Raw genomic sequence first — 144,179 nt, 5'->3', positions numbered from 1 at the left:
AAGACATTGTCAATATTTTTTCAAGTTTGGAAATGAACATGATGCCGCAAATTATTTTGTACAAGCTAGATCATTGATGTCGGAGGCCGGATTCAACCTTTGTTCTTGGAGTTCAAATTGCTCAAAACTTATAGATTTATATATAGCTACACCATATGTATTTCAAAAAGAAACTTTAGTCGAATACGTGGACTGAAATGGGATACATATAAAGATACGATCATCTTTCACTATGTCAACACCGGTAATTGTAAAAGGCGACGCTTCCAGTTATCGAAAATTCGGGAGTGGCGGCGGATAAGATGCAGTAAGTTGTTAAATGTTGATTTTTTTAGACAAATTACGCAATTTTGCAATTTTTTTTAACCCATTCACCATTTCATTTCATGAAACAGGTAAACAGGTTACATCTGTCATCATACAAAATATAGTCTAGGTATTTATAAAATACTTTCCACAGTCAAAAGCCAAAATTAAAAACTTAACGAACCGACGCAGAGGACCAGAAGAGAATGCAACAAACCAGAAAGAAACATATCTCGTGAAAATATGAATAAAATGAAACAGAAACACTATTAAAGTAAAAACTAAACATCAACCACCACTTCATAAATCATGCAGTCATGCATAACACCAACCACCACTTCATAAACCATGCAGTCATGCATAACACCAACCACCACTTCATAAACCATGCAGTCATGCATAACACCAACCACCACTTCATAAACCATGCAGTCATGAATAACACCAACCACCACTTCATAAACCATGCAGTCATGCATTACACCAACCACCACTTCATAAACCATGCAGTCATGCATAACACCAACCACCACTTCATAAATCATGTAGGCATGCATAACACCAACCACCACTTCATAAACCATGCAGTCATGCATAACACCAACCACCAATTCATAAATCATGTAGGCATGCATAACACCAACCACCACTTCATAAACCATGCAGTCATGCATTACACCAACCACCACTTCATAAACCATGCAGTCATGCATAACACCAACCACCACTTCATAAACCATGCAGTCATGCATAACACCAACCACCACTTCATAAACCATGCAGTCATGAATAACACCAACCACCACTTCATAAACCATGCAGTCATGCATTACACCAACCACCACTTCATAAACCATGCAGTCATGCATAACACCAACCACCACTTCATAAATCATGTAGGCATGCATAACACCAACCACCACTTCATAAACCATGCAGTCATGCATAACACCAACCACCACTTCATAAATCATGTAGGCATGCATAACACCAACCACCACTTCATAAACCATGCAGTCATGCATTACACCAACCACCACTTCATAAACCATGCAGTCATGCATAACACCAACCACCACTTCATAAACCATGCAGTCATGCATCACACCAACCATCACTTCATAAATCATGCAGTCATGCATAACACCAACCACCACTTCATAAATCATGTAGGCATGCATAACACCAACCACCACTTCATAAACCATGCAGTCATGCATTACACCAACCACCACTTCATAAACCATGCAGTCATGCATAACACCAACCACCACTTCATAAACCATGCAGTCATGCATAACACCAACAACCACTTCATAAACCATGCAGTCATGCATTTAATTTATATTTTGAATTCGCAATTTTACCACTTACATTTATCCATGATATTATCTACAAAAATGCTATCAAAGAAAAATTGGTTTACATATGTTTTTGGGTTATACTTTTATAAAGGCATATTTTAATACAACCTCACTCAACCATTTAAACTAACTCTTGACTTTCATTTTTTAATAAATATAAATAAATATACAATTCAAAGATTTAATCACACTCGGTAGGATTTGACTTTGTGGTAGGTATTGTTGAATGATCATAGAGTCCTTCTGCTATTAGATTCAAAGCGAGAGTATTCTTGGCCTCTGATGTCTTTTTAACCTTTGCTCTTTTGTTCTGAAACCATATTTTGATTTGCGATTCTGATAAACTGAGATCTTCAGCCAAAGTTCGTCTACGTTTTTCTGTTAAATATCGACATTCGTTGAACTCTTTTTTCAGTCTATGTAGTTGCTCATTTGTAAACGCCGTTCGAGGTCTCTTTTCGTCTGATGGTGGTTTGATGGTTCTGTGTCGTACCTTTTTTGTTCTTGGACCTGTAAATGGAAATCATGTGTTATATCATCATATATTAAATAAGACATAATGTTGACAAAACAAAGTGTGGTGCATGTATAAATGTAACGACCCAAAAGAAAATATAATTAATAAAATATTCTTCAATATGAACTTATCCGGGTTTTTTTGTCGGTCACTTTTCAATTCAAATATACAGCACTGTGAGGTCACTAGTCACTCTCGCAGTCAGACACCTGTGTCTAATTTTATTGCTGCAGCGTATTTCAGTTCGACAATTAACTAATCAACACTTTCTCCTAGTATCTACATAATAAATTTCAAGTAATTAACAAGTCAACACTTTATCTTAACAAGTGAACAATTTATTATAGGACAAGAAAGCTTCTGTAATTGCTTACGTGATAAATTTGCTTATCAAATGCCTATGATATCACAGCAAGCCAATTCGTCAAACAAAATTTCTCAAATTAGAACCCCATTAAGTAAGGAACTAATATCTGACAGACAAGATTTGGCCTAATCTGTCAAATATTTGATAATCAATCAACTATAATCACGAACATAGTTACGGTTTATTGATTTTTACTACGACCTCAGACAACATGGGTCTGAGACATGGGTCTTCCAAAATACAAATATTGTATTGGTTGTCCCTGTCTTATTTGCAATTCCAGTAAACAAAAATTCAATTAATACTGCATATAATTTAATTATATATGTAGAGAAATTAGTTTTTCTTTTTGCTTTAAAATTGACAATGACTATCCAAACAAACGTGTCTTATTCATGAAAGAGGATAAGCATACCCTAGGTTATCCTGTATTTCTCATGTGTGTGTGTGTTTCATTTACACTGTCAAATTCAGAGTTTAATAAATGTAATCTCAAAGATTTCATAGATGTACCAGGTTAATAGTCTTGTTGAAAACGTTGATTCAATATAATAACGTCTTTGAGAGGTATACAAGCTTGCACCTAAGGATACCAAGAGCCAAATAGCATTCATTAATATATATGTATATAGTCTGAAAGACATGGCAAAGCTTCACTTCTTGGATGTTTTTAATTTTGGTTTGATATATGGTCTTTACCAATAAAGACCATTTAAAAAACAATTTAAAGTCATGTAGTTGCATTGAATTCATAATTCGAAAAAATTGATTGTGCAATGAAACAAATATCTTTGGTTGATTGCTTCATGAATATGATAATTTATAAAATTGAAAGTCCTCAAAATGTTAAAGACAAAAACTGTAGTTGATAACTTGTTGAAGATGAATTTCAAAATTTGAACGCAAAGACGAATCTCTTAATTGAACGCAATTTAATAGCGTGACAAAAACTGTAACCAAAGCTAGCAGACATTTATATATTAAAATTTTAAGATAGATATATTCATGCAGTACTAATATGTAATGAAAGATAGAGACAAAGATAGAACGTCCGGGAGAGACTCGAAGAGAGAGAGAGAGAGAGCCTAGGAGAGAGAGAGTCTTGGAAAGAGATCATCGGAGTGAGAGAGCCCGGGGAGAAAGAGAGAGAGAGACACACACACACAGATCACATTAATTGCGTCTTCTTACCAGCTGATGGTCGGTCGGAATACCTAGTACAATAAACCCATGCTGGCCAGACAGAATTTCCACTATCACTGTGTCCGGAATCCGATGTTTCTAGGGCGTCCGGATCCGATTTTGTTTTGATCTCTTCAAAGGGCTTTATATCGTTTACAATCGATTTCTCTAAAGACCCGGATGTTTCATTGATGTCATGTTTGGACGCTGAGCACATAAATGTTTTGTATCTTCGGAATATGTCATCAATATTGTAAAACGAAGAGCGATATGGTGTCGGAGTGTTAACATAATGATTTAATCCAGAAAATGTTTCTTGTTTTACTTGGCACGGTTCTCGATAACTTGTTTGTTCTGCCCTCCTTTGACCAAATTCAGGTCGTAAAATTTCAGAAATTGAAAAGTTTGTTGTCTTATTTAGGTCTTCTTGATTTGAATAGTCATGTATATCCCTTCGGTTTCCTCTTGGTTTAAACAATACTCCGTTCATTTCTGAAGTTTCCAATTCGCGGTAAAACATAATAATTTTTAAACAATTTCCCTAATTTGCATGCAATTAACTAACATTTCATTTTACACTTCACATGACAGCAAATTATCTCAATAATATCATCTTCCTTATACATCTTGTGGGCGGAGCTTGAAAACACTGTCGTAGCTATCAATTTGAACGATGGTCCAATAGACGTTATCATATTTTGGACGCTAGAGGCGTGACAATATTGAATGTTTATCTAAAATAGACAAAATATTTTACTTTCATGTGCATTTTTAACGAACGGTTGCTTGAAATATTTTAAATGAATTTATTAAAATGCAAGAAGTCAAATATTTTTTAAGTGTTAAAAATAGTTAGTTTTGATTTTAATAACTTTTTTGATAATGTAATGGACATGTATTACTCAATTGAAGGCATATTTAAAAAAAATACCACTTTACGAAAAATAATACTTTAGTTTATGGATTAGTTTAACCTTAATATTTCACACGCAATGTTTCTTTAATTAGATACGTAACTTTAGTTATATACTCTTGCAATTCCCTCTGTTAAGACTATTTTAAATTCCAACAATTAAGTAGATCTATATTCCAAGTGCGTATGATAATTTAAACCTTTAAATAATTTAGCAATAATATTATTTTCCATAATTTAAACTTGATACTTCCGCTGTAACGCGATGGTACGTTTTATGTTATAACGATTGCTTTCAATACACCAAAACAAACAATGCCGTTACCAAACATTAAGTAAGTGGATCGTTATTACATTTTTTTGTAAAAGTTTGACATACAACTATCCGAAGCAATTGCAATGATTATTTCAGTATGGAATATCATGTATACTTATATAATTTCAAAGCTGTTAGAGATAAAGCGTTTTAAAGTCATTGTTTTTGTTCTTTATAGTTAAGACTATATATATGAATAAATTAGCACTATAGTTTCAATGAACATAATTTGCGAAGATTTCTCCCTAAATATGCAAGAATCTTATTTTTATATTCTGCGTTTTATAGCTCTAAATTAACAACTTCAATAATCCCCAACATAAAAAAAAGAACAGTATGTGTCCTTTGCTGCGTGCTCAGTAGAGTAGCAGCAGATAACACTCTTTAAGTCTTGGTTTGGTTGATCTTGAACAATCAAAAAAGCAAAAGAAAAAAAAAGGATCCAGACCAAATTTTTCAAACCCTGAAAACCCTACATGGTCTGCAAATTATGACATTGTGATTAATATGTTTCTCCGTCATGGTTAGTTTGCTTTTTACTATCTTGATAGTGCAAACAATCGGCCTTTATTTCAGTCTTTCATTGATAGATGTTAGTCAGTCACATGTTTTGTTGCACATATTACATGTTCTAAACTCTGTCAGAATGATTGTCATTATTTTGGAAAACATAAAACAAGCTCTCTATTCGCAACTACTGAATAAAAAGTGAAAATGAGTGATTTGTACAATCCGAGTAAACAAAGCAGATGCTTAATACAGATTTTGAGACGCATAAATAATTATCTGTGTATCTTTTGTCATATGTTTTTTTTTATAGAACGTACAACATTAGAACTCTTTCTTCCAAAATTCTTCTATGTAATTACTGAAAAAATAAAGGAAAGTGGCACGCGAAATTAATAACCTTCAGCAATTCCACACACTGTGACGGTGCTATTAGAGGAAGCAGCGAACCGTAACCAGTCAGTTTACGGAACTACATAAACATTTGCTTTGGGAAACATTCTAATTGCTGTAAAACGTTAACAACAATCACAAAAAATGTTGCTTTCGTGTCGAAAATAATTTAATGTAAAGAAATACATTTTTCTTCAAAGATGGAATAAATTTACAGCTGAAAAGTTTAAGGCAGCAGACACTATGATGGTATGCATTCCAAAATCAACCTCTGAGTATAAATAATTATTAAAATGTTGTTAGAATTATATTCTCTCGGCGAATAGTATAAAAGCAGCTAAAGACTAAGACAGATACCGAGCCAACAATTCTTTAATTGGATGCAAAAACGGACAAAGTTGAAATTCAATGATTTATATTAGAAATTGCCTAACTTTTCAAAAGCCGGGTCGCGTACTGAAAGTCTATTATTTGGTACGTAGTTAATACGTTCAAATGATATATTGGATGTATAAGTATAAATTATTATCACAAGATAAAAAAATAAAATAAAGGAATAAAATTAGCAATATTTTTCGAACTCGTTTTTCTGTTGTAAAAATGTATCCAACATAAATTATTTGGAAGACGTCAAATTTGTTTCTGAAAATATTTTTTTTCATTCGAATTCCTATAAGTTCTTCTAAATTTTCCCTAGAAAAAGATTTTTATATATTCGGTTCTAATGTGTATCTGAAAGATTCAGGACATTAGCATATTGGTATTGGTGAATCATTACACAAAATTGATATATCGGAAAATGAACCCCATGCTATAGATTTGTACAAGATGACATGCCCAGAAGCTCTAGGAAGTGTCGAATCTAACACTTTTACTATGATAGGGCAATACACACGTCGACTAATCCAACTGACAACCATTAAAAGTATGGAACAGAAACAAATTTTAATTCCTGCGACTGTAGCGCGGATATGTACTCGTCTGCAAATGACAAATGACATCAGTCTATAAAGTTTGGTACTGAAATTGAATTTCTTGAATTCGTTTTTGGATGAATTTTAGCAACAAATCATAATTATCGAAAAAAAACATTGGTGGATAATTGTTTGAACTTTTTTAATCGGCACTGATCATACCAAATCTTCTTTTTTTTTGAATTTTATGCATGAAAAAGATGTCCCTTATGTATGCGAATTTGAGTAGGAAATGAATGTTGACTATTCTTATGTACAAAAGGTTGCGAAAACGAAGTATTGAATGTAAAGTTAAAGAATGCTAGAATAATACATCCTTATAACGATACTTTTATTTGGGGGGGGGGGTCATGAATGATTGCAAACATTTTGTTTTGTAGCAGTTACACTAGTGCAGCAGTTGATTGTTTCTCCTTGAACTTATATATCAAATATATGATGTGATTTGTTTTCTTTTGCTTTTAAATTTATAGTTTGTATGACACTCTTTCTTATATATATTTCAAGGACCGACTTGGATATAGACACTTGGATTTTCCCTTTAAAAAGTCTTCTATTAAGAGAGCTATGTGCCTGTCTATGCAGGATGTACAAATACACAGTCACGTCCTGTCGGAATGATAACAATAATTCAGGTGTCTTTCGAAGGAGAGTGTCACGCTCTCTTCAGCGTCAAAGAACCTTTTAAAAAACACGAGAAGACCTGTTGCTTAGGAAACATTTTTGCTCCTATTACAAAATCTCATCAAAGAAACCCCGGTTATAATTTGGTACGCAAAGACGTCCGCTACAGAATACCCAACAGTGACGGTGAAATAAAAAATAAAAAAGGGACAAATAACGCACAAATTTCAAGTCAAAGACACCTAGGGACAAACAATCCGAAATGTTTTGTCATATTTCTCCAACCTCTATTCCAAACGACCCACAATGCAAAACCTACAGATTTGATCTTTAATTAATTTGATTTTACTCCGAACGCTCATTTCATGATTTCCCTTAGACGTAAAGCAAACAAGAAACAATCTAAACAAATAGGTAAACAACACAACTTTGTAAGCACACATAAATAACAACCATGATAGTACCAAAGTGCATTGAAATAAGACAAAAAGATTTTTTTAAATTAAAACACAAAGTCACCCCCAGAAATAAAACAAACAACAACATAAAAAGCATGTGCATGCAATAGCTACACAAGTCACTATTTTATAGATGCAGAGCACTAGTATAACGTTATGAATAACCAGAGATTATGTGCACCACTCTCTCTTTTATTCATACTTTACACTTTTTAAAGTTACGTAAAACATTCTGACTATTATACTTTTACAAGTGATACGAAATTTTATTATACGACATTACTGAAACCAAATGAAGAGATGTAACAGTTTTTATTTGGATGCTTAAGCGCAATCTAATGCACTTTGCAACACTTCCTGTGACAGAGATACATAAAATATATAGTATCAAAGTCATGACACGAACAGCGCTTCGCTAGTGGGATAATAAATATTACAAGTTATGAACCAGGCGACAGAAATATCAAGATGAAACAAACATGTATATCCTTGTGAACCACCAGACGAGTCAAAACGAAAGATGATACCATCTGTCCATCCTCTGTAGACAGATAGGTTGTGTATTTCAGAAAAGACAATTGTGACAAATCTTTTAAATACAGTATCGCTTACGTCTATGAAAATTACCAATATTCTTCAGTTTGTTTATATATAATAGAAAGGACGACTTAAGGATGAAATCCAAATATTTACTGTCTGACGACAGAAAGAAGTTATTGTAAATCTCTGACTCCAGAGGCTTGTCATACCAATTTACAAAGAAAACAATTTATTAAAATGTTACGATTAATGACCATTGGTCATCGCACTGACCATGCCATTTCGTCTCTCCGTCCTTTGATAAATGTGTAAAGTTTAATTAGTAATATCAATAAATGTGGTCCATCTTTTTGATTCTAGAAGATAACTAGTCATTAGTGTTCTGGTACTATTAGAACTGCCGGATCTAATAAGCTATCATCATTAACCTCATGACAATCATGTGCTCCTAACGTATCCCAGCCACGCCCCCTTTGTTGTAAGAGGTGTCAATGGAAACTGATACTAAATAGTTTAGTGATTAAGTCGGATACTTGTAAGCTATAATTTAATATAATAAGAAAGCCTTCTTCACGCATGATAAATTGATCTTGGTTATTTTGGTTATTAGTAAAATTTTCTTTCTTTTGATCATAATTTTCAGGAATGGAAGAGTAACGGTCACCTTTGATATAACCATTTGGTAAACAAAATCAGTATACATTGTGTTCCAGACACAAACTTATTATTACCGAATACGATATAAAACTAAATTAAAACTAACTACAAGAATTCAAAACTTTATTAATTCACTTTTGATAAAAAAAAAAAAAAAGCGAAAAAAGCGAAAAAAGAATGAAACCAATTAGAGCACCGAGTCGTTTGTAGACGAAACGCGTGTCTGACGTACACAATTACAAGCCTGGTATTTCCGTTGAGTTTTCGTTTTGATTATGAAATGAAAATATGGGATTTGATTCCTCCAAAAACAATATCAAGAATTGCATAAAATTTGATGATGGGACGATTAAGGAATATTTAAGCAATTCAAAGGTGCTGTTAATGAACAAACTAACTAGTAAAGAATGTCCCATTAGAAAAATATACCTGCCAAAACTATTACCGGAACGTCGTGTGCAAGACTAACAGCTTGACGTGACGACGGAAACTTGACATTATGTCTTCATCTCAACAAACACCGGCTAATGAATCCAAATTCTTGACAATGATCAGGAATGTTTAGATTATAATTTACATTTAATTTGAAATGCTATGGTTGCTTTGCTAAGAAAACTATTTTGTTTGCGATTAGCTTGCCTGGGCATGTAAATGATGACCAAAGCGGATGTTTCAAATCACGTGGCTAAGAAAGAAGTACAACATGTCGTCATTGTAGTGGCGCTTTCTATAATTCATTTAAACATTTGTGGCATATTTTTTGTCTAGTTTTTCTCATAATTTTGGAGGCAACTTTTAAATGAAACTAACTTTTAAAAAAATAGTTTCAAATAAAAAAAAAATATTTTCGGTTTAGTTTCAGGAGTTTGCTAATGTACATTACCAATGTTTTCTGACTTTGGTAAAGTACCTAGTTCAGTTACCAATCAACCATTACGTGATGTTTAATTTCGTTTGATATACCAACATATATGTTTTACAGGAGTAACACGACGGATATCCCATGTGGATCAGGATCTGCTTACCCTTTCAGAGCATATGAGATCATCCCACGCTTTTGGTGGGATTAGTGTTAACTAAGGCTTTCGTTTTCTATGTTGTGTTTTTTTGCTTGTCTTTTTGTCGTCAGTTTTCGGTTTTTGCAATGGCAATGTCAGTTTGCTTTGACTTGTGGGTTTGGATGTCCTTATGGTTGGTATCTTTCGTCTAGTTTTTAAATTAAATATAAATCATATCAATACCAAAGCACTGCTGCGCTGACAATATCCTCAGGGTCGAAAATGTCCAACCGCTGCGAAATCAACACAGTGCTAGAAAATGAAAATAACACTTTTGGCCACGAGCATCACCGAAGAGACATATATTGTCGAAATGCGCATCTGGTGCAGAAAAATTGGCACCGTTTATGTTATTATAAATATCGTGCATCCGATGCGCTTTATTTGGATTGCAATCATTAGGAACGCCGCGTACCATTTGAAAGTAGTCAGTGATGTGTTAAAACGGAGGGTCATAATGAGCCACAAAAGGGGACAAGAAAACAAAAGCCAATTTCATCTAATTAACTTTACCAGATGACGTTGAACCTTATAGTTTATTTGAACTGGTTATTATGAAAAAGTAAACAAAATTTTGAAATAAGAAAAATTACACTACTGAATCACTGCATTGCACTTTCACCGAGTATTCTGCGTACTATCCGTTGGAGAAGTCGACTTAGAAATACTACAAGAACGAGATGACAAATAACTGGTTGCAGCGAAGAAGACTAGTTAGTACCTACAACTCTTTCTTCTAAGAATTCAATGTTAGTAGTAAGGATCAGACCGAATTTATTAATCATTTTAGATTTGATAAATCGACATTCAACAGGACTTTAAAGTGAGTCACTGTTCGAAATCAATTCAACTAATTTATCTATTATTTCATTATTTCCCTAGCAATGCTATTTTTTTCTAGAACTTTTCTTTGTTTATCCGCCAATATTGCCATGTGTTTTTGTAAACAAAGAATAAATGAATCATTCTCCTAAACTATAATATGATTGGCCTATTACTTTCAAAGTCCATTCAAGTACCAGGAAATTTAGGATGAAATTCCATTCCTTCTATTGAAAATATGCATGAAATTTGGATTTCGTGAATTTTGCTCTTAAAATAGGAGTCACGACATTAATGGTATAACTAAGATAAATTGGCAAACAGTTTTCGAAGGTAAAAAAAATCTGAAAAATAGTAGCAATTCATAGAAATATAGCACCACATCTCTCTGAATTTTTCTCTAAACTTCCGGTTTTTTAACAACATCATTATTGACACAATAATCCTGACCTTACATGTTGTCGAATATACGAAAAGGTAGATTTTTGCACCTGCATGGATCGGGATATGCATGGATATATGTTTCTTTCCAATCAAATTTGAATTATATGACTATAAGGCTCACACGACTATGTTTTTTTTTTTAATGCAAAATGTATTAACAGATTCACATCCGTTTGCTAGATACAACGAAAAGTATGCTGGCTTTACATTGAATTAATTTTCATTTCTTTTCATTTATCCTTTTTACCATTTTTAAAACCCTGATAATACTCAGGAGTCGTCATCTAGGGGAACTCCTGATTGAGAACTTCTATTAAAATTCGTTGATGAATCATTTTGACTCAATGATCGATTTAATAAAGCTGACTCAATGATCGATTTAATAAAGCTGACTCAATGATCGATTTAATAAAGCTGACTCAATGATCGATTTAATAAAGCTGACTCAATGATCGATTTAATAAAGCTGACTCAATGATCAATTAAATAAAGCTGACTTAATGAATCAATACAGCTTTATTAAATCGATCAATGATCGATTTAATAAAGCTGTATTGTAAAGTGTCTCTTTGTAATAACATAAACATATGAAAAACTACCTTTTATTAACTGTTAATTTTTTATTGTCTTATTCGCGCTTGTAACAGTTTGATCGAGTGTTATTGGTCATAGATATAAGAAGATGTTGTATGAGTGCCAATGAGACAACTCTCCATCCAAGTCACCATTTGTAAACCATTATAGGTCAAATGACTTGGAACATGTACAAAAGGCAGCGGGGTTAAACGTTTTGATAGGTACCAACCTTCACCCTTACATGAAACAAAAGTGTAACATCAAAACATAGAAAAATGCATGCATTGCAGTAGATGGTTACCATGTCGACGCTCATGCTAAGAACCATTTGGTGTTTTCATTCATTTTTTATCGTGCTTTGTATAAATTTATTGGATTTGAACATCGGTAAGGTACTTTTGTTTCTAATTTATGAGGAATTAATTAACATACATTTTCACAAATAACATATTGAATAGGTTTATATGTATCGTGGGAAAGTTTCTATTATCTTCAAGCGAAAATGTAAATTTTTGAAACTGTTTGATATATTATATATATGTACATATAAGTACTAAGATATCACATTAAGTGTGTTAGGTACTCTGAACAATTTTGATTCACAGTTACGATTTCCTACACATTTCATGCTTAATTTGACAGAAATTTTCGCTAAAGCGATAATTGCGACAGAATCGAATAAACTGTTTGATTAGATTGGTATGTCTCTATATGTATATAGATAAGCTAGGATATATATGATAAGCTGAAACAATATTCGGGGAGAAAAAAATATTTCGTCTTATGATAGTGACAAGTACTCTTTTTTTTACATGTAATTAATTACCAATACAATTTTATATTAAAAATAAAAGAAACATGTCCACGACTGCCAGAGCAACACCAAGAAAACACCTTAATCTTAGCTATAACACAGTTTTATATATAAAAAAATGAAAGTAACATATATACTATAACTCAATTTAAAGATTGGAAAAAAAAACCTAATATATCATTTTCTAAGAATATGCATAAAAAATTTAAAATGAAAAATTTAAAGTATTGAGTGTTAGATCTGGGACTATTACACTAATATGTATTAGTCCTATGTCAGAGGGAAAAAAATACCTACCAAAACCATTATAAGAACGACGTGTGTAAAACTAACAGCTTGACGTGACGACGGAAACTTGACATTATGTCTTCATCTCAACAAACACCGGCTAATGAATCCAAATTCTTGAAAAATGATCAGGAATGTTTTGATAATAATTCACATTTCATTAAATATGATACGGTTGTTTTGCTAAGAGTACTATTTCCTTTGCAAGTTGCTTGCTTATAGGCGTACACGTGATGACCACATCGAATGGTGCACTACTCGTAGACAGACAATAACACTGCTATGTCGCCATATTGGTGGCGTTTCTGATAATTCTATCCATATCGGTGATTCGGCTACTTAATATTTTATAATTAAAATATCTTGAACTCAATTTAAGCCTCATTTGTTTGAATAAGTGATATGATAAGTTTTTAAAATATAATTGATTTTCTAAATTGTCAATATTGGAAACATTTCAATTCTTGCTCAACTTTAAGCTCCTTTTTAGCTCACCTGGCCCAATGGACCAAGTGAGCTTTTCCCATCACTTTGCGTCCGGCGTCCGTCGTCGTCCTGCGTCCGTCGTCGTCCTGCGTCGTTAACTTTTACAAAAATCTTCTCCTCTGAAACTACTGGGCCAAATTAAACCAAATTCACAATCATCATTGGGGTATCTAGTTTAAAAAATGTGTCCGTTGACCCGGCCAACTAACCAAGATGGCCGCTACATCTAAAAATAGAAAAGAGGGATAAAATGCAGTTTTTTGGCTTATACCTCAAAAACCAAAGCATTTAGAGCAAATCTGACATGGGGTTAAAATTGTTTATCAGGTCAAGATCGTTCTGCCCTGAAATTTTCAGATGAATCGGACAACCTGTTGTTAGGTTGCTGCCCCTGAATTGGTAATTTTTAAGGAAATTTTGTTGTTTTTGGTTATTATCCTGAACATTATTATAGATATAGATAAACTGTAAACAGCAATAATGTTCAGCAAAGTAAGATTTACAAATAAATCAACATGAACGAAATGGTCAGTTGACCTCTTTAGGAGTTATTGCCCTTTATAGTCAATTTTTAACCATGTTTTGTAAATCTTAGTAATCTTTTACAAAAATCTTCTTCTCTGAAACAAATGGGTCAAATTAATCCAAACTTGGCCACAATCATCTTTGGGGTATCTAGTTTAAAAATTGCGCCCGGTGAAATGGCCTACAAACCAAGATGGCCGCGACGGCTAAAAATAGAACCTAGGGGTAAAATGCAGTTTTTGGGTTATAACTCAAAAACCAAAGCATTAAGAGCAAATCTGACATGGTGTAAAATTGTTGATACGGTCAAGATCTATCTGCCCTGAAATTAACAGACCAATCGGACAACCCTTTGTTGGGTTGCTGCCCCTGAATTGGTAATTTAAAGGACATTTTGCTGTTTTTGGTCATTATTTTGAATATTATTGTAGATAGAGATAAACTGCAGATAGCAATAATGTACAGCAAAGTAAGACCTAAAAAGAAGTCAACATGATCAAAATGGTCAATTCACCCCCTAAGGAGTTATTGCCATTTATATAGTCATTATTCAAAAATTTAAGTAAAATTTTACTTACATTTTCCACTGTAACTACTGGGCCAGGTTCATTATAGATAGAGATAATTGAAAGCAGCATGAATGTTCAGTAAAGTAAGATCTACAAACACATCACCATCACCAAACCCAAATTCTGTCTTGAATCCATCTGTTTCCTTTGTTTAATATTCACATAGACCAAGGTGAGCGACACAGGCTCTTTAGAGCCTTTAGTTCAATGTACTGTTTACTTGTTTGCTTAATTTTCCGGCAATATGTATTGGTATTTATTTTTCGTCTATGGCCTCCGACAGCATAACATTCTAGGTATTGTGAATCTCAGTAGTTTTTGTTAATCCGCATGAATTGAGTAATCATTAAATAGACGTAATGAATGCATCGAAAGCTGCAAGGTTTTGTAAATTATGAATTTAGACATATTCGGTATTCAAGAGCTTGTAGCTCCTACGCAGACTTTGTAAACCGTCACCATTGTCTGAGCAGAATGTTGATGAACCAGGTGTGTGTAAAAAAAACGTCTCGTCATTTTTCTAAAAAGGTTCATCGTAAGATACCAAGACCTTGTTGATAAATATCCCTTCACAAGTAATACACAATGGTCTTGAAGTACAGATAATGGGTACTGACATTATTTATCATCTAAATAACATGTTTTACTATTCTTTAATTTGTCTTCATGAATATTTCTGTTATTGTTTAGTCTGTTTTTATTGATTTCCATTTAACGTGGCTAGATACTTGTATATTCCGTCATTGTTCTATGATAAGTATCGTATTCATGTCTTTCCTTTTGGCTTTGTCTATGTGGTTTGTCTTTGATACATATGACGTGGCTCTGTACTTATACATCCCGTTAATATATGCTATTGTAAAGCATTGTTGTGTTCTTATCTTTCATATTTGGTAATGCGCTTTGTCTATATATGCCCTCTATGTTTCTTTTATACATATATATGCGTGGCTTTGTACTTATGCATCTCGTCGTTGTGTTATTGTACTATTGTAAATTTGTGTTTTCTTGCCTTTAATTTTTGCTAATATTTCGGTCTATATGCCATTTTGTGCTTCTTTGTTACATATTTGTTTGTTTTTATAGTGATTAAGATTATAACACAGTGTTGACTGCTGCAGTCCTATTTTTGACATTTTGCCATGTTACAAGGTTTAATTAGCTTTTAAACCGGGTTTAATCCACTTTTTTCTAAACGAGAAAATGACTGTACTAAGTTAGGAATAGGACAGTTGTTTTCCATTCGTTTGATGAGTTTAAGCTTTTGATTTTGCCATTCGATAAGGGACTTTCCTTTTTGAATTTTCATCGGAGTTCAGTATTTTTGTGATTTTAATTTTTACATGTTTCAATTGTATAAAACATATAAACTGATACCAACACCACTGATGGTGCTATACATTATTTTTATATGAGTAATTAAACTACTTGGGGCAGAATATCAAATAGAGTGTTGACAAATATGCTAATACATGTATTTTGTATAGTTTGTCCGAGTGACTGGTAGTTTATCAAATCTACTTACTTGTGTAATTTCAATATAATTATTATATTTAGTTAAGTAATGCAATGTATTTAAATGTTTTCTTTCAGGTGGTTGAATGGGGAAATGTTTTCTTAATCCCGAACTTGTAATTTTTCAAGCATATAAAGAGCGGGAATAAGTTAACTTGATGCCAGCATATATAAACCCCGATTTGTGGAAGATCAATACTATTGCATACCTTCACAAAAAGAAATATGAACGCGTTTGACAAATTATTGTGATTAGGATCCTTCACAACCAAATGTCGAGTGTATTATTTTTTTAAGAAACAGCTACTACCATTCTAGAGTGTCTGTTGCTGAAAGGAGTAGGTCCGGTTAGGGCCTATTTTGGCCTCTTTCAGGTTCATCTGACGAAAAATTTTGGACACTTTCTAAACACTTTTAAAGTGTCTATTTCAGTTATTTTAATTAGTTTATTGTGAAGGACTTTAACTGATTTAGTCATTAAGAACACTACGATTCAAGCTTAAATTTGAAAAATCTATCAAATATGCCAAAAAATGCCACTTTTCAGATGGTTTTTGTCAAAGATGAAAGTGACCGCATCCATATTCATCCTCAATTTTTTTTATATGTTATGTATTATCATAAAATAACTTACATTTCAATATGAAAAATGACCACAAATGCGGGAACTTTCATTTAAAACGGAAACCATCTAAAATTTAACTAAAATGCTTAAATTGTGAAGATTTCAGTAATTAAGCACGATCTTTAATGATGCTAGTACCCGATATATGTGCATTGTATTGTCAAAAACAGTCAATATTGATGTAGCAGAAGTATTCTAATTTCCATTAAATAACTTTAAGTTTGCATCTTAACAATTTTGAAAAACTATTTACAAACTTTTTTGGCAATCATACCACATCTTTGTTTAATATTTGATGAGTTATCTAAAACATTACGATAATTCGCTAACAGTAGGTGACGTTCTTGATACAATAACGCTGTGACAGAATTGTATGATCATGGAATACTTTCATGGTATGATACATCCTTATTTTTGTATAAACATTTTTTACAACACAATTAACCCAGGTTAGGTAACCAAAACCAATTACATATAACAACTTCTAAACCAATTAACACACTAATACTAGCTACAGTGTAAGGGTACATAATTATACGTAAAGGCGATATGTACTGTCAATATTTGAAATAACATTTCCTTCTACCCGTTAGTACAGACTACTCCGAGCGCGTGACATATCAATTAATCAATATGTTAATTGATCATAAACAACTTAACTTCCTAATTACGTTGATTGATCATCACAAATCGGAACGAAAAGTTCTAGGGGCGAAACTAAACACAAATTTTCCTCGAAAGTTGTATGCATATTTCTCTTATCCTTCAAAATGTAGCACTCGGAGCATTGTACCATCGACTGGTGTTTCTAAAAGATATAAGAAAAACAAGTTTGAGGTCACACTCGCTGAAGCTGTTGGGAATTTTAAGTTTCTGGTAAAATAGCCACCCTAATAGACAATATAATTGTCAAAGTCATTCTGAGAGAATACTTTCATTTTCTAAAATATCTGTTTTTAACTAAATAGTTATTAAAGGTACCAGGATTATAATTTAGTACGCGTCTAGCTCGTTATGTCTACATACGACTCTTCAGTGAGGCTCATTTCAAAATATGTATAAAGCCAAACAAGTACGGAGTTGAAGAGCATTAAGGGTAAACAATTCCCCAAAAAGATGTGCCAAATACGGCTAAGGTAATCTATTCCTAGGATAAGAAAATCCTTAGTTTTCGAAAATTTCAAAGTTTTGTAAACAGGAAATTTATAAAAATGACCGCATAATCGATATTTATGTCAACATCGAAGTGCTGACTACTGGGCTAGTGATGCCCTCGGGGACGAAACGTCCACCAGTGGTGTTAATATTTATCAAAGGTACCAGGATTATAGTTTAGTACGCCAGACACAAGACTCTTCAATGACGCTCATTTCAAAATATGTATAAAGCCAAACAAGTTCGAAGTTGAAGAGCATTGAGGGTCTTAAATTCCAAAAAAGTTGTGCCAAATTCGGCTTAGGCAATCTATTCCTGGGATAAGAAAATGTCACATTTAAGACGAAGAATTCACAAGTTTTCTTCAAATATTTTAATCTTGTATATTTTAGAAGAAGAACAAAATGTTCACATAACCACAAACTTAAAAGGTTTTTTATTTCCATATACTGTATCGTTTAATATATTGAAAACTTTGCATAGTTTTTCAACTCAAAAAACAGTATGATGATTATGAAGATCTGGTATTTTTCTCTCTCAAGAATTACACGTGCAGCTTATGTCATGGAAGAGTAAAAGTTGTTTGCATGTAAGAAGACTATTATAATGATCATAAGCAAAAAAACGTTCTTTGAATCTTTCATTTGCAGAGATTATATTAATAGTTTGATATAAATTGCTTATCAACTGTTTTATAAAATTCTAAAATTTGTCTTCTTTGTTAATAGTCAAAGGTACCAGGATTATAATTTAGTATGCTAGACTCGCGTTAAATTTTTGAAACACAAAGGCTTTTCTACCTCAGCTGGATTTGGCAAAAGTTTTAGGAATTCTGTTCCTCAATTCTTATCAACTTTATTTGGCCTTTTTAACTTTTTTGAATTCGAACGTCACTGAGTCTTTTGTAGACGAAACGCGCGTCTGGCGTATATAAAAAAAATTAGTTCTGGTATCTATGATGAGTTTATTAATTTACACAAGACTCTTCAGTGACGCTCATATCAAAATATTTGTAGCGCCAAACAAGAACAAAGTTAAAGAGCATTGAGGATCCAAAATTCCAAAAAGTTGTGCCAAATACGGCTAAGGTAATCTATTCCTGGGATGAGAAAATCCTTAGTTTTTTGAACAATTCAAAGTTTTGTAAACAGGAAATATAAAAATGACTACATTATTGATACGAATGTTAACACAGAAGTGTTGACTACTGGACTGGTGATATCCTCGAGGACGAAACGTCCACCAGCAGAGGCATCGACCCAGTGGTGTAAATAGTAATCTAAGGTACCAGGATTATAATTTAGTACGCCAGACGATACTATCCATTACCTATTTGTCATTGGAAGTTAAGTAAACAACAATTACTTTAATAAAAATTGCTTGTAAAGAAATGGTTATAAAGACTACGTCTGTTCTGTGATTTGACAACTGGAGACTTTTTACCAGTAAAAGAAGTACATGTAAGAACGTACATACTCGTATATCTGATCTCATTTAAAATGTTGCAATGTTGTTCTATGGTAAGTCTGAAATCCAAATGTGATACATTGTTGCGTTATGCTATGCTTACTATTACAGTAGCAATTATTTTAAGTATAGGACGAGAACAAATTCACAATCAATTAACTAGGTCTGTGCTGAAAAGCTGCTCGACCGGGATCAGTTTAAACTGTCACTGAACAAGAATGTATTTTAGATAAAGAATGGACTATTTCATGCAAGAGGCCACCTACGGAAAACTACATTAGGTGTAGCATGCCATTTGAACCACAGGGAAAAAGGACTACCCGAAGATGGACTGTTGAGACAGAAAAAAATATGACACTCGGAAGGAACATCTGGGCTACAGCAAGAAAAACAGCAATAGACCATAAAAAATGGAAAAATGTATCTTGGTCTTAAATACTGACTGGCATAAACAGCATAGGTGAGATGAGGTGTGTTCCTGTTGAACCAGGTCAATATATATTAATACCAGTCTTTCTCAGGTAAGTATAATATAGACGTTTATTTCTACAGGCATTATATACTTATCAATATAAACCAATATGCCCGAAAAGAATTAAATAGTATATAACATATGTAAGCAATACAATTTGTGTGATTAATTTCACCTAAGAGAAACATTTGTCAAATTAAGCTTGAACCGTGTGTCCTATCTATATCTAATATCAAAATCGTTCATATAAGCAAAATAATAAATATGACAATTTAGTATTTATACTTACATTTTGCATAGATTAAAGCAAATTCTATGATTTTAAAAGTATACCACATTGCTTTAAGAAATAAACAAGTATCCAACAATTTTTTCCCACGATCATTGAAATTTCAAGCATCTTATTTGACTATGAAATATTCCCTGTTTTTTTAATCTTATTTTATGTGTGTTACTTTTTAGCACGAATTTATATTAAAGGATATATAATAACCTATTTTTTGCACTACAAAACTTCTTTAATACTCACAACTTTGGACAAGCCAACTTTGATATAGAATTTTGTCCGACAAGGTGTTAAAATTATTAACGTGTTCCTTATTAGTAAATTTGTACTTTGTGCAGTCTGAAATCAGAAAAAATGAATAAGTATCATGTTAAAACAAGACAAATCGAAAAAAGAACACAGTTTCAATTAACTTAAATATAATAATAATACTTATTATAGGTTTCGGATTTAGAAATCTCTTTCTATCAACTTTTATAATTTAATCTGAATTAATTAAAAAAAACACAACAAACAACAGCCGTTGAATGGTTATTGTTAGTACTATAATAAAAACAAAAACGATATGATATCTAATGATCCTATTCAGTGACCACGAGGTTTCGCGTACATTTGTCTTTATCTTTTGTTATATATTTGTAAGAGTGATGTAACTGCAATGACGGAAGCCTTTCACATGTAAGCCCGTTTAAATTATAGACACTGATTTTTCTGACTATGCGGTATGGGCTTTGCTCATTGTTGAAGGCCGTACGGTAATCTATAGTTGTTAATGTTTGTGTCATTTTGGTCTTTTGTGGATAGTTGTCTAATTGGCAATCAAACCACATCTTCTATTTTATATCTTCGAGTCTGTTTCAAAGCAAAATATCTGTCTTTATCCAATATGTTTCCATGGACAGTCCAAACTTCTCTAACCTTCTAACCAGACATCATCTTTATATTGCAGGACTGTAACATTATTCTATAGTACTTTACGTACTTTGATTTACGTTTGTTGAGTTACTTCCCTTTGATATCAGTCTGATATGATTTATGTAAACCCCATATATTATTTTATATATTATTCGTGTGGAATACAAATGAACACCTGCTTTCTTTGTCATTCTTATTATCGCCATACAGAGAATATTACATGGTGTCAGATAATTACGGGAAATGGATCTTAACGGAGTACCACAGCCTCAGATGAACTGGGATTCAACAAATCTAGTTGATACATGGAAAAAATTCAAACAACACGTGGGACTTATCCTCGATGGACCGCTCGCCGAAAAAGACGAGAAGGTAAACATTACTTATCTACTATTGTGGGTTGGTGAAAAAGGAAGAGATATTTATAACACATGGCAATTAAGTGAAGACGATGCAAAGAAACTGTCTGTCCATTTTGACAAGTTTCTTACATATGTTCAACCAAAGCAGAACTCTTTACTTGCAAGGTGTAAATTTAGACATGAAACACAAAGTAGTGACACTGTTGAGCAGTTTATTACTCGACTGCAGCTCATTGCTAAAGACTGTAATTTTAAGGACACTGACGAGATGATCAGAGACAGTCTTATTTTTGGGACAAGTTCGCCTAAAGTGAAGGAGAAACTTTTAAACGAAGGTGACACATTGACATTGGAAAAAGCCATTCAGATCACGCAGGCATTTGAGTATAGTCAAGAACAACTAAAGGAGATGAAAAATTAAGAACCGTCTACAGTCGTACACGAATTAAATCTTCCGAGACACTCGCAGTATAAAAGTGCCTCATCTAGAAAGAACTACAAGACGTCTGACCGAACTAGGACGGGTCCAGTCAACCAAGATCGTGTTAAAGTCGAACCCCATCGTTATTCTTCACAGCAAGGATGTGAAAATTGTGGGAGAAGACACTCCAAACACGAAGAATGTCCGGCGAAGGGAAAGAAGTGCAACAGTTGCCAAAAGTGGAATCATTTTGCCCAAGTATGCAGATCCAAACAAAGGGTAGACGAAGTAGTGCTAGACACAGATAGTGACAGTGACCAAGAGTTTTTTTTATTGATTGTATAAATGAACATAATACCTTCATTAATGATAAGAATAAGGTAAAGAGAGATCAAGCTTTTGCTACAATTAATGTTTGTTCAAAACCATTTAATTTTAAGCTTGACACAGGTTCTCAAGTAAATATTTTGCCTAAACATATATTTGAAAGTCTCAAATTCAATGGCACTCTCAAAAAGTCCCCTCGTATCTTGACTGCTTATAATGGTAATGCCCTGCCCTCACTTGGCGTCTGATGTCTCCCTTGTGAACATGGTTCTGTAAATAGTAAATTAGAATTCTACTGTCTAGATACTAATTCCCCACCAATATTAGGCATGCAGTCTTGCTTGGAATATGAATTGATAAAGTTGGTATACAGCACTGAAACTACGTGTACTTCTGACTCTGACCCAATGACTAAGTCGTCAGTGTTAAAAGAATATTCAGATATTTTCAAAGGTGTCGGTCTTGTTTCAGGCAAAGCAACAATACACAATAATTCTGAGGTACACCCAGTTGTACATCCCCCACGGCGCGTTCCTGTAGCGTTACGTGGTCGTTTAAAGTCCGAATTAAATCGCATGGAGAACGCAGACATCATTTGTAAAGTAAACGGTCCCACACCTTGGGTTAATTCCCTTGTCGTTGTCGAAAAACCTAATGGTAAGCTAAGGGTATGCCTAGACCCAATTCAGCGTCCGCACTATCCGATGCGAACTTTAGAGGATATTCTGCCTCAATTATCGAACGCTCATTATTTTACTAAACTTGATGTCCGATCTGGTTATTGGACGCTCATTATTTTACTAAACTTGATGTCCGATCTGGTTATTGGACCATTAGTCTTGACGAGCCGTCTTCGTATTTTACTACCTTTAATACACCGTACGGTCGTTACCGTTTCAAGCGTTTGCCATTTGGTCTCAATTGCTCACAAGACCTTTTTCAAGCAAAGATTGACGAGTGCTACGCAGAACTTAACGGTGTGGTCGCAATCGTCGACGACATACTGGTTTACGGATCAACCCGGGAAGAACATGATTCAAACCTGCGGCGAGTATTACAGATCTCTCGTGAAAAAGACATGAAACTTAACGATGATAAATTAGAGGTTAGGGTCACTGAGGTTACTTATTTTGGTCATGTTATAACCTCATCTGGTCTGAGGGCAGATCCTAACAAGGTCCAGGCTATCTCGGATATGCCACCCCCTTCTAACAAAGCTGAAGTCCAGACTATATTGGGTATGGTCAATTATCTTTCAAAATTTGCACCCAACTTAGCGGAAATCACTAGCCCAATGCGAGCCATATTGAATAAAGAAGTTGAATTTGCATGGGACGAACCTCAAATCGCGGCATTTCAAAAGGTCAAGGAGATTTGGACGAGGTCACCCGGTCCGATTCTTTCTTATTATGACCCGACCAAAGACTTAACTTTACAAGTTGACGCATCCAAATACGGTCTAGGCGCAGTCTTACTGCAACACGACAAACCGGTAGCTTACGCTTCAAAATCCTTAACAACATTGGAAATAAATTACGCACAGATAGAAAAAGAAATGTACGCAATTGTTTTTGGGTGTACCAGATTTCACCAATACATTTATGGCCGTAGTATCAGGGTTGAAACGGATCATAAACCGCTAGTTTCAATTATGAAGAAATCATTATTAGACGCCCCCGCAAGATTGCAACGCATGATTTTACGGTTACAGCGTTATGAATTCGATGTTGTACATTTGCCCGGAAAATGTAAAAGAAAATGCTAAAGAACCATTAGAACCGCACAAAATTCCTCAATATCCTTGGCAAGTTGTAGCAACTGATATTTTTTATTGGAATAATGCCGATTACATTGTAATAGTTGATTATTATAGTCTCTATTTAGAGGTCCATAAACTTCATGGTACTACAAGTACAACTGTTATTAATAAGTTGAAGGGTACATTTTCTAGACTTGGTATCCCTGAGACCGTTGTTTCTGACAATGGTCCTCAGTATTCGTCCCAAGAGTTTAGTGAGTTTGCGAAAAAATGGGATTTTAAACATGTTACATCCAGTCCCACTTACCCTCAATCCAAAGGGTTGGCAGAGAAAACGGTACAAACTGTTAAAAATATGTTTAATAAATGTAAAAAGGATGGTAAAGACCCATATGTTGCTCTCTTGGAGTATCGCACAACTCCTTTGGATATCGGATATACCCCTTCACAGTTCCAGTTGGTTGACCGTTATGGAATAACCGTTTCACAAATGATATCGGATATGTTCCTTACGTCGTAACTACAATCCCCTTCCCTTTCATGAATTTGACCTACCGAATTAGACTATTTACCGGATTTGTAATCACATTAGCAACACGACGGGTGCCGCATGTGGAGCAGGATCTGCTTACCCTTCCGGAGCACCTGAGATCACCCCTAGTTTTTGGTGGGGTTCGTGTTGTTTATTCTTTAGTTTTCTATGTTGTGTCATGTGTACTATTGTTTTTCTGTTTGTCTTTTTCATTTTTAGCCATGGCGTTGTTAGTTTGTTTTAGATTTACGAGTTTGACTGTCCCTTTGGTATCTTTCGTCCCTCTTCTTTTACTGATGTGCAGACAACTCAGGTCAGTTCTACCTGTCACTCTAGAGGGACTTATACCAAAAACACCTATGTATAACGAAGTTCAGAATAAAATTGATTGTAAAAAGTCTTATGAAAAAAAATATTATGACAAGGGCTCAAAACCACTAAAATCTTTAAATTCCGGAGATTCTGTCAGAATAAGGGGAAGTAATGGACTCTGGAAACCTTCTATTATCTCTAGCCAACACCCTGCTAGTAGGTCTTACATCGTAGAAATACAAGATGGTGGTATTTATAGACGCAATAGACGTCGTATAATAGGAACCAGAGAGGACATACCCCTTACTACTGTTGAAAATGACACAATTGTACCCCCTGTTCGTTACGAACCGCAGTGCAACTTAACTCCCCCTGAATTAGCCGAACCTACTTTGAACATAAATAATTCGCCCCAAATTACGAGCGATACAGAAACTACAGAAACCCACAAAAATCCTTCTGATGGTTTATACATTACAAGATCTGGACGTATATGACTGTTTGTCTCTAATATTTAATTAACTGTGCATTTGTATTCAGATATCGCAGATCAAATTTATTCGTTCTTTGTGTAATCATACGTTTTTTGATTGAGTTAAGTCTGCTAATTGATATTTTATCGTATGTTTTTATATGTTGTGATGTTATGCTATTGTTTCAGGAAAAAGGGAGAAGGTTTGGGCCCATTAAAACGTTTAATCCCGCTGCAAATGTTTGCACCTGTCCTAAGTCAGGAATCTGATGTACAGTAGTTGTCGTTTGTTTGTGTAATATATACGTGTTTCTCGTTTCTCGTTCTGTTTATATAGATTAGACCGTTGGTTTTCCCGTTTGAATGGTTTTACACTAGTAATTTTGGAGCCCTTTATAGCTTGTTGTTCGGTGTGAGCCAAGGCTCCGTGTTGAAGGCCGTACTTTAACCTATAATGGTTTAATTTTTAAATTGTTATTTGGATGGAGAGTTGTCTCATTGGCACTCACACCACATCTTCCTATATCTATGTATAGTAAAGCCTCAAATCATTGAGTCAATGTAATTTCCTGTATATGCTTATATTTTTTCTAATTCATATATGGTGTATGCATGCATTTTGAGTCTTTTTATGCTTGTGTTATGAACTTTATTATGCTAGGACAATTATTGAACACTGACTTAACATTGGAACATTAATTTGAATTTGTCTATTGTATTTGTATAGCTTGTACATTTTATTTTATTTTTATTTGTGTTGAGAAGGGAGATGTAACATTATTCTATAGTACTTTACGTACCTTGATTTACGTTTGTTGAGTTACTTCCCTTTGATATCAGTCTGATATGATTTTGTAAACCCCATATATTATTTTATATAATATTCGTGTGGAATACAAATGAACACCTGCTTTCTTTGTCATTCTTATTATCGTCATATATATACGGCCTCAGAGAATATTACAAGGACCTTCCTACTGTTTTTACTTTCAACTTGTTCTCGTCCGAACATGCAGGACATATTTGCCATTTGACGTTAAGCAATCAACGACATCTGGAAACACAATAGCTATCTACACTAAAGAGCCATGCTTCGATTGATGCTATTCTGAAACATAATATTATTTAGTAAAATAAAGTGTATTGTTCTGAAAAGTTTTAATTCAATGATTACTTATTTTCTACTGCATTATTGCGTTTAGTTACAATTGGAGCCTATGGCAAACGGGAGATAACTTCAGCTGAGTCTGTTACGATCAGAAATTATACGCTGTTCATAATTTGAGGACAAAAAGCTTTTGGAAGGTAATGATTTTTGATAAATTGTATGAATTGCTGTCATTCACTTCGAAAACCTAAATATTAAATTTTATATCTTAACATCGACTGCTTAACTTTTCCTGAAATTAGGGTAAATAAATCAAATGTAGATTTTGTTTGTTAAATAAAACTTCCTGGTAGACCATTTTAATTTGTGTAAATTATTATTTTATATGTATGAATGTTTATTGTATAGGTTTTAGAACAATTTGAGAAAGCTATCAATTCGAGTTACTTATCAAAATATGATAATGAATGATCATCTAAACGACTTTATTAATAGCTTTTTAAAATATATAACATGACTAGATATCAAGCGATATCAAATTCTCAAGAGTTGTTAAACCTGTTTCTCTTATGATAAACATTCTCTTTGTGTAAAAAAAGAAAAGAAAATTCAATGACTGACTGATCTAAGTTTTTTGCATCGGCCAATATGACGTCACATGCATGTTCTGTTCCGGCTTCAAACTCAAATAATTTTCTTTTGGAGGCAACGTGACTTCTAATTGGGCTGACCGTGTTTTATAAATGTTTTATCTATCAGCTCATATACATAATATTGTCATGTGACTGTGAAGTCATCAACGCAAAAACAAAAAAGAAATAATATTCTTAATAGTTGGCAAACATACATATTTTTAAGGTAAACGACTTAGTGTTGGTATTTTTTATATTTATTTTCTTCAGAAATCAGGTATCTCTGTTCCTATGGAAGCAATATACATTGTTTAGCCCATTACACAACATCAAAGACGTATCGAACAGCCAATAGAAATGTTGCATGATCTGATTAACGCATTTTGTCGTATGCTTCGTATGATTTTGTAAGTTTTTTTTTAATCTTCCTTTTTTTTTAACTCATTTTATTTCGTTTTTTTTTATGTCTATTTTATCAGCATCTCATTTCAAACATTGGGGTGATACAAGAAGAAGAAAACGTGTTACAATAACTGGCCACGACCATAAGATACTTATAGAAATAGACTAAAATAGGTGGATGTCAATAATGAAGGTGGATCTTTTGACCCTTCCAGAGAGCTTACGTTCACTCGGGTTAGGTTCATGAAAATTGCTGAACTAGATGTTCTTTGTAGTTTTTTGGACTGTTGTCTGTTTTTATTTACAAAACTTAAGTTGGTCGATGTTTTCTTCGATATTTTTTTGGCCACTTATTAATAGTATGTTATTCTCACTTTACACGGATGACACTTTCCAAACACTTGGCACCTAATATATACTTCTTCAGGCCGGAAATAGTCTCGCGTTAAGATATATCACTGCATTATACTGTGCTTTCTGTCGTACGTGAAAAGTTGCAATTATTTCTCCATCGAAATTTGAGATGCTTTTCGTGTGGGAATAGAAATACCGTTTATAGTGGACATTATTCAAGAAAAATATGTTCAAACCACTTCAAAATCGTAAGCAGTGTAGGATGATACCATCTTCTGATTCGTTATTATAACAAATAACATAGGTTACAGGGGTCTGTTTATAGGAGCAGTATTTGAGCAGGATTTAAGACCATTGTAGGAGACATATCGATATTTCTGTCCTACGTTTGTTTATCAAACATGGTGCAACCAATGAAATATCCAAAGTTCATGTCACCTGTGTAGGTGTGTTATGATTGTCTTAAGATAGTTATTATTTGAGGATACACATTATGCTCTGTAATTTGTATCCATGTCACCTTTTTTAATACATAAGGTTACAACATTTTGTTAAACGATGTAACATTGAAAAAATTACTAAAAAGTAGTACCAAGGGGTACAATCAAAATCACGTGATGGATATACACACACCGGAAGTTACAGTCGAACTCGCCGCTTGAAAGGTAAGTAGTTGCATTTTCTTGTTTATATCAATTAAATTTTGATTAATAAGTTGGCACACCGAATGTCGGATAGTATATAGTTTTAAAATACACAATTGTGTTTGCTAGAAAGCGTGCAGTTATTGCAAACACTTCGACACAGTTATCTGGTGAAATTTTGGAACTGTGTCGAAGTGTTTGCAATAACTGCACGCTTTCCAGCAAGGATAATTGTGTATTTCAAAACTAGATCGTATCCGACATTCGGTGCACTACCTTATTTGTTAAATTTTATTGATATAAACAAACTAATACGACTTCTTACCTTTCAAGCGGTCTGCTCGACTGTTACTTCCGGTGTGTGTATATCCATCACGTGATTTTGATTGTACCCCTTGAGTACTAGTACTCTGAATCTAAATGATCGAATTCTCTTAAATGACTTAACATATCTATAATACATTGTGCAATATGTTTCCTTTGAACATTGTATTGTTTGAAGGAAACATATTGCACAATGTATTATAGATATGTTTCAGAATGTTTGAAAGTGTGACACTTCGAAATCTACTCACTCAAATATGATTAATTAATTTCAAAAACGTATTTTCACTTTGGTGTCGTGTTGATTTAAGGCACAAAGTTTAAATATACAATTCTGCTCTTTGGTTAGATTTTTGTCTCTTTGACACGTTCCCAGTTTTCATTCTTAGTTTTATGATCATCATGATCATTATATGATGCTACCTATTATCATAACAATATTCCAAATATTAACTAATAGCTAAAAAAGTTAAACAAAATTACACAACTCAAAGGCATATTCAAACAGATTTTGACTATATAAAAAAGAAGATGTGGTATGATTGCCAATGAGACAACTATCCACAAAAGACCAAAATGACACAAACATTAACAACTATAGGTCACCGTATTTGACTGTTCTGTTTTGGACCGTTTAGCTTTAGTTTTCAACACTTATGGTCGTTAATGCACTGATAGAAACACATTGCTGTCAGTATCATGCGTATTTTTAAACACCATCATTTAACCTCATCTCTGAAAAACCCATGACAAAATCTACAATAAGTCAGCAACACCCAGGAAATAATGCAAAATTATCTGACTAACATGAACAATTATCGCATATTTCACATCTTATTCTTAGTTTTAGACGTTATTTATTTTCATTTACAGTTCTTATTGTTACAGTAATATGGCGGACGGTTCCATCATTAAATGTGGTCCATGTGACTATAAAAATGAGTCGACAAAAGCCAACAAATGGTGTACGGAATGCGAAGAAGGTTATTGCAACGAATGTGCCAAGGATCACAAACTTCATAAAATACTCCGAGATCATCGCGTGATATCAATAGACGATTATTCCAAAATTGCAGACATTTCTAAAACACATCAGAAATGTAACACTCATGGAGAGAATTTTGAATATTTTAGTCCCTCACAAAATAAGATTTTCTGTTTTAAGTGTTTGTCGACGCAGTTTACTTATCGCAACCAGGAAGACATAATAACCATAAAAGAAGCCTTAAATAGTTCGAATAAAAAAGATTATGCATCAAATCTTGAAAGACAACTGGATGATTTGATCGAAGAAGTTGAGCAACGAGTTAAATGCCACGAAGACATTGCTGCTTATATTGATGATAAGGTTGATCAAATAATTTGGAAGATAAGAGAAATACGAAAGAAAGTTGACGAGAAGCTTGATAAATTAGAAGCTAGAGCAATTGAGAACTTAAATCATAATGCACACGTGAAGTCAATGAAAGAAAAGCATCATATTTTAAAAGAAAGGGCGAAAGAGGCGAGAGAAATAAAGAGAAACATAACACTTACTAAAGAGTTTGCCTCTGATAAAAATCTCTTCATTTTCAGTAATAGAGTGCTTGGACCAGTCAATCAAATAAGAAAGGCAGTGAATCCTATGTTGAGCGTAGAGCAAACAAACGATTTACTATTTATAATTTCACCAGAGCTGATTTCAGTAATGAATTCAAAATCATTTGGGGAAGTCAGACCTGATTACCGACCGCTAAAAGAATATTGTAATCAAGATTTGAAGACGGCATCTGGAGAAACTGGACCGATGATAAAAACAATTGAAAAAATAAAAGATATACATTTTGATTGTGGAAGGAAGAAAAATCTTAAAATAACTTGTTGTCGAATTCTGCCTGATAAAAGATTTGTAGTGGCAGTTCTAGACAATCTCAGGCTTACTGTCCACAAAGAAGACGGTTCTCTTGAAAAGAGTCTTATTTTGCAAGGGGGTTCTGTCTTTGGCATCACAGTTATCGATATTCAAAGAATAGCTGTATCCCATGGCAATCGGACTATCGATGTGATAAATTTAATCGATGAGAAAAAAAGGAGTTTCGACATAGACAGACATTGTGAGGTATACGATCTTGTTTTTAATAATCACAAGATATTTTTCGGTAGTTGTTCAGTGTATACAAATGAAATTCTTATATCAACCATGTCAGGTAAAATAATGGGATGCATTCCGGTACCGAAACATCAATCTCCATCAACATTCAAAATGGCTCAACTTGGAGACAAAATATACTTTACATGCAAAGGCAAAACATGCGAAAAAGTGGTGTGTTGCGATTTAACAGGTGATACTCTGTGGAAGTTTGGCAGTATAAAGGATAGTTCAAAGTCCCCAAGAAGGCACCAATCGGAGATAAATGTCCCGTTCCGTACAGATGACAACGATAGTTTGAAGTTACCGGATGAACAAATATTAGAGTCAGTTTCAACATTTCATAGATATGAAGATGATTATGATTCACATTTCCCTGGTGAGTATCTGTCGCGAAGGTCTTCACGGGTCCGTGCATATGACAAGAATAGCATTACGGAATCTCTTGCGATAGACAGATATGGAAACGTTATAGTTACGGATAAATCTGATGGTGTACAGGCGGTATCATGCGATGGCAAAGTTAGTAAAGTAATACATAAAGAACCGACAACAATGATAGATTATGACATGAACTTGAACATGTTAGTCTTGTTGAACGGTTATAAAGCGACTCTTTATAAAATTATTTACTGACTTTAAATTCAACTTTATAAAACTCTACAATAATACTTCAAAAGACAAATATAATATAAACATTGTTTTTTTTTTATAAAATAAATGTATTGTATTTCAATGAATTTGTTTACAGTTTTGTGCCTGTTCTAGCACTTATTTATATACTAGTGTTTTTATATCGGGAATAAATTAAAAATGATTTTAATTATAAGATTTATTCAAAAACAATATACATAGATCTAGGATATAGCCTGATTTTTTGTCAAAATAAACATATAGTGAAAATATATAGTTAATTGAATATTTAATTTTCAAGAATATATATATTTAGTCCTTTGAAGGTACATGTTCATGTGCACAAGTAAAGGATTCATAAGAACCATCACATATAAATTCATTTAGAAATGTTTTGAGAAGAACACATTTGAGAAGTAACGAGATGTCTTTTGTTGGGAATCGCGAAGATTCCAAAAGGCCAATAATATTTGTTCCATGGCACTTTAATGTGTATGTGTGTTAAAAAGGAACGTCTGATAATGAATTATAAGAAAAATAGAAAATGGATACACGGTTGTTTGTATGAGTGTTAGAAAGGAACATCTGATAATGAATTATAAGAAAAATAGAAAATAAATACACGGTTGTTTAATATCTCAATCACTTAAAAAAGCCAGATTTGATATTAGACCTTCTTTAAATAAACACCCATAACAGTAACCCTAACTTTATGATATATGTTAAAGCAATGTACAATATTATTTTAGTGAAATCAAATAAAATAAAGATACAACATCAACAATCTACTATAAGTTGCGTTTGAAGTCAAACTCGGTTTATATTTCTATGATAAATGCAGTCTATGGTCTTTTCGTCTCAGGAACGTCTGGATGTGAACATTTCGGTTTCCATACAGTATATTTTGAGCCATCAACAATTCCTTATCTAATCTTAATTTCATAATGGTCAATCCGAACATACAAGTAGTATTTCGATTATAAGGCTGTAGTTTTGTAATTTGTATGTCCCTCTTGCCGTTTTAAATTGAGTGCCGTTGATGAATAATCTTGCCGTTTTAAATTGAGTGCCGTTGATGAATAATATGCCATTTCTTTGAATGAGCTTTGACACTGTCTTCGTGATAAAAATGGAATCTACTACATAAATTACAGGTAATGCATCAACATCATGAGTAAATTACTATGTCTCCGCACCTTGAGTTTATACGATTTTAGTTAAGATTTGTCTTCTTCAAAACTGTGTTTGTAAAACCCTCAGATCGATATACCGCCTTTATCTGAGCTGTAGCTAGCTTTAGTGTTAGTGCGAAGAGAAAAACTGCTTATAAAAATAGTTGCACTGACTTTTACTAGTTTAACAAATAGTTGGTATCAAATGTCAAAAATTGAGAAATGGAAATAATTTGAAAACCGTAATTAGCATACACCCTATCACTCAAACGTTTGATAATTTTTGGATAATTTAAAGATTGGTGACACATCATAATGTCCCAATCAAAAATGAAGTCTCTGTATAACAAATGTAAATAAATGTAAAGTGTTATAGCGTTAGTTCAGCTGTGTATAATAAACACGCATTCATCAGATTGATTGTTAGACATACGACCACAAAGCAATATACCTGATTTTTTTCTAGTTATAAAAGGGATGAACCATCAAGTGAGTCTTAGCATTTGTAAGGATTTTCTTATACCAGGCACATATTACCGTAGCCGTATTTGGAATAACGTTTTGGAATTTTAGTTCCTCAATGCTCTTCATCTTTATACTTGTTTGGCTTTACAACTACATGTATTTTGATCCGTGCGTCACTGATGAGTCTTATGTAGACGAAACGCGCGTCTGGCGTATTAAATTATAATCCTGATACCTTTGATAACTATTTGTAAAATAAACGTACAGAATAAACTTGTTTGGATTTTCGCAATCTTAGATGTGTAGATACCAGTTAATCGTTGGATTTTTGATTTAACCTATTATGTTCCGATATTGAGATTGTAACATTTTTGAGCGAGTGTTAATTCATATGGCGGATGATGCTTGCATATCAAGAACGCTTACCCTGTTGACACACTAGTCTATATCCTCTGATCTGTTCAACTTCATGTGATAGTAATTGTTTTAGCCGTTTGTCACCTTGATTTGGTTCCCTCACCAAATAATTCAAAATTCGGAGACTATGTTAATCGCACAATGAACATGATACAACCGATACATGTACAGTTACAGTTAAGTCTGCCTCATAAGATGAACGCATCTATCCCATCGAAATTGAGATCAAGGAAACACCTAATACAGTTAAGGCTGTCTCATAAGGTGAACGCATCTATCACATCGAACTTGAGAATAAGGATACAACTGATACAGTTAAATATATTGAACCGTGAATGCATATATCCCATCAAAATTTAGATAAAAGGTATAACTGATGCAGTTAAGTCTGTCTCATATTTGAACGCATCTATTATATTGAATCCAAATACATTATAAAACTGATGCAGTTAAGTCTGCGTCATATGATAAAGATCCGTCAAAAACAAAACTTTACGACAAATGGTCTGAGTTAAGCTTTCCAATGATACAGTTTCCAATGCTTTGTAGCAACATTCTAGCAACATAGATATTTACATAGAGTATATATTTCACCGTTTATACAATATTCAAGGGCTTGTATAGACAGTTGCTGCCCACAAGTAAACTATCGTACATAGAGTTCCAAGTGATGAAGCTTAAATAAATTGAATTAGTACAAAAGCCTCAGTACTTAAAAAGTTCAAAGTTTTGTAGACAGTTAATTTAATATATGATTATGACCATATCAATGATAATTCATGTCAACACACAAGTGCTGACTACTGGGCTAGTTACCCTCGGGGAATAAAACTCCACCAGCAGTGTCATCGACCTAGTGGTTGTTAATAAATCATTGATACCAGGGTTGACATTTTGTATTTACACCAAATGCACATTTTGTCTACACAGAATAATCATTGACGCTCGAATCAAACAATGTTAAAAGTCAAAATTCAAGGTTTTGTAAACAGTTAATCTAATTTATAATTATGACCATATCAATGATGATTCAAGTCAACACATGTACTGACTTGCTGACTACTGGGCTGGTTAAACCCATAGGAAATAAAAACTCCAACAACAGTGGAATCGACCTAGGGTTGTAAATAAACTCAGTACCTTACAAATATTGTAATTTTGTATTTGAGCCAGACGCGCGTTTCGCCACGATCTACAAAAGAATGATCACTGACGCTCAAATCAAGCAGTGTTTAAAGTACAAAGTTGAGCATGGAGGACCAAAAATGCCTAAAATCTTTGCCAAATACAGATAAGATCTATTACGGAGGGAAAAACGCTTTAGTATTTCAAAAATTTAATCGTAAATCTTACCGACGCCATCACGAATCTAAACAATTGATACTACAATAGGTCATATTAAAATAAGAAATTTCTTAGAAATAAGGACTCTGGTATGATTTGCGACAAATATCAACCAAAGTCCAAACGGTACTTGTTAAAACAAATAAGGTTATATTACAATTTACAACCTTCAACAACGAGAAAAACCTATATTGTATAACTATAAAAGACACAAACACGACAAAATGCAAACAGTTCAAACGAAAAAAATAGCGATCAAAACTATAACAAAACAATAAAAAAAATCAAATTAAAGAGATATCAGCCAAATGAACTCATCATAGATACCAGGACTGAATTTTGTATAAACGCCAGACGCGCGTTTCGACTACAAAAGACTCATCAGTGTCGCTAGAAACCAAAAAAAGTTCAAACAGCAACAGAAGCAACCACCTTATTTGTACACTCCTGATTTGGTACAGGCACATATTGAATGTTGTAGGGTTGAAAAAATACTGAGCATAGTTGTATAACAGCATCATATGATAACGAAATTACTAGAGGCTATACAGAGACTGTGTCGCTCACCTAGGTTTTGGTGCATTTTAGTCAATAGAAACTTTCCAATATGTTTTCAATTCTATTTCCTAGAGACGAATTTTTCATGAAAAGCCACAGAGGAAATAGCTTCGACACCTTGGAATAAAATAATTGTGTGAACTTAAAAGTTCATGTCCATTAATGACGATTCGATGCTATTCTGAAACAATATAAACTTTAAATGAAATGAAGTGCATAATTCAATAGATATATTTTACAACTGCTTTTGGTAATGCTTGATTGCGTTAGTTTCTATTGAAGCTTTGGCCAACGGGAGACAACTTCGCTGAATTTATTAAGATCAAAAAGTATACGTAGTTCATACTTGATCATTATCAGAGGACGAAAAGCTTTTGGGAGGTAATAATTTTGTATAAATTGTATGGATTGCTGTCATTCACTTTGGAAACTGAATACTTAATTATGTATCCAATATTGGCTGCTTAACCTTTCTAAAAATGAGGTAAATAAATAAAATGTAGAATTTGCTTGTTAAAAACTTCCTGGTAGACCATTTTGTGTGAATTATTATAGTATAGGTTTCAAGAATGGTTATTGTATCCAATGCGCACGAGGTGAAAACAAAAGAGGGACGAAAGATACCAGACGGACATACAAACTCATAAATCGAAAGTAAACTGACAACGCCATGGCTAAAAAATTAAAAGACAAACAGACTAACAATAGTACACATGACACAACATAAAAAACTAAAGAATAAGCAACATTATTTTAAAGGTAAATTTTTGTTTGTATAAAGAGTTGTTAAATTTAATATTATAATGAATGAGCTCCCAACACGACATTTTTATTGCTATATATAATAAGAACACGACAATGCATTTGAATAGGGGGACTACGGTTAAAACCCCCCTTAATCCTGGGTTTGAAACCCTCCCTTTTCAAAATGGCTGGATCTGCCCATGCAGTGACTCGTTGATCAAGTCTTTTGTAAAGGCCAATATAAACTCACATATGTCACATGCATTTTCTGTTCCGATTTTAAACTCAAACAGCAAAATTAAATACTTCTTAAGATATGACAAAAAACAGGAACATTTTAAGCTAAAATAGAAAGAGTTCAAGCTAAAAGAAAGACTTTCATTTTGTGCATAAGTGTTTCTTGTTTTTTATAAAGATTATACCGTTGGTTTTCACGATTGAATAGTTTTATACATATCACTTTTTAAGGCCTTTTATAGCTCGGTGTGAGACACGTCTCCTTGTTGAAAACCGTACTTTGACCCATAAATTATTGGTTTGATTTTAATTGTAACTTGGTTGAGAGATTGGCACTAATACTGCATCTTCTTATATCAGATTAGTATGAGTATTTTGTATATTTTTTAAGATACCAGACATTTTCGTTCTTATGGAGGCAATTTTAAGATAGTCTTAACTTGAGAATTTACTTTACTAGTATGCTGTTTAAAGTGTTCCCAAGTCATCTTTTTTACATAATTGGTTGAAACACTTTGTTTTACTGAATAATAAAGAAGTATGCTTTCTTGTCACCCTGGAAAGTCGGTTATTCTGCATCTGCTACGTGTTGATTCATTCTTTTGCGTATATAATCAGTCGTTCAATTTTATGAAGTATTAAATAAGTTTTAACTACTCTGAATTTAGATACCGTATAGCGGGTTATTTTCGCGGGTGTAAAATTTCGCGATTTTCATTGAATAAGGTATACGAAATATTTTGGCGGTTATTATTTTGGCGGATTCAACATTTTTAACATTACCTTTGCATGTACACTTTTAAATTGGTGGAATTTATTTTGGCGATTTTGTTCAATCCGCGAAATAAGCGAAAATTTACACCCCGCGAAAATATCCCGCTATACGGTATCTAAATATATTCATAAATGCATGATGCAAGATTACAACCATGAACAATAATCGCATATTTCGCATCTTATAATATTCTTAGTTTTAGATGAAATTTATTTTCATTTACAGTTCTAATTGTAACAGTGATATGGCGGACGATTCTAAAGTTAAATGTGGTCCATGTGAATATAAGAGAAAGTCGGAAAGAGCAAGTAAATTGTGTACGGAATGCGAAGAAGGTTATTGCAACGAATGTGTCAAAGATCACAAACTTCATAAGGTACTCCGAGATCATCGCTTGATATCAATAAACGATTATTTCAAAATTGCAGACATCTCTAAAAAATTTCAGAGATGTAACACTCATGGAGAGAATTTTGAATATTTTAGTCCCTCACAAGATAAGGTTTTCTGTTTTAAATGTTTGTCGACGAGCTTTGTCGGTCCGAAAGACATCATAACTGTAAAAGAAGCGTTACATAGTTCAAATACAATAGATGATGTGTCAAATTTGGAAACAAAATTGGATGATTTGCTTAAAGAAATCGAGTATAGAATTAAATGCCATGAAGAAAGTGCCGAATATATTGATGATAAGGTTGATCAAATAATTTGCAAGATAAAAGAAATACGAAATAAAATTAACAAGAAGCTTGATAAATTAGAAGCTAGAGCAATTGATGATTTGAAACATAATGCACATGTGAAGTCAATGACAGAAAAGCATCATATTTTGAAAGAAAGGAAAAAAGAAGCAAGAGAAATAAAGAGAAACATAGCACTTACCAAAGAGCATGCCTCGGATAAAAGTATTTTTATTTTAAGTCGTAGAGTGCTAGAACCAATCGATGAAATAAAAAAGGCAGTGAATCCTATGATACGCGTAGAGCAACCAAACGATTTACTATTTGTTACATCACCAGAGGTTATTTCATTAATGAATTCGAAACTATTTGGGGAAGTTTTACCTGATTACAGACCAGAAGTAGAATATGGTTCTGAATGCTTGAAGACAGAAAATGGAGAGACTGGACCGATGATAAAAACGGTCGAAAAAATAAAAGATATTCATTTTGAGTATCTAAATATAACTTGTTGTCGAATTCTGCCTGATAAAAGATTTGTAGTGGCAGTTCGAGACAATCCCAGGCTTACTGTCCACAAAGAAGACGGTTCTCTTGAAAAAAGTCTTATTTTGCAAAGGGGTTCTGTCTTTGGCATCACAGTTATAGATATTCAGAGAATAGCTGTATCACATGGCAATCGGACTATCGATGTGATAAATTTAATCGATGAGAAAAAGAAAAGCAGTTTCGATATAAACAGAAATTGTGAGATATACGATCTAGTTTTCAATAATCATAAATTATTTCTCGGTAGTATTACGTTGTACACGAATGAAATTCTTATTTCAACCATGTCAGGAAACATAATTGGATGTATTCCGGTACAAAAACATCAAACTCTATCAAATTTACAACTGGCTCAATTTGGAAACAAAATATGCTTTAAATGTGGAGGCGGAAAAGTTGTGTGTTGCGATTTAACAGGTGATACTCTGTGGAAGTTCGGCAGTAGAAATAATAGTTCAAAACCCGCAGAAAAACACATGTGGGATATGAATTTCCAGTTCCGTACAAATGACAGTTACAGATTAACGACACTTGATGAACAGCTACCAGGGACGGTTTCCACATTTCATGCCTATGATAACTACAATAGTTCACTTTTTCCTCGTCAGCATCTGTCGGAAATAGGTTACCGGTTCTCTGCAATGGACAATGATCGTGTGCAGGCATCTCTTGTGGTAGACAAATATGGAAACGTTGTAGTTCTAAATAAATCTGATGGTGTTCAGGCGATATCGTGCGATGGCAAAATTGGTAAAGTAATACGTGACGAACCTACAACAATGATAGATTATGACATGAACTCGAACACATTAGTCATGTTAAACGGTTATACAGCGACACTTTATAAAATTATTTACTGACAATAAATTCAACCTTTATTTAATCCAAAGTAATACTTCATCAACCCAAGAATTGTATTTTTTTTTATTTATACAAGTATTGTATATAAATGAATTTGTTGATAGTTTACGTTTTGAATTAGGTGCCTTCTCTTGTACATACTTTTATATTCTTATATCGGAAAATTGTAAAAATGAACTGTTATAATATGATTTATGCACTAACATACATTTTGGATTTCGGATACAGGTTGATGTGTGTCAATTTAATCATTATCATAGTGATCCAATCTTCATTTTTTAGGAATATATATAGTTAGTCCTTTGAAGATACACGTTCATATGCACAATTAAATGATGGTATAAGAACGCTCAGATATAGTTGCATCTATGAATATCTTGAGAAACACTAATTTGATAAGTAACGAAATCACTGCTGTTGGGATGGCGAAAATTTCAAAGGCCAAACATATTTGTTTTATTACATTTTTATTTGTATTTTTTTAAGAAAGGGACGTCTTATCATAATACTCTTATGATCTCTAAACATGGCTCAATGCAGTTGCTATTGGTGTCTTTTCCATTCTAGTGATTTTTATTATTTATTTCTTCAACTGGCTCTTCTAAATCAGAAACTAGGTGGACATCTGCGAGAAAATATCTGTTAAATCATTATATTATTTGTATTTGCACTCTGACATGGCAGTGGCATTACAAATATGATACTTTAAAAACTAAAATTATTTATCCAAAAATGATAATAATCATTATAACATGTTATATGTTGTGATATTTTATATTGTTTTATAAATATCTATTACAGACATGATAATAACCTTCACTTTATGTGAATTTTAATTTTATCTTCGATCATATATATGTGTATGTGTGATAACTAAGAATGTATTGTTGGAATTATGTCCCGCCAGCTCCCCTTGGTTTGAAATTAAGAACTTTGATTTGTATAATGAATTAGAAATATAAAATAGATAATCTAATGTTTCAAATCTCAATCATTTAAAAAAAAATCAGATTAAATATTGGACCTTTTCTTAAAAAAATTACCCAAAACAATGTACAATATTTTTTTAGGGTTATTTAATATAAGAAATATACAACACTAAATATCACCTCATTATAAGGTTGATTTTTGACGAAGTAGAAAACAGCTTATAGTATGATTAATGCAATATGTTGTCTTGTCATCTGTACGTCCTGTTGTCAACATTTCGGTTTCTATATTGTATTTCTAGGGCCATCAACAATACCTTGTTTAATCTTCATTTGATAATGGCTAATCCTAAGATACAAGTAATTTGTTGATTATTAGGTATTATCTTTGTAAGACTGTGTCCTTCCTGCCGTTTAAATTCAATCGCCGATGATGAATTGTAATCCGTGTCTTTGCATAAGCTTTGACACTTTCTTCTTAGTTCATGTGATTTCCTTCTCAGCTTTAGCAGTTTATCAACTTGATCTGGTTGTCTCACTAAATAATTCAAAATTTGGGGATAATGTATAAAACATCAATTACATTTCCCCAATCGATCGAGGATACAACTGATGCAGTTATGTCTGTTCCATAGGTTGACTTCCATCTAGAAATGGACAATAAGGGTCGGTCGAAAACAAAACTTATCGATAAAAGGGATTATTCCAGCTTCCCAGTTGTGAAGTTTCTATATTCATGTAGCAACATCTAAGCATCACCTGTAAACGGACTATATATCTTCAAGTTTATACAATATCACAGTGTTTGTATTTTCCTTTCCCCCACTAAAGTAAATTTTACCGATGACATCACGCCTTGGTTGACCATTATGGAATATTCGTTTCACAGATGATAGCGGATATGTTCCTAATGCCCAGTCTCTTTTTCCGGATTGTGACCTTCCAAATTAAAGTTAACACTTGGTATGTTCTAAAAAGAACTTTACGACAAGTGCTATATTTGGACCAGGATCTAATATTCCTTCTTGAGCACTTGAGATCACATCTTTAGGCGGGATTAGTTTTTCTCATTTTACGTTGTGTTTCGTGTAATTTAGTTTGTCTGTCTTTTTCGTTTTTAACTCTAACATTGTCTATTTTTATTTTTGACTTATGGGTTAGAATTTTCCTTTGTTTTTTTTGACATCTCTTTTAAATCTTAATTCCCTTAATAGTTATCATAGATAGCAGGATTTTAATTTAATATGCCAGACGCGCATTTTGTCTACATAAGACTCATCAGTCACGCTCAGATCAAAACAGTTAAAAAGCCAAACAAGTATAAATTTGAAGAGCATTGAGGACCGAAAATTCCAAAAAGTTGTGCCAAACACGGCGAAGATAATCTACTTCTTGGATAATTTGTTATACTGGAGAATTCAAATGGCATATGAGTTTTTAATATATTTTTGTCTTCTCAGTGACTATCAATTGACAAAATTTGAGGAAACAAAAACGCAAATCTCCCAATAGTGCATGGCCAAATATATGTTCTATTTTGCCAGCATGTGGCATCTGAAATTGACCTCCAGTCCGAAATTGACTCTTCGCAATTATCAAAACCCTGTATTAAAGATAAGTTGTTTTCGGATCACTGATGTCATCTTGTAACCTCAGTTTAATTGTCAACTATGATAATAAAGAGAGCTATATTTGCAAATGGAAACCTCACTAACTAATGTACAAACTTTGAGGTGTTAGCAACTACATGTCAGTCATAGGATAGCCTTTAACACTGAAATAAAAAGCAAAAACCAATACTGTATAGTAAGGTATAGAAATACCATAGATAAAAAAAATGTGAAACAATTCAGAGAAAACCAATGACGTGGTATGAGCTAATAAACAGGAAGGCAAAATGTTTTGGGAAATAGCAACTTCTTTTCCAAATGCCCCCTGGTTTGGTTTTGTCTGTTGATTTTGTGAAGTCATTATTAAATTTGTATACATTAGCTTCAAGGGAGACTTACAATTCCCAAGGTGTGGTTTTAATCAAAATCAATGTTATTTTTAAACAACCCAGCAGTCAAACTTCAATAGAAAAAATAATTTTTAAAGACAATTCAATATTTGTTTTTAAAGATCTAACAGGTCATATCAAAATATCTAATTATTCTAAACAAGGCGCCTAGTATGATCTACACTGATTAAATATAGACCAGAGTCCATAAGAAACTGGTTTAAGCAAATATGTTTATATTACAACAAATACTATATAGCAAGCTATAAAAAGCACCATCACGAGAACAATTCAAACGACTTAATGTATAACAAAACAATGGGAAATCCAAATATGAGATAGCAACCAGTAACAACCATTGAATTGCAGACACCCAAATTGAGACAGACAAATATTCTGGCAGAGTTTTTTGGCACTCAACTATTCCAACTAAACATGAACGGTTGTATAACAACATATTATGAGAAAAATCTAATTATAGGCTCTACGGAGCCAGTATCACCCACCTAGGTAGGTATCTGTGCATCTTCGTCTATGGACACCCTCCAACATTTTAGACAAGAATATTATTCACGACTAAAATCTTTTTTAATCTGTATTGCTAAGATTTTGTTTCCAGTTTCTCTTCGTCGACTTTGGTTATGCCCAAAAAACACACAAAAAGTATATATTTTCATTTTAGGGCAATAACTCTGGTGTCTGTTTTATCATTTTTGTCTTTGAAAAGATTCTATCTTTCTATTACAGTTTTCAAGACAATAGGCTAACACAGATTAAATGTCAGAGATCATGTCTAACTAATCATGTTTCCTACTTAAAATTTGTATCTATCTACAGTTTTAAGGTAAATATACTATGCCAAAAAATCATCATTAAAAAGGTAATTACTCTGATGAGGAACCAGCTGATGATTTCAGTTTTAAACTGGTTTTTATCATTCAAACTTATTTTACTTGAACACAAGTTCATGCACCCCTTTTTTTAAAATGCCATTTGGTTTGATTACGTTAGAAGATTATGTATGCCATGTAAAGCTAACTTACAACTGAGACTTTAAACTACAACAGACTATGGATTTCATGTGATGCAAATGCTCACAGATGTGCTAAAAATTATTTGGAAATGACAGGTCTCTTAATTAATTCTGATAAAGAAAAACAGAAAAAAATTGTCTGCAAAATAAGGGAAAAATGCTGAAAACAAGATGTCCGCATTCAACAATTTGAATAAAAATACCACACATTATATCCAACATTTTAGTCATGGATGTCTGGAGATGGCTTATAGGAAGGAATAAAAGGAAATAACAAAAATATATCGGCAAGACAAATTTTATTGCAATTTTGTATCAATAATATATATGATAACAATACTATATCATTCTAGATTTATAATGGATGCTGAAGAAAAAATTCAATGATATAGCATAGGTCTGCTTATATGGGGGTAAATATTTTCATCATTTGTAGTTTCGGGTTTCTGTCTCATAAACATATAACTCATCTTGTTTTATTTATATCTAATAAATATTGAAGATTTTTTTAATGAATATTTGAAATTACATTTTTCAGTTTTAAGGATCACTGTTAATTTCTTCTATATATTTTTTGAAAACAGTTTTTTTTTTTTTTTTTTTTTAGCAATAAGATAAAGATGTAAAGATAATTTGTGAAAATTTGATATTTAAAATCTATGCTAATTATTGCACTAAAAATATCTTTCCAAATAGCAAAAAATGTATGATGGTAAATTAAATTAATTTAAAATTCAAAAAGATTTTATGTGTTGTGATGCTGAAATTATAAATTGTTAACATTTCAATTTTATATTTTTTTTTCAATCATTATAGATAAAACTAAAGACTTGCTGATCCATTTCTGATCCCATAAAAGATATCTTAAGGGGGCTCGCGGGTCTAAATGATTTTTTTTTATTTAATATAAGATTTCGCTATATTATTCTATAAATGAAGTTCATCTTATCCTGAATGGAAAAATGAAATAAAAAAATGGGGTCACCGTTCATTTACGCTCACAATCTGCCTTCGAAAGAAGCATACATTTTTGTTAATGTCCTTTTTTTCTGTTGAACTAATAGGAGAAATAGCGGTATTATCGAAATAAAAAAAGAACTAAATTACAGAAATCGTTTAAATTTTACAATTAGATAGTTTATATACAGCTTATTCAAAAACAACAATAAAAAATATAGGTCACCGATGAGTTAAAAAAGATATTTCTATTTTAATGCCAAAAAATGGCATTTTTTCAACAAAGGGAGATAATTTAGAGCTTTTGCAATGATATCGACATTTTAAAAGTCACCTGGGGTCAACACGAATTAATTTTTTGGAATGATTTTTGTACCATATGATAAAGTTACAACTACTTAAGGTAATGTATCGAATTTGTAATGTAAAATAAAAGTTTATTTTTTTTCGGAAAATCTTATACCCGCGAGCCTCCTTAAATAAAACAAACTTATACTAAACTGGTATATATTGTGAAAAAAAAATATTTTGTGAATGTAAATTTCTGTGATTTCATGAAAACTTGAGCCTTTTAATCATTGTTTTCTATATAGGTTCTGAGGCATTATTTGAACATCAGAACCTTTGAAATCTGGTGACATGTGTGAGGGTCTGGATGAGGGCCATTGTTTCTCTTTTCTTTATATTTTTATTCAATTTTCTCTATTCTTTATATTTCCTTTGCCTTTTCTCCACTATTCTTTTTAATTTAGCACACGATTATTCTCTATTCTTTATTTTTCTCTATTCTTTATTTCTTGCCCTTAAATATGGCCTTTTGTTTATTACCCTGTACTCTCTATTCTGTGTCTAATTTTTGTGTATAAAAATGCCTTCTTAGTTAATACATTTGACAATTTCAGAAAGAGTACAAAAAAGAATGAAAAAAAATATGAAAATATATATGATTCTAGTAACATGGAATAAATACATAAATGCAAGTTGCATGCAACAATTACACAATCTATTTCTTGTAGTATCTTATACACAAACAATACAAAATAAATCATTTACAAGTTTACTAATTTTCTTTTAGATTCAGATTAATGAAATATCAGTTTAAAAATATGAGTTGTTGAAAAAATAATTCTTTTAAATAAGCAGAATTCTAGAAAAAATGTAAAATCATTGATCAATTTATTTTTGTTAACTTAAAGTCCAGTGGAAAATGTAAGGGGTAGTTACCATGATATAGCCGTTTCACTTTTAATAAAACAAACTTGAATACTGTGGATTCATTATAATTCGTTGGATACCAATTTTCGTGAATTTTGTGGGTACAGGTGAACCACGAAATTAAATGTTTAACGAATAACATATTAACTATAGGTTTGTATGCAGACTGCCAAAACCACAAAATTAAATATCAACACACATGTAATTTTTCCTCTATCCACAAAAATTGGTACCCACGAAAATAAATGACTCCACAGTAACACAGATTTTTCCTTAAAGCTTCCGTAACAATCAATATAACATTGAAAAATCATAAGAAAATTGGTTAATATGTGAATGATTTATATTGTAAAAATTAATCATTGTTTTAAGAATCCGATGAGAGCATTTTTTGCACTGTGTTCTGAACAATCTCAAGATGGTCTTTATCCAGATCTCTTAAAAGAAGCAAAACAGCTTGTAACACATGGGCATTCTAAAAAAAAAAGAAATATATTATGAATTGTTTCATCTAAAAATATTTAAATGCATTGTGTTGTCCTTATGGGTTTGTAGTTATAGAAAATAACACAATTTCATAGAACTTGAGCACAATTCTACTCTTTGTGTAAAATGCCCTTCTTAACAGTTTTCTGAAAAAAGCAGAGCTAACTTTGAAAGAAGCAAGTTAAATATTGGACTACAGTAATGAAAAGGCGAATGCACAAACTTCAAAGTCAAGAATAATATATACATGCATGACATAATGGTATGAAAATGTTTCAAAAACTTTGTTTTGTCATAATTTAAACAATAAGTGAACAACCTCTATAGAGATATATTATAAAAATTAAAATATAAAATGCAATCTTAGTTAGTTTCCACAGCATGAAAAGTAGACTATTGGGATGAAAATGTTGTCTGAAGATCAAATAATATAATGGAGGACTGACCCAGTGAAATTTTTTATTTTCTAATTTAATTTGATGTATATGTACTTATAACATGTATAAAACTAATCATTCTGATTATAACACTACATTTTAGTTAAAAATATAAAGTGAACAGTTCATACCCGTGATTTTTCTTTAGTACTCCGCACTGGTCTAGGAGATGTTATTTTCTCTAATGGCAGTGGTTTCAATCCCAACTCTTCTCTGATTTTACTGAAAGTATAACAAATAAATACATAAGCTGATTGATTATACATGTACATGTAAAATTAAAGTTTAAACATCAAGTGGTAAATATTACATATATCATCTAAGAAACAAGTAAACTTTACTTTATGCACAGGTCATAGTTTAATAGTATAAAGTTTAATTATGTGGTGGCTAAAGAAGATTTCAACTTATTGATCACTGCAGTAATCTATGTAGAATACAGGCAGGTAAAAGGAATTGATAACAAAGTTAGTTGTCTCTCTGTCTGTTCTATCCATAAATTTTAACACATGTTACTCAAGTTGTGTTAAGTGGAATGATTTTGAAATTTGGTGTAGAACTTTATAATGATGAGTTGCATGGATTTAAAAGTTTGCTTTGCCTGATATTCTCTGTTCAAAATTTTTTTGGGAATTTTTAACAGTTTACACACCATGCACACTGTGCATGAAATTTTTCTAGAAAAATTTGACTTTGACTTTGAATAACACCAAGTACTACTACATGTACACATTAAAAGTGGTAGTGGGTAATCTTGTCAACCAGGGGAAGATCCATAATTTTAGGTTAAAGGGGAGGGGGGGCTTAGTTTTGCCATGCTCTGCAAATTTAAGGGGGATGCACAACATCCACGTCTCAACCTGAATCTGCCCCTGCTAACTGACTTTCTTTAGCAAGAGATATCATTCTATTTCCCCTCTCCCTCTGATCTACCTCCACTGTACTTACTTTGTTTCCTCCCAAGACAATGTTACTGGATCTAACATGGAATCAGCAAGTCCTTTTTCTCTCGGCTTCTGTTCTTTCTTTTTATTAATATCTTTTTTAGTAGCACCATTTGAAATAGGAGTTTCATTTTTAGAAGACTGAGTGTCAATTTCACTTTCTGTTGCGTCTATTTTATTTTCCTCTTCATTTTTGTTAATTTCTTGCTGTGTTTCATCAGTTATCTCATTTTGGACCTCTTCATCTTCATCATCTTGATCTCCATCAAGTGACAAATCTACACCGTCCTCCTGGGCTTGAGCAAGCTCATCTTCTGACACAGCTAAAATATTGGAAATTAGTGAAACATGTATTTCAATAATGTGTAAAAAAGTAAATATCTTAAACCTAATAATCTAAGAAATTAAATTGAAAAAAAGTGTCTAATAATTATATGTACTTCTACATGTCATAAGGATATTAACAAGAAAAATTGGTTAAATAACTTACAGTATTGATAATATTAATTATAAGGCTTCAGAAACTGCAAATTTTGGAAATTTTCTCAGTGCAGATGTGATGAGATTTCATATGTACAATGATCATTTGTATTCATAGTTTTGCTGTCACTGTGGCATCATAAACATGTAAAAATTCACATATTTGACTAAAAACAACAATACTGAAATATTCTTCCCAGGGCTTTTTAGCATTATGATAATGTAATGATATATTGATCGAAATGAAAAGCTATCTGAAATGATCATCTTTTAAATTAAGTTATGGATGTGATAGTACAATGTACATGTACATGTATATTGTACATATTGTATATTGATTGAATGTGATACTACATGTATATTGAAAGAATGTGATTCTACATGAATATTGATTTATACTACATGCATATTGATTGAATGTGATTCTACATGAATATTGATTTATACTACATGCATATTGATTGAATGTGATTCTACATGAATATTGATTTATTATACTACATGCATATTGATTGAATGTGATTCTACATGAATATTGATTTATTATACTACATGAATATTGATTGAATGTGATTCTACATGAATATTGATTTATTATACTACATGTATATTGATTGAATGTGATACTACATGTATATTGATTGAATGTAATTCTACATAAATATTGATTTATACTACATGTATATTGATTGAATGTGATACTATATGTATCTGATATGATTTTATAAAGATTGTGCCTAGATTGCCTATCTAGGTACATGAACCTATTTAAAAATTCACTGTTAACCAAGATTCTTAATACACAGTTTGTGGGGGATCACTCTATGACACTACACTCTAAAGCTCTAGATCTACAACATGTACAATCAAATAATAAAATTGGGTTACCTATGTTGTCTAACTTCTGAAGATTTGGTAGAGTTTTCAATACAGTTTGTCTGTAGTTTTCAGTCTGATCACATGGGTTATCTGCCAACCATAAATTCTTCAAGTTTGGCAATGTCTTTAAGTGACAAATTTCTGATAAATCTTCAATTTTATTTTTTCTAATGAATATTTCCCTAAGATTTTCACATTCTGAAAAGTCCTCCAATGTTGATATGTTATTCACACTGCAAAGAATTATATGAAGCTAATTCATCAATACAACATGTATACAAACAATTTCATTTTAATGGAAGGTCTGTGGATTGAATTGTCTTAGAAACCAATAAAATAAAATAAAATTGCATTTGAAAAAAATAATGTATTATATACATTTGATTTTAATAACTGAATATAGTACATGTACTTATAAAATCAGAATTGGATTGAAAATAGCCGTTTGTCCCAAATTGTGCATTTCAGCTATATATAATACTCAAATTATTATATTCAAAGCTTTTTTTTTTAAATCATAAGAAATGATAAGAGAAAGAGAGGCAAAACATTCTAAAGGAACATTCAAACTTATAAGTTCTTGTTTCTTATTTTTTATATACATTGTAGGTTAGACCATTGGTTTTCCTGTTTGAATGGTTTTACACTAGTCATTTTTGGGCCCTTTATAGCTTGCTATTTTCAGTGTAAACCAAGGCTCTGTGTTAAAGGCTGTACTTTGACCTGTAATGATTTATTACTTTTACAAATCACAACTCTCGGAACTATAGGACATCAAATTAAGTGTCATAATTAAGATCATGTTAAGTCATTGTTAGTGAAGGTAAACATGCAATGAAACTTTAAGAGTCTATCCTAAAATTGGTCTTAGGATGTGTCCTATACATTGTACATGTGTGTAGGATAAATCTTAGGATAGATGTACCTTCTAGAACAACACCCCTGTTTTCGTGTTAATACTGTAACAAGTCTTTTTATTGATTACAAATATGTCCTACCTTAAGCTACATACTTCTAAATTGGGAAGTTTCTTCACCACACTCACATCTCTAATGCCTGAACCCCTGTAAAAAATAAAACGATGTAAATGTTATAGATACACCAAATGCACACAATTCTTTAATGTTATGATCATGATGATGAATGACTGTCCCAGGTTAGGGGGAGGGTTGGGATCCCGCTAACATGTTTAACCCCGCAACATTACTTATGTATGTGCCTGTCCCAAGTCAGGAGCCTGTTATACAGTGGTTGTCATTTGTTTATGTGTTACATATTTGTTTTTCGTTCTTTTTTTTTTACATAAATAAGGCCGTTTGTTTTCTCGTTTGAATTGTTTTACATTGTCTTATCTGGGCCTTTTATGGCTGACTATGCGGTATGGGCTTTGTTCATTGTTGAAGGCCTTACAGTGACCTATATTTGTTAATGTCTGTGTCATTTTGGTCTTTTGTGGACAGTTGTCTTATTGGCAATCATACCACATCTTCTTGTTTATATAACTTTAAAAAACAACAAATTTAATGTTATATGAACCGTTACCAATGCTACAAATGTACATGTAAATAAATTTTGTCGTTTTATAAAAGTCAGGAGTCTGTAATTCAGTGGAATTGTGCACTCCATCCTTGGCAGATTAAGCCAACATTTGTAATAACAATGTTGGGCCATCTATCAATTGATTTATGTCACGCCCATTCCAATAACATTATTCTTGACCAATGGTAGCACTTGACCTCTCAGACTCTTAAGTGTAGAGGTGAAAACTCGGTAGCGATTAGACAATTTTTTCTAGAGTCTACAAACTTGATAAAACAGGAACTGAAAATATCACCTTGACATTCCAACATTTGCATGATTTGTGGAAGAAACATACACATGAACTTCTATCATGTCTATTAGTTGATAAAGAACCTTTAAATTGTCACTTAAAATCGTTGTTTCTTTTGGGGGTACAGACTTGTTGCACACTACACCTTATTGCTATTTGTCTGCCATTACTGGATTTCACACAGGTTACTGTAAAATTTTGTCGTCATAAAACAAAATATCTGAAGCCACAATAGGAAAGTTATTGTTGTATATGTGTCAAAATTTCAAGCGGCCAGGTCAGCCAGGATTAGCGATAAGGTGTATAAGCACCATGGCTTGGTAATTGATTACCTACATTTCTAAAGACTACATTTACAGGTGATCATGTGATAGGCGCTTTCTGATTGGATGCAGAATAGTCCAAATAATTATGACAGTCGAAGTAAGGTGTCAAAGAAAAAAAATAGAATAGCCTTTCAAGACGTCATAATTATATGGACTAGATGCAGAGTGGAAGTGGATCGTTACCCCTGGCTAGCGAAGGTGACATGTACATGTATGTAAAATCCTGTTCATTTACAAAATCTTTTTTTCTTTCTTTCCATAGAGTTTGAAGAAGAGAAATGGTAGCTTTATAAAAAGTATTTGTTGTGTGTTTCTTGCAGTTGGAAACTTTTTGATGTGTTATTCTACTTTTATTTAAAATTGATTCATGTCATGTTTAAGGTTCATCATAACCTTTTGGCTAAAATGGCCGTATTTACACCCCAAATTTTACTCTGAGTACAGACTAACCTATACACCTGTAACAGTTTTGAGGGATGGCAGGAACTAGATATATAAATTTTAAATGCATTTTATGTTTCAGAAAATTATAAACTTTTCTAGATTTTGCTATCCATTTTTTTTTCGTTACTGCAGAATGTGCAAAAAATAACTAAGTAGTGAAAACGATTGAGAAACTCCCCTCATATAATCAATGTTGTGAGTAGTATTGATTTAAATGGACAATAGATGGACAATATACACCTGTAAACAAAAGGTGATTTAACAGGTTTAAACTGTGTAACTGAGTGGACCGTATCAAATGAAAGTCGGTGTTTGTTTATTTTTCTATCTTCTGCAGACTGGAAAAAAATGCACATCAAAATGCAGGTAAGTTTTTAATTTTCTGAAACGTAGACTTCATATAATTTTTATATATCTAGTTCCTGCCATGCCTTAGAACTTTCCTGGATGTACCAGTTTGTCTGTACTCATAGTAATTTTTGAGGTGTAAACACGGCCATATTTTTCAATTCCTTATGATGAACCTTAAAAATAATTAAAAAATACCAAAAGTTGAGCTTTTTCACGCTTTCGAAATCAGTTGCTCTAGTTCTTGCGAGGACAAGTGCTTCACTTAATCTGTCTTTGGTATATTCACATTCCATTTCTTTTCTAAAACATTGAACAAAGGATTCAACTGTTCAAAGAAAATTTGTTTATCCTCACAACTGAAACGGAAGTTTGATTAATAAACTACAAAGTCGTCTAGAGTCTTCGAAAAGACACGTACAAATTCCGGATATAATTTTTCTTATTTGTTTTTTTTTTTGTTTATTTACGCATTAATACTTATACCATATCATTTACCTAAAAATAAAATCAACTAGATAACACACAAGGCAAATAATATAACTTTATACAATTGTGAATCATGAACACACAATACTGTCCATTTCGGTCTTCAGACTTTCTTTTTTAAGAAATCACATGACATATAAATTGTAAATCAACACTTCCTGTAAGACTGTCACGAAATTGAAATATATGTCAGATTGATATGAATATTTGACTTGCATACTGTGATGACTCACGTAAGCAACTACAATGATGCTGCTGAGGGTGGAAACAAAGACCATAATCATTACCAATCAACTCACGATAACACAGTGTCATTAACATCAGAATTATTAGTGGATTTCCAACCTTCTCAAACAGAAAAGGGGTCTTCCATCACAAATTCTATAAACCACATTCCAGACAATCAAGATCATGACAATATTTCTGACCATGGTAATGGCTACTCCAGCTTCGGTCGAGAGAGTAATTCAAACCATGAAGAAAGATTGGCCGTCCCAATCCAGTTGTATCGTTCAGACAGTGATAGCCCATTGTTGGACCAATGGCACTGCCATAACAATGATAACAACAATAATGACAAAACTGCAAGAAATCAGTTGATTGCTGTTTGTACCCTTTGTGTAATGTTCATGTGTGGAGAAGCTGTTGGTTTGTATTATTTAGCACTTAAAGGCATACCCTCTATAAGAATTTTGGACACACACACACATGCAATTGTTGAATGCATACATGTACAGTATTAATTGCAGTACTTCCAAAAGGGGGCATAAGACACTTTGGTTCAAACTGCCAAAGGCAACTTGTATTGTCTACAAAAGAAACAACTCTGGACCATCTTAAATGTACATGGCAGCTGAAGGATGCCTCCGGGTGCAGGTGTTTCTCGCTACATAGCGATATCCTATATCAAATAAAAAAAATGATTTAGACCCGCCAGCACCCTTAAATTAATTATAAGTTTGCATGATTACCTTGACTAAATCATGGAAGCTAGCCTACAATGTACATGTAGTTGACTGTATAGAAAATCCAAGTTAACTTATTCAAAGTCAAAGCTGTGACCAGGTCTGATAGAGTAGTCCCATATCAAAATAAACATCATCAGGATTAACTACATGCAAATAACTTACATTCATGACATTGGATCTACAAAATGTATATAAACATGTACATCATTTGTACATGAAGATAACACATCCTTTAATTGCACCAGTTCTATTTCGTGCGTCAAGGAATGACATATCAGAATGGGGTCAATTAAAAAATTTACTTTTAATTAGATTGAAGTCCAATCAACTTGAAACTTACATGTAGTACACATGTTCCCTATGAAATGATCTAGCTTTCTTAATTTGTATGCCAAATTAGAGTTTTTACCCCAATTTCATGTTCTACTGAACATGATGAACATAGAAAATGATAGTGCAAGTGGGGTATCTGTGTACCATAAATGGACACATTCTTGTTATGCTTTCTCTCCATAACTAAAGTTTCAAATGCAAAATTAACGTGAACTACTGTATAATGACATTTTTTTAATGTAAATTATATATAATATATTTAACTTTTATTGGATACATATACTGATATAAAGTGATTTTATTTCTGGCAGCTGCTGTTATCCATTTTTAGTAAAAAAAAACTAGTTATAAAATTCAAATGAAATTAATGTGAAACTATTTGATTTGAAATAGAGTTTTAACATGATAAATATTTTTAAAAGTGTTCTTTTTTCTTTTACATGTACATTTATTTTATAATTTCTTTTATTCTTATCTAACATGAGAAAGGTTTTTGTATGTACATGTTTATGTATGCACACGATGCCTGATGAAGAATTAATTAATACATTAACATGATTAATATAAACAGCTGACACAACATGACATGAAAAACACATGTTCATGTAAAATGTATGTAGGACACCAGAAATTGATTTTTAGTTCTTTGAACTTGCACTTAATTATGGTAGACATACATGTATATGCATATATGTGGCTTTGAACTGTATTTTAATAAAAACAAGATTTGTGTCCGTGCCAAAAAAATTTGCTACATGTGTAACGTAACAGTACCCAAATTGCACCTATTTTGACAGTTTTTTTACCTACGTTTTTTTATGATCAAGAAAAAAATGTCCATACTGTGTTTATTTTGTAGCCCTATCCTTCTTGATTGCAAAGGTACGCCAATTTTAATTTTTAATCCATATTGAGTCATACAAAAATTGGTTTGAATCAACCTTCAAACTATCCATGATTCTGTAATGAGGAGTACCCAAATTGCATCCATGCTTAAATTCACATCGTCAAAAATTTTGCTAATTTTAAAAAGATGACGTTTTGATGACGTTGCATGGTGACGTTTTCTTACATTTTGTTTTTTCAGTAAACAGTCCACCTGTTGATAAATACTGTGAACGTTTTGTGTATATCTAAATATGTTTACCTATGTTGAAAGACGAGGGTAGTATCAAATCATAAAAATACAAATTGTTTAGTATCTAGGAAATCTTGTAAGATTTTTGTTGCTATTTTTTTCTAAATAGGTGCAATTTGGGTACTCGGTGCAATTTGGGTACCCTTACGTTATATACAAATGTATATATGTTATTTACCTGCTTAAATGCTTTTAACCTCCTAGTTTTTCCAGGAAATAACAAAAATGTGTAACAAAAATTCAGGAAACTATAGTTTAAACTTAATGTTGTGTTTTATTGTCGGACTCTTTTCCATATTAAAAACAAAATTCTTTTTTTCTTTTCAGGAGGGGTATTATCCAACAGCCTTGCCTTGTTTACAGATGTTCTTCATCTGGCCAGTGATCTGATTAGTTTTCTTATTAGTCTTCTAGCCATGTATCTAGCCAAGAAACCAGCTACCAAGACCATGTCGTTTGGCTTCCATAGAGCAGGTAAGTAGAAGCTTTATAGTATGATAAGCACATTGGATAACAACAATAACCAAAAATGTTGAACAGATGTTTCAACAGAACACTCGAACCAAACGTCCTTTCACAAAATTGACATGATATCATAGATATTCAACAATGTAATTATATATACAAAAGGCAAACAAAAGTGAAGAACCAGGGTTCTCACTGAGATAGTCCATGAGTCTGAAACTCAAGAAAATCTGTCTTGACTCACCATTTTATACTAGTTTTATAGTCCAAAAATGCATCAAGATTCTTCAATAATGCATCAACCGAGTACATATTTCCTCATTTTATAAAAATAGTATTAATAGTTTAAAAACAATCTAAATATGATGTTATTTCATCATTCTCTTTTTTTGTATAAACTGAATACACATATCAACATTTTATATCAAAAGTTTAAAAGTAATCTAAATTATTGAGATGTCATTTCATTGCTCTATAATTAGCAAAATGATAAGGTCATGGAGACTTAAATGATAAATAATGTTTCTGCAGTACAATATCTTACTGTTGGACTCACCATGGTAAAAAATGATGAGTCTCTGGACTGTCCTTCAAAAATCCTTAGTGGGAACCCTGAGACTGAACTATCAAATATTACATGTGTAGCAATAAAATTTCAACTTCACACTGTTGGTTTCGCGATTACCAAACATGATGAGTCTATGATCTGGCCTTCAAAAATCCTTAGTGAGAACCCTAAACAACACATGGTCAAGATATGTTCTGAGTTAGAACAGAATGAGGCACAATGTGTGGTGTGGTTGAACCAGTTCCATATATATGTGCCAAAAAAATATGCATTCAATAAAATTGAAATTGAAAATGGGGAATATGTCAAAGAATATACCTTAACGATGAAAGCATAGTCATTAAGTTACATTGTATATAGAAATGAATAAATTTTCACATTTTGAATATCTGTTCAGATTGAATTATAAACAGATAAATATTGTTTTATTTGCTTCTACTTCTGTTTCAATGGATTTAGTGCTCTAGAGATAGTGTTATGATTTGAACACTTAAACATGAAAATTTCATGTTCAATCACAGAACCAACACATTTATTATGAATGCAGATTGACATCATGACATGCACATGTTACACTTACAATATGTTGTCTTAATTTATAATTTGTTTTGTTTCTCTTATTCTTTGTCAATTTATCCCTTTCTGCACCCATTGTATAAAAAAAAAAAATCAACGTGTGGTTCATTTGATCTCAGTCATGTCAGTATTTCATTGGTTAAAATCCCATTATGACGTCAATTTTCGTGCTTTCCTCTGAATTTCCTATTGTGACGGCATGAAAAAAGGCGACCATGCCTGATGACGTCACATAGAAAGAACACATCTTTTTGCAGATCATTCGAAAAGAAGGAATAAGTTAACCTGCATCATTAGAGAAACAGATTCCACCACCAAATCTCGTGTAATATGATATTTATCTACTCTGGACAGTTAAATTTTAAATATTTAAAATGCTCGGGCAAGTCTCACGTTTTAAATTTGAAAGTTTAACTGTCTCGAGTGGATAAATATTGTATTACACTCGATGCAGTGGTAGAATCTATATTTATATGGGTCATATATATATACGTGTTGAAGACCATACTTTGACCTATAATCATGATAATGGTTTACTTTTACAAATTGTGACATGGATGGAGAGTTGTCTCATTGGCACTCACACCATATCTTCTATATATATATATACAACTCGTTTAAACATCAACCCAACAATGTTAGACCTGTAAATTTGCTTTCGCAAATTTTTTGTTCTTCCCACGCCGGAATTTTAACCCATGCTACTGCGATATCGTGACACCAAATGGCCTGCACTGTAGCCGTTCTGCTAGACCACACGACCACCTGGGCTTCATAAAAATGGAGCTTTCGCTGGCCATGTGTTACCTTTCCACATCAGTTTTAATCTAGCAGCGTACTACAGTACATGATATATAAGGCATGGAGATGTTATATATATATGAAAATAATGCAATTTATTGAGTATCTTTACCTTTTTTCCTTTAAATTTTAGAAGTTATAGGTGCTTTATTCAGTGTGTTCATTATATGGTTAGTGACTGGTGTGTTGTGCTATATGGCTGTGGAAAGAATACAGCACAATCACTATAAAAATGTCAATCCTAATGAAATGCTAGTTACTGCAAGTGTTGGTGTAGCCTTTAATATTGTGTGAGTATGATAACTTATACTTCCAGTTAAAACTGGTTTACAAATTCATCCTTTTGATGATGTTGATATTGTACACATTAATTTTCTATGTTTTTATAGTTTACTGTATACATATATTATATTTAGGGTTTTGCTCATTATTAAATCAGAAAAAATATATGGTATGATTGCCACTGATGAGACACCTCTTCACAAGAGACCAAATTACATAGTGGTTAACATCTGTTGGTACCAGTACAGTCAACAATAAGCAAAACCCATAGCACATTGTTAGATACAAAAGGCCTAGAAATGACATATATATGTAAAACAATTCAAACAAAAAAACTAGTGCCTTGATTTTTGCACTGAAGAATAAACAAAAAACAAATATGATAAAAAGTAATATCACAAAAATACTGAACTCAGAGGAAAATCCAATCGGAAAGTCCATAATCACATGGCAAAATCAAATGACAAAACACATAAAAAATGAATTGTCATATTTTTGACTTGGTACAGGCATTTTCAAATGTGGAAAATGGAGGATTAAACATGGTTTTAAAGCAACAAACAACAACCGCTGAATTACAGGATCCTTGCTAGGCATAGGCACATGCAGAATGTGATGGGTTTAAACATGCTGGATCCTAACCCTCTCCTTACCAGTGGCGTAACAGTAGATATAGGATCTAATACTTTAAAGCTCTACATTGACTTGTAGTTGTTTTAAAATATCTAAACATTTGGTTTTAGGTGCACATTTTATTTGGGATCATTTTGCAAACATACCATACATTGTATCGCCTAATTGTTATACAGAAATGAAGTAATATATTCAAAGTATGAAAGTTATTCTCACATTGTTCCTTCAAATGTAAATTTTACTCTGTTTAATATTCAGGTTTAGTAAATGTTTTATCTTTGAAATGGGCGTTGAGTCACTCAGTGTGTTTACATATTACATATCCGAACATTGTAATTGTAAGATTTTTAAATTAGATAATTTACTGTGAAAGTACTTTTATTCATGGGGTACCAATTTTCGTGGTTTTCGTGGATGACTTTATCCATGAATTTAAATGTCCAACGAAATGAATTAAAACAACCATTGTCCGAATCAAGACATTGAAAAATACCAATGTAGGTTTGAATACTGTTATGATCTAGAGAGCAGGCCCGTAGCCAGAAAATTCCAAAGGGGGGTTTGCTGGACTCACGAACTCGACTTTAACAGTCACAATTCGAACAGAACATTGACTTTAACAGTGCTTATTTGTTTTCAAGGGGGTGGGGGGGGGGGGGGGTTCGTCCGAAACCCTCGAACCCCCTGGCTACGGGTATGTAGAGAGTATATTGAATAACGCCAAATCTGAGAATACTATTATAGTAGTCATAGGGCAAATGCACTATGAACTACAACTGCATGCAGGATTATATCCATTTATTCTTATATAACCTAAACTGTACAACTTTTGATCTTTTAACTTTCATAAAAAATAGTTTTGATCGATAAAAGTCAGATTTCCGGTATTGATATGCTAGTATGATAAAGTGTTCATTTTACATCCTCATAGTTCTTGTACCTATGGAAAATACTAATTTCCTGCTGGGCTTGATTTTGATAAGAATTATTTTAAAATTCAAGATACATTTATAACATTTGTTTATGTTTATACCGTTTTCTTGAGGTGACATGTTTATGGCATAATTAACACATTTGATAGTCTTTAATCTGTTGATCACTTTATCTTGGGTTAATTAGTGTTGTCACTACAATTTATACAGGTCAATGTATACTTAGCAATTTCCTTCAATCCAGACTAAGTGTAACCATCGTTTTAAAGGCTTCAATTTTTCATTTTTTTTTCTTTCTAGAAAACTTTATTCCACGAATTTAAAAACCAATGAAAATGTAAATATTGCTGAAACCACGAAAATTGATACCCACGAATTAAAGTACTTTCACAGTATACATGGTATATCAGGTGAAAGTTATTATGACAGCAATCCTACAATAAAAGGAATATCACAAGAAAAGACATTACAAGGTTATTAAAAAAGTGGATCTTCAGTAAAAAAAAAATCATATTTGAACCATTAACTAAACATTTTTTGCTAAACATGAAACCTTAATATTTAAAAAAAAAAATTTGATTGTATTTTGTTTTAGAATGGGAATTGTTCTTCATTCTGAAGTATGTTGTAAAAGTCAAGGGCAATCATTTGGTCACCATGGACACAGTCATCAACGTAACAGTCACCACAGTAGAACAGAACATTCATATACACCACTGATAGATGACAGATCTGATCATGAGCAGGAGATTGAACTGGAATCTCAAGTAGCAGATAAACCAAAACATGTTCACCATAAAAATATAAATGTCAGAGCTGCCTTTATACATGTGATAGGTGACATTATACAGAGTGTGGGAGTTCTTATAGCATCATTCATTATTAAATTTACGGTATGTGAGTTATTAAATATTCGAAAGAAACCAAGATATATAAATTTAGGAATTCGATATACCAGATAAAAGATAACCCAAATCCATTGAAATCACTCGTAATATTTCCAATGACTCCAGATTACCTTTGTTATACAAATGAAGATAAATTGTAAGACAAACTAAATAATAATCATATTAAAAAACAACTAATAGTAAGTTTGAATTTTGGCAATTTTTTGTCATGGATTTATTAGGACAGTTCAACTATATATCAACCGGCCTATGAATTTGCATTCATCGACAATGTCTCATAAATGTCCAAGATAAAAACATAGAAGGACAACCATCATATGTTTTCTCCAAATGGCAACTGGGCTACCAGACGCCAACTGTAATAAATTCAGCCAGTCAGTAAATCCATATATTCAGTTCATATTCTGTCCAATCCATGACGCTTCTTTAACGATATCTGAAAATATACAACAGAGAGCAGAAAATATTCTCAAGGGTGGGAAAGGGTGGGTTTTGTGTTCCTTCAGTTCAAATCACGCAATGAACAAATCACGAAAAGCATGCAATTTTATACCAAATAAAAGCGGGAAAACCGCTTACGAAATTATGTAGGTAAATGAAAGACGCTCAAGCCCTTCAAAATTAAAGAAAAGATAACTCGTAGTTTAGCAGACGATAATCTTAATTTATTAAATTGATTTAATGCTTAATAATTAAATCTTATTAAAATGTAAAAATGCATTTGTATTTCTTTTATATTTAAAAGTACTTGGTGTCAGAGAAGACTTTGAAAATCTAATTTATGAGACTAGCATACTGATAAATGTAGATACAGTGTAACCTGTGTTAACTGACACAATGGGGACCCAAAACAAATGTCGGATAAGGCAGTTTTTTTCTTTAAAGATAGGCATATATTGGGGCCATGAAAATTTGTCATTTAAAGCAGGATGTTGAAATACTCAGGTGTCAGATAGGGCAGGTTACAAGGTACAATATTATATTTAAAAATCATACTTGTACCTAGGTAACTAGTGGTCAATACAAGCAACCTTCCTTGGAATACCAGAGTAACATAAAACAGCTTTTTAATAGTACAAAAAAATGGGATTGCAAGTGGTCTTTCTTTTATCTGTATAAGGTAAGACTTTGACAATGAGTTCAAAAATTGTCCTTTGTTCTCCCTATTGCAGCTGAAGAAATGGTTTTCAAGTTGTCACACATATTGTAGTTTCCATTTTCCAAAGAAGAATTAGATTTTTAACAATTTTTCAATGTATATCTATAACTTTGCATTCTCCAATCAAATTAACAATTGACAATAAGATTTGAATATAAATATTAATTCTACATGTACAAGTGCTTTAATTGTAGGAAGACCCTAAGTACAAGTTAGCAGATCCCATTTGTACATTTATATTTTCTGTGCTGGTGATATTTACAACAATAACAGTGCTACGAGATACATTACGTGTCATGATGGAAGGTAAGTCTGTGCACAGTACACACAATATTTACTTTACTTCAAAATGCTTTACATTTTGCACATGATGTAATTAATTATAGAATAACTAATCGAAGAATTCAAATACAGAAATATTCAATGAGTGAGCGAACAACAAATTAATTCATGAATGCGCCCAGCGCATGGGCGCATGAGTTAATTATCTTTTTAACATGATGTCCTTCGAAAGATTTGAGTACACACCCGTGGTAAAATATGAATGTATTGCCAGGGCTGTTCCGATTGTACTCCTATGTCATATGCTTTCTTATGAATGAGGTACACGACGTCATAGAAAGATGACGTAAGAATATAAGCATTTTATGGGAAAATACACGCTTGCAAAACGAAAAAGCATCACAACAAGGAAACATAAAAGGATGCTAAAATATGTAGAGGCCAATTAAGTAAATCATAATTTAAATTCATCCAAAACTATCTAAATGAAAATAGTTTAAGCATGTCGCTAATTCAGTTTGCTCCATTCTTTTACACCAATTTTATAGTGTGTTTATTTATGGGAACGGTAAATATTGTCCTCCACCTAGAGCGCTTCGATCCAAAATAATTGCCGTATTTGTTCTATTAGAAGCGAAATAATTTATGGGGCTTGAATATATCATGATTTTACCACGGGTTGTCCCTTTAAGCCGATATTTTACCACTCGCTTTCGCTCAGGGTAAAATATTGTCATAAAGGACCAACCCGTGATAAAATCATGATATATTAAAGCCCCCATGAATTATTTCTTAAGTGTTGTTCGGTCACAAGTTGAATATTTTTTGATATTTGAATTGTTTGATTTGTTATTCTTTTTATTACATTGGTAAATGGCCTTTTTGTGAAATTAAAGTAGAAAATGTAAGGAACTATATGTTTTCTACGCATTCACAATTTGTTTTGATCCGACGTTATTGTTGATTGACAACGCCTATTGTTGTATGTCCTCAGAGGAGTGAAATTATCAGTTTTTATTTTACTGGGAAATCAATGTAATTCATTGCAACCAATGTAATAAATAACATAATTTCTTATGACTCAGATAATTCATTGAATAATGTCCCTTTAAATTCAGAACAAATAAGTTATAAGATACAGTTTTTTCCATTGATAGAAAAGGCCATGAAAAATTTCATCAAAACTTTATCAATATTATTTTTTAAAGCAACATTTGATTTTTTTTACACCAAAATATTTATTTATATTTTTAGGAGTCCCAAGAGATGTGTGCTATAAAACTGTGATAGAAGATTTAAAGAGAGTGGAAGGTGTCAAATCAGCTCATACTCTATTGATATGGTCCCTGACTATAGACAAAAATGTCATGTCTGTCCATCTGACAGTTGGTAAGTTCTATGATTTATCAGTGAGTAGATGAAACAATTAACATAATGCCATTTCAATGTTTTTTTTCTGGAAGTTAAAGATGACATATGTTTGGTATTATTTTCTTATACTCTTGATGGGTGTGTTCCCATTTCGCCTTAGCTGTGAATTCCAGGTAAAAAAGGTATAAAATATACTAAGGCCAGATGGGAATTGAACTAAGGCGAAATGTGAATTTAGATAGAAATATTAAATAAACAAATTAAACCTTTGTGTTTTTATAGCAATTTGAACAACATGTAGTTAGGGATTTGTTTCTCTTTAATTATTTTTTTAAAATAAATTAAGTGATTTCAAAAGTTGTGAAATCAGGAAAAATCTACAAGAAAATAAATGTAGTTGGAAAGTTGCTTCTCTTGAAATATTGTTTGCATTTTTTTTTAATTCATGCAGTTAGAAAAATCAAAATAATTTAATTATCCTTCACATTATGCAACACAAAAAGTTTAATAGAAAGCAAAAAATATATTTTCTCACAGACTTGTTTAATTACATAACATAAACTTTAATAAAAAAAAAATATTAAAAAATCTCCAAAACTGTGCTAATTATATATCACAAATAAATTATCGGTTGTTGAATAACCCTTTCTAAAACCATATTGGTTTTCGTTTAAAATCATGAATTCTTCAGATAAAAGATTTAGTCTCTCGCTTAAAATTGCGGTGAAAAGTTTCCCCATACAACTCAAAATGGTAATTGGTCTAAAATGTTTGGGGTCCAACTTGTTACCTTTATTTTTATAAACAGGCTTAATGTAACCAACTAGCCAACTGTCAGGTATAATACCAGTGCGAAATATAACGTTAAATATTTTTTCGTAAAATTCAATGAATAAACTAGCTGTAGACTTGATATATTCATTTATCATAGGATCATCCCCAAATGCTTTATCATTTTTTAGGTTGTTGATGCTCTTAAGAATTTCGTCTTTAGAAATTCTTCTGTTTAGATCTTCATTAGGCCTATCGACATCATTCCGGTTTACAGTTGGAATATTTGTATTTTCCTCAATTTCTTGGGCGGCGTTCAGATTTTTGAAAAATCGAATAATTTGTTGATAGGGATGTCAGGTTGGGCTCTCTTTTTTTCTACTGTTAAGTAATTTCCAATACTCTTTTGAGTTATTGGATCTCAATGTGTTTATTTTTTTTTGCCATTTTCTTTCTTTGAGCAATAATTGCTTTATCTTAAGTTTTTTGTATTGTTTCTCCGAAGAGTTTGCGATAATTTTCAAATGTGTATATCAGTCCCTTTTACTTGCATGATAATTGTCTTTATTTATTCATTAAAATATGAAATGTTCATATCCAATTTGTCATTCTAATAAGACTTTATTTCCAAAATATAACACATAAGTAAAAAAAAAACACTTTCAGGGGGAAAAAGAGCACCTATAAAAAGTGGGACACCAAAAATGAAAAAAAAAATATATCATTCCTTTAAAAAGTATTTAATGGCAGAATTTGACATCAAAATAACAAATATCAACTAATTGCAATACAAACAAAACATAACTTAATTTTATTGTTTACAGAAGCTCCCATTTCGCCTTAGTTAATTTGTGTGTACCTGAAAATTTGTACTAAGGCAAACTGGGATTAATTTTATAAATAAATTTTGACAGCTAAGGCGAAATGAGAATAAGCCTCTTGATGTAGGGTTCAGTGAAAGACAAACAAACATGATAGATGACAGTATAATGAGAGTTGTTATCATAGCTATGTTGAATTGCAAGTTCAGAAAGTTTTACTTAGTTTCAAAAAATGCAATTCGAAAATCACAAGACCAAAACAAATGATAACACCATAGCCAAAACAAAAATCAGAGACAAGCAACAAATACCAACATTTACTTATTATACTAAAGTTGAGCAACAGGAACCCCACCTAAAACTTCAGTTGAACTGCCTCTGTTTAGGTAAAAAACAGAAGTCACTTCTTCCCATGAATTATGTAATGTACCGGTATACTTACTTGTGAATTTAAGTTGTGTAAGTTCTGTTTACCTTGAAAATATTAGAAGTTTTGGTAAACAATTCTTTAAATTTAATCATTATTATTGTGATTTATAATATTTTAGACCATAAGATCACAGAATTAATATGATGTACTAAAATTCAGAATAAGGGACCATGGCAAAGCACAAGAATTACTGTTAATAGGAATCTTTAACACCAATCAGTATGAAATTATATTGTAGGTCCAAATGAGGAACATCAGAGTGTTTTAGAAAGAGCTAACCAGATGCTACAGAAGAAATATGACTTCCGTCAGACGACAATTCAAATAGAGAAACATGTTCTTAATCTGAGCTGTTCACAGTGTGATTTACCAGTGTAAGGTGGTAAGAGCTGTCTCCAGTGGGATTTACCTGTCTAAGGCAATTTTAACTGTTCCCAGTGTAACTAACCTGTGTCAGGCAGTAAGAGTTGTTCCCAGTTTTACTTTCCTGTGTAAGGCAATTAGAACTGTTCTCAGTATTATATATAATTTAGTAACCTGTGTGGTACAATTTCAACTGTTCCCAATGTGAGTTATTTGTGTATTTAAAAATGCAATTGGAGCTGTTCCTTGTGAAAGTTACTTGCATTTGTGCAATGCAGTTTAAGCTGTTCCCATTGTGACTTTAGCTTGAGCTGTACCCAGTGAAAATTACCTGTGTAATGCAATTTTAACTCTTAACATTTCAACTTATGATGTAATCTTGTAATGGTACCAGTGGTGTAGCTATTTGAAAATAAATAGTAAGCAGGGGATCAGGAGAGCCGCAGATCACCACAACCTCAGTGATAATTGTAAAATTCTTATCATTAAAAAAAACCAAAATGGCTCAAACTATTTGTTAGAACATTCTAACAATACTACACAGCCGCCAGCCACAGGTTATTTCAGGTTCTGTTAAGCATTTTTTTGTCAAAAAAAATGATTATTAACCTGATTTAAATATTTTTTTCTTTTATGAATAATAAATGCTCACTTAGAGATAATAAAAAAAGAAAGATCTGTTATCTTTTCAATTGGATAATTCCTGCTCAAGTAGATATTTTTACATTAAAGGTCTATTAACAATTTGAGAGCTGGAAATATATATAACATAATAATTATAGGTTTAGTTAAAACAATATTTTATTCAAATAAATTGAATTGGAATATTGAGAATTTTTCTCATAGGATATAAAATATCAAGTCAGATAATATACGCATATTTGTATTTTGCTGTGTCAAAAATTATTCATTTTTTGTCTCCCTTTAATGAGAGAATGGTGCAACCTTTTTATGACAATCTGCATATCCATTTTATAACACTTTTATGTGAATCACTTTATTTTATGTTTTTTAAATAGGATCATGTGTTTGTAGATAATTTTAACTTCATATTTTCAAGAATTATTTTTATCAAGGATTTTTTCATCTTAAAGTTGAAAGATAAGGAAATTTATTTATTTACTTTAAATCTCCTTCCTTTCTTTAAAATCATGGATCTGCCACAATTATTTGTGGACATAAGGAATCTATTTGTACTTGTATATTTATATCTTTATTTTATTAACCAGCAATTATATGACAATTGTAATTAGTTAGAATTTATATTCTTGTAGAAGACATGCATATTGCATTGTCCTTATGTTATTACTCTTAGCATTGCATATATTTCTATAAAGTATTTAAACTAGACAAATTGATTGACTGTTTGTTAATATTTTTAATTTTACTTGCTTTCAATTTGTCATAAAAAATGAGTTTTGAAATTAAAAATACAAACAGTTTGTTTTACATTCAGTATTGAAAATAAAACACAAGTTAGGATGGTACCCAACACTTTCACTAAAATTAATTTGACTCGTTTAATTTTCATAAAATTTTGTGTCAAAGTAAATACTTTAACAAAAAAAATAAATAAAAAAAATTAAAAAAAATTGAACCAACCGTTTTGTCAGAAAAATTACACTGGTTATATAGCAATTTGACAAACACTAATTTTGATCATTGAGAAGCTTAATATTCCTTTCACAACAACATAATTAAAACGTTTAGCTGATTTTACAGAGTTATCTCCCTGTAGTGTTAGGTACCACCTTAAACCTCAAAACATTTATACACTTGAGACCATTGTCAATCATCCTGCAAACATATATACAGATTTTGCTAACTATTGTGATTTTTATGAAAAATAAATTCTTTCCATTGTAACCAAAATTTGAGGGATGGTATCTAACATGTTAGAAATTTAGCTAAGAAAGTTTAGATCTAGTGTGAGGTTGTGAAATGATAAACTGCCAGTACATGTACTACCAAAAGGTTGTGTAAAAGAATTAAGTATTTTATATTGCTTTGAAATTAATTTTTTTATGAATTTAAATCATTTAAGCGACATGAGGAAACCACTGAAATTGTATGACTAAAAAGATACATTGGCCAAATGCCAATTGGGCTTTTGTCATGACGTATATTTGTAACATGTCTGTTCTCCATAAATATAAGGTATGAATGATTAATAGGAATCTATTTTAGTATAGTGTCCTTAAATTTAGTGAGCCAAAACTTATTGTCTTTTTAATGCAAATTTGATGCCTCAAAGCAAATATCTTGATATTATAATGTCATATAAAAAAACTTTCCCAAAATTACCCTGAGTTGATCACATCACTTCATTCATTAAACAGAAGTTAGAAACATGCCTTTATGCAAATGGCCACTTTTATTATTAAAAAGACAAGTTAGAGTTGGTTGCAGATGAACACGGATAAATGTTTTAGATTACATTATTTTTATCCCCACTTTTGTACAATGTAATCAAATGTTAATTCCCTGCTGATGATAGTTGGGGGAAATATTGTCTAATCAGTGTCTGTCCTACATCAGGTTACAGATTTGGTTTTAAGGTAGTTTACCATTTACCTATTTTGAATTTTTAAAATACACTTTTTTTGGCAAAATTTTTAAGAATTCTGTTCCTCAATGCTCTTCAACTTCGTACTTTATTTGGCCTTTTTTACATTTTTGGATTTCAGTGTCACTGATGACTCACTCTTTTGTAGACGAAACACATGTCTGGCGTATATACTTAATTTAATCCTGGTATCTATGATGAGTTTATTTACATGGATGTGAACAATTTTTACCATATATTTTAAATAAAGGTTATGTCTCAGATTTCATGGTTCACTGAACATGGAAATGTTATAAAGTTCAAGTTAGAAATGGTTTCATATGGACACATTTTCTTGTTAACAGGGTATTTCATCTATATTGTTTTAATAAAAAAATGAGTATATTCTAAAATTATTTTCTGAATCTTTCGAAATTGACATTTTTGCAAGGTGGCAATTCAAGGAAGACTGAAAACTTGTTTTTAATGAAATATGTATATTTTTGATGGATAAATTTTATTTAATTTTAAAATGTCTCATATTGATTCAGTTGGTGCTATCACATTTATTTTGTATGTAGAGATATGATGAAGAAAAGCAACAGTAAAATGGTAACATCACAGAAATTTTTATTCATAACATATTACGGAAATATTATAATATCATAGTTAGTTATATGAGATTGGTCTTCAGGAGCTGTCATTTAGTTTCAAGAGGAATGGGGTGTGTGAGAGTGTATGGGTTTTTTGTCCTAGTCAGAAACAATATTTTTTAGGAAAAAACCCTAACTCCCCTGGAAGTTTATGGTCATTCCTTTATATTGTATTAAAAAATGTTTTTATTTAAAAAAAATATTTGTTATTAACAATTAACAATGATTAACTGTAATTCTTATTTTAGAGAAACATATATTATGATTTAATGATTTTTATATATGTATGCATCCTTTAAAGATCCTGAATTAGTTAATACTGCATTTTACTTCATTGATTCCACTATTCTATTGATCATTGAATAATTATCATCTAATTGAATTTTCTAGAGATATAATTGAATTGACAATGAGCTGTTAGTTTCCTGTCACAACTTTTTGTTATGTAATACTGAATTTTAATAAGTGTTTTATGTAAATTTGTAATGTGATTGGGAGTTAAGAGACAAGCAGAGACAGGAGTGAATTTTAAGTAATATAGAGATTGATGAATGCTCTTATTGAGAAAGTTGATATATGTAATGTTGGTTACAGCTGGGTAGAAGATAAAAATATGATGTTCAAGAATTCATACATTGATTTATGGAAACATTTTCTTGCAATTGGGTTCTTCTTTTAGGTTGGAAGGACCTTTTTCTAGAAGTGGTGATAGGGTCTTTATATTTGTTGTAATTTGGGATTTACATTTTTGGGGATTGGAATTAACACTAATCTTATAAGGGCTCCAGAATGGATGATTTCATTTTTGGGACTTCAGTATTCACTGTTTATTTTTGCGAGATGTCAAGATTACAACCACTCCCATCCCCTCTTTCTATGTAAATTGTTAGATATGATATTTTTAAAGATATATATCGAGATTTGGTTATTATAGATTAAAAGGAAACAGGAAATAATAGAAAAATATGAGAAACCAAATCAGACTACATTATAAAAATAAATGTACGAACAAGACTTAATAGTACATTGTCCAGATAGCCTTAATCAATAAGACAAAAAATAAAACAAGTTTAAACTTATTAAACTTAGTAATGGTAAGGACCTATTAGCTCAACTATTGTAAATGTCTATGTGAGATGTTGTCATCTGATGGGTTTCATTGTCTGTCAACTCAGGGTGTTCCTGATATCTTTATCAAAACTTGTCCTTTGTTAATATCTATCATCATTATACTGTACTTTTCGGACCAGTTTTATACAAAGGAAAACCTCTGGGAAGTTATGCCCCTTCAAAGTTAGAATATATCAAAAAACAATCACCACTTCCAGGGCTTTCACACCTTCCTTAGACATTGGAGTGTAAAGAAATGTATGTCAATGGTTAAAGTTATTTATATTTTGGATAAACATGAAAAATCTGTGTGTGTCTATGATTATTACAACTGTAATGCCCCTGTTGACTTCTCTAATTTCATAAAATACTAACCAAAGAGTTTTATAAATCTAACAAATAACACTTGCCTGTCTGCTGTCATATACAGTAATAAATATTTATATTTAAGAATTTTGTCTTCTATTGAAGCAAAACTCAAGAAAATGTCAAAATAGTTTTATTTACCAATCTTGTTATTAATGTGTAAAATGATCACAAATGAAGATGTCTGACATAAACATTATCTTAACTGTTTAAAAAAAAAAAATATAGAAAGTTTGTAATTTTTATATACAAATAATGATTTTGAAACTTTATTAGACCAAAAGTTCATGCATCTAAAATGATTTCCTAGCTTATGAATGGTGTCATCCTTTCCTTTTTTGTGCATACAGTTATCACCTTCTATTTGTATAAAATTCAGAATGAGTGCATTTATCATTGAGATTTTTTAAGAAGGGACAAACAAGTGAAATTAATCATTGCCATTTTAGGAAAATCTCCATATATTTATATGTATTGGATATCATATTGCAAGTTCTTATTATTGTGATAACCACCCAGTGGCATAATTCACATTTTTTAAACTAATGCCATTATTTACAAATTTACATTTTTTTTTCAATTTGAAAAAAGCATTGGTTCAGATTTTCTTTTAAATTGCAAACTAAATAAAGAATGTTTTTACCATTTTTTAAATGAGTGGGTGCTACTTCTAAATCTATAAATAAAAAGACCCTTTCATGCCATTGACTTTGTTATTTATGTATGTGCAAGTAAGTATTGTTTATTGATAGAATATATCAACTCTGTCATAGAAAAAACGGTATGGAAATTATGTTGGACAAGGTTGGTAATATATTTTTATCATTATAATGAATTAATGAAATGAGTAGTGTATATAATTTATTATTATTGTTGTATTGTTATATTTTCATTAAATTTATATAAAAACAAGATATAATTGGAAAATTGGTAATGAATCAAAATAAAATGAAAGAGATATATGTGTGTTATTTTAATATTGAGATTTTATATCAGGCCATATTTATTTTAGCAGGCAAAACAATAATTTGTTTAGTCAATCAATAGCAGGATATCTTTATTTTTTTTTAACATATAATCAGTTGAAGACAGTAAAAAAATACGAAGAAATGGTATGATTGCCCATGAGACAACTCTCCACCAGAGACTAAATGGCATAGATGTTAACAAGTTTAGGTCACTATAAGTATTTCTATAATGAACCTTTATTCAGTTAAGAATAATTTTAATCAATGATACAGCATAATTGATCCACTGTTTCTTTTATGTATGGTGGCTGTTGAAAATAAACATGGATTTTAAACATTGGATCAACTTAAAACAAATATGGTATTAAAAAACAATATTTTTATTTCTTTTCTCGTTTGCACTCCAATTATGATGGTTTACTATGGTAATGGAATATAGTCCTCTCTGGACTTATGTTGTTCTGGCAGGAAAACCCTTTCTTACCTTTACCTTTAGCATAACATTAAATAAAGGCAACAGAAGTATACCGCTGTTCGAAATTCATAAATCGATTGAGGCAAAAACTTATTCGGGTTACAATTTAAAACCGAGGAAAACACATTATCTATAAGATGAAAACAACAAAACAACAGAAAAACTGAAGTGAACAAAGACAATGCAACACACAGAAACGAACTTTAAGATAACAACTGTCATTTTCCTGACTCAGTACATTTAACGTTGATTCTTTCTAGGTTATGCACAAATGCCGAAAATAAATGCGGATATTTGTATTACCGTTTCAGTGGATTAAATTTTGTCGTTGGTTTACAAATGAAGCGTTTTATGCGTTTTGGAAAGCGACCGTTTTTGGTTGATTTGACCGGAAAGTTATCCTATTGAATTTACACATGGAAATGAATATGTAATAAACAAACTATAAATACACCCCTTTTTAAATTTCCTCTTATTGTACCCTCTAAAAAAAAACCACAAAAAAAATACTCTGTCTTCACGGAGTTTGTGCTTTGTTTCTAAAATAAGTCTGAAGAGGCTCTGCAAAAGCAACTTTTGAGATAAATAAAACCATCTGTCTAGTCAAAGATTCTTTATAACAAAAGCATTCTTTGCTTTTCCTATGATAACCCGCAAAGGAAAATTACAGAGGAGAGTTCAATAACATAAATAAAGACACCATGCAATTCTTTGTATCACTGTTACAACTACAAAACTTGCTCGAAAATCAAAGAAAAACCTACTATTCATATAAGAAATAAATTACTTTTTAAAAAGAAAACTTAAAGGCTGTTAGGACTAACATTAGAAAAAAGACATATTTGAATAGTTTGAAATCGATTCCTGTTTACAACGCTTTGTTTGTTTCTGTTCCTGTCACAGTAACGCAAAATACACGTTTTGGTAAACACAAAATTTTAATCCAATTAAACACGAACCTGTGAAAGTATTATAACATGCAATATTGTAAATCTTTGTCATATATATAGACACGTACATTCGCAACAAATGTTATTCAAGTCATGATAAATTTTAAGAACTTGGGTTACTAAAAGTAAATGTGAAATATGCACAAAAACGAAGTCTTTAATCATTCCAGGATTTGTTTAATCTTGTTTAATCTTTTTATGCAAAAATCAATGGAACAAAACATAGAAGTCAAATACAAATAAATGTCTAATAATAACGTCTTCTTATAATTAAACTGGAAAAAGATAAATAAAATATTTATCGGTAGCATCCAGAAAATGTTTTGTCACACACAGTTCCGCTTCTCGCCGGTAGAAACTCAATAATCCTGGGAAACAAAAAAATCAATGTAACTGATGTACATTGAATGTTTTACCATTTTCTTTGCGATAGCAGTTTCCAAAATATAGTGATTTTGAATTTTCTTGTCAGTTGTGAACACTCAGCATTAATAACGTCCTTGCTGCGTTTGTAAAAGGTTTAAAACAAATCAATACTAGAAAGAATCTAGTCGACTAAGATGATCAATTAGGCTTGATTATTGGTATTTCGCTACAGAAACATATTGATCAGTTTCAGAGTTTACAATTTGAATACAGGATAGTTTACAGGCTTTCAAAATATCTTTTCCTGACAAGTGATTTAACAGTGCGACCGGCTAATTAGGAAAAAAATACATATATAAAACTTCGATTGCATACGGACAAAACTCTTACAAAAACCCATACCATTATGCATTGATTTACCGTTCGTATAGTGTGCTACTGACAACAATACTTAACTATGTGCAATATTGTTTTAATCTGTATTAAAACAGTTTTGCTGATATGTTAAAGCTATGTTAAAGCTTTTTGGACATATTGTGTGGGATTTATTAGACTTGAATGCAATCGTGAAGAATCGTAGAAGATAAATAGTATCAATTTTACATTTAATAACCGACGTTTGACTACCATAATCATTTGAAAGCATTTTCGCTCCAGATATTGGAAAATTCATTGAGAGTTATGCGCTAGCAATTATCTAACTTGATTGAAACGGTCAGGAAATAATTTGTGTAAGTGTAGCACTTTTCGAATACAAATATCTTTATAGGATAAAAAAAGCGACATGGCACTGGAATTTGATTCGGATGAAAGTGACGCAGAGGAAAGATCACCGTCTAGAGAAAGTAGAAAGTATAAAGTTCATTCGTTAGATTCCGGATATAATAAACAGAAACCAAAACGTGATCTTATAGATACACTTTTCACGTATGTAAATAGAGATTTATTGATATGCAAATTATTTTACTTCTTTTTCTTTGCGGCATTTGGATCACTCTTCCCACTGCTTGCAATTTACTTCAAGCAGTTGGCAATGAATCCGACTCAGAGTGGTCTTTTAATGGGATTCCGACCATTTATAGAATTTTGCAGTGCTCCATTTTGGGGAAGTCTTGCTGACAGGTACAGAAAAGCCAAAGAACTGCTTCTATTTTCGTTGTTGTGTTGGATAGTATTCACTCTTGCTATAGCATTTGTTAAACCACCACATGACCATTGTTTGACTGGAAATGCCACTCATGCGATACCACCTGGATATGTTTTAAGGTATAAACGTGCTCTTAATCAAGGTCCCGGATACAAGGTCATTCCTAGCTCAACTACGGTTCAACCAGTTGATATAGCCGGAATCCATTCAAGTTTTAAACCTTTTACAACTATTCATCCTCATGTACATACATTGGCTCATCCTGCATACAAAGACACACACAATGTACTACAAAACAGCAATAAGTTATCAGAAATGAAAGGTAGTACCCACCACCCGATTATTGTTCAGATCCATAAAGGAATACACAATCTTTTAAACATGTCAACCACTAAGCCAACACAGGGTCTTGAGACAACTACGATAAATAGAAAATCTGACGATTCTATCAAACCCATGTTTAGTTCTATATATTACGACAAGAAAGACGTGCAGGACACATTTTTCACTTTACTTTTATTGATTGTCATTGGGGAATTCTTTAGTGCACCGGCCATTACGTTTGTCGATTCAGTAACACTTGAATATCTCGGTGAAGATATTGACAATTACGGCCGTCAACGTATGTTCGGCTCGCTAGGTTGGGGACTAGCAATGTTTTTCGTTGGTCTTGCGTTAGACCATTCATCAACATTTCCAGATCACCCTTGTGGTATAAAGCACATTGCCGAAAAGAACTATACAATTTGTTTTGCCGTTTTTTCTGTCTTAATGAGTTGTGCTTTGATAACTGCAACTCAGCTCCAATTCAGACACCATCAAGGCGGGAGAGACATACAGCTTATGGAAATTGTAGTTCGGGTAAAAGATAGGGTGATGGAGAGAATCACGGGCGAAAAGCGTCCTCATTCTGGACCGCTCTTCGACGATGCTGACAGTGATATAAACTACTTAGAATCAAAAGCTGCGGTTCAAAAGCAAGCATCGGAGAACCAGGAAGGGCAACAGGAAGTTAATGACTGTCAGATATCTCTTGACAAGCGACCAGATATGGTCACTGATGCTGTATCTAAACCAACAGACGATGCCATTGAAGAACCATTTTTAGGAAAATGGATTGCTGTTATAAAGATGCTTGCAACATTCAAGTATATTTCAGTACTATTTGTGGCATGGTTTATGGGATTTGGTATTGGTTTGATATTCACCTTCCTGTTTTGGCATTTACAAGACATTGGTGGTAGTCCTACATTATTTGGTGTGGCCTCCATACTCAATCACGTCTCTGAATTGCTAGCATTCTTCTTTAGTCGTAAAATAATTTCTTCGTTTGGTAAGTACTAGTTATTTAGATTAAAGATCACCGTATATTCCCTTCACACCACATTAAAAATGTGACCAACTTGACATTTAAATTAGTGTAGGTAGCCTTTCCGAGTATCATTCGTGGGTGTTAGCAATTCTGTCTATTTCAGAGCAATTAAAAGAAGAGAATAGAAGCGAAAAATCGATTACAGTTTATTTCCTCAATGTACGCAGCGCCCTTTTTTCGAATATCAAATTATATTCGTCAACCTTTGAAAATCCGATTGGGTTACACATTGAGAGACCAAACACACAAACTTGTGTTTCAAAGATTTTAAGTTTTACTACAATACTATCTACAATCTAACATGTCACTAAAGAAAGCTTAAAAGAAAAAAAATAATGTTATGTTTAGGTTAGAAAGATTCACTGGATTTTGCTGGAGTGCCACAAAAAAAACCGTACGCAATCCCTCCAAAACGACAAAGTTCACAAATCATCACAGAGAAAACTGGAAAACTTCTCATAAAAAACGTGAATAACTCAAGTGTTTCTGCCTTTAAAAAACAGATGTTAGTCATCAGTTAGTAAAGCAATATGCATAGTGCATTTGGTGAGTTAAACCACGGCATACAAATACGGATAGTAATTAGTTTTACCAGCCCTTCAATTTTGAATATTTTTGAGGAATTTAAATTATTTTAGCCTTAAACAATCTTTTGTGCAGTAAAATTGGTGCTGTTAATGTTATTGAGTAGTTATGATATTGTTAGAATAACATATGTGATCACATGTCATGCATACAAATACATTAAGGTATGCACCATGTAAAATAGCTAGTTCGTTTAAAAACTTTATCCTCTATTCTGTAAACCATATCATGACTCTTTTTACTGTTCTCCATATCCCAAATCTTATAAAAGCGGATCTCGTGTCAAAACTGTCATTTTAAATGTCTCTGAGAAGGAAGATTTCCATAAATAGTATATCAAATATATGATCTGTAAAGCCAATAAAACTAACTTGTGTAGGATGACTTCAGCGGAAACGGTCATTTCCAATCCATTTGTTGTTTGTGATATTTTTTACAAGTGTTAATCAACGCAAAAGTATAGATGATCAATTCTGTTCAGTTTATCACTGTCATTTTAATGTACAAGTTGTCTCTGTCTATAGATACTAAATTATGATGTGGGAGTCTGAAATAAAATTGAATCAATGTCGTTCACTTTCTCTGTGAATCAATACAATGTAAAGAATGAAAGCAAGAAATCAATATAGAAACTGAAATATTGCTTGCAAGCACGGGATTTATAAATGGATGGCTTCATAAGAACATAACTGGTGGATATGTATGACTGATTAAGGATTTACTGATTATTTCAAATATTGATATAAAGTTAACACACACATACGTTTGTACTTTTAAATTTATAACAACAATTGTTTCATCATGTCATAGTGTCTATATTGATGTACTAAGGTCTTTGCATCGGAAATAAACAAAATTCTAAAACCATTTGTTGACATGATACGGGTTATGTTCTTCTCATATATTTCATTATGGTATGACACTAAACCCTTAGCGAGAGGGAATGTGCTTGATTTTCATGTGATGAAGTTATACTCTTTCAATTAGTTTTATTGGGGTCTAAAGCTGGCATGTCAGTAACTGCTAGCAGTCCTTTGTTAATTTATGTATCATTGTCTTTGTTGTAATTTCGCTAAGTTTCTTTTGTTGTTTTTTCTGACATCGGACTAGGACTTCTTTTAAACTGAGTATTGATTTGTGTTCTTTATTTTACATTAGCTAGAGGTAAATGGTAGGGTTGTGATCTAACAAAATTAGTTAAACCCCGCCTCATTATCGCGCCTGTCCCAAGTCAGCCTTGTATGATTTTAGTTTTTGTTCAATTATGATTTTATTGAATTAAGTATGATTTCCATTTTCACTGAACTCGTCGATATTTTTATTGGGGGTCCGGTTGCAGGCTTTTCTTGTTGTGTTAAACACTCATTGGTGGCCTTCGGCTGTTATCTGCTATTTGGAAGGGGTGTTGCCTCTTTGACATATTCCCGATGTCCATTCTCAATTTTATCTATTTCTTTATTCGTCAAGCTTATTACTGACTATTTGGTTTCAAATGATTTACCATTAGTATGTTTTGGTCAATTGATTTAACTGCGTCCATGCCAAATAAATTAATTTCAGTCTGCCACTTAATGGTTTATACATAAGGCAAGTACAATTTATATATATGGTCAGATCATAGGTTTTCGTACGTCATATGAATTCAGTGGACGCTTTTTCAATGGAAACTGTGACGTCACAATACATTTTTAATTGCACAAAAACCCATGAGACGAGGTTATTTCTTGTGTGTTTTGCATACATGTACATGTACTCCTTTTGATCGCAATCAAACAACTATTGCAGTACAAATAATATGTATGCACATATAATTATTGTTGTTGCCTTATTTTGTTTTTATAGTTTAAATGTACAATCGGACGTTATTTCTTGCTCCTAGAAATGCCGCGGGAAGGGTTGTTTTAGTATAATATCACACCTCATTAACCTCGTCGCGGATTCCTTATTTCATTTGGTGTTTGCATTTCATTTACCTGTTACAGAAACGTTTGCTTAATTTTCAAAATGTTAAACTCTTTTATTTTGTGAAGGAACACAGTGCTTATAGTTTTCTCTACTACTCCTCTTGTTGATGTTACCAGGTAACTTTGGTCGACATAACAGATGTCACTAAACATATTTTTCCATTTGTTCTTCTTAAAATTTTAACAAAAGAAAAATAATGGGATTTTCAAAGATAATCCTGGAAGTATTGATAGACATTGTTACAGTGAGAATAAAAGCATTATGCATTAACTAAGTAATTATCAAATAATTATGTCATTAACACAATGTATTTAGGTACTGAAATCAATGAATATCCAAATAAAGAGTTCATAAGTATTTGAGCAGCAAAAATAGAATGATCGTGCTCAATATCAATTATGTGTCGTTTATTGTACATGAAAGCAATTATAATTCTTTAAGTAATACTCAACTGGTGACGTTTTCACAAAGACGTATAGAACTAGTTTCCTTAGTTTTATTACAATATAATGTTAATTTCTTCTTTACTACAATTATAAATAGTTTAAGTTAATGAGTATACTTAAGACAATTACCAAAAAGTAAAATCACAAAAATACTGAACTTAGAGGAAACTCAACTCGGAAAGTCCATAATCACATGGCAAATTAAAATAACCAAACACCTCAAAAACGAATAGACAAGAACTGTCATATTTTTGACTTGGTACAGGCATTTTCAAATGTAGAAAATTGTGGATTTTCTACATTTGAACATGCTGTGCATTATAAATATTAAATCTGCAACTTTAATTATATACTCAATCTGTCATAATCAAAACAAACAAAATAATATATATTCTAGACTTGAATCAAATTGTGAAGGTACATATATCAGTATTCATTATATCAAATGTCCTTTGCTTCGAAATTCAAGAATAACATTTAGATTATAAATATGCATTTGTTTTGGTTAAATTTTTCATTTTGAAGACTTGGAAAGTCAAAACTGTAAACCGAATTAAAATGATCATTAAAAGCGCGTAAATTGTCTTGAATATCAAAGAAATATTTACTCCATAAAAAAAAAGAAATTTCACTTTTCTCATTTGCAATTATTACTAAAAATTATGCAAGTTCTTTGATAAAAGTAAGAAACTAGTTAAACATGTTAAAAGCACTGCAATACTAGTTGTAGAACACTTACTAGAGTTCGAGATGAAACTATCTATTTATTATAGTCTCATAATATCTGAGTGGTATATGAGAGGACTCATATCTAATGCATTTAGAAGAAATCCGAAAATATTTTGTCATATCTCATATATCATTCTAAAAATAGCAATATATTTTGATAGTTCATTAATAGTTACCCTCTCAGAAGATGTTTGAGAGTAATGGACTTTGAATGAATTCGAAATTTCATCTATTTTTCTGTCATTAAATGGATAACTTGTATGGTCATATATATATATATAAATCGGTGATTACCTTGTAAACATCAAAAGAATGCTGATCCAATTCCATCATCAGGTGGAGTCCTCCTTCCTTGGCTGTTTCGGCGCTATTCCACAACAACCTCCAGAGGTGCGCCGGCTCAGGTGATCAATCTGAACCTGGAACTGGATGGCCTACACGGCTCCGATGTCTCAGCTGATGTCATTGCTGTTCTTCTGTAACTGAATGCTGTGTTCTATCTCGTCTTTTTCTGATTTTTATTTGCTAATAGTATAAATGTTCATTGAACGGAAGACTAGACATATTGATATTACCTTCTGCATCCCATGGGGCAAATAAAATTGATCAATTTTATGATGCCTGTTTTTAGAGATAATCAAAAGAACGTCATATGATAGTTAATGCAGCAAGAAAGTAATAAATTCAACTTTTTTGGGACTAAAATAGAAATGTCTGGCAAAATATTCACATAAGTTTGGTTAACAAGATTAAATCATTGCTTCACACTTCCGTGTAAAGATCTGAAAATAATATGGTGTCAATGGGTTGATTTTTTTTTACTTAATACCTTATAGAATGAAATGAAAACAAATACACAAAATACGAGTTCCGTCGTGACGGTGTATAGCTGTAAAATTGTTTTTTCATCTTTGGTTTATTTATTAATTACACATGAATCTTATTTAGACATTATAGAGATATTTTGGCAATTAGGTTGCTGTCATTGACTTGTACTGCCATCTACCTTTTAAGGTGTGAAATGGGCCATCATGATCACTACTTGAAATTATCCATCGACGTATAACAGATCATTGGATGATGTGTGACCTTCATAAAACATGACTATTGACAACTATATATATATAGCATGGGTTCGAATCGCGGCGAGGGAAGAACAAAAATTTTGCGTGAGCAAATTTTCAGATCTAACATGGTTGGGTTGATGTTTAGACGAGTTGTATATATATATGATACTCCGAGAGGCAATTAATTATTTACAATTACATTAAGTGGGATAGACAACATTTACGTGTTAAGTAATACGCAGTTGACATTCAGGTCGTTATATTGACTTTATTGTATGTATATGTATGAATTTTATATATTTCTACTAGGGATGTCAAAAGATCTGAAATGTAATACTCGGATACTCGGTCATGATACTAGAGTACTCGCAAGTACTCGGATGAATCTTAAACGTCTATTGCATGTTGAACCCCGCCGCATTTTTGCGCCTGTCCCAAGTAAGGAGCCTCTGGTCTTTGTTAGTCGTGACTTATTTTAATTTTAGTTTTTTGTGTACAATTTGGAAATTAGTATGGCGTTCATTATCACTGAACTAGTATATATTTGTTTGAAGGACGCATCCGGGTGCGGGAATTTCTCGTTACATTGCAGACCTGTTAGTGACCTTCTGCTGTTGTTTTTTCTATGGTCGAGTTGTTGTCTCTTTGATACATTCCCCATTTCCATTCCCAATTTTATTGAAAAGTTTAGGTATAAGGTGGGATGTTATGTTTTTATTATTACCTTTCATAAACATGTTAACGAAAGACACACGTATCACAAACATAGCTTGATCTTCTGTTTTTTTAGCCATGACGTTGTCAGTTTATTTTTGACTTTTGGGTTTAAATGACGTTCTTTCGCCTATCTTTAAATATTGAAAATTAAACAATTATTGTAGTTAAGTTTCAAATACAGAGTTATTAAATTAATTTAAATGTTCAACTCATACCGATCACGTTCGCATAGAAGTCTTGATTAATAAACCATGTTATTTTTTACGGCTTGTGATGAGTAAATTATATTGTTATTTAAATAAAGTGTTGATCCGTGTTCAAACACCGGTCATAATGTCTCTAATAAGTTGCGTAGGGATCACCGCAGGTCACTTCGGTTTTGTTATTGTTTAGAAATATGATCTGGTCAACAATTGCAGAAAAAAGACTGTCTGACTTTTTATTTTTTGTTACAAGTAGTGCACATAATAACATTCCCTCGTAAGGAAATGACGTTGCTGGTACTACTACTAGTATAACAAATAGTATCCTCAGGATAACATATGTATTTTGTTAATTGATTATACCACTGGGTCGATGCCACTACTGGTGGAGATTTATTTCCCCGAGGGTATTACAAGCCCAGTAGTCAGCACTGTCTGAGCTGACATGAATTCATTGATATTGTTATATTTATAAATTAACTTATAACAAAATTTTGAATTATTTTAAATACTAAGGCTTTTCTACCTCAGGCATAGATTACCTGAGCTGTATTTGGCAAAACTTTTAGGAATTTTGGTCCCTAATGCTTTTCAACTTCGTACTTTATTTGGCCTTTTTAACTTTTTTGGATTCGAACGTCACTGATGGGTCTTTTGTAGACGAAACGCGCGTCTGGCGTTTATATAAAATTTAGTTCTGGTATCTATGATGAGTTTATTTATCTAGTACTACAAAGGAGCTATTTCAACGGAACTAAAATAAGTAGAATAGGAAGAGAAATATCTCAAGATTTCTAATAGGCAAACGCGTATCCGAGTACTAAAACTGTACTCGGGTACTAGGTCTTCTGATCTAGTACCCGAGTACTCGAGTACTCGTTGCCATCCCTACATACGGGACCTGTCCTGTTGCTCACCAAATGCATCAAATCTTTAAAGTAGTCATATTCAGTTCACGTAACCTCCTAATACATAATGACAGTAATATCATAATTACCATTTTTATAAAACTTTGAATTTTTTAAATACTAAGATTTCTATTTTGTTTTATCTTAGAAATAGATTTCCTAAGCTGTATTTGGCAAAAAGTGGATAAAACTTGGTCATCAATGCTCTTCAACTTCGTAATTTATTTGGTCATTTCCCGTTTTTGATTCAAGCGTCACTGATGAGTCTTTTGTAGGATTTAAATGTGCATAGGACATGCCGTAAACTTTCCTACGATAAATGAATTTGCTTCCACGTGACAACCCCTTTTCTCCTTATGGCAGTATACATTTGCGTCTTTATTCCGGTCAGCCAACCTGAAGACATTCACATAGACTAATTTGATCAGGTATTTAATCTGTAGAAATATTGCTACTGGTTGTGACGCCAACAGCAATCATCTAATCAATCTAAATATTAAAGATATTTTAAAAATGAAAATAAACTAAATAGTAAATAAATCTAGACTATGACAGAAGTAATGCATTGCTGTCGGGGTAGTCAATCTCTATATTCTCATTTTCGATATTCTTTTTGTATATTTGTATTTCGAATTCTAGTGATAAAAAATATACTTCTGTTCAAAAATTGCTTAAGATTCTAGCATCGATGCGATCTTTATATCGATCCCTTGAATATCACGAAATACAAATAACTGTTATAATTATAACCAGAAAATATTGAAAAAACGTTGCATCATCGATTATAACCAAACAAAAGCGCTTACAACAGGAATACGACTTATGATGCATATAGAAATCTTGAAGATAAAACCAATAAATTATTGGCATTCACACTATGTTTGATTTAGTTTTACACAAACAGATCAAAACTGTACGAAGAAATATAGTAAGTTGATTGCACTAAGAAATCTTACTTGTAATCCCTTACTATACTAATTCACATATACCAATATATCCAACACATTTTTTATTATTACATCTAAGACTCAGTATCCCTTTTTTTGTCCGTTTTAAAAGCCCGTTGTTTTGATCTCAAATCTTATCATCACTTTTCCCCTTAAAATAAAGTATCTGGAATCGATTGCTATAATCAATGTTGTGGCACCCACATTTTCTTTCTCCGGGATTTCTCTTTTGATAATCAACGCTTTTCTAATTTTTCTTATCTTTTTTTTTTCTTCACACATAATTGCAAGCAAGTACACTTTATACATAAAGACCTAGTATTATAAACATACAAATATTGAATACAAAAAAATGAACCGATTGACAATTTTAATGGTTTCTGAATGTTCTTCGAATGGACACTCTCGTTTGGATGTAATCAATCCAGCAATATCTAGTTCTTGAATGTGCGTTATAGTTATTAAACTAGCGTATTCCCAAATGATTATATTTTAACAGATAACTAATGATTGGCAATTATACGTAGTTGAGTAGATTGTCACCATAGCGTCAACGTATTGAGAAATTAGCGATTGATATAGACTTATTTGGTCGTTATATCGAACACATATACAAATATTGACAGGATATTATGTTAACGTTAGATTTTCAATGATAATTCATTGTTTGTATATATTAATTCATTTATTTATGATGAATATTAATTGAGTATCTAACTTATCAATTGCATTTTCTATATACTAAAACACGTATGTAGTATTTGATGCTGAAAATGCATCCATCCACCAATTAATCATTACCTTAATTTGAATTCCATACCCATTTGAACTAGTCGAAATGTTTGCTTTCAACATCTTTTCTCGCTTAACATAATTTGTAATGGTGATATTTAAATTGCAAAACAATAGAATACCGGCCACGTAAAATGTAATACTTTGCAACGTAATAATTACATGAAACTTGGGGGGAAGGGAACTCCCATGGTTTTGAAAGAGGAACGAATAATACCAGAGGGACAGTCAAAATCATAAATCGAAAATAAACCGACAACGTCATGGCTAAAAATGAAAAGGACAAACAAACCAACAATATTACACATGACACAACAGAGAAAACTAAAAAATTAACAACACAAACCTAATAAAAAACTAGGGGTGATCTCATGTGTTTTGAAGAGTAAACTAAACTGTTAGCGCATGTCGTATTAGTCATATTACAAAAAACTCTGGGAGACAGTCATATCAGTAATAAATCACCTTACTTAAGAAAATGGTTAACTGATTGATTGATTGATTGTGTATGTTAACGCCACTATACTATCGGGTTTTTGTTTGGTGGAAGAAGCCTGAGTGCCAGTAAAGAACATAAATCAAGATTCATTATGATTGCCAATGAAACAAATATTTATCCAAGACCAATGTAATGAGATTTTTTGAACAACCAATCTTTCCCCAAATGGTGAAGATATTTAACAAAAAAAGACTAACCAAATTAATGGACCTTTACTAATACTATCACAAAGTTTCTTAAATACTATCGGCGAAGTTTTATTATTATTTATTGTCATAGCTAAAGGTCTTTATAAAATAGATATCTTGCTTAATTATGTTACTGGTGCTAAAATCAATAAGACTGTTGGGAAGTTGTTTGAAGATTCTAATAAAGTTATAAGAATCTTATGTGATCCGAACATTGATCCCTAATATCAACAACATGAAATTATAATGTCTTTTATAATTAACTAGAAAATAATGGATTTTTGTCCGACAGATAACGTTGCACAATCGATTATTACCAAATAAAAGTCTATTCAAAAGATATACAACTAATGACGAAAATAGAAATCTTTGAGATAATAAAAATGTCAGTTATTTAAGCAGTAAGACTTGGGTTTATGTCAATTTAATATAATAAAGATGAAAACTAACTGTAGAGTTAGGTTCAAACACGTTTTTAATTAAACCCATCAGAAATTTCGTTTCGAGTACCAATCTATATGAATTTGTTATGTAACAGGTACCGGTGTTGTTATCGCAAGTCTCTGTAGCTTTTTCAGTTCATTTTTTGAGTCCATTGGTATGACCTATAGGCTATTCGTTTACCGTCAGTTCATACTCTAGAATAACTTCTTCATATAATAGTTAAAAATAACTCTCTTTTTTTCTGAAATAAGGCTGTCCCTTGACCGTAGAATTATTTTCTGAGAATCAAATCTGTTTTAAATTTGCAAATTTTGTACAATGTATCGCGATTATTCAACACACTTCTTGGCTATAATTTAGTTACTCTATTAAACGATCCTTGAAATAGTTTTTTCCATCTATATAAATCACTGAGAAGGTGAAATTTTATATCAGACCTAACATTGGAGGAATTTTGTTTTAATGTGGATTTCTAAAATTCGTTTTTGATGCGTTTTGTTATTTGATTTTGCCATGTGATTATGGACTTTCCAAATTGATTTTCCTCTGAGTTCAGTATTTTTGTGATTTTACTTTTTATCATATTTGAGTCTCCATAAGAACAAAATGACACAGAACGTAACAACTAAAGAAAATATGATTGAATATAGATTTCCCAAAACTTCGCGTTCGTCGTATTATATGCAATGTAACAATACCATGATGGTCACGACAAGTGTACCTCTACTACACAAATGTTGCATATATAAAATCTGTATAAAAAGTAGAATTCAAAAAATTACTGAACTCCAATGAAAATTCAAAAAACGGAAAGTCCCTAATCAAACGGCAAAATCAAAAGTTTTCTGTCACCCATCAGATGCAACAAACGCATTATGAACAATGCAGAAGTGATTGGCAGTCTGTTTGAAGGGATGTTTAATCCTTATTGTAAGTGAATATCAAAATTTAATGTTATTTTGCAGGACATATAAGGGTGCTTTATGCTGGTTTGTTGGGAAATGTTGCCAGATTTATCTATATATCGTTACTCAAGAATCCATGGTGGGTGCTTCCATTTGAACTTATACAGGGTAAGTAGTTACTCTGTTATTCTGTATGATATAACACACTCTAGAAAGATAAAATACATTTTTCCTAAGAGTTCTTTTCATCAGACTAGCTGTATTTAAATACATGACACTATTTAAAATACTTTTGTGACAATTGTAACATTCAGACCGTCTCTGAGCTATAACTAGAGACTCGCTTCCTAGGTGTTCCAAATATCAATATGTGAAATGTGTCAGTAAGAATAGCTCAATGTTTTTAATAAAGTTGCCCATGCATGAAATTTGCTATTTCGAAGTCGACAAATCCAAAATATAGTGAGCTAGTATAACATTTTTGAAACAATGAAATATAGTTTCAAAATTCCTTGTTGGTTTATGCATCAGTCTTACCGAGTTACTTATCTTTAGTTTTATTGAAAATATTTTCGAAAAATTTAGGTATAAACAAAACTTGCATTGTTTGAAATATAATGCAATGTAAACTTGTAAGCTCAACGCATTTAAACGTTATTTCTATTTGTCTTACAATAAATAGTAATTGCATTGTTTATACTCGTATTAATTTTTCTACATTTCACTTTGTTTTGTAATTTTCGCAGGTGTTACCCACGCCGCTGTGTGGGCTGCCTGTTGTTCCTACATCACACATGCAATTCCTTCCGAGCTTCGTTCTTCTGCCCAGGGAATATTACAAGGATTACACCATGGGCTAGGAAGAGGATGTGGTGCTGTGTTTGGGGGTATCATGGTGTATAGTTATGGTATGTATGGATAAGTTTTGTGTTTCATAATGATATAGATAAATCAGACATAAAATATTTATGTAAAATATATGAATATGGCATTGAACCACTCTGAAAAATAGTTTTTTAAAGTTTTGTAAAGGGATTACACTATACTTGCAAATATAGATATAATACTAGTACTAATACATAAACGAAGATCATACAAATATGTGTAAGATAAACAGACAACACTTCGACTAAAGGAAACACAATGAAATTTCACTACAAAACAGGACATACGAAGTAAATAGAGCACCTTTCAAACAAAATAAAGAAAAAATGACCCTGGTAAGAGCACAACAAACCAAAACAAATACACAAAAAAAAACCCAAAACAAGCGCAAATTATATACAGAAAAAATAGAGAGTTTCCTAATAGTAAATCCACATAATTTAATGATAATCCCTCTCTGAAAATCGTCTGTACATAAACTCTTGATTCTCATCTCCCTAGAGATTAAGTTTCAATTATTTTGTCAATCTTCGGCAACCATGGGCCTAGCATGTGAAGAACATTGACTGACACTTATCATTTTCTCTTTTTCACATTTGATATAAGTTAATCTGTTTAAAAAAGGTTATAATATTTTGAAATAACATATTGTAATAAATAACAATTTCAGGTACTATAGTGACTTTCCGAGCCTATGGGATAACCTGTTTGATAATCTTGATCTTCTATGCGGGTCTGAATCGTTTCTTTGGAAACAGAGCACATTTCTCTTATGGATCTAGCATGAAGCATGAACGTCTTGAAGAGGAGTCGCCTACGTTACATTTAGCTCCACATGGAGTTCCCTCTGGAATGGCACGAGACCTGTCTAGTAGTAGATTGAAAGAAGAAGGTAAAATAGATAAATTGCTTATATAATATCTTATAGATTTTAGCTATTTAGATTTCTGTATTTTTAATAAACATATTAAATTACAAGCAATATTTTATATTCAATGAGATGTGATTTGAAAGATATCTGTAGATTACTATTGCAGCAATATCTCCACTTTATTTTTTCGGACGAATAATGTTAAGACAAAGTCATTGATAAATATGATACCGTCTAGTTGAGCGGATGCAACGAGTAATTAATGTATTAGGTTCTTACAATGGTTTTTTTTAGGATTTTACACGGATTTGTTTTTGCTTAATCGAATCTATTTGAGAACCGCGATATACTACTGTTGCCTTTATTTGTAATAGAACATGAAAAATGAGTGTCAATAACAATATAACAGTAGATCATGATTCCCCCCTAAAACGAATTAAAAATGCCTGTACCAAGTCTGGAATATGACAGTTGTTATCTATTCGTTTGATGTGTTTGAAATTTTGATTTTGCCATTTGATTGTTGACTTTCCTTTTTGAATTTTCCTTGGAGTTCAGTATTTTTGTGATTTTAATTTTTATTAAAAGATTTAAGTAGATGTGGGATAACACTAGATAACTCGTTTTTCTTAAACATTGTTTGCACTGATGCGATGGATTATTCATTGAGTTGCTTCCGTGTACCTTTCGTGTTTATAAATGTATAAATACATTTTTGGTAAATCGAAGCACTTCTTCATAGACTTCAACAAGGTTAAACAATAAAACCGGAAAACTTAAAATTTCCCATTGATAACTATTGTGAAATATCCGTTGAGAACATAATGATAGTTAAAACATGAATTTCCGTCCGCAAGTGACATTAGAACAGCTAGTTTAAAGAGAGGCAAAGATATCATAGTGATATTCAAAATTATATGTTAATGTTTGTGTCATTTTGGTCTTTTGTGGATAGTTGTCTCATTGGCAATCATACCACATCTTCTTTTTTGTTTTATAAGTAGAAACAAACTAAAAATGCCATGACAAACTAATAAAAAAAGTTATGAAAGTCACAAATCGAGTTATTTAAGGTGGTGACGACCATCTGCACTTACTTTGCCCTTAAGACACAGATTTAAAAAATCCCACCCCGTTTAATTTATTGTCCTTTTCGATATGTATATATACTAGTAGTTTACAGTCGATGTTTTCTATTACAGGTGCTCCCACGTATGGGTCTACTTACGGAGGTTAGTATAGTACATAAATTTACACTTATATATATATAACACTTTATTCATATTAATTCCATTTCAAGACAAAAAAATGTTTATTATATACGATACACTTGGAGTCATTTACGCGTTTTATGAGCAAATTGGATTCTTCTCCCCTGAATTGACAAGGTGCTTGTACCCATTATAAACCTATTTCAAGCATCTGAGTATTGTAATTTACATTTATCAACCTTTACCCACAAAAATATATTGATTTAATCATTTATCAAGAGTAGAAGTATGATTGCCAATGAGACACCTTTCATGCTGACGGGAAACCGTTGAACCCGTTTGTCCTTTTCAAGATCGGAAAATTAACTTTTATCATTTCATGTGTGAACAATGTTTCCGGACCAATTCTACTGTAGGATTTTCATTCCACTTTTCGTATTCCTGTTACCGATACGATACTCTGTCATATATATTAATATCGCTGTGTTTACTGCTTAAAGGTTGTCCTTACTAAAAGGATAAGGTCATATCTTTCAGTATTTATAAACAACGCATAAATGATCGTCTGTGATTATTTTTCGAATCTCGTGCAATTTTTTCTACATGACGAGTGATTATCGTTAACCGATTTTCTTCTCAATTATTTACGTTTCATTCAAAGTAGCTATTCGTGTACCGAGGGAAAAAATCGAATTTGTTATCATTGATTATTCGGATATTAATGATCATATATTAATGATTTATCAGTTAATAGGTATTGCATTATTTAGTATGTTATTAATTAAGTTAACTTTATTATTTGTTTTGATAGATGGACAAAACTTAAATACTGACGTGAGTATAGCTACACTGTCATTTTAAGGTTAATGATGATATCGATGCTTTACTAATAAAAAGTGAATTTCGCTAGATTGCAGTTACACAATAAACAAGTAAAGGTCATATGGTCATCAACAAATGATGACTGAATGAACATTTATAATAAATGGTTCGAGGCATTTTTCTGGATTTATCTTAATCAGGCACGCTCAAATCCTCCCAAAAATGGAGAAACTTTTGTAAGTTAGAATCGACAACAAGCATGTTAGATCCAAATGTCAGTGCATATTAGATGTTAAATGATTAAAGTCACACATGAGAACAGCATGATTAAGTTATGATCTTGCAACAGTTAATTGCCAGTAGGACTGATTTCAAATGAATCGACTCTCGAAAATTTAATGCTTGATCTTTGGCTTTACCACTCGAAATTATATCATTCTATTATCACGAAAACACTGCTTTATGTCTGAACAAGACAAGTCCAGACAAAACGTGGACTTTGATTAACTTTGAAAGATTTTCGTCCAAATTTATTCTGTAAGTAAGTTTTTTCCAAAAAACATAGGTAATTTCAAATCCCAATTATTTGCTTATATTAAATTGGTAACTGAAATATTGAAAGAAATAACTGAATTAATTTCTATGTTTATAGCTCTACGATAATGGTACAAATAGGATTTATATGGATGGACCTCCAGGTCTAGATACACAGATATACCAACAACAGCCATATAATACCAATGATCATAGTTATGGTCCTTAATAGAAACTAAAATCATAGAATGTCCGACGTAGAAGAATGATTATATGTATGGTCCTTCACAAACACTACTGTCAAAGAATATTCAATGTAGAGTATTAGTCAAAAGAATTATTTTCTGTTAAAAATTTATATCTATTACATAAAAAGAATGAGATAATAAGAATGATTGCATATAATAATAGTGTTACAATGTGATATATATGTATATTAGAAAATGACAGTATAGTTATAAAAAAAATAATATTTAAAATTATTTTACTGTCAAAAATAGGCATTGTATGAAAGAACCTTTTGTTTTTAAACTACAAGTTCTTATATAGATTTCAGGATTTTTTTTAGTGAGATGATCTAGTCAAAAGCAGCTGTTCAATATGATGTTTGTGATGTATTCTGATTATAAAATGTCATGTACACAAACTTGGTAGTTGAAGTTACCAGTAGTAAAAGAAAGACAACCATAGCTCATGCCAAAGATTGCGCTTATAAATGTAACTACACTAATTAAACATAACCTTACCTAACTTAAGCATACATTTTGTTTGAAACCAAAAAGTTTCTGCTATTATTTAGCTTAATATATAGATATAAGTTGTTATGTACCAATCTCTACCAAATTCGATTTGTTTTAAGAAAACTATACTTCCTAGATAGTCCAAATTACAAACAAAAAACGAGAATCTAAATAATTTTCAGGAGATTTAAAGTATAAATGAATCGATTTAAGCTAGTGTCAATCAATCAAATTACTATTTTGTAATTTACTTTGTTAGTAGACAAGCTGGTCTAAATCGTTTTTTGCCACTGAGCAAATGTCATACATCTTAAATTCATATACATATTACATTCTCGTTTGTTAATTATTTGCCCTTTTTTACATGGGAAAACGTTATATTGGTTAAGATCATCTTCGATTGTAGCATTAAGGTTGTGTATCGAAATCAGCCAGTCGAATCAAGTTTCAAGACAAAATAGTGGGGTTAACAATACAATGTTTAAAGAGGAGGTAGCTCAGGCTGTGTTTACTCTAAAACTTAAAGCATGAATGTACACACATGATATTTGTAAATGTTTGTGTACATGTATTTCATTTATTTTCACAAACATTTAGGACCACTTAGTTATATCAGTTGAAAGTAACAAATGTAAACGTGCATTACAATTTTGAATGTTTAGAAAAAAGTAGGAAAGCAAATGTAAAATATATTATACTGAATTAAAAACAGTTACAAAGTTAAATGTGTGTTTCTTATTTCCATTTTTTCTTTGGTGGTAAAAAAACTATTCAAATGTAATTACATTTTCATAGTTACAGGTAGACCAATTTGTCAAAAAATACTGATCCTTCCAACCACCTAAGTTCACGTCATGTTTTATTTCAATTCAAAATAATTGGACGATACCGCTTTTATTGCATCAGGAACTCTTTTTCAGTGATATCCGAGGCGGAAATATTCAAAATCCAAACACCTTATACAAACGTTGAAGAGTTGTTACTTATTTTATTTATATTTTATAGAATAGTTTTATTGTTTATTTGTTTTCTGTTTGTTTTTGTTTTTCTTTAATTTATGACATTGTCCGTCTCAAATAGACGATTACATGTTTATTCTCTTTTGGTATTATCATTATCTTTTGAAAATACATTGTGTGTGCTTCTTGACAAAAACCGTGCAGAACACTGCTCGCTCAGAACCAATAACAAAAATTAAAAAAAAAAAACCAAACCCACTCGATTTGTATGACTAGTAAAACAAGGTTGAACATGATTGTTCACACAAATGGTATAAATTTTGCATATCTTATAGTGGCTCGCTTCCCCGCTATAACCTTCATTTGCGGATAGATATTGTGTTCATAGATTTCAATAATCATCAACATCAATAAAGTTTTTGCAACCTGAATATAAACATATCATTGATATGTAAATTTTTCAACGACATTTTGTTTTGCAAATATAGAGATTTATCTGTGTCGAAGATAATCACAGATATATTCTAAATGTCGTTACCACAATATCGAGCACGTCTTCTTTCCCTTAACTATGACATCACTGAATTCGACTGACAATTAATTGTATTACGATGAGTAAACTGATGGGTGTCTTTGTCTTTAAGTAACGAAAGGTTCAAACATAGATAGAATACAGGAAAATTATTTTTCAAAGCATCAATAAATGTTTTACACTGTCTTATCGGGGCCTTTTATTGCTGACTATGGGGTTTGGGTTTTGCTCATTGTTGAAGGCCGTACGGTTACCTATAGTCATTTTGGTCTTTTGTGGATAGTTGTCTCATTGGTTATTATACCACATCTTCTTTTTTTATATAGGTCGTATTTAAATTTACGACTTCAATAGTCAATATCATCGTGTTAATTGAGATTGATTTCCTATTGTTATAATGTTTATACAGGTATAGACAAATTGTCTAATCAAAAGTGTATATCTATAAAAGAATCAAGTAGAGGTTTGAACTTGAACATCGGTTAGCATCTTTTGTCTTAATCAAAGTAAATTGGTAACAAATTTATTCATATTCTTGTTACATTTATACATTAACATCTAAAACGTCACTGTAAACCGTGACATAAAGATCAAATAAGGAAATATTTGGAAATAATTACACTAAGTGCTATTCACACATGTGACTTATGATGGTTTAAATAAAGACAGCAGCAGTATACCGATGTACAAAGTCACAAATAGATTGAAAGAAAACAAATCCAGGTTACAAACTGAAACAAGAAGAAACACACCAACTACAAGAGGCAACCTAAATTGTAACAAAAAAAAATCCAACATATATATATATAGAAACAAATTATTTGATAACAACTGCCATATTCCTGTTTTGGTACAGGATAAGTTGTGTTCAGTATATGAGACAATATCTGAAAAAGTCAATTTTTTGGCAATAAGAAAATTCAAAAAAATATTTTAACAGCAAGAATCGAGGAACACACATTGGGGATCTAGGAACTGTTGTCTGTAATTCAAACAACTGTTTAATAAGGAAACAATGGCAATTTTAAAAATGGTACCAAAAAAATCAGTTCTTTCCTGTCACCAAAGTGAATCAATTTTAAAAAGTTTCAAATGGGAATAAGGAATAAGTTTAAGACACTATTTGTGGTTTACTAGTATATCCTGCAATAGTTTATCATATGCCAATTAGTGATTTTAGCATTTGCAATACACAAGGTTTAGAAATATACTTAAATATAGTCAGATATGTCGGTAACATGAAAGAATCTTGATTAACAGGACAACGGTAACAGGACAGAATTGGTAACAGAAAGGATTTTTCTGCTTTATTTTTCAGTTTAAGAAAATTACATCATTTTAGATTGGTCACAATTGGAAGATAACAGCAAACAATGTCATTTATCTTTTGAAACTGTATTTGCAAGATGAAAAATCTGCCTAGGTAATGAAAAATTCTTAAATAAATTCCTTGCTGTTACCATCTACTATACTATAATTGCACAATGTTCTCTGCTGTTATCAAATGGAAAAAAAACTAATTTTCTATCCAATATAGTGTATATTAATTTGAAATTTATTTGATAAGGTGGTGATAACTTCTATTAAATGAAATGGTTGGCATATAGTAGATTAACTTTTCGATTCTTTAGTGAAATTGTCCTGACAGAACGTAACAGAAAGGAATTACGGGATAGTTTTTGTCCTTTTTATCACATTAAATGTAAGTGTATTTCCTGTGACATATAAATTTTGAAAAGATGATATAAAAACACACTTAATGATGTGGTGAACACTTAAAATTATTCTCAGAAGTGTAAGAAAAGGCTGTAACAGGAAAGAACACCAATAAGTATTTTTCTATAAATTCGTACCTTGGATGGGCTTGAATTTTTAAACCTGCCCGTCTTTCCATCTATTTTTTTGTACTAATGCATTCAGGACATTTTGCTCTTCAAAATACATAATTGGAAAATAACTCTTGGTCTAGTAAATGTTTCCACGGGTATGAAAAACCTGGTGGTAACAGGAGGGAAATCACCCCTGGGGACAATTTTTTTCTCTCTTAAATTTTGCAATTTTTTTTACATGCTATAGTTATAATATAAAAGGACAAATTAGGGGCAAGTTTATTATATAATATATCATATATGTGAGAATCGGACGCCTGTTGAATTAATTTGGATATTATTTGAATGATTTAGTTTTCAACAAAACACAGGGGACAACATGAATTTAGGGGGGATTGGACATTTAAATTACAATATTTTATTGGAAGAAATGCAAGAATGAGTGTTTAATTGGCAGGGGTTGGTTCATTATATAATTTAGTTTATACTGAAACTTAAAATTTTCAAAAAAGATGGTTGAATATAAAAATAATTGCTGGTGAAGTGCGGGACATAGAAACTAGACTTTTTTAGATATTGTCTCATATATGTATTCATATCATTCAGAAGATGTCATTTACCATAACAAAACAAATTAATAAAACTGTAACATTGTAAGAATACCCTGTTGATTTTAGATTTACTAATAGAAATTTGTACAATATTCATGCCTGACTTAACATGTAGACGAAACGCGTGTCTGACGTAATACATTATAATCCTGGTACCTTAGATAACTATTAATACATAGCTCTGATTCTGTTTTTGTACGTGAATGAGTGATATTCTGGTTATCAAACATGTACTACTTTTGAATATGTCTTTTCTAACATATACTGCTTATATAAAATTAGAACATAAACTACCAAAACGATACTTTTCCCTCAATATATTACAAATGAATGGATATTTCTATTGCGAATATGATATTTTATAATCCGCCAATAACTAAAAGAAAATAATGAAAGCTTTTGTGTCCAAAAAATTATCTTACCAGTTGGTAATTTGTCATGACAGAAAATACAATTTAGATATCAGAAGCAATATGGTTCCGTTGTCTAGTGAAGTCGTTCATAATGTTATACGGCTACACAAATTATTGGAAACTTTACTTTGCAAAAACAAAAACAGAAGAAGAGAGACAAAACCCTTATTCGATCTGTATCTAGCTTATCCAACACCATGAAAAACAATACTGTAGTAATAACAAAATTAAACCACACAAAACCTCTATAAATAAACTCATCATAGATACCAGGACTAAATTTTGTAAATACGCCATACGCGCGTTTCGTCTAAAAAAGACTCATCAGTGACGCTCGAATCCAAAAAAGTTAAAAATGCCAAATAAAGTACGAAGTTGAAGAGCATTGAGGATTAAAATTCCTAAAAGTTTTGCCAAATACAGCTAAGGTAATCTATGCCTGAGGTAGAAAAGACTAAAATACAATTTTTGGTAAACAGTTAATTTATAAATATAACCATATCAATGATAATTCATGTCAGCACGAAAGTGTTGACTACTGGGCTGGTGATACCCACGGGGAAATAAATCTCCACCAGCAGTGGCATCGACCCAGTGGTAGTAAATAAACTCATCATAGATACCAGGACTAAATTTTGTAAATACGCCATAAAATACCAATGCATGTATCAAAAACAATACGTTTGAAAAGCCGAATATGCAAATATTTAAGACCAGTATAATTGATGAAAGCAGTACATAAAAAGAACAACACAAATCGACTAAGAATAACTCTTCTTTTTAAATAATTGAAAAAATTCAAATCACAAAAATATTAAACTACGGAGAAGTCAAGACGGAAATTCCCTAAACAAATGGCAAAATCAAAATCTTAAACACATCAAACGAACGTGAAATAACTGTCATACTTCTGACTACTGTCATATTCTTGTACGATTGATGTCGCAAAGAATGGATATGTCATGTCGTAAACAATTAGCTTATTTTAAGTGAAGCATTGGATTACAGTAAAAAAGCTGATCAACTTAAAATTGAAAGAAGATGAATGGATTAAAGCATGGTACAAAGACTGAAAAATATATCAAAGAAAATAAGTTACATTAAGAATAATTAAGCCATAAATGAACTGTCTTACTCATAATAATGTGAAAATTGGATTGGTGGCCGGTACAGTCATTCAATGTATCATTACAAACCAAAACAACAATTATAATCCTATATTACCTATGCATACTTACACATCTTGAAAAAATACAAAACAAAAAGATCATTGTCTAGCTGGAAATCATAATTCCGTTTGTAAATAAGATGTAAGCATATCATCAATGTACGAATGCCTCGATGGAACATATGGACATCTAAAAGTAATCATCATGAAAAATGAACTGTAATTTGAAAGAACTTAGTAATTTATTACGATATTCCCGTGCTTGTATTTCCTATCAAGATTTTCTTGATAGAGGGTTGCTGCTCACAATGAAGCTATTAACCAAAGAGTTTCAAATGGTAAAATTAAAATAATCCCTTCGTAAATTTTACGGACGCCATCACGAGTTGGTTTACCGTTATGGAATAACCGATTCACAAATGATATCGGATATGTTCCTAACGTCGTAACTACAATCTCCTTCCATTTCATGAATGTGACTGCCGAATTAGACTATTTTTACGATTTGTTATAACATGAGAAAAACGACGGGTGTCAAAAGTGGAGCAGGATCTGCTTACCCTTCCTGAGCACCTGAGATCACCCCTAGTTTTTGGTGGGTTTCGTGTTGCCTGTTCTTTAGTTTTCTATGTTGTGTCATGTGTACTATTGTTTGTATGTTTGTCTATTTCATTTTTAGCCATGGTTTTGTCAGTTTTCGATTCATTGATCACCCCTCTGGTATCTTTCGTCCCACTTCTATTAAATAAGGTTAAAATTACAAACAAAAGTCATTCATTTTGTACAATTCGCTGATTGGTATCTTTTTCCTAATGGAAAATAAAAATAATAAGCATACAGGAAAATATAAATATTGATAACTGTATAATAATAATAATAACTAAAAACCGACAAAGTTTCAGGAAAAAAGAATCTAGAAACATAGTGTACCGAACAAAATTAATATGTTATGTGGTCTATCGTACCAGAGGATTTTTTTATCACAACATTACATACAGATATTCGAAGGACGTAGTTGTTTAAATATTCATACTCGTTTTTTTGACAATTCTGCTCTAATGTTAATAGTTCTTAGTTTAATTTAAAAAAGAAGATGTGGTATGATTGCCAATGTGACAACTATCCACAAAAGACCAAAATGTCACAACCTTAACAACTATAGATCACCGTACGGCCATTAACAATGAGCAAAGTCCATACCGCATAGTCAGCTATAAAAGTCCCCGATAAGACAATGTAAAACAGTTCAAACGAGAAAACTAACGGCATTATTTATGTAAAAAAATGAACGAAAAACAAATATGTAACACATAAACAAACGACAACCACTGAATTACAGGCTCTTGACTTGGGACAGGCACATACATAAAAAATGTGGCGGGGTTAAACATGTTAGCGGGATCCCAAACATCCCCCTAACCTGGGTCAGTGGTATAACAGTACAACATAAAGAACGAACTATAAAAATCAGTTGAAAAAGGCTTAACTCATCAGATAGACATCAAGAATGTGTCCAAAGTACACGGATGCCCCACTCGCATTATCATTTTCCATGTTCAATGGACCGTGAAAATGGGTAAAAATATAATTAGGCATTAAAATTAGAAAGATAATATCATAGGGAACATTTGTACTAAGTTTCAAGTTGATTGGACTTCAACTTCATCAAAAACTACCTTGACCAACAACTTTAACCTGAAACTCGCACTTTCATTTTCTATGTTCAGTGGACCGTGAAATTGGGGTCAAAAGTTTAATTTGTCTTTAAAATTAGAAAGATCATATCATAAGAACATATGTACTAAGTTTCAAGTTGATTAGACTTCAGCTTAATCAAAAACTACCTTGACCAAAAACTTTAACCTGAAGCGGGACAGACGGACGAACGGACGGACGAACGGACGCACGGACCAGAAAATATAATGCCCCTCTACTATCGTAGGTGGGGCATAAAAATACAAGTGGACGTGGCCGGGTACTTATACATCCAGACACAAAAAGACACAATGAACAGATCTGAGAGTACTCGCAGTTATCTGACAGCTAGTTCAAGTCCACTAACAACTAATACAAAATCATGCCAATAAGACTAAACATAATTTGTATTGTTAAGCGCTTATAGGAATAATTGGAAACATTTTAAAAGAAAATAAGAAGAAAAATAAAAGACAAAACAATTTGTTTGATTTCTAGCCGGCTGCTTCTACCCCTCTTCCCCGTTAAAACATAGAATAATAATAAAAAGATAAACACTTAATAAAATCTAGTAAAAATACCGCAACAGATATCGAACCATACAATTGAGAAGTCAAATACATATACCTTGACCAGCATTATAACGAATGAAAGTAAAACCTAAAAAAAACCCCAGCATGAATGGATCAAAACCAACTTATATTATTGGCTTTTAAAAGTATATATAAATGTGCCCAAGGGATCATTTTGGGATCCTTTCTGATTCTTATTCATACAAATGGTATAGTTAATGATATTATAAATGATATTAGACTTTGTCTGGATGAACTTCTTTATCAGTTATATATCACAATAATAATGATGTATCAACTGCTTCTTTGACTGATGACTTAAATGATATACCTAGCTAGACTTAATCATTTTTATAGACAAAAATAGAATTACTATTAATTATTATTATTACTATTAGCTATACTATGTTTTGACGGGGAAGAGGGGTAGAAGCAGTCAGCTAGAAATCAAACAAATGGTTTTGTCTTTTATTTTTCTTATTTTTTATAAAAGATATTTGGGTTATTTTTTGGTAATCTTTACAAAAATATTCTACTCTGAATTGACTAGGCATAATTAAACCCAACTTGGCCTAAATCATCAAAAGGGTATCTTGTTTCACAAAATGTACCATATGACCCCGGCCATCAACCAAGATGGCCACGATGGCTAAAAATAGAATATGGGGTAAAATGCTTTTTTTTTTTTAAATTACATCTCTGAAAATGAAGCATTTAGAGCAAATCTGAGAGCGGTAAAATTGTTTGTCATGTTCAAACCTATCTGCCCTTAAATGTTCAGACGCTTCAACAACCCCTTGTTTGGTTACTGCTTCTGCATATTAAGTAACTTTAAGGAAGTTTTGTAGTGATTGGTCTTATCCTGAATATTATAATATAATAATATATGAGATAAACTGTAAAAAACAACATTGTTCAGCAAATTATACAAATAATTCGGCATGAAAAAATACTTCCGGAGTAATTGCTCTTTAAAGTAATATTTTCACAATTTTTCGTAATTTTTTGTAAATTTTTACAAAAATATTTTCCTCTGAAACTATTGGGCCAAGTTCATTATAGATAGAGCTGGTTGTAAACAGCAGGAATGTTCAGTAAAGTAAGATCTACAAACAAGTCGCCATCACCAAAACAGAGAATTTTGCCATGAATTCTATTCTTGCCTTTAATGTTTGTCCTTTGTTTACACATAGACCAAGGTGAGCGTTACTAGATCTTTACATCTTCTAGTTATTGTAATCTACTCTTAGTACAAGATGATAGTATAAAGCTGTTGATTATAATGTGACATAAATATTGATCAATTACTTTTTTGAAACAGATTATTTTCGTATATAAAAAGTCAGTTCAGGAATAAATCAGCCGCATACACCGTTTGTTTGAAATGTGTTAATTGCTTTGATTTAGTGTTTTTTGTTCTCCTAGTTCCTTTCCTCTTTTAACATCAGTATTATCATTTATTCCACTAAGTCAGCCTAGTGCTTCTTGCCAATCTTAAAAATATATTGGTTATGACATACAAAGGATATGTGCATGTCTAAACATACTTGAATACAATATAATTAATTGCCTACCCACAAAGATATTCTAAAACATTAGTTATTCAGTAAATATGTTATGTATTTTATTGTTTGTGCTCATAAGTATAATGCATTCTTCACTTCATTTTTTATTTAATCACATACAGCTGTTGGTATTTGATTCATACCGTGAATACTAAATATGGAGAGAGGTTTGATAGACTGTGCCAGTTGCTCAATCCTGTTTATAACATAAGGAATAAAAACTGCTTAAAATCAAATCAAAATGAAAGTAAATTACACATAAAAAAAGCTACATTGAGAATACACCAGCAGACACTGTCATATTAATAATATTGTAAAAATCGGATTTAAGCAGATAAAAAAACCAAATCAACAAATATAATTATATGCTACCTACGCATACTTTCACATTTCGAAAGATTAAAGAATTCTAAACAAAGATAAGTTTCTAGTAGGAAACCATAGTTCCGCTAGGAAGAAAGAAGAAAGGATATTATTTTTAAATGATTGCTGTGATGGCAGATATGGAAATCTTAATGTAATGCAACTTAAAAATAATAGAAATGTAACTTGAAAGAACTTAGAAATCTCCTAAAAACGGTAAAAAAAAAAAATGTTATGCGTTCCGTACAGTTCTCTGATTGGTCACTTGTTCTTAATGCAAAATAGATATAACTAGCAGACACAAATGCAATATCGTATATAACAAAGGGTTTGCATAACGGAGCAGAAGTTGGTTTGTAAGAAGGCAACATAAGTCTAGTAATTTCAAAAGATATCTAAAAGTCAAAACGACGTTATGAAATTCGATCGGATTTTTCTGTACATTTTGGTGATAATTTTTAGTAGACAATCTTCGCTTGTTTGCTTAGATATACGTTCACAGCGTGCAACAGTAAAACAACAGTACCAAGACACGGTACAAATGACGGATTCCTTAAAAAGATTTACTTCAAACTCATTGATTTGTTGCTTAAATGCATGTCTTGAATCCGACGAATGTGTTTCATATTTCCACAATAAGAAAACTAGAGAATGCATCATACATTCTAAAACTTTTATATATTCACAACCTAACACTGCAGAAGAAGGCTGGAAGTTTTATGAAAACCGCGATGGTGAGTAGTTTTCATATATTGTATAATGCACATATTAGGATATAGTAGTCAACCTTAACAATGCAGGCAACCTCTGTTTCATAGAAAACCTCGCTATTTGAGACCTATTTTCCATGTTATAATTAGAGATTCTTTGCTGATGATTGAAAGTTTTGTGTTCTACTGGCCTTTTAAAACAGACATATATAGACATACTCATTTAAAATGCATTTTAATGCCCCGCATTATTTAACCATTTTTTATAATTTATTCAATGTATTAAGAGGTGCGTAGATTTAGCTTTATTTTTGTTTCGTTTATAAACTTATAGTACAAATATGTTTGTGTTGTTGCATTCATTGTTGTATTCATTTGTTTTGCTTGCAGTTACTGGTAGATGTCCTTATCCGTACATATATTACAGACGTCTGGATTTTTGTTACAGTCCTAGTATAAATACAGTAGATACAATAAATTTCAATAACATAAGGAGCATTTGCAGTGAAACAGGAGGACGACTTGCAGCTGTAGAGTCTCACTTGAAGCTACACTACTTATTTTATCTGCTTGGTAAGATTGTTTTTCTAGCGCACTGGTTAAATTGTAAATATACAAAAGAAGATGTGGTATGATTGCTAATGAGACACCTCTCCACATTATAACAAATGACACAGAAATTAACAACTGTAGGTCACCGTTCGGCCTTCAATAATAAGCAATGCCCATACCGTTTGAAATTCCCAGAATTGACAAATGTAAAAAATTCAAACGAGAGAACCAACGACCTAATTTATGATTGCATTCAGATTAACCAAACGATCATTTAATGAAATAGAAAACTTTTGTCTGATTGTGTGCAAGTGCAGTGTAAAGAGTAGAAAAGTCAAAATAGCCAACAGAATCAAAAGGACCATCAAAAGAACGAAATTTATCTAATTAAAAGTTTTTTTTTACTCCCCAAAATAGCTAGTTTCACTGTTTTCATATATTTTATTGCAATAGTTTATGATAAGTTCTTTGATAGTAGTAAAGAGACTTGTTAAAAGCTTTGAAAGGTTTAACGCTTATTAGAGGGCGAGATGAAACGATATTTTACTGTTACTTGGCGTAGTTTAGGTAACCAACACATAATAAGGACATTCAAACGTTCATTAGAAGCCTTAAGCTGTGATGTGGTTAAGACATGTTTGTTTACTACATGACTCTATGTGGAGCGCACGGACTTACATGAAGATGAATTTAAAATTTCATCCTTTAGAACGTCCGAGTAGTATTTACGGCATAAAACCATCACTACTACGGTGTGGCTTTTTCATCCTGTCACTTGACCATAAATTTGATACTTGGATTATACTGTTATCATTTACAATTTAAACCCCTTAGTTGCTAACAGGCATTAACAGGCCCGTGTGTGTTCTGATGTCATAGATTTTAACGAACGTAATCAATGCATCACTGGTAAATTGTTGTGTCAGGGATATCGATACCATAAATTACTTAAAACTTTTACTAAATTCTTTCATAGATACAAAGATTTGATTAGTAAATTTGGCTATACCTGTAGAAAGCTTATTAAAAATGGTATTTCACATCCTAAATTGTATGGTTATATTGTACTTTAAGCGAGGAAATCACTATGTGATCCTTGTAAACTCGTCGAACCTTTAAACAAACTTATAAGTAAGGGTTATCGTACCAATATTGTAATTAGATCTCTGAATATAGTTCACATTGGCACTAATATTGATTTTGTCATTAGCAAATTAAAACATAACTAAATTTCATTATCTTTTGAGGCGAGATGTATAGAGACACAGACACGTTAACTTTTATTTCTATAGAAGTCGCTCTTCACTATACTTCTACCTGTCGATACATTTATGTTTGGCATTGCACAAGTCATGTCTTCTTTGACTATTAATGACGTTAAAATACTAAATCCCTGTGATGTGTTTTAGTCGATTTTAGTCTCTGATGCATGATTTTTTACTATTAATTGGTCTTGGCTTTTAACTAGCTGTCAGTAACTGCGAGTACTCTCAAATCGTATTTTCTTGTTAATTCGACCTGTTGATACTGTTTATAATGCTTTTTTGTTATTTTTTATTTATATGGATCTTGTCTGTACACCAGCTTTGATTATTTGTAATATCTTCAATTTTTCACTTATTCTTACAACATTTGTATAAACTTCAAGATTATAAAAAAACGTTTTTTTTTCTAAAGTGAACATTGATTGGTTAAATATTTCTCAGTGATGTCCTGTGTTTGAATTTGTTTGTTAGCTTTTTGGTCATGAATGTTTGTCTTTAATATTTAATTAACTGTGCATTTGTATTCAGATATCGCAGATCAAATTTATTCGTTCATAGTGTAATCATACGTTTTTTGATTGAGTTAAGTCTGCCAATTGATATTTTATCGTATGTTTTTCTATGTTGTGATTTTATGCTATTGTTTCAGAAAAAGGGAGAAGGTTTGGATCCATTAATACGTTTAATCCCGCTGCAAATGTTTGCACCTGTCCTAAGTCAGGAATCTGATGTACATTAGTTGTCGTTTGTTTATGTAATATATACGTGTTTCTCGTTTCTCGTTTTGTTTTTATAGATTAGACCGTTGGTTTTCCCGTTTGAATGGTTTTACACTAGTAATTTTGGGGCCCTTTATAGCTTGTTGTTCGGTGTGAGCCAAGGCTCCGTGTTGAAGGCCGTACTTTAACCTATAATGGTTTACTTTTTAAATTGTTATTTGGATGGAGAGTTGTCTCATTGGCACTCACACCACATCTTCCTATATCTATTAAGGGAAATATAAAGTTGTTCCAGATTTTTATGGTATCATAGTGTTGATTTGATCAATTCTATTTAATGGGCATTGACCCCAAAGATACACAGGCAAAGAAGATTAACTCAAAATACACTCCATATATTAATACCATTCATTTATATGCTTTTTTTGCTTGATAGTTACAGATGGAACTTTATTTTCTCCATTATTGAAATTATTATTACTCATGAAGAGCAAGTATTTCGAACCACACTATAAACTGCTCAGAGTTTGAAAGACCATTTTTGAGCGTGTTTGTATGGTCTAGCATTGATTTTACTTGATAAGACTCGAAATAATCTCGACTTTACTTATTGCTTCTCAATTTTGGTACAATTGAGATGGCTGTATAGCTTGAAGAACATCTAAGTTGATTTGAAAAAAGTTTAAAAATTATTAAAAGTATCTACATATATCTTAATATAATCAGAACTAAAAATTCTAGCTTTTGTTGTAACCTACAAATTTAATCATAGAATTAGAATTTTAAAAGATTAAACCAAACTACCAAACAACCTGGCATTTTGTAAGATCAATATATTAATTGAGATTACAACTGTATAGTTTTATTGAAATTCAAGTTGATTTGGAAAATTAAGGGTGACTTTCTGAATTTAATAAACATTGAAAATTAAAGCTTTTTGTTTTACCTATTAATCAAATCCTTTAATTTAACAGCAATGAACCAAACTACCAAAGAACCTGGAATTTTGTCAGATCAATACTTGTATATAATTTGAGTTAAATTTGCTGATCCAGACCAGTCAAAACAAAATTTCAAAGTAAAAACTGAGGCTAGACAGGTCGAAACATAATATATGTATAAAGTAAAAAAATTATTGTCAGCTGCGCTGACTAATGGGTGGCACATAGTCAAAAAACTAAATGTCAACTGAAAGAACTGTTTCTATCATTTTTGTAGGATTTGAAAAAAAGTTGAATAAAGATGGATTACAAATTTGTTTGAAACAAACTCTTATACTGTGTTTATCCTCTTTCATTTCAATGTTACCTCCTGTGTTTAAAATTCTTTTGGATATTTCAAATTATTATAAATATAAAATTTCTGTTTAAGCTGATCGACCGTATATCAGGATACCAATTGATGGTTTCAAAACTGGAGCCAATACCTGGACGTTGGAGGGTGGCAGCGAGCTGACATATTTCAACTGGGGTCCAGGTGACCCTCAGGGCGGAAATCAGTTTTGCTTAGAACTATGGACAGATGATAAAATATTTGACTGTCCATGTTCATTTACCAAACCAGGGACATTTATTTGTCAGAAATAAATAAAGTGTACCTAATCTTTTGATGACAGGCATGATGTTACACATTTCGAGTTGCTTTTGGGTATGCCAAAATTTTGTAAAGACGATATGAACAAACATAACAAATTAAACCAAATAACCTAAGAAATTGGAGAGACGGATGTATAAAAGTTTTCTTCCAAACTGGTTTCTTAATCCCATATTTCAATTTCATGTAACATTGTGATACTTTATTGTTGTCATTTTTTTTCTTTTTCATTAATAAAGCTGTTTAAACTAATCTAAGAATTGTATCAATGGGTACGCACTATATTATATTAAGTTCAATATGGCCCTTAATGCTAGCTCTAATTTAAAAGTAGATTTGAATGACCTTTATTACTATGTTTACTGTTTAAAGAATAACAAAATAAGAAATATGTATTTTTATTACGTATTTAGATGAGTGTTTTTCGCTGTCATGAATTTGATTATTTACACATTCAGATGAAAATAGTGTTATTTTTCTTTGTTTGTTAGACCGGAAGCATATAATTCGTGTTGAGAAAAATTCTTTTTTACGGGAAAGGAAATGTGGTATTATTTTCATATATACTGAAGGTCAAAATACAAACATAATCACCTTACCACTTCTGTTAAAGAAAAAAAAAATACCAGCTTTGTACTACAACAACAAAGGCAAAATCAATTATTATAGACCTCGACAAACGACCAATGTATAAAAATATCCGGAATATTTTGTTTTTCTCTATGTTGTTTATGACTAATGCTGTTAAAATCAAGTTCAAACACATTTTGTCTATTATAACCAAAATATAAAGTTGTTTACCTACAGCGTTTAAAAAATGAATTTCGACACTATAATTATTGCAATACCGTACAACATATTGGGAATCAAAGTAGGCTCTCACAACGACTACTCATTGTACTATGATTATGTTGTGGTTTCTAACCAATTTTTGGGATACAAATATGTTTGAGATGGTTTTTCAGTTTGTCAGTTGAGATTCGGAATAGTCTCTTTTTGACGGATTCTTGATATCAAAGATAATTTTCTATTAAATACTAGGATGAAAAATATAGCAAAGTCTTTTCCGTTTGTTGCGGAACAGAACAGAATAGATAGTCAAAATAATGTTCACGTTCTACGACGATGATGAAACAACTTTACATATATCAGTTACAAAGGAAAAAGTAAAATCAGTAGAAATAGTTGTAGAATAAAAATGAATAACTGATTAACATGATTAAATAAATGATTCAATAAATAACTGTATTTAAAAAAGAGCTGTCCAAAACTGATAGACTGATGTAAGGTTGAACTATCTTAATGTATACTTCATAAAGGCAACAGTAGTATGCCGCTGTTCAAAAGTCATAAATGGATTGGTAGAAAACAAATATGGGTTATAAACTAGCACAGGAAAACAAATCAACTATAATTACAGAAAAACAACATAAAAACAGAAACACTGAAGTGCAACAAAACCAAACGCAAATGCTACATACATAGAAACGAACTGTTATCCTCGAGGCCCAAAACACAACAAATAGATAATAAGGTTTTGGCAGTATTTGGCCACAGCTTTATCTTGAATAAAATATAACATATATGATATATAATATGTATTTAAATTGGCAATCTTGCTCTGAAATATATTTATCAATGTCTGTATTTAATATATATGTAAATTATAATGTGGCTACCGCAAATTATGGCAGACCACTAATATAAATATATTTAAGTAATATGTCTGGTACGAGAAGTTGACTGATGAGCCCTGGTAATCAGAGGCTATCATTACTGTTCACTGAATATATGAATGTTAAATCCAGCGCAGCGAAATGTGCTCTGCCAATGTCCAACTTTTACATCTACTTTATGTTCACTAGTTGTCTCCTACTCTCCCATCTCAGTACCATTAGCAGAAATAAGCTGAAATATAAACTTAAAAGCAGTATCTGGTTTCTTACTTCCATTCAGAACAAATACACATGTAACACAAAATTAATTTACATTGGGAGGGTGGTGGGTTTTTTAAGAAGATTATTTTCTCGTCCAATTTTCGTCTTCTGAAACCTTGCCGTCGTATTTCGAAAAGACCAAAGCGAGGTTGCGATCAAACTAATCAACACAAATGTTAAATACCCAACAGTGAACCACCACCTACCCAAATTAAAATATTAGAGTTTGTACCCAATGGATAACGGGCTTTAAAATTGTAGATTTTAAATCCTTTTATCCTCGAGGCCCAAAACACAACAAATAGATAATAAGGTTTTGGCAGTATTTGGCCACAGCTTTATCTTGAATAAAATATAACATATATGATATATAATATGTATTTAAATTGGCAATCTTGCTCTGAAATATATTTATCAATGTCTGTATTTAATATATATGTAAATTATAATGTGGCTACCGCAAATTATGGCAGACCACTAATATAAATATATTTAAGTAATATGTCTGGTACGAGAAGTTGACTGATGAGCCCTGGTAATCAGAGGCTATCATTACTGTTCACTGAATATATGAATGTTAAATCCAGCGCAGCGAAATGTGCCAAATTGTCCGATAAGATCAGAGTAACAACTTGATCTGATTGGACAACCGCCACTGAAAAGAGGGGGTGAAGCTGCGCGAAGCTGTGCCAAATACAATTTAAATATATATAACTTTCAAGTTACTTCCTAGTAACTTACTTGAAACGTCAGATATAAAATGTTAACATAACAGTTGTATCTAATTACAGTCGGGGAAGGTTAAATTAATGCCAAGATTCCTGAGGATCATTTCTAATCCTCCCTGGAGGGTATTCAAGAAAATGTTATTTCCCAAAGACGTCAAATGCACTCCATCTTTCATTAAGAATAATTCATTAGCCTTTATCTCAGGGTAACGGATGTAACAACCATCTGATTTGGTTAAAAATGATGCTATAGAGGTATTAACCCTCAATCTGCATTTTTCCATGGCATTAATATTGTCAGAGTAACGCCAACTTGATCTCGGAATAATTTGAGACCAGACAAAAACTGTGTCCAACATCAGTTGACGCATCCAACTGAACTGTTTCCTTATTAGTTCACAAATAGTTTTTGTACTTTCTTTCCCTATATCATTTCCTCCAATATGTAAAACTAATATAGTTGGCGGATCTTCATATTTCAACATGGTTCTTATTTGTTTTTTCATGTCCAGCACTTTACCTCCACATTTTCCTTGCCACCAAATATTTACTCCCATCCTCTGCAGCCCCAAGTTTACCCCTCCCGGTCGTCCTCTGGCTTCCCCAAAGGCATGTTTAATAATCGAGGATCCAACGATCCAAACTGTAGCATGTCCTGCAATTCTTAGAAAGCAATTATTACTTGCTTATATTGATGCAGGACATACCATTTATTTACATAATATACTATTTTAAATGCCAGCTCAAGACTGCATTATGAAATAAGCAAATTGAAACATATTTACACACATAAATGTACATATATAATGTTCAGGCACATTTAAATCCTAATGTATCGCAAAAAGGCCTGTGACTTCCAACGTCCCATTTCTTTAATTTGTTCATCAGAAATACCCTCTAATGCGCATGTAGTTGCCATTCCAATTCTAAAGGAATGGGACTTAAATCCATTGTTTTCTATACCAATTACTGACAGAGACCTTTTTAATAATGCTGAAAACTGGTATCTTGTAAGGGGGGATCCATCAAAATGACAAAATAAAGGTCCCAGATAAGGTGGGCGAACTTTAATAAAATTAGCCATTATTTGTACTGGACATATATTTTTGTTTTTCTGCTTAGAAATAACGATTGTTGTTCCAGAACCAAACTGATCAGTTTTAGATGACGTCAATAACACCTCTAATCTTGTATCACAAAGCTTTATATTTTCAAATTTTACAGTATGCATCTGCTTATTTTTGCAATCAACTGTTATTTCACCTACTCTCATAAAACCATGAAAGGCTAGCGAAAATGAAGTCATAAACAGTTTTGTCTCATACCCGTTTTTGCAAATCACCGCCAGTGACCTCAATAATTTTTCCAATATATCTCTTGTTATAGGTAATCTAGTGTCCTTTTGATTTGGGCCCCCCAACCTTTTTATTCCTTCAATCAATTTTCTGACCACAAATTTCTGTGTATTGTCTTCTAAATTGTTGATTTTATTAAAGTAACTTAAGCCTGATATATAGCCAGATACTGTTGAGTGGGACAATTTCTTTCTAAACATATAAACAATGAATGATGTCAAGTCATCAAGCGGAATAGGCCAGACATCAGAAAAACCATGATTTTCTCTGAATTTAACAAATATGTCCATGCTATGCAAATATGCTTTCTGTGTACTGGGTGCTAATGAATTTATAAGTAAGTGATTCATTTCAGTTCTGAAATCATCGACAGGAATTCTTGTGGGATTGCTGCTGGAGAACTGTCTGCATTCGGGACCAAGTCCATAAAACGTTGTTCCTGAAATCGAGAAAGAGCATCTGCGATTGCATTATGCTCACCCTCAATATGTTGTGCCCTAAATTGTATGTTATTGTTCATAGTGAGAAAAACTAGTTGTCTTATCCATATCATAACTCTCTTTGATTTTGATGTTCTTTTGTTCACAATGCTTACTAATGCCTGATTATCTATTCTCAACAAAATCTTTTTATTTCTAAATGAAGGACCCCATATCATGAAAGACAGCACGATGGGAATAAGCTCCAAACATGTTATATCCAATAGAATGCTAGTATCAGCCCAACTACTGGGCCACTGGTATTGTACCCAGTGACCTTGAAAATAAGCTCCACAACCTAATAAAACATTACCTGCACTATCAGTGAATAATTCCAGACTTTCATTAGTCGACCAACATCTATCAGGAAAATAACACTGACCATTGAATTGATCTAGAAAATTTAACCAAACTCTAGCATCTGCTTTGACCTCTGAATTCAATCTGACAGTATAATAAGGCTTTCCATTCTTAACTGAAGCTATCAAATCGTAAAAACGACGAATGAATGCACGGGCTGATATAATAGCCCTTGAACAAAATGCCATTAAACCAGTAATTGATTCAAGTTCCTTCAGTGCCATTTTCTTTTTTGACAAGACCTGATCAAGCATAAATTTAAGTTTATCCAGTTTTTCAGGGGGGATTCTAACCAACATAAGTACTGTGTCAATTTCAAGGCCTAGAAATGTGATACATGTAGTAGGACCTACTGTTTTATTCTCTGCTAGTGGAACACCTAACTGCCTACATACTTCATTAAAAGTGTCCATCAAAATGGTACAATTATCCGTTGAACTTTCACCAGCAAAGAAAAAGTCATCCAAATAGTGGTCTAAAGTCTCAATGCCAGCTTTCAATGCAACTGTTTTATGCAAAAAGGTGGCAAATTTTTCAAAGAGGGCACATGATATAGAGCAGCCTTCAGGCAGACATTTATTAATATAATATTTCCCATCAAAGAAAATTCCCAGAAGGTCAAAATCAGCTGGGTGAACCAATAAAATTCTAAAGGCCTGACTAATGTCCATTTTTGCGCAAAGCACGTTATTTCCTAATTCAGAGATCATCCCAACTACTTTATCAAAAGAAGAATACTTTACTTTACAAATTTCTGGATCAATGAAATCATTCACACTCCAGTTTGTAGGATATGACAAGTGAGTTATAAGACGCCATCCTCCGTCATTTTTTGCAACTACCCCAATAGGAGATATTCTTAAAGTTGAAATTGGTATTTTTGAAAAGGGGCCCAACATTCTACCAAGATGCACTTCTTTTTGTAATTTTAAATTCGTTTCGGTTTTGTGAACTTCTGCTGAAATGAGATTGCTTGCAAAACTCGAGATCCTTGGACCAGTATAGTTTAATCTAAACCCCTCTATAAATCCTAATAATAACATTGCTGCATCAGTTTTGTTTTCATAATTTGACAGTAATTCTCTTAACGATTTAATTTTGACTGGGGTTTTGCCTTTGTCCCATAAATGCTCCAGGAGAACGGAATCTTGTGTTATTTTGCATTTGCCTAGGTGCAAAGGGTTGAAAATTAGAAGCTGTTTTCTGTGGTGCTTGAGGCCGGGCTGATCTAAATCTCTGAACAATCCCAGGTGACTGAGGATTATTAGAGTTAGTCACTTTGCTATTAGTGCAATATATAACCGGATGTACCCCACTGCATTTTAAACAAGCATGTTTGTATGTGCAATATTGTTGGGTGCACGTCCCATTATAATTATATGCATAACATTTAAGAAAATTGTTTGTTGGTTTTTGTGCAATATTAAACTCTGGCCCATTAATAGGACCTGCTGGTTGCATATACAATAACCATAGCTCAGTGTCTATGACAGACCAGGATCCAGCAGGATCCTGTGATCTACGTAGTCTAAACTGTTCATCATACAATTTCCATCCTAAACCTGCATAGCGTTTAGCCCCTAACCTGACAGTTTGCATATACTTCAACAGTTCTTGGAACTGAGATGTATGTATAGAACAATAAATACTGATATATATTAAAAAGGCATCCGTCCATATACCTATTGTGGTAATTCTTGTGTCCTGTTGCTTAGGTTGTAATATAATCTGTCCCTGATTAAATGTAAGTGTTTGATTCACTCCTGTTATGTTTTGTGAATTATTTAACAAACTGCCCATATCTACATATTCCCCATTTATTACTTTTTGTTTGACATTTTGCGAAACGTTTCGCGCTATGTCATCTGACGCCTTAACCGTTTCAATGGGTAAGACATAACCTGTGTTAATTAGGGGTTGGTGTAATGTATTACCTGGAGCAGGGTAAATTGTTTCTGCTGGCAGTGTTGCTGGGATCATTATTGGACTCTGTGGTAGTACATTAGTTGTCACAGTGTTTGAGCCGAGCTGTACAGGTGGTGTTCCACTTGTTCTAGGTAAATTCCTGGCTAATCTATCTGCAATATTAGCATTCGCCTCTTCCTGTTGCTGTTTCGACTTCTTTGAAGCTGCCGCTGCGCCTCCATTATTTGCCCTGCTTGTCGGCACCCTTTTTCTGCCGGACCTCCTATACATGATCTGAAACTTAAAGTGTATGTGTTATCTTCATTCAAATAAATACATGTACTTTACCTTATCTATATTAAATATTAAAAGTGAATATGCGAATCCGGAACATACGAGTTTATCAAATCCGGGTTTTTTTTTTTTTTTTTTTTTTTTTTTTTTTTTTTTTTTGCCCACCGTTAACCGGAAATATTTTCATTACAAGTTTGTCAATAAATAGTCAAAACACTCAACTTTTTGCTCATTTTTGTCCTGTATTTAGATGAACTAAGTTATCTACTGCATCAACTTATATGCTGACAATAAGCTGTTTCATAATTCCTCGTGAAAACATTTGGTTGATTTGGAAACCCTTCATATCCCTAAAGTACGGCAATAACATATCATATATTCCTTCACACTTTCAAATTGCATAAAAATTTAATGTCTAAACACAATCTTGGTTTTGATTTATTTTGGCTGTGACCGTTTACTTAAATTCGTAATTCATTTGCACATTAAATTTTTTGTATGTTTTAAAATGTCGCTTTTAACTAAAATTTCAAGACATCGTGATTAAATCGATATCAATCCGTCTTTATTGTATATCAATATACACTTATAACCCTTATCAAACCTATTTCAGGTGTTATTTCAACTTTTTTTAAGAAGATTATTTTCTCGTCCAATTTTCGTCTTCTGAAACCTTGCCGTCGTATTTCGAAAAGACCAAAGCGAGGTTGCGATCAAACTAATCAACACAAATGTTAAATACCCAACAGTGAACCACCACCTACCCAAATTAAAATATTAGAGTTTGTACCCAATGGATAACGGGCTTTAAAATTGTAGATTTTAAATCCTTTTCGATAACAACTGCCACATTCCTGACTCGGTTTATGACATTTTAAGATAATATGGTGGATTGAATCTGGTTTAATGGCTATCCAAATCTCCTGCTTATATGGCAATGTTAAAAATACAACTGAAAGGAAAACATTGCATGACAGGATTACAATAAAAGTAAATGAAAGAACACTGAAAACAGAAAAATACATAAATACATAATAGGATAATACATTCCGACATGCAAACTTTCTGTCAGAATCTTTTCTAAAGGTGTTAGGATAACTGTTCTATGTACTGTTCTAAAGCTAATATTCTTGAAGCACTTAAAGATTTTTCAAAAGGTTTAAATTACCCCGATGGTACTTTAAACACAATAAGCATACCGCACAGGAACCAGAAAAGTGCTAATATTGTATGAATGTGATGTGGGGTTTATGTCCGGTAGACCACAAAAGAGGGACAGATACCAACGGGACAGTCAAACTAAAAGATCGAAATAAACTGACAGCGACATGGCTGAAAATAAAAAGACAAACAGACAAATAATATTACAGAAGATACAACATATAAAAACTCATGACTAAGCGAAACAAACCCTACCAAAATTGGTTTAACAGCTTAAGCTTGTACGCAGCAATCCTCTGTCAAGGAATTTATGATAGGAAATACAAACCCGGGAATATCGTATCAATTGGGAGATATATTCTCCGTATGCAGGCGTTGCTACATAGAATTTGAAAGTTCACAGTTGGGAAGCTGAAATCATCTCATTTGTCGTAAAGTAACGTTTTCAACCAACCCTCATTGTCAATTTCTATATGTAAGTCAAGAAATGAGGCAGACTTAACTGTATCTGTAGTATCCTTTATCTCCAGTTCGATGGGATAGTTTCGTTCAACATAGTCACCACATTTTGTATTATTTAGTAAGAGAACATCATCTATATATTGGAACGTAAAGTTAAAGGATATTGCTTATTTCTTATCTTTCTTCCTACGGATTTTTTGTAGGAAGTCAGCCACATAAATATAAAGAAACAAGTCGGCAAGAGAAGGAACACAATTTGTTCCCATTTGAATTCCGACAGTCTGTTGAAAAACACGTCCTTCAAACGTAACAAATGTGTTGTCAATCAAGATATCAAGCATCTTGATAATGTCAGTTTCAAAGAATTTTTTGTTTGAATCGGAGTATTTTTTTACAAAGTAGGATTTATCCCTTCCCAAGACAAGATACTTGTATCTACGCTCGCCATTCTTTTAAATGAAACAAAGAAATACCAACTCTCTCAATTTGTCTTTTAGTTTGGAATTGCGAATACTTGTATAAAGTGTAGAAAAGTCAAATGTTTAATACTATTGCAAGATGAGAGAGTCTTAGATTTTTTGTACTCTAAAAGATCTTTTTTTCTAGTATCCACATCGGATTCACGCCACCTCTAGAATAGGTAGTTCCACAATAACTTTGGAGCCCGACTTTGATTGTCGATAAAATATATGTTAATAATTCAGAAAGAGGTTTCGTGATGCAGTTGGAAGACCCAGCAATATACCATTGTTTGTAAAGACACTTGTAGTTTAGGTATCCAATACTGTGATGGAAGATACAGTTCTTCATCTTTGGTTGAAATTTTAAAGGAACATTGAACAGACCTATGATTATCCAGGATTTCCTGTTTTGTAAGTATCGTAACATGCATATCTTTTTTTAAATGCATATTTCTAGTAACTATATACATGCATCTTTTACGATTACAAGTTTAATTAGTAATGAAACTAGAAGCACGCAATTTGATTTTTTCTTTGAAATCTTAAAAATTAAAATGAGTGTGTTACATTTGAGATAGAGGTTTACGTAAACAGAGATTCGCTGCAGTTTCCGATATTTCATTTAGTACGCAAAACATTTAACCATAACAGAACTGAATAATTAATATATCTTTATTGCAAAATTACACCCATGAGGGTCAAGCAATACAATGAAACAATAATTTTATACTATACAATGCAATACAATGAAATACAATGTAATACAATGAAATACAAAATAATTCAATACAATATATGGAAAAATAGAACATTAGAGTTCAATTATAAATGTATGTAAAAAACACCATCATAACCTTGCCTGACACGGGTCTGACTCCCTCAGTTCTAAAGACTGTTTAATGAAGACTCCAACATGACAAACAAGTTCAGGGATGGGGTTTAGAATGTGTTTAAGTTTATTGAATGCATCAAGATGCTGAAATAATGGTACATAGTCTTTTAGATAAACAAAAAGATTAGAACGCAAAGATATGTTTTGATTTTATAAATTTTGAGAGTAACTGCCTATGTATAAAATTATTGCAATTTAAATATTCCTCAGACTGACAATTATTTTTTAATTTCCCATAAAGACAAAGTTTGGATGAGGAATCCATTTTTGAAAGTTTAATTAAAGTATTTTTTTTTCATATTCCTCTGAAACACACTTTTTTATATTACATTTTAACATGTTATTTGATTGTTTAAAAGGTACATTATTATTAGAGTAATTTTCTGGGTTTATTTTCATTTCTTTAATTTTTTTTATCTGCAAATGAGTACCTTCAGAATGTAAATTTATGTTTGTTTGTAGAGATTCTTTAACCAGGGGATTAATATCATTACAATTTATTCTATAAAAATACATGAGTGTTTGAGTTTTTATATAGGAGTCCAAAGTAAATCTACCTAATTCTGATCTAGCACCTATGTTAGTGGCTGTCTTTTTCAGTCCTAATACTGCTTTACAAAATTTAGAATGAACCTTCTCAAAGGGATATTTTTCTGCTATTGCAAGAGTATCACAAAATGTATTATTTACTGCAGCTCTATTAGATGCTCTATAAGCTGACTGAACATTATCCATAAACCAAATCTCAGAGTTGTATGTCAAAATAGGTCTTATAAGAGTATCAAATAATTTACATGACAAATTAGTGGGAACAAAAAATTTGAAATATATTTTCTCAATAAAAATAAAACTTTAATGCCTTTTTTAGACAGCTCTTCAGTAGTTTTTGTAAAATTTCACCTATAGTTAATAATATTCCCTAGAAATTTGAAGTCCTTAACTTCAGTCAAAAAATTATTATTAAACAAGAGGGGTGGGGATTGTTTATAAATATTCTGAAAAACTAGAATTTTAGTCTTGTTTGTATTGACACTCAATTGCCATTTAGTGCAATATTTATTTAGTTTATCTAATGCGTTTTGAAGCCCCTGGTGTGTCTCGGACAGTAACACTAAATCATCTGCATAGCTGAGAGTTTGGATACTTGAAGTATCAAGAACTGGAGGGTTACAATTTACATCAAAAATTGAATGTAAATCATTTATATAACAATTAAACAAAGTAGGACTTAAACTGTCCCCTTGTCTTACACCTCTAATTATTGGAAAAAACAAAGAGTGTTCATTGCTAATCTTCAGTGCAGACTGGGATAAACTATACATGTTTTTCAAAGTAGTATAAAATTTCACACCAACAACATCATTTATCAATTTATACAACAGGCAATTATGCCAAATAATCATAAGTATATGGTAAAGTAAATAATTGGTTGACTTTTAGTTACATTAAGGTTCATCATAACAAATGGACAAATATGGCCGTATTTTTACCTCAAAAACTACTCTGTGTACAGACTTACCTGTGCTGTTTGAAAAGTTGTAATGCCTAGCATCCACTAGATATATAAAAGTTAAATGCATTTTGTGTTTAAGAAAGATAAAATCTTTCTTGGTTTTTGCTGGCCATTTTTTTTCCTTTCTTCAGAAGGTGCAAAAATAAACAAACACCTGCATTACTTTGATACTGTCCACTCACTGACTCAGATAAACTCTTTAACTCACCTAAAGTTGTGAAGATACCTGGTGTCTATGGTCAATTAAGGACAATGAAAACAATACAAACCGTTTTTTTACCTGAGGGAGCATCTCATAGTTGTTCCACAACTTAGTCAATTTTCACACCTTTTGCATGAAGGAAAAAAAATGCCCATCAAAATCCAAAAGAGATTTTATCTTTCTGAAACACCAAATGGATTTAACTTTTTTATATCTAGTGGATGCTAGGCATTAAAACTTTTCCAACTTTACAGGTAAGTCTGTACTCGGAGTAATTTTTGGCATGTAAATACAGCCATATTTGTCCATTTGTTATGATGAACCTTAAATGCGACCGATGATTTTGTGTTGCATAATGCGAATGAGGAAGTCGTTATTTGAAAAACTTAATTCAAAATTTCGGCACTGAACGATACATTCTCTTTGGAGTTTGTTTGCTCCTTTACTACTATTCGTTATCAATTTTTCTTCTGTTTGTTGTACGAAAGCCTATCAATATGGTAGAAATGTGTATGAAACGGCGTGACAAATTTCAAAGCTTTTTCGAGCGAGTATACTAAAGCATTTCAAGGAAAATTCGTCGTATTCACTCCAATATATTTTCGGATCCATGACACGCTTATAGCAAACTCACGAACAATATTTGAATAAATTCAAATTCAAATTCAAATATTTTATTGGACAAAGCACATATGATACAATGCGTATTCCAAGATATAAACACATTAAACATGACAATTTATGCAAATGCAACATAAAGAAAACATTTGAAGTACCAATTATATATATAATATCACAGTATTACATAGTATTATACTTATGGTAGACCAACTGACATTAGATTATTATTACGAGCTTCAAAAGCTTGACTTAAATAACTACATATTTGTCTGGTGTTAACTAGATTTACTGGGTTAAGTAAATAGATCGTTGATTTAATATCATCATCATTATTAAGGTTTTTGAAAATATCAAACTTCTCTCGAAGGTCTTTATATAGAGGACAATGTAAAAGAAAATGAACTTCATCTTCCACTTTATCTTTACAAAGTTTGCAGTATCTTTCACTTGCTAAAATTTTTGGTTTGCTATACCTCCCAGTTTCAATTGCAAGTGAATGTGCACTTATTCTAATTTTTGTAAGCAGTGACCTATCATATTTTTTAATATCAAATCTTAAGTAAGCTTTCAAGTCAAATGATGAGCACATTTTACTATAAAATCTTAGTTTACCTGTGTTATTAGATTTAATATTCTCAAGTTGACCCCAAATCTTGCATTTATAAAAGTTTTTCAGTGAGTCCTCAAACATATTATGTGATATTTGAAGTGAATCAAAGTTGATTAACTTTTTTAGTTTATGTAAGGACTGTACCCAGCAAGCGCTCTTTTGTGTATACAATTTTTTATCTTCAATGAATGCAGATTTTAATAGATCAAATTTTGGGTTGTTTCCAACTTCAATGTCAGTTAATCTAGCATAGTATTTAAACATTAGTTTATATGATATAAAACACACTGGATATAGCTCAAGTTCTGTACGTAAAGCTAAATTGGAAGCCTTACCATGAACACCAAGAACATTTTTCATAATCATATTCTGAACCTTTTCAAATGGTAGTTTATCAGCAGTGTCAAGATTTATATTAAAATCTGAGATCCAAATTTCAGATCCATAAGTCATAATTGGTGAAATTAATGAGTTGAAAAGTCTCACCATTTTTCCACTACAATACAATTAGAATATGGTAATTTTGATTTCAAGGCGAAATATGCCTTACGTGCTTTATCAGCAAGATTTTCAGCTGCTATATTAAGTTTACCTCTATTGTTGAAGACTATACCTAAGTATTTATATTCCGTAGCAGATTCTAATGGTTGGGGACCAAAATAAAAATAATGTTTATCTAATAAAGATCTATTTTTACTATTTGATAAAATCATAGTTTGTGTTTACTTGGTGTTCACATTTAGGCCCAAATCAATACAAAAGGATTGTAAGGCATCCACACAGTGTTGCAAGCCATTAGGTGTTTCTGAAATTAAGATTAAATCATCTGCATAAAGAAGATGACTAAAGTTATTCTGATTTAAATTAACTAGATCAGACAAAACAGGGTTGAAATAGGAATCTATGTCATCGACAAAAATATTAAAAAGGGTGGGACTAAGACTGTCCCCCTGTTTCACCCCTAAATTAGCATGGAATGATTCACTAATAAATCCATCTGTTTTACAACAATATAATGTATTACTATACATATGTTTTAACAAGTCATAAAATTTCCCACCTATTCCCTTTTTGAGCAATTTATGTAGTAATGCCTTTCTTACAACACTGTCGAATGCCTTTTTAAAGTCCACAAAACAAATGTAAAGATTTTTCTTACACTTATTTAGATATTTATTAATTAAAGTTTTCATTATGAATATATGGTCACTTGTTCTATATCCTTCACGAAAGCCACCCTGATTGGCACTCAAACAAGTCTTTAGACTCTATGAACACGGTTAATCTGTTTTGCAGTAATGAAGTAAATAATTTACCTAAACAGCTAGAGACACATATACCTCTATAGTTATTGCAATCACTAGGATCACCTGATTTAAAAATTGAAGAAATATATGACAGATTCCATGATTTTGGAAATTTTCCACATTGAAGTATTTTATTAAAAAGTTTTACTATAACTAGTACCATGGATGAGGCACTACATTTAATAAACTCATTCAATATCAAATCAGGACCACCAGACTTACCAGATTTAAGTCTAGTGATACCCTTTTTAACTTCATTACAAGTAAATGGGTAATCCAGAGAGCAATGATTGTCCTTTGATGTCTCAAGATCATCAGGAAAATTAAGTTCTGAATCAGAGTTTAATAAGGATTTGTAATGTTCTACCCATTCCTGCTTTGATAATGGACTGGGTGCCTGTTGGTGGTTATTTTTTAGATCGTTAATAGATTTCCAAAAGGACTTAGAATCTTTGTGTTCTAGGCTATTCAATTTACTAATAAATGTCCTATAAAACTCTGCTTTTAAGCTCTTTTTTTGTTTATTATAATGTTTTACACAATTAGAATATGTTTGGCGAAGGTTAGCATTATTTTTATCCTTTTGGAGTCTTTTACCAAGAGACCTTACTTCTTTCCTCAACAAAAGACAATCATTGGACATCCATGCTTTTTTTGGTTTAGCTCTTTTTCTCTTATTAGATGGACGAGAACTTTTCTTTTTTAATACTAAAGTTTGTGATGCTGCATTAACATAAATTTTATTAACTGATGAGACAAGAAAATCAATATCATCACAGTTTTCATCATCAATATTGTTCATTAGATCTAATATATCATTTACAGACTCTTTATGCAATAAAGTATCATGATAATTGTCTGACATGGAATGTTCCCATTGAAATTTACCAACATCTGAATGAGACTCAAGAGTTGTCTCTCTTTGAGTACATGATTTAAAGCATACAGATAATAAACAGTGGTCAGACAATTCCACTGGAGATCTAACAATAAAATGATGTACACAATAGAATAAATTAGGTGTTGTTAACATATAATCAACTGTGCTTTGGCCAATAGAATTTTAAAAAGTAAAAAATCCTAAGGAATCGCCTAGAAATCTCCCATTAAGAAGTCTCAACTGTAAATCTTTACAAAGGGACACAAGAAGAGTGCCATGTATATTTTTTTCTCTATCCATTTGACGTCTTACTAAGGGAATATCAGTAATTAATAGGGACAGGACAATCAATGAAATTTTCATTTTCATCATCATTTTGAATGTAGTCCTGCAGTCCTCCTGTTCGGGCATTAAAATCACCACAGATTAAAATTTCTCCCTGATGTTTAAACTGCATGATTTCATTTTGAAGCTGTGTAAATATCAATTCTGAATCATCTTTATTCAGATATGGTTTTATATAACAAAAACACAAATAAACTGTATAAGATAGTCCAAGTATTTGCTTATCCAGCTTTAACCAAAGTGAAAATTTTGATCTTTTCATCTCTTTTACTCCCTTTCTGATATGCGGTTTGCAGTATACTGCTATACCACCTGATGCCCTTCCCTTTCTTTTGCGTTTAAATGCGAATAAACATGATATGAATGTGTGTTACCTTATAACGATGTGATGCATATCAACCCGAACTTCGTCTGAGCTTGACCTTTGACTTCAAGATCAAAATACTGGATTTATTAGAATTTTGATTGTAATCAGGACCGATGAGTAGGCTCCTCTTGTTGTAGTAAGTTCTGTTTCACATCACATCAAAATTTATGTTGTTAGAAATGTTAGAAATGTCAAATCGTTGTAGTAGTTCCAAATGCTTGCTAACAAAAAATAAAATAAAAGTATTTATATAGAAACAGCAAATTATGTTCTTGATGTTTTACTAACAAATGACACTACAGAACCATACCTAAAACACGCTGGTTATACCCGCGCGTGTATATTCAAGTAAGCAAGGATTAGCTTACATTCAAAATTGTATAATTAAATATTATTTATATTAATGTCATTTAAAGAATATTTTCAGTTGTCGCATGTTGAATTATCATATAAAACAACAATGTGGTCCCAAAGTATGCATAACTAATCAGTCCTTCTGACTTCATATATTTTGTTAGAGAGTCAGCTCTGAATTAAGACTTCAATCAAATAATTTCCTTCTGTGAAAATGCATCACATATACAATGGGAATGAATCGCCTTACAGTGAAAATTAAAGTCAAGACAACTTTTATTACAGCAGAACCAAAATTCAGAAATTATTATTTGGGAGCGAGTATTTGAATCTTACGCGCATAAGATTTGAAGTCAAGTGCAGAAATGTTATACATATCATCTTTGGCATTTAAGTGGCTCTGTTATCCGTAATTTTTCAAATATTTTTTATGAAGATAATCTTAAAATAAAAATGATTTTTTTAATGTACTTCTTAAGCCTTCCAATTATATTTTTATATCGTGTGTTTTTCTATGTTGTGATGTTAAACTATTGTTCAGTAGTTTTCGTTGGTTTATGTGGTTCATAAGTGTTTCTCGTTTCTCGTTTTTTTTTATATAGATAAGACCGTTGCTTTTCGAGTTTGAATGCGTTTACACTGGTCATTTGTTGGACCATTTATAGCTTGCTGTTCGGTGTGAGGCTCCGTGTTAGATAAACTCATCATAGATGAAATGATTGAAATTTGTATTTGCGCCAGACGCGTGTTTATAGATATAGGAAGATGTGGTGTGAGTGCCAATGAGACAACTCTCCATCCAAATAACAATTTAAAAAGTAAACCATTATAGGTTAAAGTACGGCCTTCAACACGGAGCCTTGGCTCACACCGAACAACAAGCTATAAAGGGCCCCAAAATTACTAGTGTAAAACCATTCAAACGGGAAAACCAACGGTCTAATCTATATAAACAAAACGAAAAACAAGAATCACGTATATATTACATAAACAAACGACAACTACAAAAAAGGCTAAGCAAAGTGGAAAGTTGCAGAGAATTGAGGACCAAAAATTCTTAAAATCAGTATGTCTATGATAAATATCAAAATCCAAACTGACACGGAAACTTCTACTAGTATATCTTTTAATAGCTGTATATGAATCAGCAACAGGCCAACACTCATCCTATGTATGTAGCATGAGAAGTGAAGTGGAAAAAAGAACTGATATTAATTGAGTTGTGTACGTGAGTCCAGTGGCAAATATTTCAGGATAGGTACTAAATACCAATTAATACAATATTTAAGTCTAGTAATAGGGGTCAGGTTGACCACGAAGAGCGTTAATGTGTAAGCAAGAATATCAATTGATTGTCTGTTTTTAAAGAGTTTAACAATTTTAATGATTTATTTAATAAAGGACCAAATATTTTCGATTGTTCAATTCATTTTACTATGGATATTTTGACATTCATTTTTTGATTGTAGAGATTTCGATTCAAATCATTTGTTTTCGAAAAAGTAAATCCCTTTCGAAAGTTGGGCGTCCTTTTGGTTGTGCGGGTTGTTTATGAAGCGGCAGCTAAATAATATATATCTTATCTTATTGACCATACCACTGGACATAAAGCAAACATCAACCATCAGTCTAATTGAATATATACATGTCAAAGATAAGTTAAATAAATTATCGTCTTGATTATGCTTGAAACATTTGCCATTGAGTTTTAAGCAGTCAAAAATAAATTATCAAATAAATTAATTTCCTAGTATATAATTTGACAACGATTTTTAAATCCCTGTTTCACTCCCACCTTAGTTGGAAAAAGGTCTGTAACTCTATTATTTAAACGAATACACGATTTACTCTGAGCATACATACTCTTAATTATATTATAAATAATTATACCCAGCCTGATGTTTGAGTGTATATATGAGTATATCATAAAATACTAAATCCCTGTGATGTGTTTTAGTCGATTTTAGTCTCTGATGCATGATTTTTTACTATTAATTGGTTTTGGCTTTTAACTAGCTGTCAGTAACTGCGAGTACTCTCAAATCGTATTTTCTTGTTAATTCGACCTGTTGATACTGTTTATAATGCTTTTTTGTCATTTTTTATTTATATGGATCTTGGCTGTATACCAGCTTTGATTATTTGTAATATCTTCAATTTTTCACTTATTCTTACAACATTTGTATAAACTTCAAGATTATAAAAAAACGGTTTTTTTCTAAAGTGAACATTGATTGGTTAAATATTTCTCAGTGTGTTTGAATTTATTTGATAGCCTTTTGGTCATGACTGTTTGTCTCTAATATTTAATTAACTGTGCATTTGTATTCAGATATCGCAGATCAAATTTATTCGTTCTTTGTGTAATCATACGTTTTTTGATTGAGTTAAGTCTGCTAATTGATATTTTATCGTATGTTTTTATATGTTGTGATGTTATGCTATTGTTTCAGAAAAAGGGAGAAGGTTTGGGCCCATTAAAACGTTTAATCCCGCTGCAAAAGTTTGCACCTGTCCTAAGTCAGGAATCTGATGTACAGTAGTTGTCGTTTGTTTATGTAATATATACGTGTTTCTCGTTTCTCGTTTTGTTTATATAGATTAGACCGTTGGTTTTCCCGTTTGAATGGTTTTACACTAGTAATTTTGGGGCCCTTTATAGCTTGTTGTTCGGTGTGAGCCAAGGCTCCGTGTTGAAGGCCGTACTTTAACCTATAATGGTTTAATTTTTAAATTGTTATTTGGATGGAGAGTTGTCTCATTGGCACTCACACCACATCTTCCTATATCTATGTTCATTCAACGTGTTATCGAAACGCAGTTTGTGCACATCTTCAGACAACGTCAACAATACATGTGCAGATCTATTGGAAACAGTCTATTGTTTGTAACGTCACAATAGCGCCCAGCAGAAACCTTTTTCTCTGTTGTCGAAAGGAGCTTTTACTTCACGACCGCAAACATTAGCGTATATTATAAAACTGAAAAATCTTTGAAGATATTGAGATTTAATTTTAAGAAGAATTCAGCAAAGACGAAGGTAAGTTTCTATTTTTATATTTATACAAATAGATAGAAATTATTATACTTCGATAAAGATCCACTCGATTTTCGTACGTCCTGATATAGGTTGTAGCAGCCAGTGGCGGTCCAGCCATTTAAAAGGGGGAGGGGTCCCAACCCAAGATTAAAGGTTGGGAGGGGGGTCCAGCTTAATTTCCCCATTTAAATACATTGATCGGCTAAAAAACAGCGGGTTACACCCCGCTCTCCCACCTTTTGGATCCGCCACTGTAAGCGGTTTTGCTTGGTCTTTGCTTTCAAAATATTTTTGGAATATCTGACTCATAAATGAGTTTGGTTGGCATTATATTTGGTATAGATGTATAATAGACGGATTTTAAGCCTGTTTATGATAAATATGTAAATGATCCCCCCCCCCCCCCCACCCCCCACCCCCGCATAAAATAACAGAATTCTACATTTAAGCTAGCTATTATTTGGACTGTTAAAGAGCAGAGTAAAAGAAAGGAAAAACATTTTATTGAAGTAATTCTAGTTTAGTATTGCATAGAAGTCAAATCTAAATTTTAACGCTGGGATTGAATTTGTTTTTTTTTTCTCGTCCTTCACACGAAGAAAAATGTAAAAATAAACTAATTCTAAACATTAATAATAATAAAAAAATGAAGAGAGAAGACGATAAAAAAGAACCACAAAAAACCATGTACATTCTTTATACTCGCTAGTAAAGGAATGTTTATTTTCGTTCCCCTTTTTCAGTTTTCTGTCTTTCTGCATGAACTTAAGTTTACATGGTAATGTTATTTCAGGGTTTTATCTTTTGCTAATAATCGTCAGATGTTCTATTGTTGACTGGGTTTATACTAATTTTGTTTTCTCGTTACCTACATGTTCTTATGCCTGTTTAAAGTATCCCCCTTTTTTATTTATTAGAAATCTGAGTGATAGTGCAGCCACTAGAACCACCGAACAAGTAATAAATGTCAGACCACCAGTTTGATGTGGAGTTTGGAGATATGGTAGTGGACCAGGACGAAGAATTTTTTTCTCAGTAAGTATATAATTTTAACTTATATCATGCAACATGTGCAAGACGACACATGTACATTAACCACAGTCAGGCATGTTTTGTTGCCAATTTTTTTTCACGGAGGTATACAGAATTTAGTTCACTCTTTATTACCGTAGAATTGTCAGTCATAACTTTAATCCACGAATATAGAAGATAGTCATACATCCAGGGAGAAAACAGAATCGAGCAATACTAATATTGTTAGGAATGAATATCAACAATTGTGATGTTTTAAATTTTCCTTAAGGGATATAATAAAATTATTAAAACAAGTCCAAAAACTGAGGGATTTGGAAATTTAGAAAATTACATGATAAAATTATAAACCAAAGACAAGTTCTCGGAGTTTATAATATGAAATTCATTATTTTAATTTGTATTTTATACATTTTTTTCACTATTCACCGCTTCAATTTGAATAATGAAACATAAACCATTTCATTATTCATTATTCATTTTTCAATATTGAATAGTGAATAATGAACTATTTCATTATTCATTATTGAATAATGAATAATGAACTATGAATAATGGACGTACTTCAGCGCGGTATATTATTGGGGAAATGTATCATTATCTTCCGTCATATATTATATGTGTTAAAAAAAAATGAAAAAAAATCTTTGAAAATGAAAATAAAAGTACAAAAACTATTAAAAAAAAAAAAAATACAGTCATTAAAATGTTGAGGAGCAATCTGCCTTTTGTTGTTTTGTAAATACTAATTTATCTTAAAAACTGGATTTTCTCACGCACTGATACATACATAATGTTGAATTATTTTGACAGACAGTTTTATTTTGTTGTAAATTTGTCCGTGTAATTAATCAAATTAGTTTATTTACTGACATTTCGTATGTCTTCTCGATAAGATTTCTTTCACGATCCGGTACCAGAGCTTTCACGATCGTATCGCAATACTTGACCACTGTTAGATATTCTTTCACGATCATTTCTCTCGATAAACTGAATGACACTCGTGTATTAGGGTAGGTACGAATAATAATGGATATCTATTGATACAAAGCGGTGGCTTTCTGCGTCAAATGTACATGAGGTATAAAGTGTGTCAGGGGTATAATGCAATGGCTCTCTGTGCCAAGAGTACAAAGTGATGGCTCTTTGTGTCAACAGAATAAAGCGGTGGGTTCCTATGTTAGAGGTATACAGCGGTGGCTCTCTGTGTCAGGAGTATACAGCGGTGGCTTTCTGTGTCAGGAGTATACAGTGGTGGCTCTCTGTGTCAGGAGTATACAGTGGTGGCTCTCTGTGTCAGGAGTATACAGCGTTGGCTCTCTGTTTCAAGAGTATAATGCAATGGCTCTTTGTGCCAACAGGATAAAGTGGTTGCTTTCTGTGTCAGAGGTATACAGCGTTGGCACCCGTCATCTATGAGTATAAAGCGGTTGCTCTCTGTGTCATCTATGAGTATAAATCGGTTGCTCTCTGTGTCATCTATGAGTATAAAGCGGTTGCTCTCTGTGTCATCTATGAGTATAAAGCGGTTGCTCTCTGTGTCATCTATGAGTATAAAGCGGTTGCTCTCTGTGTCAAGGACATAAATCGGTTGCTCTCTGTGTCATTTATGAGTATAAAGCGATGGCTCCCTGTGTCAATGGTATACATCGGTTGCTCTCTTTGTTATCTATGAGTATAAAGCAGCTTATCTTTGTGTCAATGGTATAAAACGATGGCTTTCTGTGTCAAAAGATATAAAGCAGTTGTTTTTTGTGTCAAACGAATAAAGCGATGGCCCTCTGCGTCGGAATTTCTAGTTTCCGTATACAAAAGTTATAGTGTTATAGTATTATAATAGTAAAAGACTGCTCTTCAGTTTCATTTATGCGATCTGGTATTCGATTATAAGGTAGAAAACAGTTAGAAGTTAAGTTTCGTATTATGGCCCTGGTGATTTTTTTTAAATATGAAAGTTTTTGTACAAAAAAAATGATTTTTAGATATGTGAAGAATACCGCCTATAAATTATTGTAGTGTTTAAAATTGAAAATTATATTGTAATTATTCTGCTCATTTTGGGCGCCGTGATTGGCAAATAAAATATTTGTTTATTTGTTTGTTGTTTATCAACATAGATTTTGCGCTCGATCTTTTCAATTCAATTTGATGGAAAAATGAGCAGAAATGCATATGAATTTTTTTTACCACTTGATAGATATAAACCTATGGTTTCAGGAAAGGTATCACTGTAATTAATTGAAATTTTCCTTTGGACCAAATTTTGTAGTCTTTTGTGACATGTTCACCCCCCCTTTTTTGCAATATTTTGTATAAAGAAAATGCAGGTTGGTGCCATAGTTACACACATAAGGGATTATATCTCACCATTATAACCATTAGAAATTAAATCTATGGAAGATTCTCTTTCTATAAATATATACATGCATAACACAAATATTAAGCCTTATTTTTTGGAAAGGAGGGAAAGAGGGTGTTTAAAAATTATGAGTGACAAAGTTTTTTTCCTAACTGTGTATTGCTACCCAAGACGCATAGTGGTTAGCAATAGACTTAAGGACAAGGAGACGTGAGATGTTCGGTTTTTTTTAGACAGAAAACAACTAACGGCATAAACAGAGAGAGACCACCTTCCGATTAAAGTTTAGCTTTTAATAAGGCCAATCTTTCTTCGATCTAGTAGATTTATTTCGACCCCCACTCATAATTTATGAACGTGAAGCATCTTTCGCTGTCTTAGTATTATTATGTATGCGCTTACATTGTCCGCGGGGGCCTGGGTTTAAGTCATGTTTTTTTTAGAATTGTTTCCTGAATTTTAATTCCATATAAAATGTATGGAACTAAATTAATGGATATGATTTTATGAAAAAAAACATGCATATTTAAAAGGGATTAGCAGTTGAAATAGTTTATCTGAAATGTATAACAGACGTACGTAGGTTGTCAAACACATTGACAGATATAGAAATTGCTGTGGATAAATGAGAAAACAATCCGAGGGGTTACACAATATTGAAGAAAGAAAGTATTTGACCTATCCTTTTAAAAGTATTCAAATGTTGCATACAACAAACTACTTTTTTTTTTTTAGGTCAGAACGGAAAGACCAAAATCTTGAGTCAGACATTGATGATGAAATTAAAAGAAAGAATGAAAGAATCATCGAATTGGAACTAATGCTAGAAGAAAAGCAAGATTGGTTCAATCTGAAGTCACAGATGGTTAAGAAGCTTGAAGGAGAACTCAATTATGTGCATGCACGCCATCCAGAACGTTTCACCTTCGATGATGCCGGGACAAGCTTGGTACCTAAGTCATTGGAACAAACATTGAAAGATTTGGAGCGAGAAGAGAGAGAAGAAACATTCCGTACAAAGTACATGCCCGTTTATCATAGAGAAAAGGAAGTATTCCGTAAACGAGACAAATACCCAACAAATGTCCCGTATTTTAATGAGGTATCCCTGGCATCAGAGTTTTTAAAGAAGAAATATTTAGAGGCGTTTGGCGAGTGTTTTTCTTTTGATTACAAAAAGAAGTCTTTTCCAGTTAAACCAGACCGATCCCCTCATATACACCTCAGACCATCCCAGTCAATGTTTATACAACAAGAGGGTAACAGGAAATTCTCAGTTTCTGGTCATCTTGGTGAGGCAGAGTTACTCCCAGCTGTCGCTGAGGCACGTGATATGGAAACGTTTTCGGAAATCCCTGCAAACCAGTCTTTAACCGGGTTGGATGACTTAAAAGTTACGTTTTCAATAGAAAATTTAACTAGTGCCAAGAATAGTCAATGCGATGAAGATTGCGACTGGAAATACATGACATCGATAAACATTGCCTATGAACTAAAACTTGGTAAACAAGTCAACTTTAATGAGAATAAGATAAGAAAGAAGAGTGGTGATACCCTTGAAAAAACAGGAACCATAACAAATGAAGCTGTTGTGAAAAACTTGTGGCAAGGTGGAGATAGTTTTAATATGTGGAGGACAAGACCAAAGCTCGCACGTCCAAAATCACCACGGCCATCTAATGATAAAAACCAAGGAGACCATGCTAATGTTGTAGAATTCACCAATGGGAATAATCTGTTCAATGTCGTGAGTGGAACACCCCAAACAAATCCGACTGAATCATTGAAAGAATGTGTTATCAAAAGATCTGTAAGCTTAGAATCCGTTTTCGAGGGAGATGGTACAAAAATGCGCCCAAATTTTAAATGGCGGATGGGCGACGAATGTGTTTCCTTAGAAAAGTATATTCATGTGTATACCAGAAATCAAGAAGAATTGTACGAAGCAGTCAAAAAACGGGCTATTGAAAAAGAGGAAGAAGAAGACTACGAGGAAAACGAATTGTATCAGGAAGAAATCAAAGCTAGTCTAATTGGTATCGATGAAACTAAAATGAAGTCAAATTTAAGAATTTTAGATAATTTTATGAGAGAAGAAGAAGAAAAAGAAAAAGCTAAATCAACACTGAAACAAGTCAACACTGAGAATGCTGATGAGTCAATAGATGGTACTCTTAATGAAAAAATAGGAGCAGAGGAGGAAAAGACAGTTCTGCAACCAGACCAAACCGGAAGTTGTTATGAGGATATAGACGGTACAGATGAAGTTGGTTATGAAAAGAAAATGGATACTAGATTTGACATTATTGAAGAAATCAAAGCTAGTCTAATCGGTTTCGATAAAAATAAAATAAAGTCAAATTTGCGAATTTTGGATAATTTGATAAGAGAAGAAGAAGAAAAAGCTAAATCAGAACTGAAACAAGTCCACACTGCGAATGCTGACCAAGCCGCCGTATATTATACCGATAATGATAAAGTAAGCGACGAGAAGGAAACGATAGTTCTGCGACCAGATCAAACCGGAAGTTGTTATGAGGATATCGACGGTGCAGATACAGTCGGATATGAGAAGAAAGTTAATACTTGTTTTGACATAATTTTTGAAAAACAAAAGAAACAAATGTCTAAACCCAAACTCTCGTCCGAAAAAAGAAAAACCGTCAATATGGTGCCCAACTTTGAAGACCAGAGTACACTGAGCAATGAAAACAAAGAAGATGTTAAACGAGATGAAAATAAAAATGTCAGTTTTGACGTTATGTTTGAAAAACCAAAGAAACAAATGTCAAAACCTAAACTATCCTCTGAGAAAAGAAAAACTGTCAATCTGATACCTAACATTACAGACCAGAATATTAAGAGCACTGAAAATATAAAAGCTGTTAAACTGGAGGAAAATAAGATTAATACTAGTTTTAACATTATGTTTGACAATCCAAATATTAAACACAGGGCTAAACCAAAACTCACTTCTGATGGAAGAAAGGCAAAGTTACAATTGAAACATAATGATGAAAAGAAAGATAAAAGTGATGATAACAAACCAAATGAAGATGCAAGAACTTCTGACCGTCAAATTGCTATTGAAAATGTTGATAGTACATACAAAGAAGCGCAGGATTTGAAGAAAAATGTAAGTTTTGATGTCTTTTTCGAGAGTGCCAAGAAACTGAAACCTAAACCAAAGCTGAGCTTTATCAATAGAAAGCAGAAAAACGGATCAAAAAACAAAATTGAGGATAACGAGGTGGAAAAAGAAGAGAAGCATGAGAAATCGCAAATAGTACCTTGTAAAACACCTGAGGTAAACCTTTCAAATGGAGGAAAACTCGGAGGAAAATTTACAAATGACGTTATAAGGAAAGCTGTCAAGGAAATCAGATTTAGATTCTCATTTCTTCATGAAACCAGTTCTATCCCAAGCAAAATCCCGGTTATGGTTAGGAGAATTAATGGAGAAAACAACTCTTTAACAGAACTAAACAATGAAAGGCTACGGGTTAATTCAGTCAGATGCATTCCTGTCCGTGTAATTAGGGTAACTAACACAAACAGGGATACGTTAACTGGTCCTTTAGCTGTAAGATCGTTCCCGGATGGCAAAATATCAGTAAGACGAGGAACGGATCTAAAAATCAATAGCACAAGAAATGCCAAAAGTCCAAACCAAGACAGTAGACTGCCTAGAAAGAGGGAAAGATGTACAAAATTGCCAAGAATCACAAGAAAATCTAGGATACCGGTCCGGGTAAAAGGCTATGTTTGGAGTACCTACAAGAGTGACGACAAGCGAAAAATAGATGAAAGTCGACGCTTACTTGCACCTTTAAGCAAAATACCTATTCCAAAAGATAAAATACGTCGTCCTAGTGACTGTATTATACCAAGGCTTGATCCGAATGAAAATTTACCCCAAATATTTCAGAGTTTTTCAAAGAGAGAAGAGCAAGCTAAAACTCCTGATGCATATCGAAATCTTGTTTCTCCTAATCCCATGAGCAAAGGCGAGAAAGGCGAACGAGCTTGTCCAGGGTCAACATCAGAGTTCCTGCAGTTACCGTCAATAACTACCAAGAATGCAATAGTGAAAACTGTATCATCATCAGGATTCACTCGTCTCACACAGAAACAAGGAAGAAAGGAATCCATTGGTGAAAACAGAATATTATCGCCTTCTAATATGGGAACGTTACCACCAATAGTCGGCAGAAGTGACACGTATATAAACCGACCTTTATCAGCCTCTGGTTTTTTAAAACTTCCTCCAATAAAAAGCATAAACGAAACAAAGGAAATGGATCGTCCGAGGTCGTCTGCTAGGTTATCGCCATTATTTACCACTTTTGAGAATCCAGAAAACAGACCATTATCGGTATGTGGATCACCAAAACTTCCACCAATTACAGCTGCAAATACGTTAGAAATGAGTTGTCCTACGTCATCATTATCTGGGTATACACTGCTCCCACCTATACCAAGTTATGTGCAAAGCTCAGCTGAAAACGACAAAGTACCAGTTGAAGAATCAAACCGATCGAGAGCTCGAGGAAACTGAATTACAACCTAACAGGGCAGAATAATTATGATGTTTTTTTGTTATTTTCTTTTTCAATTTATGTTATGTTTTATTGTTATAAAGATTTTTCCATAGGCATGTAGTTTATGGATTTATTTATGAAAAGAAATAAAGTGTACGAAGGAAACAATCTGAGAACTTACACATTAAAAACAAGTGTTATTGGAACTGAAATTGGTATTTTACATTTATGAGTGTCTGTATGGCAGTGAAAGTTCGTTTTTATTTCTGTAGTCCTTAATTCGTTTTGTCATATTTCTCTATCTTTAATTTGTTTAACTTTTATCACATTTCTCTATCCTGAATTTGCTTTGCGCATTATTTTGTTTCTCTTCGAATATATACATAGATATATAATATAGTTGATCTATTGCTTATAGTATTGACCAATGAACCAACAAAATGAAGTCAGGGTCAGATGATAACAGCCAGACAGACATATACAGTTTACAATCCTTACATACACCAACAGTATTTCTTTTTATACATACAACAAATATATAGTTGACCTATTGCTTATAGTTTAATAAAAATAGACAAAAAAACACAACAACTTACCTGAGCAATGAACTGTGAACATGAGGTCTAAGTCAAATAAAACCTTTAAGACTGACATGTACATCATCAAAAATTTTCATACACCAAATATAGTTGACTTACCGCACATATTTGAAGAAAACTAAAAACCTTAACTTTGATCGCTGAACCATGAAAATTAGGTCAAGGTCAGATGGCACCTGTGAGTTTGATATCATGTACACCTTAAAACTATTCCATTTACCAAATACAGTAGACCTATTACCTACAGTATGAGGAAAACAGACCAAAACATAAAACTAAACTATAACCACTGAACCACAAAGATGATGTCAAGGTCAGCTGACATATACTAGACCTGTTGCATATAATGTCTGAGTTACTTGACCACCAAAACTTAACCTTGTTCACTAATCCATGAATTAAGGTCGAGGTCAAGTGAAAAGTGTTTGACAGGCATTAGGACCTTACAAAGTACCCACATACCAACTATATTCAAATAAATCAAATTACTCATAATACGGGAGAAATTAACATTACAAAAAATCTTAACTTTTTTCAATTAGCCACTGAACCATGATAATGATGTCAAGGACAACGGATATGTGACCGACGAAAACTTCGTTTTATAACTCATCTATATACAAAGTATGAAGCATCCAGGTATTTCACCTACTAAAATATAAATCTTTAAAGAAATTAGTTAACGCCGCCGCCGTCGCAACCGGATCACTATCCTTTCTGCGACAGGCTCGAAAAAAGATTACGAGGAACAACTTTAAACCAAAAAGGTCAAAAAAGTATATCCTAAGCCAGACAAGGAATCAGAGCTACCACTTTTTTTTTTATTTTCAAACTTTACAAATTTTTACGACAATATATTTTGATAACACAAAAGCGGCATTGACCCAGTGGTAGTAATACCATAAATGGTACAATTTCCGTGTGTGCACCAGGTGCACATTTCGATAATAAATATAAAAATAAGAAGATGTGGTATGATTGTCAATGAGACAACTACCAACAAGAGACCAAATGACATAGAAGTTAACAATACAAGGTCACCGTGGTACGGCCTTCAACAATGACCTAGACGTATACAGCATAGTCCGCTATAAAAAGTTCCGATTGATTGATTGACTGTTGGTCCGCGAAATGACTAATGTAAAACAATTCAAACAAAAATTTAACGGCCTAATGTATGTACTTGAAATGAACGAAGAACAAATAAGTATGTAACATATCAAGAAACGACAACCACTGAATTTCATGTTAGTGGGATCACAATTCACCCCCACCACACCCCCTCACTTACCTGGTACAGTGGTGTACCAGTACAACATAAGAACGAACTATAAAAATCAAGCTTAATTCATCAGATGGATACACATAGAAATACATCTTACAAAGACACAATACGTACTGATATGAGAGTCCTCGCAGTTTCTGACAGCTATATATATATATATAATTATAGTGTAAGATAATGTTGATAGTTTATGCTTTACTAGTTACAAGTAAACTGAGTTTAAAAATTCTATTGATAATGTGCTAAAATCCATAATTATTTGTACGGGTAAATTAATGCAGAATGATGCCATGGATACACAAAAAAAGGTATAATTTTTCACCCCTTTGACTTTTTAAAATCAAATCTATGGAAGATACTGATTACATACATATGCACATGTACAACACAAACAGTTAGGTTAATGTATTAAAAAGCTAGGAATAGAAGATGATCAAACATTTTGGTTCAATTTTAATTTTATTTCCCAATTGTGGAGTGCTACCTAATACAAGACAGTTCGAAAATCTTATCCAACCTTTAGAAAGAATTGCTTAATACTTAAATATTGCCTAAATCGGATAGTTCGTGATGTAACTGAGATAACGTAATGCAATGAAGGCAAATAATGTTGTATTTAATAACAGATTTGACATTTAGATTTCTTTTAGAACTAAACTCTGTATGCTGAGCATTAACAGCTAAGAGAAGTTAATTCAATGATCTTAAAACGTATATAAATAAACATGCAATAATTTTTTTATACAACATATATGTGTGTGCAAGGGGAACAGACCAATGTTATGGTTATATGATCTTATATTATTAACTTAACAAGTGTGGACACAGATCAGTGTGGATAGTATGTTTGGATTTTTGATAGTGTTATCTGCCATGAGAGAACAATGCTCTGTAACTAAATATTTTCCGCATCAAATTACTTATTTTCTCATTTTTCTATTCTAATGTTTGAACGCCTGTCTCGATATTTTGTTGTGCTCTGAACCTATACATCCCGTCATTGTGTTATTGTTCTATTATTTTTTTTGTATTCTGTCTTTCGTTATTGTTAATGTGCTTTGTCTATAAGCCTTTTTTTGCTTCTTTGTTATTTGTTATATCAACCTCATTCTGTAATGTCATCCTATTATCAATCCTAATTTGACAGTTCTAATACATCAATGAAAATGCATAAACACGTTATTATAAAAGAAAGAACAAGCGAACATGTATTATATCTGCCGGTTTTTCTCCTTAAAATCATTAGTTGTTCGTCGTCCACTAAATTAGTTGAATTTTGGCCTTCCTCAAAATTTCCAGGATTTTCCAGTAAAAATTTCTTTCGTTTATGACTATCTTGTTCATTTACTACCAACAAAGTGGCCAATACTCCAGAAATAATTTGCAACAAGACAGATAAACCAATGATGCTTAAACCTGCGATTTGATTCCACTGTGTAATGTCATAGCTTTTCACTGTATTTTTTGCCAACACAACTTGGGACATCAGGAGAGCGAAATTGAATAATCCGTTGTTAATACTCTTATTATTGCTGTACCCAATAGTCATGGTTGGTGATGAATGTCAACCTGCGAAAAACATAAGATAATAACGATTGAAGAACAAAGGAACATTGACATGGGAGTATTACCGTTCGTATTTAAGGATTAAAGGAAAATTTCATGATAAGGCTTAATTTGAAAGAAACTTACAGTCAATAACGAAATAACAAAAAAGAAAAATCACAAAAATACCGAACACAGAGGAAAATCCAATCGGAAAGACCACAATCACATGTCAAAATCAAATAACAAAACACATCAAAAACTAATGGACAACAATTCCTGACTTGGTACAGGCATTTTCAAATGTAGAAAATGGTGGATTGAACCTGGTTTTATAGACATTTCATTGGTAGGAACAGTTTTATTTTCGAAAGGATATAGCGACAGCAAACTGTCAATAAACATGAAACGTGATATTTGTTTCATGTGGAAAATAACTTCGCTTGTTTAAGACGTCACTTCAAAGAAAATGTAAGTCTTCATGTGAATATAAATAATACTTAAAAAATAAGGTAAACACTATTGAGCGAGCAACACTGATCAATGAAATGTATGTGATAATCTCATTTTGAAGGTTTTGACAAAGTATAATTAACAGAAAAATGGCATAAACTTTGTGGTGGAAAAAAATCAAAGTAACAGGAACTTAAATACTACGTTTACACTGTTACTACGATATACTATTTCACTACTATATCATAAGAAAATACCGATAACTTTCGACCTGAAATAATAAATAAATGACTGATGGCAAGTGATAATAACATATGTAAATTATGATAAAACAATAAAATATAACACTTGTTTTTGTTTTTTTTTGTGTATGCTAATTAAATCATTTTCTTTATCGAGAACAGCCAACAAAACGGTTTAAAATTTTGGCCCCAAAAAAAAAATAATTTGATCCCGACAGGAATAATTCTAACATAACACATAGAAGATATAGTATGATTGTCACTGAGAAAACACTCCACCAAAGGAACTGTTTTCCCAGGATAAACATTTATAATTAAAATATTATAAAACCTTGTACATGTACATGTAAATGTAGTTTGAAAATTTAGTGTAAATGTTTTATGAATCGTTAGCGTTTCAAATACATTGGTACAATTATCCTTTACCAATTGAAATAGAACGTGATTGAATTCGACATAAGACAGCATACAGCAAGAACAATCCACTCAAACATTAATTGATTTTTGATTTTGATTTGCTTAATTTTAATAATGTATTACAAAAGTTAATGACATACACATTATTATCGAAATTTATATTACCTTGGTTTTATCCTTTTGATTGGTAGACTTTAAATTTACGCTGATCGTGTGGCGAAATAAAGAACGTAAACGACCTGTGAACTACGATTACTTACCGAAACGGACTGGCTTTGAAGAACTATTATATTTCCCTGAATATCTCCAAGATGAATATGATTATCTGATATACCGGACGTTAACTACAACTTTTCTTATGTTTTTTGTTTGTTTTAGTCAAAGATCATATAAGTTGGGTTATATGACATTGAATAGGATTTATTGTCAATAGTTCAAAAGTCAAACTATTTATTTTAATCTTTTCGAGAAAAGTCTGTGAAAAATAAAGAAGGAACAATATTATATATAGAGACAGTTTCTCTCACCAAGCATTGGGCTTTACGTTAGTTGTCTCAGTGTATGAGCAAAATCTTGTTTGCTCGATTTGAGAATATGTTTTCTACTTGATTTTAATTTGCATATGTGATTATTTTAATTTTTATAAGCTTCCAAATTATAAATTGGCATCCATATAAAATATATGAAACATATTATTTACAAAATGAATTTGTTGTTTAAGAATAGTTTAAACTAAACAAATAAATTTAATTTCTTTTTCGGAACTTATGCTAACAGTCCTTTGTCTATTAGTACATGACTCCTTATTAACCCATTATTCTTATCTCCAATAATTGAAACAGACATTTTATTCCACGGTGTATACGATCAAGTTAAAAGAGCGGACTTACAATTAAAAAAACATATTTCACCTACGAAAATAAATTTGTACGCGCAGAGAAAAAAATAGCATGTAGTTTATTTTGAAATAATTACACTTCCCGTATGCCATTTATATGTGGTGAGTTTAATATCGTCACATTTTCGAAACAATAACTATTCGCCTTTTATGTTCAACGTTTATAGAGGGATTGATGGACTGTTCACCTTCAGTGTAAGTACCACATCATCAGGAGGAGAACAATTTAACCTTTAATGAATATCAGACGTGCTTTGTAGTAGATCAGCACATTGATTTTACCGTGTTAGTCGTCAACAAGTTTACAGTTCGCAGGAATTTATTTTAAACTGCCCGTACACAACGTTTGATTCTGAGTCGACCATAAAGGATGTGCGAAAGATACCAAAGGGACAGTCAAACTCATGGAACGAAAATCAAATGACCTGATCTAGCAGTGTGTCTATAAAAAGTACATTTGTTTTTGCAAGTATATATGATTACTTGTTCGTGATTTAAAAGATTAACTCTATCGGATTCATGAATTCAAAACCTAAGAAGTCGAAAACTTCATTGTTTTTATCCAAGCAAACAAAAAAAAAACCAGAAACCATAAAAAATTAAAAAATAAATAAATGAACTACCAGTTTATGTTAACTCCAAACACAATCGTACGATAATAACAACACGAACATAAACTTTAGATGTGTGTGTTTGTTATTAAAGTCATATGACACGAGTGACTGGTGAAAAAAAATGTTTATTCAGTTCTTGATCCAATGCATGTATATATCATAAACTTAGTTTTCTGTGCACGATTTTGTCATTTTCTACGCACCTAAACAGTATAATCGTTATTTTTTATGCCCCATTTATGGGCATTATGTTTTTCTGGTCTGTGGGTCCGTCTGTTCGTCCGTCCGTCTGTCCCGTTTCAGGTTAAAGGTTTGGTTAAAGTTTTTGGTCGAGGTAGTTTTTGATGAACTTGTAGTCCGATTAACTTTAAACTTAGCATACCTATGATATGATCTTTCTAATTGTAATGCCAAATTAGAGATTTTATCCGATTTTCACGGTCCACTAAAGATAGAAAATGATAGTGCGGATAGGGCGGATCCATGTACTTGGGACACATTCTTGTTTTCTCTCTGTCTGTTATGAGTTGAAAAATGGCAGTTGCTTAATTGTCGTGTTTTGAAGCCGTAGTTTACCGGTTGTAACCTTTAAGTAAACAATGAACAAAGCAGCCTGGATATTGAGCACATGTTTAACATGTACAATCAGATAATTGTTTATTTTAAAGACAGATTCATGCGTATTGCGATCACCGGATTTTTACGAGGCGGGTCTCGCTAAGGTCACTTTGCAAACGAAAAATATGTCTGCAAATAGCTCCCTGGAAGCAAGCAATTAAAAATAATAAACTTCTTTTAACATGTGGACAAATTAAAGAATTAAAGAAAAAAGTATATGTACATAAGGTTTATAATGAAAACTATCCTTTTAGTTATAAAAAGACATATGCATACTCTGGATGATTTATGAAGTGATGTTTACATTCATAGCTTCATTTTAAAAAAATACATAATGACTTCACGATTTCAGTCAACATTAACTTATGAATTAGTACAGAATGTACTTCCGTGTTTGAAATCAATACTTCGAGAATACAATTTATTCATTTAAAAAGTCTCAAATTTCGAACAAGGAAAAGTAAATAATGCGTATTTTTATCAGCAGTGTCTATGAGATTGAAATCAAGTTCCAATTTTAACCTTTCAGAGAAATACGTCTGTTAAATTTCCTCATCAATCGTTTTACTTTAACAATTCATTGTATAGTTCTATTTTCTTGACTATCAAATTGTGTCTCGTTTTTTCCATCCATTTCCACAAAAAAAGAAGAAGGAACATTTTCCTTTTGTTCATTTCAAGACTTGGATCGCTGGGAGAAAAAGACTTTGAAACTTAGCTTAAATTTTCGGTATCATAATTTCATAAATGTATGACATGTTATCATATTCAGCAAACAAAATCAATATTCTGATGACGAACCGACCAGTTTGCTTCCCCCCCCCCCCCCCCCCCCATTTTGTTGATTTAAACTGCCGCTGTATGCCCCAGTCACGTCGATCAAACTACTACACCATTGAAGTGGTTCTTCAGATTTTGAAAAATAACTTAAATTATCAAATATATACAGTCGAGCATATGAAGTCATTACAAGCCATTCCAACCACTGATACAACTAATTATTCTGTTGCATTTCTTTGTTTTATCAGTGATTACAAATCGCTGATTAAAGTAAATTTAAAGTGTCAATGTTTTGTCACATGCTAGATATTATGACAACCAACATGTTACAATAGATAATTCTGATATGTATAGCAACATTAAAATTGTTTCTATAAATTTCTGTCCTTTAATCAGTATATTCACAGGCGTATTATTAGTCTGGGTCCTTCACTGCTTCCATAACCATGTATGTTTCAATTTCATCTATATTGTCGGGTGTTTGCAACTTTCGAATGTCGTTCAGCTGACGAACGTATCTGAGAATTGCAGCCGTTTCTATTTTATAAATTAATTCCAAGTAATAATAACTTTTATATTGTTATCAAAGGTGCAAGGTTTATAATTTAATACACGAGACGTGCGTTTCGTTTTATAGCTTGTTGTTCGGTGTGAGCCAAGGCTTCGTGTTGAAGGCCGTACATTGACCTATAATGGTTTACTTTTTTAAAACTGTCATTTGTATGGAGAGTTGTCTCATCGGCACTCACACCACATCTTCCTATATCTATCTATAATATTTTCCAATTGTTCATCTACCTCTTCACATCTCGAGAGAGTATCATCAAAAACACAAGTAACACAAAAATGATTGAATGTAGTACGTGATTGTATCTCTGCAGACAGTCATCGTTTAAATGAAAATGACAAATACTTGGTTTCTGTTTTTGTATGCATTTGTTGTTTTTGCCTCAAATAAAAATGTGCAAGCTAGGACTTTAGTGACATGCCAAAAGTCACTGTGCTTAAACGGCCGTGGGTAACTTAAGTTACCCACAGCCCAAGATGGCGGACTCTAAACTTGTTGAGATGATAGTTGATACGAAATCTACTTTTTGCAACGTTTTTTATGATCTATGTAAATATTGATAGGACTATTGAATAAAGAAATCACTTACCATCACTTCAAATTTGTTAATTTTAACTTCATTTTAGCGCAAGGCCAACTTTTGAAAAATGCATAAGATGTCCGTAACTTATAAGTAAAAAATAATCAGACTGTCCGTAACCTTATTTTCGGATGTGGGTAACTTGTTTTCAAAATTGTAAAAAATAACAATTTCAACACTTAAAGGACAATAAACACTACCAAACCCCTTATATTATTACATAGATTTATACAATAACAATATGCTTCAAACTAAACAAGAGAAAAAGCAAATCAGAGTGTCACGGATTTTCCGTTAAATTTAAAAAGAATTATTCCCGGGATAAAACGGGATCTTACGGTACGGCGAACTTTATCTAACATTCTTCTAGCTTTATAGATTGTTCACTGATGAGTCCTTGGTCGGTATAGCCTCGGAAAAATTGATATCCTTTCCTTTAAATTATTTCTGAATTGTTAGCCAAAAAAGTATGGTCTCTTCGCTATATCTAGTGTGATGGGTGGTTGATTGTGAGAAAAAAAAAGTGCCAATATCTAGGAATAGATGGAAAGCTATATTGTTGAACAGGATTCAGTTTATTATAGCAATAAAAGTAGATTTAAAATATTCTAAAAGTTTCATTGACCTCAGGGATTTAAAAAGATCGGGTATCAAATCATACACATCTTCTTGAGAGGTTTGGACTGATTTATCTATGTATTTCTACTAAGGATTGACCTCCGAACTTGTTCTCCTAAGGTCATTTTCATATGTTCACTATTAATGTAATTTCTACAGTTGGAAATGGTGAGATTTATAACCTGCATGTCATGATTTATCATCTAAAACTTAAGCAGTTAACAATCTATAAAGCCAGTAGAATGTAAGATGCATTAATTTTGCCGTACAATTTTCTACATAAGAAAATGCCTGTACCAAGTCAGGAAAATGGCAGTTGTTATCCATTCGGTTAAGCTTTGGATTTTTCCACTTTATAAGGGACTTTCCTTTTTGAATTTTCTTCAGAGTTCAGTTTTTTTGTAATTTTACTTTTTAATGCCTGTACCAAGGCAGGAATATGAGCGTTGTTTTCCATTCGTTTGGTGTGTTAACTTGAGCTTTTGGCTTTGCCATTCTATAAAGGACTTCCCGTTTGAATATTCCTAGGAGTTCGATATTTTTTTTATTAATCATTTCTTTTTTTTATAATTACATCTACGAATAAAGATTCTTTGAAAGTTACCGACATCATGCTAAAGTTACGGACATCCCTATTGGTACAAGGAAAAAAGTTACGGACTAGTTGTTTTGAAGTTACGGACATCATAAGTGTTTTGGAAAATCGTGCTGTAATCGTTTATTTTGTAGTAACAAACCACGTTTTACATTGCAAAGTTTCCCTAAAAGATTTATATAACTTTTTAATTACTGAACATTTCTTTTGTATGCATGGTATTGTATTTATATAGGAGCAAACTTCCTAACCGAAGCCCGGCGGCTCCATTTTAGTTACCCACGGCCGTTTAAGCACAGTGAAAAGTAAAATACAAAATACCGAAATCTGTGGAAAATTTCAAACGGAAAGTCTGTGATCAATTGACAAAATCAAAAGCGCAAACACATGGAAACGGGTGGATAACAACTGTCATATTACTGACTTGGTAAAGGCATTTTCAATATGTAGAAAATGGTGGATTAAACCTGGTTTTACAGCTAGCTAAACCTCTTTTTCGTATAACAGTCGAATTAGATTCCGTAATATTGACAACGATGTGTTAACAAAACAAAGCGGCAAAAGAGGTTAAAATGTCAAAAATTGGAGTGCAGCAGTGAACGTTGTGTTATAATCTGAAACAATTTTCTTTATTGTTTTTATTGTTTTTTTAAATTTATTATTTATCAATTACAAATTTGTTCTTATATAACCACATTATAACATATGCACATTTTTCTCTTTTATTAATTTCTGCATCATACTTTCCATATAACCTTTACAGTGTTTTGTCAATGTTATTGAACATTTAAGGCATTGCCCAATTTTTTCTACAATTTTATATTTGAAATGATTCATATGTGTATGTGCTGCTATCATTTATATAATGAGAGACATAACTATGAGACCATTTTAATGTCTTTGTTTGATTGAATACAAATGAATACGTCGTCTGATGTCTAATATGCTAGATCAATGGATTGATATAGACCATAAAACACAACTTTTTAGTCTTTGTTCAAACTATGTTTATGTTTAACATAAACATTGATGGTAATTTTAATCTACAGAACCTAACATTATGTTTCTAAAGATTCACAGTTATCTCGCATTTCTCACTAAACTTGTGTATCAATGAAGTCTATTGTATGAAAGCTGAATTAAATTTGATATCTTTTTAAAAGTTTGTAAATGACTATTTACAATGTTTCATAAGATTACATTGAAATTAAAACAAAACTCATTTGAGAAGGTAAAATCAAATACGGAGTTAAAAAGCATTAGAAATACGTGAAATACAAAAGTGGTGCCAAATAAGGCTAACGCTATCTATGCTTTGTTCGAAATTAATACAGTTTCCACTTGACAATGTGTTCTTTTTAACAAGACGTTAAAATGTTATTTAATTTTCTACTTAGGAATAAACGAAAATGTGTTGTTGACGTTTACAAGTATTGGGCTTTTTGTTTTTATTTTTGATAAATTTTGTCTAGTGGGGGTCTTGGTCCTGGTGACTGTTGCTAGTGAAGTAGGTTAACAAAAGTTCAGAGAGCATTAAAATTTATGCATTTATTTTTATGGATTGGTTAAATCATATATTCATTATTTTTTAATAATAATATCATCATCATGATCATCGTTATTATGTAGAAAACAGCGATTTTTAGGGAGGATATTAGAAGCATGCCTGAATTGGTATTCAGATAACGGCACTCTAGGGATTCTATCACTTTTGTAGAGCTAACCAAACATTAAATTTGATTATGTTACTATGTATAACACATATACTGTAATAACGGATTCATATCAGTATCTGTCACATTATTTCATTATTTGACAAACAGCTGATGAGGTTTCTATTTGTATGATCAAAGATATTATATTCTAATAAAATAGGTACCTTTAGCTAAACTAAATTACGAGCCTAATCAGACTGGAGAGTTGATTGTGTCATACAATATTTGTATTGTTTCTCATAATTGTTTGTTGGTTAACCAATTGTTATAGTGTCATTTGCAACGCTGAAATTACCAGTTTTACAAAAGGTTCATTTTTTAGGTTGTATTATATAATTTGTTCTCATTTTTATCTGTATGCATACTTAAAATCTTTTCATGATATAGACAAGTGTATGTGATTGTCATTACATTTTTTCACTTTTTTGTGTATATATATCGGTAGGTTCGTTAACATATAAGTAAACTTAAAACAAACAAATTTGCATTCACAAAGACTTGATTTAAAAAAATACATACATTTGATCGCATTTCCAAGAAAAACAG

At 32.1% G+C, this 144,179-nt stretch overlaps 7 protein-coding genes and 1 long non-coding RNA gene across 14 annotated transcripts; 5 read left to right on the top strand and 3 right to left on the bottom strand.

Annotated features, from left to right (window-relative positions):
- Nucleotides 1–1,818: 1,818 nt before the first annotated feature.
- LOC134708390 (homeobox protein engrailed-1a-like) lies at nt 1,819–4,360 on the bottom strand. Its single transcript, XM_063568882.1, has 2 exons — nt 3,746–4,360; nt 1,819–2,180 (listed from the first exon to the last, which is right to left on the bottom strand). Exons 1-2 carry the CDS (start codon nt 4,254–4,256, stop codon nt 1,852–1,854), a joined length of 840 nt encoding a protein of 279 aa, XP_063424952.1. The 5' UTR covers nt 4,257–4,360; the 3' UTR covers nt 1,819–1,851.
- Nucleotides 4,361–26,541: 22,181 nt separating this feature from the next.
- Nucleotides 26,542–31,585, top strand: LOC134708389 (uncharacterized). Of its 3 annotated transcripts, XM_063568879.1 has the most exons (3): nt 26,542–26,625; nt 27,331–27,467; nt 29,658–31,585. In XM_063568879.1, exons 2-3 carry the CDS (start codon nt 27,418–27,420, stop codon nt 31,546–31,548), a joined length of 1,941 nt encoding a protein of 646 aa, XP_063424949.1. In that variant the 5' UTR covers nt 26,542–26,625; nt 27,331–27,417; the 3' UTR covers nt 31,549–31,585. The 3 variants fall into 3 exon arrangements, with proteins under 3 accessions (XP_063424949.1, XP_063424950.1, XP_063424951.1); XM_063568880.1 differs by lacking the exon at nt 27,331–27,467 and having other exon boundaries at nt 26,556–26,625; XM_063568881.1 differs by lacking the exon at nt 27,331–27,467 and having other exon boundaries at nt 26,570–26,625; nt 29,673–31,585.
- Nucleotides 31,586–35,869: 4,284 nt separating this feature from the next.
- Nucleotides 35,870–39,450, top strand: LOC134708388 (uncharacterized). The gene is made up of 2 exons (XM_063568877.1): nt 35,870–35,985; nt 37,483–39,450. The coding sequence occupies exons 1-2, from the start codon at nt 35,981–35,983 to the stop codon at nt 39,344–39,346; spliced, it is 1,869 nt and encodes a 622-aa protein (XP_063424947.1). The 5' UTR covers nt 35,870–35,980; the 3' UTR covers nt 39,347–39,450.
- A 5,295-nt stretch (nt 39,451–44,745) lies between these two features.
- LOC134708387 (cilia- and flagella-associated protein 410-like) lies at nt 44,746–52,025 on the bottom strand. Its single transcript, XM_063568876.1, has 6 exons — nt 51,854–52,025; nt 49,705–49,770; nt 48,716–48,939; nt 47,352–47,670; nt 46,535–46,625; nt 44,746–45,955 (listed from the first exon to the last, which is right to left on the bottom strand). Exons 1-6 carry the CDS (start codon nt 51,949–51,951, stop codon nt 45,848–45,850), a joined length of 906 nt encoding a protein of 301 aa, XP_063424946.1. The 5' UTR covers nt 51,952–52,025; the 3' UTR covers nt 44,746–45,847.
- Nucleotides 52,026–52,288: 263 nt separating this feature from the next.
- On the top strand, nt 52,289–68,888 carry LOC134708385 (proton-coupled zinc antiporter SLC30A2-like). Of its 2 annotated transcripts, XM_063568875.1 has the most exons (8): nt 52,289–52,792; nt 54,911–55,057; nt 57,127–57,283; nt 59,436–59,733; nt 61,102–61,213; nt 62,444–62,578; nt 64,821–64,961; nt 65,001–68,888. In XM_063568875.1, exons 1-7 carry the CDS (start codon nt 52,369–52,371, stop codon nt 64,958–64,960), a joined length of 1,413 nt encoding a protein of 470 aa, XP_063424945.1. In that variant the 5' UTR covers nt 52,289–52,368; the 3' UTR covers nt 64,961; nt 65,001–68,888. The 2 variants fall into 2 exon arrangements, with proteins under 2 accessions (XP_063424945.1, XP_063424944.1); XM_063568874.1 differs by having other exon boundaries at nt 64,821–68,888.
- Nucleotides 68,889–72,517: 3,629 nt separating this feature from the next.
- Nucleotides 72,518–87,095, top strand: LOC134708631 (major facilitator superfamily domain-containing protein 6-like). The gene is made up of 4 exons (XM_063569277.1): nt 72,518–74,858; nt 85,353–85,460; nt 86,039–86,200; nt 86,848–87,095. Exons 1-4 carry the CDS (start codon nt 73,163–73,165, stop codon nt 87,093–87,095), a joined length of 2,214 nt encoding a protein of 737 aa, XP_063425347.1. The 5' UTR covers nt 72,518–73,162.
- A 1,153-nt stretch (nt 87,096–88,248) lies between these two features.
- Nucleotides 88,249–91,057, top strand: LOC134708384 (uncharacterized). Its single transcript, XR_010105834.1, has 3 exons — nt 88,249–88,280; nt 89,071–89,093; nt 89,734–91,057. It is a non-coding gene; the product is annotated as an uncharacterized LOC134708384 (long non-coding RNA).
- A 15,374-nt stretch (nt 91,058–106,431) lies between these two features.
- On the bottom strand, nt 106,432–112,787 carry LOC134708383 (uncharacterized). 4 transcript variants are annotated; one of them, XM_063568870.1, is made up of 2 exons: nt 112,564–112,787; nt 106,432–111,965 (listed from the first exon to the last, which is right to left on the bottom strand). In XM_063568870.1, exon 2 carries the CDS (start codon nt 110,801–110,803, stop codon nt 109,268–109,270), a length of 1,536 nt encoding a protein of 511 aa, XP_063424940.1. In that variant the 5' UTR covers nt 110,804–111,965; nt 112,564–112,787; the 3' UTR covers nt 106,432–109,267. The 4 variants fall into 2 exon arrangements, with proteins under 4 accessions (XP_063424940.1, XP_063424942.1, XP_063424941.1 ...); XM_063568871.1 differs by having other exon boundaries at nt 106,432–111,959.
- Nucleotides 112,788–144,179: the final 31,392 nt, after the last annotated feature.

Source organism: Mytilus trossulus, chromosome 2, assembly GCF_036588685.1.
Source record: "Mytilus trossulus isolate FHL-02 chromosome 2, PNRI_Mtr1.1.1.hap1, whole genome shotgun sequence".
NCBI classification, from domain to species: domain Eukaryota; kingdom Metazoa; phylum Mollusca; class Bivalvia; order Mytilida; family Mytilidae; genus Mytilus; species Mytilus trossulus.
Note: the sequence above shows the minus strand (reverse complement) of the source record. Positions and strands in the feature narration are given on the sequence as shown.

Bases quoted from the DNA above. Each gene is read 5' to 3' on its own strand.
- LOC134708390 (XM_063568882.1), bottom strand. From the start codon at position 4,256: ATGTTTTACCGCGAATTGGAAACTTCAGAAATGAACGGAGTATTGTTT. The intron at 2,181-3,745 runs GTAAGAAGACGC...TTCCATTTACAG, and splicing joins TTCCGACCGACCATCAGCTG to GTCCAAGAACAAAAAAGGTA.
- LOC134708389 (XM_063568879.1), top strand. From the start codon at position 27,418: ATGTTGCATGATCTGATTAACGCATTTTGTCGTATGCTTCGTATGATT. The intron at 27,468-29,657 runs GTAAGTTTTTTT...TTTCATTTACAG, and splicing joins CGTATGCTTCGTATGATTTT to TTCTTATTGTTACAGTAATA.
- LOC134708387 (XM_063568876.1), bottom strand. From the start codon at position 51,951: ATGGAATGTGAATATACCAAAGACAGATTAAGTGAAGCACTTGTCCTC. The intron at 49,771-51,853 runs GTATTTTTTAAT...TATTTTTTACAG, and splicing joins GTGAAAAAGCTCAACTTTTG to GGGTTCAGGCATTAGAGATG. The intron at 46,626-47,351 runs GTAAGTACAGTG...TTATACTTTCAG, and splicing joins TTGTCTTGGGAGGAAACAAA to TAAAATCAGAGAAGAGTTGG.
- LOC134708385 (XM_063568875.1), top strand. From the start codon at position 52,369: ATGACTCACGTAAGCAACTACAATGATGCTGCTGAGGGTGGAAACAAA. The intron at 52,793-54,910 runs GTTTGTATTATT...TTTTCTTTTCAG, and splicing joins CATGTGTGGAGAAGCTGTTG to GAGGGGTATTATCCAACAGC. The intron at 55,058-57,126 runs GTAAGTAGAAGC...TTTAAATTTTAG, and splicing joins GTTTGGCTTCCATAGAGCAG to AAGTTATAGGTGCTTTATTC.
- LOC134708631 (XM_063569277.1), top strand. From the start codon at position 73,163: ATGGCACTGGAATTTGATTCGGATGAAAGTGACGCAGAGGAAAGATCA. The intron at 74,859-85,352 runs GTAAGTACTAGT...GTTATTTTGCAG, and splicing joins TAAAATAATTTCTTCGTTTG to GACATATAAGGGTGCTTTAT. The intron at 86,201-86,847 runs GTATGTATGGAT...TAACAATTTCAG, and splicing joins TATCATGGTGTATAGTTATG to GTACTATAGTGACTTTCCGA.
- LOC134708383 (XM_063568870.1), bottom strand. From the start codon at position 110,803: ATGTTATTATTAGGATTTATAGAGGGGTTTAGATTAAACTATACTGGT.